General features: G+C 42.2%; 2 protein-coding genes across 2 annotated transcripts in view; one reads left to right on the forward strand and one right to left on the reverse strand.

The window, feature by feature from the left end:
* Positions 1 to 10,923: 10,923 nt before the first annotated feature.
* On the forward strand, positions 10,924 to 106,166 carry SAXO1 (stabilizer of axonemal microtubules 1). The gene is made up of 4 exons (XM_039244432.1): positions 10,924 to 11,247; positions 81,643 to 81,822; positions 90,988 to 91,190; positions 105,056 to 106,166. Exons 1-4 carry the CDS (start codon positions 11,201 to 11,203, stop codon positions 106,057 to 106,059), a joined length of 1,434 nt encoding a protein of 477 aa, XP_039100363.1. The 5' UTR covers positions 10,924 to 11,200; the 3' UTR covers positions 106,060 to 106,166.
* A 21,878-nt stretch (positions 106,167 to 128,044) lies between these two features.
* ADAMTSL1 (ADAMTS like 1) overlaps positions 128,045 to 144,179 on the reverse strand; it is a gene marked incomplete at its 5' end in the record, with an annotated part of 328,947 nt that continues 312,812 nt past the window's right edge. Inside the window, 3 exons of the mRNA XM_039244420.1 lie at positions 128,045 to 128,305; positions 129,824 to 130,044; positions 130,831 to 130,940. Of these exons, the coding sequence (XP_039100351.1) occupies positions 128,199 to 128,305; positions 129,824 to 130,044; positions 130,831 to 130,940 (438 nt within the window). The remainder of the gene's footprint in view (positions 128,306 to 129,823; positions 130,045 to 130,830; positions 130,941 to 144,179) is intronic.

Below are 144,179 nucleotides of genomic sequence, written 5' to 3' on the forward strand. Positions count from 1 at the left end.
CAGGTCATGATCTCACAGTCTGTGGGTTTGAGGCCCACATCGGGCTCTGTGCTGACAGCTCAGAGCCTGGAGCCTGCTTTGGATTCTGTGTCTCCCTCTCTCGCTGCCCCTCCCCTGCTTGTGCTCTGTCTCAAAAATAAATAAACATTTGAAAAAAAGCTTTCTTTAGGTATAATTTTCATATTATAAAATTCATCCATTGTACATAAGAGTGCAATTCCATCACCACAACTCAAGTTTTAGAATATTTCCACTGTCCCCCAAAGGTCTATTGTCTCTGTTGGTAGTCAGTCTCCACTCCCACCCTGAGACCCAGGTGGCCAGTCTTCTGCTTTCTGTCTCTATACATTTTCCTTCTCTAGACATTTCATGTAAATGGAATCATGTAATGCATAGTTTTGAAAACATCTGATTTCTTTCTCTTAGTGTAGTTTCTGAGGCTCATCCATATTGTAGCATATGTAGCATGTTATTTTTATTGGTGAATAATATTCCATTGTATAAATATGGATGACTACATTTTGTTTGTTCATTCTCCAGTTGATGGAAATTGGGAGTATTCCCAGTTTTTACACCGTTTTGAAAACTACTACATGGACATTCATATCAGAGTTTTTGTGTAGAAATATATTTTCATTTCTCTTGAGTAAATACTGTTAGATAACAAAATTCAACCAAGATTTGAAGATCCAACTGGCTTTATTTTTTTATTCTTATTTTTAAAATTTATTTTAATTAATTAATTAATTTTGAGAGAGAGTGCGAGCAGAGGAGGGACAGAGGGAAAGGGAGGGGGAATCCTAAGCAGGCTCCCCACTGTCAGTGCAGAGCCTGAAGCGGGGCTACATTTCACAAACTGAACAGTGAGATCATGACCTGAGTTGGAATCAAGAGGCTAATGCCTAACAGACTGAGCCCCTAAGGTGCCCTCTAACTGGTTGTATTAAATAATTCGAATTCGGCAGCATCCCATCTTGCAAGTTAGAGAAGTACTCTGAAGTTTTGTCCAAAATGGAAGTTTTTACATTTGGAAGGTGGGGGCAAGAAATTATTAGCAAATGAAAAGAATTGTTTCAGATGAGGCTGTTTGAACTCAAAATAGTCTTGGTGCCAAAGCAGCCCATCTTGGGGCAGCCTGTCCTTGGCTGCTAAAGACGTATGCACTAGCACGTTGACATGGTAGGCATGCACAATTGAACCAAAATACTTACTCAAGCTCCCTGCCCCACCCCTAACACACCGAATAAAAGTTTCCTGTACTAACCCCTCAAGGAGACAGTGCTTTGAGAGCTATCTCTCTATGATTACTTGTAACAAGGAATATACAGTTCCTTGCTTTCAATACTTCCTTGTGTTGTAGTGAATTTGATGCATGCTCAGCAGGGAACCCCTTGAGTTTGGTTGTCTCCTCTCTAGCATTTTTTAGTTTTGCAGCAGTGTCCGGTCAGGAGCACTTCATAAGGACCCTTTTAATGGCATGAGGGCACTCCTTCTCTGATGACATTTAATTTTATTTTATCTATCTATCATCTATCTATCTATCTATCTATCTATCTATCTATCTATCTATCTATCATCTGTCTATTTCTGTCAAACTATTTTATTTAGAGACAAGTTTTTATCATATATTTTGAGATGTGCATGTAATGGAATCGATCCTGCTTCCAAAAGTGTGTGAGGTTTCTTTGTCTCTTGAAATCTTACTGATTGATGGTTACATGGCCAATATCATTACAGATTGCTTGCAGTGTCATTGCATTCTGGTTTGTTAGTATCATTTTTAAAGTTTATTTATTTATTTTGATATGATGACATTTTAAATACAAAGACACCAGGCTATAGACTCTGATCAGCAGGTTCCTTTGAATTAGGATCCAGGAAGCCTTCTTTAAGCTGTTGATGACAGGTCTGAGCATAAAACATGGAGATTTACAGCAGTGGCCATATGAGTCTAACCCAACTCAACTCAGCTGGGCTCAGGAGGTAATCTATTTTTTTAAAAAATCTTTTGCGGATTCTCAGTAGGTTTAAGAAATTGTTTACTTAGTCTTTGACCAACAGTGAAGGATACCTGAGGATGATCCCCTACAGTCTCAGGCAGTTTTACTTTGAAAGGTTTATCTTTTCAGAGTGGAAAGGCTGCTCAGACAGAAAATTGGCAGACCAAGTATTCAGGTAAAGAAGAATATGTAACTGAACCAAACCAGTTTGTCCACTCGATGTGCAGCAAGCCAATAAAGACTGACACCGAGCTTTTGCAGTGGAGAAAGACAGGCTATTTACTAGGGTGGCATCATCCAGGAGGATGGGGAGCTAATGCCCTGAAGTCCCAAACTCTCTGATGGCTTGCAGAGTATTTTTAAAGGCAACGTTTGGGGTCTCCTGTGAAGGTGGAAACTGTTGATTGGAGGCCCAGCCCATAAAGTCTTGTGAGCAGGTGCTCTGGTGCCGCTTCATGCAGTTCCCCAGAGGTCTTTTCCAACTTAAGAGGCTTGGAATCTAAAAAAAAAAAATCTTTATTTTTTATGTTAGAGATTTCATTGGGTACATTTGGTGATTAGTCTCTAGGCTAGTGCTGATGAGTCCTCCTATAGGTTCCTTTCCTTTGAACGATAAGCGAACACTCCTACCCCTTGAGCCTAGGCCTGTGTGTTCCCTTGTTGGTCCAGCCGGGCCTGCGGAGGATGTGACCTCTAATGTTCTGAATTAACAAGAAGGATGCCTGGATATCAGCCTCAGATAGAGGGAAGTAGTAGGAGTTATGCCAGTCTGATTGTCTTTTGTCTTAGGTAGCTCTTGTGTTTTTAATTTTTTAAATTAGCCTTTTGTAATGAATCTTCCAATGAGATGATTTTGGAATCTTGAAGCCTTTTGGAGGTTTCTGGGTACCTGTTAAAGCAGGGGTCCCATTCTATTCTTTAATTTGGGAACCTTCAAGTGCGCTTCTTAAATGAACACTCTTTTTTTTTTTAATTTTTTTTAATGTTTTATTTATTTCTAGGAGAGAGAGAGAGAGAGAGACAGCGTGAGCAGGGGAGGGTCAGAGAGAGAGGGAGTCACAGACTGAAGCAGGCTCCAGGCTCTGAGCTGGCAGTCAGCACAGAGCCCGACGCGGGGCTCGAACCCACAAACCGCGAGATCATGACCTGAGCGAAAGTCGGACGCTTAACCGACTAAACCACCCGGGCGCCCCTTAAATGAACACTCTTGTCTACTTGGAACTTTCCCCAGAATGGATGGTCCCTGGACTTCTAGGTTATTTTTAGTAAAAAAAAAAAAAAAAAAAAAAAGTGTTATCTTACTAGATGTCTGCAGCTCCTTGGACTGTTGTTCTTAGACATAAAACAAGCAGGTGTGCTGGAAAGTAGCGCCCTTGACCTTTTAGGACTTAAAGATCCCATTAGCTAAGGCTTTGGGTTTCTCAGAGCCAAACTAATACCTGAAAAGGTATGGGCTGCAGGGTTGGGGATTTTGCATGTTTTGTGACAGTGTACCCTGTTGCATGGAAGTTTTCTTAAGGTTGGTGGATGACTTAATGTCACTCTAGCCCATTCCATGACCAACTCATCCCATTACAGGAGTCTTCTCAAGGTGGTGAGCACTCTAACAACCTTTACGTGCTTGACTGGTGTCCATTGGTTTTTCAGCTTTGGGGTCTCCATGATCCTGCTAGCAGTAGCCTTTATTCACACAAGGCAAGACAAACATGTGCCTAAATATATTAGCAGTAATGTGCCCTGGTCATAAGGTGGCCTTATGCACACCAAGTCCCATAGAACCTTGCTGAGGCTCTCAACCCAGGGAATTGTGGCCTGATGGCTAGGGGCTGGCTGGGGGGTGGGGGTGGGGTCTTCTCTGCCACCTCGCTGGGGCTCCAGGCACAACTTCCAGCACAGCTGGGCTACAGAGAAAGCTACCAGCTTAGGTGGCTCTGGGAAGAACCTTCTGTCAACTGTCTGCTGGCTCATTCTGTAAAGGAAGGCCAATTAGACTCCAAAACAGTGGAGCTCAGATCAAGAGCAGCTCACCCGCCACCCTTAGAAACTTGAGAAAGTGAACGAAAGGGTTTGCAGGTATCACACCTGTGTCTCTCATCCCTGGATGCTTCGGGAACTTCGCTTCAGACTCCCTTGCTGCTACCACATCTGTCAAACAGCAAAATGTAACCGAGTACATGTGAAGATCTAATTGGCTTTATTAAACAATTCCCGAATTGAGCAGTACCCCATCTAGCAAGTAGAGAGGTGCTCTGAGAGCTGGAAGATTCTTACAGATGGAGGGGAGGGGCAAGAAAATTATCAGTAAGAGAAAAGGATTGTTCTAGCTGAGGCTGTTTGAGGGGACAGGGGAGCGGGAAGCAAGGGGTCTTATCATGCAGATCACCTCATCTTTCTCTGGGGGATGGAGAGGACCCAGGTGACAGACCTACTGGTGCTGATGGAAAGAAAAATTCTCCTCACTGACCAGTTAAGGCCACATTTCTGAGGGAGGTTGAAATTGCAATTAGACTGGATATTAAGCTCTGGTTTGGGGACTTTGTTTAAGTGACACCATGCCGGGCCCATGGTTTTCTTTTTAAAGCAATACTTAAGGGTGGAACTGCTGGATCATATGATAAGTGTACATTTAACTTTTTAAGAAATTCCCAAAATTTTCTCATCTCAAGCAGCTGTACCATTTTACACTTCTACCAGCAATATATGGCGACTCCCCTTTTTGTATCATCAGCGACAGTGTTGAAATATAGCCATTCTAATGGATGGGAAGTGGAATCTCATTATGGTTTTAATTTGCATATCCCTAGTGATTATTGATGTCATGCCTTGTGTTCAGGGTCTTGACGGCTGCTTCCAGATTCCTTAATTTGCTAGGAGGACTCACCGAACTGAACTTGAAGTCACACTCATGGCTACGATTTATCACAGTGAAAGGACTCATAGCAAAGTCATCAAAGGTCAAAGGAGCAAGGGGTGCAATCTGGAAGAAACTGGGCACAGGTTTCCAAATGTCCTCTGTCATTTGGAAGTCATCCTGTCATCCTGAAGTCACACAGGATGCACTTAATTTCCCCATGAGCTGTGACAACAGATGTGAAATGTTGTCTGCCAGGAAATCTCATGAGGGAGTCAGGGCCGAGGGTTTTTATTGGGGGCCTACCCCATGGGTGAGCCATTTACTTTACATGTACCAAAATTCCACGTTCTCAGAAGAAAAGCAAGTGGTCAGCATGAACCACATTGTTTGATTCTGGCACAGTGAGTCATTGTTATCAGGGAATATTTGGAACACTCCTGAATTCCAAGTTCTTAGCCAGTGGTAATCCTCACAACCAGGAGTTCTAAGGATAACAGTTCTAGGCTTGCTGCGTTAAGCCTTTCTGCACAAGCATCTTTTCATCATGCTCTTACTAGACATTCGTATATTTTCTTTGGTGATCTATCTCTTGCAATCATTTGTTTTTAGAAAATTGGGCTGTGTTAGTATGAGTTGTAAGAGTTCTTTGTATATTCTGGATACAAGTCCTTTATTAGTAAATGACATGCAAGTATTTCTCCCAATCTATACTTGTCTTTTTGCTTTCTTAACAGTGTCTTTGGAAGGGTAAGTTATTTTGATGAAGTCTGACTGTCCATTTTTTATGGGTTACTTTATGGATCACGATTTTGGTGTATATCTAAGATATTTTTGTCTAACTGAAGGTCACAAAGATTTGCTTACATGCTTTCTTTTAGAAGATTTATAGTTTTAGGTTTTACATTTAAGTCTATGATGAACTTTGAATTAGTTTTTTAAAAAATGTTAAATGTTTATTTATTTTTGAGAAAGAGAGAGTGAGCGAGTGGGGGAGTAACGGAGAGAGAGGGAGACACAGAATCCAAAGCAAGCTCCAGGTTCCGAGCTGACAGCACAGAGCCTGACAAGGGGCTCAAACCCATGAACCGGGACATCATGACCTGAGTTGAAGTTGGATGCCCAACCGAGTCACCCACGTGTCCTTGTTTTGAGTTAATTTTTGTATGAACTATGTCAGGGTGTAAGTTATTCCCCCTTCTGAATATGGGTTTCGAAATTATCTCACATCATTTGTTGAAAAGACCATCCTTTTCTCATTGAAGTACCTGGCCACCTTTTTTTGGAGATCAATTGATCATCATTGTAAAAATTTAGTTATGGGGGTCTCCATTCTGTTTCCTGATCTGTTTGTCTGTCTTTAGCCAATATCACACTGTCTTGATTACTTTAGCTATAGTTTTGGTGATAAGTTTTGAAATTGGGTGGTTTAAGTCCTCTTTGTTGTTCTTTTGCAGAATTGTCTGGCTATTCTCAGTCCTTCGTCTCTATATAAAGTTTTAGGATCAGCATGCCAATTTCTATGAAAAACATTTGCTGGAATTTTGACAGAGATTGCACTGAATTTATAAATCAACTCAGAGAATTGCCTTCTTAATAATATTGAATGTTCTGATCTATTCATATGGTAATTCTCAACATTCATTTAGATATTTAATTTCTTTCAGCCAAGTTTGTAGTCTTAACTGTAAAAAGTTTTGCACTTTTAGGGTTAAATTTGTTCCTAGGTGTTTTATTTATTTTGATACTTTGTGAATCAGATCATTAATTTAACTGAAAATTGAAGATACAGAAATTCATTTTTTTAAATAATTGATCTTGTCTCCTGAAGCTTTGCTTGTTTCTTATTTCTAGTAGGTTTCTTTTTTAATAGGATTCTTAGAACTTTCTACATATAGAATCATGGCCTCTGCAACTAAAGACAGTTTTATTTTTTCCTTATCAATCTTGATGCATTTAATTTCTTTTTATTCACTGAAGGGAACTTCCAGTAGGATATTGAATAGAAGCAGTGAAAACAGACATCTTGTTCCTCACACCACAGGGGAAGAATTCAGTCTTACCACTGCGTATAGTGGTAGTTGTAGCTTTTTTGTAAATTCCCTTCATTAGGTTGAGGAAGTTCCCTTCTTTTCCTAATTTGTTGAGGATTTTTGTCAAGATTGAATGTTGATTTCATAAAATGACTTTTCTGAATTTATTGAAATAAGGTAATTTTTCTCCTTTATTCGACTAAAGTGCTGCATGACATTGATGTTCCCCTGTTAAAACAGCCTTGTATTCCTGGGATGAATTCTTCTTGGTCATATTATATCATCCTTTTTATACGTTGCTGGTTTTGGTTTGCTAATGTTTTAAAAGGATTTTTACGTTTATATTAATGAGAGTTATTGATCTGTTGCTTTTGTGTGACAATTTTGTCTAGCTCTAGAATAAGAGTCATACTGGCCTCGTAGAATGAATCTGGAAGTGTTGTTTTCTCTGTTTTTTAAAAAACTTTTAGGGGCGCCTGGGTGGCTTAGTCGGTTGGGCATCCGACTTTCGCTTGGGTCATGATCTCGCGGTTGTGGGTTCGAGCCCCGCGTCGGGCTCTGTGCTGACTGCCAGCTCAGAGCCTGGAGCCTCTTTCGGTCTGTGACTCCCTCTCTCTCTGACCCTCCCCTGCTCACGCTGTCTCTCTCTCTCCTAGAAATAAATAAAACATAAAAAAAAATAAATAAAGATTAAAAAAAATAAATAAAAAACTTTTAAATGTTTATTTATTTTTGAGAGAGAGAGACAGAGTGTGAGTGGTGGAGGGAGAGAGAGAGAGGGAAACACAGAATCTGAAGCAGGCTCCAGGCTCTGAGCTGTCAGCAGAGCCTGATGCAGAGCTCAAACTTATGAACCATGAGACCATGACTTGAGCCGAAGACAGACGCTTAGCCAACTGAGCCACCCAGATGCCCCTATCTATTTTTTTAAACATTTATTTTTATTTATTTTGAGAATGAGAGAGAATGCAAGTGGGGAGAGGCAGAAAGAGAGGAGAGAGAGAATCCCAAGCAGGCTCTGCACTGTCAGTGCGGAACCCAACGCGAGGCATGAATCCACGAACTGGGAGATGACAAGAGTCTGATGCTTAACTGACTGAGCCACCCAGGTGCCCTGCTTTTTTTTTTTTTAAGAGTATGTATAGAATTGGTATTATTTCTTCCTCAAAGATTTGACAGAAATCACCAGGCCCTTCTATTTTTGCTTCTTCACCCTTTAATATAGTTTATAGTGATATACTTGGGCAATATTTTGTCTGTTTCTCTATTTAGATTAAGTGCCATGAGGACACTGTCCTTGTCTCCATTATTCAGCACAATGCCTGATTTGAAGAGCCAGGGGACCACTAAGTGTGATGTTTCTTGTCAATGGCAACATGGAGTTGCCTCCTTCTCTCTCTGCCCCTCCCCTGTTCATGCTCTGTCTCTCAATAATAAATAAATGTAAAAAAAAAATTAAAAAGAGACATGAGAGAACTTGTGGGAAAGCATGCGCAAGTGTTTAGTGTATAGCAAGTGACAGTAAGTTCTTCGCAGGCAAAGACATTTGGGACAGGGTTAGGGAGGTGTTTAGGTGGGGCAGGGTAGAGTTGGCTGGAACTAACGACATGGGCAGTAAGTGTAGAAATCAGGGCCATGTTGTCCTGTCCAGCACCAGCTCTACAGAAATACCAGGGCTGAGGTTAGTTTCACCACACCCCCATTCATCTTTCAAGATCTCCACTTTGTTGAAGGCAGGGATGGGGGAGGTTGGGAGTACTACGGATCGTTGACAAGATATATCCACAAAGGCAGTTTGAATGGGAGGTGGTTCTCATTAAAATCTGTGGGTGTGAATGGGGTGTCCTTCTTCTGGAAGACTCATGGAGAATGTTTGGGCAGCTGTCAAGACATGGCTGCTTTCCAGCACTTTAGTTTCTCTGGAAAAATTATGCCCTGTTACCTGTTAATGGCAAGGGGTGGAATGCAGGCTTTGCCTTGGCTTTCCATTGCTCCCACCTCTCCATCTTGTCACCCCCCAACTCCCAAGGTTTCCATCTTTTCCTTTAGGGCCCCAACTTCCTACAGGAAGGCAAGGAACAGCTTCACCCTCTTCTGTTCTTAAAGATCGGTTATCTTTGCTCTCTTCTGGACTCTACCTTTTTGATTTTCCAGATCCGGGATCAGTCAACTTTCTGTGTAAACAGCCAGATGGTAAATATGTAGTTCTTTTGTGGGCCAACAAGCAAAACCAGGAATATTTCTTCTGATTTTCGGACAAAATTCAAAACTTTATTTAGAGGCACTGAAATTTGAATTTTGTGTTTTGTGAGTCATGCAATAGTCTTAAGTGTTTTGACCATTTAAAAATGTAAAATGTAAAAACTGGGGCACCTGGGTGGCTCCATTCGTTGAACATCTGACTTTGGCTCAGGTCATAACCTCAGGGTTGGTGAGTTCAGGCCCTGCGTCAGGCTCACTGCTGTTAGCATGAAGCCCACTTTGGATCCTCTGTCTCCTCTTTCTCTGTCCCTTCCCCACTCATGTGTGCTTTCCCTCAAAAATCAATAAAACATTTAAAAAATATAAAAACCATTCTTAGTCTGCTACTCATGTAAAAACAGATGGCTAGCTGAATTTGGCCTGCAGGCAATATTTTTCTGCCCTCTGTTCTGGAGCCCCAGGTGGAAGAAAGTAAACTAAAAAAACTCAGAATATTAAGTGGCCTGCAGTTGAAGATGCTCTGACGCATGCACTAGAATGAATGGGAAGAGTCAGCAAGCATGGAAAAGAAAAACAACATAGGACTGTCCATACCCAAAACTCCCATTTCCCATAACCAGGAAGCCATGATGTCTGTTTCCAAACAACTCAGCCTGGCCGTGTCTCCTGAGCTTGCCTCATGACCAGGGTCACCTGGCTTCCCGCTGGAACTAGAGTCCCAGACTGGAGATTTTGATGCAGGCGGCTTCCGGGTAGATGTGTAGGGATTCTCAGGATCAGGTGAGCTGAAGAAACACGGTGCTCGAGGAAGGTCATTAGAGGCCCAAAGAGCCTTCACAGCTGTGTGGTCCCTGGCCCAGCGGCGTCAGCAACACTCAGGAGCTCGTTAGACTTACACATTCTCTACTCACCCGGGACCTGCGGAATCAGAAACTCCAGGGAGGGGAGATGGGATGGAGGTGGGCTGGCGGGGGAAGGGTGCTGGCAATCTGGCTTTTATCAAGCCAGGTGATTCTGATGGCTAAACGTGATCTCTAAAACTGAGAACCATTGCCCAGGCAGGCAGGCATTATTACTAGCACCTGGAAAAGTGAGTAAGCACCCACCTGAGTGGTAAAGGCCTAGGCTCCCCTGAAACTGCTTTGTTCTCTAGAGTGCAAAGTCGTTGGGAGGGTGGAGGCAAAGGTATGTGGATTTCTTTAAAAAAATTTTTTTATAGTTTTTTATTTATTTTTGAGACAGAGAGAGACAGAGCATGAGCGGGGAAGGGGCAGAGAGAGAGAGGGAGATATAGAATCTGAAACAGGCTCCAGGCTCTGAGCTGTCAGCACAGAACCCGATGCGGGGCTCTAACCCGCAAACTGTGAGATCATGCCCTGAGCCGAAGTCAGACACCCAACTGACTAAGCCACCCAGGCGCCCCAGTATGTGGATTTCTATGAGAAGATCTGGAAATGGTATTTATTTATTTGAGGCCAGCTGAAAGAAGTTAAAGGATGCCTTTTTATAAGGGGCTTCATGGATCTTAGAGATAAAAATGTCACGTAATGCGATCATTGGCGTTTTCGGCCCTTTTGCACACGTGCGCATGGCATTTGCTGATTTGCGCACCAGTGAGTTTTCCAAACACGTCACGACCTTCACCTTTCGGTTGCTTTACGGCCTGATGGAGAGCATTTGTCCCGGGCCCGCTCGGTGAGGTTCTGGGAGCGCCCTGACCTCACAAGCGGCCCTTGTGACTTCACGGCCACGCCGTGGTTCAGCGGCTGTCCCTGGCGACGTCACAGAGGCCCCGCGGGTTCCCTAGCGGCTCAGCTCCCTGGGCGCCGGCGGCTGCTCCAGGGTCGCGTGCGGGGGCCAGGGCTGCGCGTGCAGGGGGGAGGCCACCTGGAGAGGTGCGCAGTGCACACTCCCTTCTGCTCGTGTGTAAGGCCAGCTCCACGAAGGGAACAGACGACCCGACTTGCAAAAGGGCCGCTTACGTTTGCTTCGGAGTAAAATTCAGAACATTTGCCGAGGCCCTCGAGACTTGGCGCGTCCCCAGAGAAGAGGTTGGGGCCCACGAGGCGGCGGCGGCGGCGGGGGATGCTCTGAGCTGACATCCAGGTGTCGGGATGGCCCCGGTGAAGAGGATGTGCCTCTGCGACCTGTGCACCTGCGGGTAAGCGGGCCGCGCCCGGGGCCAAGCGGGATTTTCAGACCCGGAGAGCTAGGCTGAGAGTAAGCCTGTGCCGAGCGATGGAGCGGCACCACGGCGTCGTTGGCCACTTGTCGACATTTTTTTAGGCTGCAATTTTGTCCACTAGCATTCAATGCGGCCGCGTTGACTCGGTCTGGGTGGACGTGGCTGTCCCGGAGCCTTTCAAGGTGTTCCTCCGCCCAGGGCTGCACAGAGATTAAAACCCGGCAGCGCCCCCCAGTGTGTGCTCCCGTCCCTGCAGCCCGGAAAGTGTCAAAGATGGAAAGCGCCTGGCCAGGTTGGGATGAATCTTGCTGCTTTTGTCCGACTTTTGGAAGGGGGTAGGTGGGGGAAGAGTAGTCCTTTGCTGTATCAGAGTTCCTCCGAGTGAGAAATTATTGCTATTTTGTCAGAGAAGTGTAAGGTATTTGTAAAACCTGTCCCTCCCCGCCCCCCGTACAGAGTTGAACAAGAGTAAGGGAAGGAAATCACTTATGCACTCTTGTGCCGGCCAGTTGCCTTTAAAAGTGTTTTTTTTTTTTTAATTTAAATTTAGAGAAAGAGCAAGAGAGAGAGCACGCAGGAAAGGCAGAGAGAGAGGGAGAGAGAGAGAATCCCAAGCAAGCTCTGCACTGTCAGCACAGAGCCTGAGGCGGCTGGAACTCAGGAACCATGAGATAGTGACCTGAGCAGAAATCAAGAGTGGGACGCTTAACCTTAACCGACTGAGCCACCCAGGGACCCCAAGGCCAGTTGCCTTTAAAGACCAGTCCTGGGTAAAGCTCCGCAGGAGAGAAACTATGGGCTTTCCTTAGAGTTCTGTGGCTGACTCCTCTCTTGTATCTGTGGGGTCTGATAGGCTCCTTCCAGTTGCTTCCCGGGACATCTGGGGAGTTGTTGGGCTAGGGTCCGTGGAGAGGCATCAGATAGAAGGATGGGCCCTAGGGTCTGTTCTCCTGGACTGTGGCTAATTGTGGGCTCTTGGGCAGGTAACAGAATGTCCAGGATTCTCTAAGGATTAAATGAGATACTATGTGTGAGCCTCCTGCTATTAAATTGTGCTTGATATAGCTTGACGTCTTGAAGTTACAGAAAGTGCTTGCCCACCGCAGGGTGCTACAAGAATGTAAAAGATGGGACTGGTAATTGGGGAAACTAAAGGGAACTCTAAAAACCGGGTTGGAAACCTTATACATAATGGGAATCGATGGATGGCTCTCAGTTTGGGCTGGTCATGAGAGTCACCTGAGAAGCTCTGAAACTGTTATCAGTCGCCCAGGCTGTTAAACCATCCTCTGCGAGGTGGTGGGGCTCGCTGGCCGTCTTCAGGTGATTCTGCCCATTTGCTGGGATTGGGAACCACTGGTCTAGATCACATACGAGTATGGGTCTTGCTTTTAAGCATTGGTAAGTGGGCCCAAAGCATTATTTTAGTTGAGGGCCACTTTTCCACATGACGGAGGCAAAACCTCTATGGCTCACTATCCGCTGGGGGTCCTCCACGTCACCTTCCAGCCTCCTCCAGGGATACTGAGATCAGATTGCCATTAGGGTGTAGTCTGCACTGTTGTGGGCATTGGGATTGAAGGCATATTTTCCATCTTTGCACAGCACGTAAGTACTTAGGAAGGTAGGCATGCTCATCTAAGAGGTGGCGAGTACACATAGTGACAAGTCCCCCTCCTGTCCCTGTTGTAGGGGAACTGCTTCTCTGGGTTTTCCTAATGACTCTGTGTCTCCTTCATCCTTGCGAGGGGGCCGTTTGCCATCACAGGCGGTCTGTCCTTAGTTCTCTCTGCCTCCTCCTCCTGTATCCACCCCTCCACTCTGTGGTCTCTGGTTTGACTCACATCTGTCACCTCTCTGCTCTTCTCTGTCTTCTTTCATTTCTCAAAGTAGTTGTTGATCCACATGACTATCTCGTTAACTTCAACAGCCTTCAAGTACTCACTATTTCCCTTCTGTCCCCTACCTGCCCCATTAATGGTGCCAGCAATGTTCCATGTGCTCTGGGTTTAAACGTCAGAATCTTCTCTTCTCCCTCATCTCCAAGATCTAATTATTTCCAAAGTCTGGTTTCCTCTTCTGTGGTCTTTCTTTAATTGCTCCCCTCCTTTTCATTCCCGTGGCTCCTTCCTAGGGTCTCTCATTTTTACGTTTGGCAACGGGTCCTAACACATCTTTCTAACTTTCTCTCCCGTGATTGCATTACATAAAGCCACTCCTTGAATTGGCTAGAGCTTTCTGGCATTTCCTGAGCACAACTCATGACTTACCATCTCTGTTCCACACTCTTGCCTCCATGTCCTTTCAATGCCTGTGTCCCCTCCTTCTGCCTTGTGACCTTTTAAAGCCCTGTTTTTGTTGCGAGTCTCCATTAACCCAGCCCTGTAGCTTCCCATCAAAGAGTGATGCTTCTCCTTGTGTTCTTGGTTCTAGTTATGAGTCTATATGCTTTACCTGTGCTTACTTGATTGTATACTCCTGGAAAGCAGAGAGCGCATTTTCTACTTTTGTGTGCTCTATAATATTACTAATCTCCATTTGGTAGTCAAACAGCTTTTTGAATGAAGATTTTTTGTTTCTTTGTTTGTTAAAGTGATCTGGAATGGATTAGGAAGGCATAATCTACATCTGTACTGTCCGGTAGCATAGCCACCAGTCACAGAGACACTTTCATCAAAATTAATAGCAAAATGAAAACTTCAGTTCCTCACTGCAGTAGCTACACATGTGTCATGGCCACTCTATTGGACAGTGCCGATGGAGGGGGGGGAGGGTCATTTTCATCATCGCAGAAAGTTCACTAGACAGCCTTGATCTAGAGTCTCATTACCTGGAAGTCCTCATCCTCCTCACCTCCAATTAAATCTCAGAGGTGCGTTGGTATGAAATGAGAAGAATTTATAAGTTTTTCTAAGCTCTAGATGTCCATAACTTTTGACTTTTCCCAGCCCGAGGTTATGGGAAAAAGTAATGAGAAATCTGGAGGAAAAGTCTGTGATAACAAGAGGCCTACTTGTCAGAGGAGAGAGTCCTTTGGTGGAAGAGGGGATATTGGGGTTCGAGTCACTTGACTTCTCTTGGCTTCGTTTCTTCTAATTTTTAAACCAGACTTAGGGAGATTCTTTGTACTACCAAGGAAGCCCATACCTCTCCCTCTTCTCTCCCACTTTATCTTCCTTGTAATGCTAGATTTATGCAAAGAGCTGTCCTTTCAGCTGTGTTTCTGAAGACTTGGTTCTTGTTAGTGGGAAGACTTGAGATGCACAGGTTGCTGGAAAGGAATGCGTCCTTTCTGCGGAGGCTCTGGGCATCGGCTGTTTTCTTGGAACAAGTTCTTACTTTGGCCACAAGATGGCAGCCTTCTCCCAACCATCTCTCCTTAAGCCAGAGCCCAGCCTAAGTGGGAAACAAAAACTTGGACTTCTGGGTTTTCCTTTAGTATAAGTTTTTAAATAGATTCACCATACTGTTTTCTAAAATGAACAATTAGATTTTAGAGCCCAGTAGAGCTCGGGAGGTGGTATACCTTGAGCAGTAGATCAGATTACAAAGGGATGGTGTTTCAAATATCTAAATCTAAAGATTCTGACTCCTCGAAACCGAAACCAACACAAAACCCTCTTGATGAACTTTGCTGCTTTTAACAAACCAGACATATCTTACAGCATCAGCTCAGGGCTGTACAACAGTCCACTTGACCATCAAAGTCTGGCAAGTGGAATTGTTACAATGAAATGTTATATTCTCTTTTCAATATAATAGGTCCCAAATAAGCCAAAGTATTCATGGGTTGAAGAAATGCAAGAAAGTGAGCAGTTAGACATGTCTTTACTGTCCTATCACTTAATTATCTGGACAACAGAGCTAGATTGGGGGATTCAAGTATAGTGACCCTACTTTTGTGTATGAGAGAATAGTATTTCCAATTACATCTGAATATCATCAGAATTTCATATTATGGAAAAATTGCTACTCTTCAGTTTTCAGTATTATACCACCTTACATTTATGTAGTGCTTAAAAGTTGTAAAAGCAGTTTCTCATACATTATTATCTTCCTGGGGGGTCCCTTTACATGGGAAGCCTTGCTTAGTCTGGAAGTTTGATTCCCTGATCTTAGCCTCTGTCGGTTTACTGAGCTATTCATGTCCCAAGATATTAAATTTGAAACTGAGGTTGGGAGAGGGCTGTAGATGAGGTAAAAATGTCAGATTTTTAAGGTCAAAAGGGATCTTAGTGATCAGTAGCTCTTTAATTTTACAGATAGTGAACTTGAAGCATTGAGATTAATTTTAATGCATAAGAACATATTTTGTGAAGCTTTAGGCACAATTTAGGTTAATCAATGAGATTTTATTCATCTACTGTGTATCAGAGAGTATGCTGACTATTACAGTTCAGTCTGTGGTCTGTTTTCATGTCACTGGGCTATTTTTGACTATAGATTGTAATATGAAGGCTCCTGTCCAGTCAAGAAATAATATCTGAAGTAAAAAAAAAAAAGGTGTAATTCTTAAAGGCTTTTAGTAAAGTAATAAAAATAGCAAAGCTCTCTTTTGAGATTAATGTGTAATAACACTACTTTTTCTGACATTCACATTAAAAAGAGCCAATCAAGGGGTTGATATAGCTTGCTCTATCTGATTATTTTACGGCTTGCACTGTGCTATTTTAAAGACTTTGTGCAATCTTGCAGAAAATTCCAAGACGGGGTAATGTATCATGAAATATTTATGTAACATTGGTAGTATGTGCAGCATTTCATAAAAAAACGGTAGTCCCATAGAGGACTCGCGAGTTGTTGAAAAGGATGTGGATTTGGCCCTTTCACGGAGCTCGGGAAGGAAGGTGATCTCAGGGGCAGTCATGTATCTGCAACTTAAATCAGTTATGTTAACCAGGGAGGAACTTGTTATTTTAATTTTGGAAAATATTTTCTTCACATTGATGGAAATTTCCTTAACCTTAGATTTTATTTTCTTAGAGTCTCTGTTACAAATTAAGAGGAAGGAAAAAAAAATCAAGGAATTGGTTTGATATTACATGTTTCAAGAAGAATTCTTGTTTTTAATTTAAATAAAATTGACTTCATAAATTCTGATTAAGAAAAAAGGACAAAGAACAGCTTTTAACAGAAGTTTGCTGGTGACTTTTTATCTTCAGCAAATCCAGATAGAGGAGCCAAGGAAAAAACCCACCCTTTTACTTTAACATTCAGTTATTTCTATTGTAGAATTTGTGCCCTTTGCTCAAAAGGGCCCTTTGCCCTTATGTTACATGCTCTTTAAAAATTATGGTATTTTAGTGATATCAGAATTAATGTTTAGTGTCCATATACACCTTTCATCTTATAAAAGGTGAGTTCAATATAAGTATGAATAATTAGTCAAATTTCAGATAGGAAATCAACACAACTTCATAGAATTCAGATTACAGCAGTTAAAATGATCTAGTCAGTTTTATAGTCTATGAATTCATCAGTTTAGTGTTTTGAGCACCCCTGCTCTAATTCCATCTGCTGTGGGCACTTTTAAACCTCTCTTCCCTTTATTGATATTAAAATATTTTGGACTGACCTTCTGATTTAGAGTTCCTTTGGGAAGATGACTTGTCTTCTCAGGGGGAAAAGTAGTGAAGCTTCCAGTGAACAAGACCAATAAGATAAGTGAGGTAGGCTTTCAGAGGTGGGAGAGCTCCTGTTGGGAAAGGATAGCAGAAAAGGCTGTAGGAAGGGGAATTACTTGCTTGGGGCATTGGGAAAGAAAGTTGCTTGACTTAGGCTACCCAATTTCAAATCCTGGCTATGCCACTTTGAGCTTGCGCAGGTGGTTTAATCTTTCTGTAGGTGGGAGACTTGCGGGGGGGGGGGGGGGGGGGGGGACGGAGAGGAGCACATGCCTGGCACTGAGTGGCGAGCTCTGGAGGAAAACCTTGGGGTAGAACTGCAGAGGCATGGTGGCATAGAGAGGTAGACTCATCATATTCACCTGAACACTTTATTTATTTATTTTTTTTTTAAATGTTTTATTTATTTCTGACAGAGAGAGAGAGGGAGAGAGACAGTGTGAGCAGGGGAGGGTCAGAGAGAGAGGGAGACAGCATCCGAAGCAGGATCCAGGCTCTGAGCTGTCAGCACAGAGCCCGACGCGGGGCTCGAACCCACGAACCGTGAGATCATGACCTGAGCCGAAGTCGGACGCTTAACCGACTGAGCCACCCGGGCGCCCCTCACCTGAACACTTTAACCCTTGAGAGGGAGGTCATGCCAGAAGTGCCATGGAGGTAATTGCATGGGGCTCTTAAATGCCCAAGAGTGGACCTTGGGCAGCAAAAATAGCCAATGATGGGTCTGAGCAGGTGAGTAGCACAGATAAAACCATCTTCTCTGGGGCACCTGGGTGGCTCTGTCATTGTCCGACTCCTGATTTCTGCGCCAGTCATGATCTCACGGTTGTGCGATTGAGCCGCATGTCAGGCTCTATGCTGAGTGTGGAGCCTGCTTGGGACTCTCTCTCTCCTTCTCTCTCTCTCTGACCCTCCCCCACTTATTCTTTCTCTCCCTCTCTGTCTCTGGCAAAATAAACAAAAAGTGTTCTCCAAAGTACTCCACAGAGCAGCATCTCCCCCCACCATTAAGATAAATACCCAATATCTGAGTTAGGTCAACTTGAAGTCTGTTGTTTGGTCACAACTCCTGAATGGATGGGTAGTTTGCTAAAAGATATCTTTTTAAGTTCCCTTAAAGATACCTTCATTCCATTCTTGTCATTTTTCTTTCTATCTTCAACAGTGTGCTGATGGTTTACTATGAGCGGCAGCAGAATGTGTGAGTTAGGATCGCAGGTCCTGGGCCAGACCACTTGGGTTCAAATCCCAGCCTTTGCACTGTACCAGCTGTGGAACCATTTTACAGCAAAACCTTTGCATCCTCATCTGCAAAATGGGATCATAGAGCCTATCTTGTGGGGTTGTTGTGAGGATTGAGTCTCAGTATTAAATCTGCAAATAGAATAATGCCTGGGATAAGTAGTGGGGCAAAGATAAGTGTTATTAGATAAATATAAAGCTGTCAGTCTGTGTTCTAGGTAATGAGGCCCTGAGAGGAGGGAACAAGCTCTCTGCTCCCGTGGAGCGCTCTCACTGTAGGGAAGGGTATTAATTCTGTTTACTGACTGGCAGGTAATGAAAAATACTCTGCAGAGAATTCAAACAGGGTGATGTGTTAAACTGCTTGGGGAATTTGATGAAACTTGGAGCATAGAGTGGGTCTGTGAAAATCTAATCTGCTCCTCACCCAAGTGGGAAGGCCCTCTGCCCTCTCAGGGATGCTTATGGCTTGAGTCAAGCAATGATTATGCTTCTTAAGTTGACATTAACATTAGGGTAAGGTTTCTAATTCAGTTTGGGGATTTCCAAGTCTTAAAAACAGTGCCTTAAGGGTTAAAGGGATCCTCACTGCTTAGCATATGCTACCATTCCATTCTATTCTCTTCCTTACTGGCTCCTTTCAAATAACTGAAGCATCTGTGATGGTCTTCAAGAAAAGTGTTTCTAAGTGACTGTTAAGGTAGCCACTTACCTGAATAGATCCATATATTTTGGGTATCCAGAATATCCCAAAGCGCCTCATTCTAATGTTAACAAACAATTCAAGAAAGAAGTTATGGGTTGCCTGGGTGGCTCAGTTGGTTAAGTGTCTGACTTTTGATTTCAGCTCTGGTCATGATCTTGTGGTTCATGGTTTTGAGCTCCATGTCAGGCTCTGGGCTGACAGTGCAGAGCCCGCTTGGGATTCTCTGTCTCCCTTCTCCCCTTGCACATGCATTCTCTCTCTTCAAATAAATACTTAAACAACCCTTATGTTTCTGCTTATGATCATCAGTTAATTTTAGAAACATTATCCTGTATATGATTATTTTAAAAAATCAAAACTTGCCCCCTTCACTATCCATTTTTTTTCTTCCAAGTAGGATGTAACTTTGTTCTTCAAATGCAGAAAATCTATATATATCTGAATAGGAGCTAAAATGAAAAGCAGAACATTAATTGAATGCCTTGTTCTTTTATCCTGCTTTAAATGAGCAATGTCTGGGACAGAACATGGGACAATGAGTTTGAATGTTTGAATTCTAGTCCTGGCTTTGATTATTAGGTTTGTGAATTCATTCAGTTCTTTGACATCTCTGGATTTTTAAATTTTATCTTATTTTAGAGAGAGTGTGAGCGGGGAAGGGGGACAGAGGAAGAGCGAATGAGCATGCACAAGAGAATCTTAAGCAGGCTCCATGCTCCATGTGAGCCCCGGTGCAGGGCTCAATCTCATGACCCTGGGATCCTGACCTGAGCCAAAATCAAGAGTAGAACGCTCAACTGACTGAGCCACCCAGGCTCCCCTAATATCTCTGGACTTTTAAAAATTAGTGATCATCACTTGTCTTTTGTTTTTGTTTTTTTCTTTGAGAATAGCCATCTTGACAATATAAGATGTCATCTTGTGGTTTTAGTTTGAATTCCCCTGATGATTAGTGATATTGAGCATTTTTTTTTTCACGTACTTGTTGTCTACTGGAGTGCTTAGCTCATTTTTAAACTAGATTTTTAAATTTTTAAATTTTATTTTTTGCTATTGAGTTATATGAATTCCTTATATTTTAGAGATTAACTCCTTATCACATACATGGCTTGCAAAATATTTTCTACCATTGTGTAGGTTGCCTTGATAATTGGTGGGAATGCAAAATGGCACAGCCATAGTGGAGAATAGTATTGTGGTCCCTCAAAAAATTTAACATAGAGCTACCATATGATCTAGCCATTCTGGCTCTGGGTATTTATCTAGAAGAATTGATATCACAGTCCTAAAGAGACCTTAGTACTCCCTTGTTCATTGTAGCACTACTCCCAATAATCAAGATGTGGAAGAAAACTAAATGTCCAGTGATGGATGGATGGATAAAATGTGGTATACACATACAATGGAATACTATTAAAGTTTTAAAAAGAAGGAAATTCTCCAATATGCGATCTTATGGATAAACCTTAAGGGCGTTATGCTAAGAAAAATAAGCCAGTCACAAAAAGACAAATACAAATGATTCTATTGAGTTATCTAAAAAATTTATAAAATCGGTGAGTAGAATGCTGGTTGCTAGGGGCTGAGGGGAGGAGTTCAGTTGAGCAAGATGAGTAAGTTCTAGAGATCTGCTGTACAACATTGTACTATTATCAATACTTATTGTACACTGAGTTTTAAGGGGGTATATCTTGTTTTAAGTGTCATTAACACAATACATAGGTAGTCTAGTCAGTGGTATTGTAATAGTGTTGTATGGGGACAGATGGTAGGTACACTTGTGATGAGCATAGCTAAATGTATAGACCTGTGGAATCATTATGTTGTGTGCCAACTATACTTCAATTGAAGAAAAAATTCCCACAGGCTCTAAATTTTGAAACTGGATTCTGCTATTTTTAAGACCTATATATCAAAGAGAACTAGGGAGAATGCTTGTCAGCCAGGGTCCAGGCACTATCATACCAACTTCTTAACACACTAATTTACACACAGGCTTTCTTATGTAGCCGAATATACTTAAGACCCACCTATACACATGTGACATTCCAGCAATTGCTTTGTGGTCCATGGGAGACAGAGGCCCAGCTTTGGTAGAAAAACAAACAAACAAACAAAAACTCGAGAGAGAACTGGTAACTTGAATTTGCAAATAGGTCAAATATCCATTTGCAAATGAGGGGAGTCAAGGTATCTCCAAGAAGTAAGGGGAGGAGGATGCTGAAGATGTATAAACTGGTCATGATGATGGGTCAATGGAATAAAATATTAAGGATCAAAAAGTGTTCTTACCATAATAAAATTAAAATGAAAGAATTGATGCCCACCAGACAATGAGATAGCCCTCTATTCTCTCTAATGGTGTTTTCTGAGTGCAGTTCATTTTCATTTTGGGGTTTTAAAGGGGTCTGAAGAGATCTTCTAGAGTCTCTATTGGTGAGCCTACAGAAGTGAGGGAAAAGTGGAGGTATGTCACAGAGCTGAGGAGGGACAGATGTTTTCTTAACTTTTCCAAAAATTATTGAATGGCTAGTTAGAGTGAATGTCTTTCTCAGGCCTCATGGATTCTTGGGGATGTGGCTGATCCAGCTTATTCTTGGCACTCTGAATTCGTCTGCATGTCAGCTGTATGTAGCTGCCCAATGCTAACTTTATAGAACTTAACTCTCAGATAACCAAGGAGACTAATTATTGTACTCTTTCCAGATTTCAATAGGAAGAGGGGCTCAGCCTATGACGTGGTTCCTCTGGCATTCAGAGTCCTTTCCCTTGGTCCAGTCAGCTGAGCTCTGGGGCCATGGGGTTGTGCAGACTGGGTGGCCTGGGGAGACGGTTATTCTCAATAATAGGGGTGTGGATAGAAAAAATGAGTGGCCCCTTGGGGATTCTTGCCAAGATAGTCATATAGATAGAGTTGGTGAAGGATGTATTGGATGATAGTGTAATAGGTAGATTCACAGCTCATCGAACAAGCCTGCCTATAGAGCCATCAGTTGACTGGCTTTTTGCCTACTTGGAATGACATCACTAGCACCACGCCACAGGACACCACCATGAACTTTGTCCCGTTCAACATTTTTATCAACACTTGGATGAAGACCTAGAAGTCATCCTTATCAAATATATTGAAAACACAAAGTGGGAAGACTACAGCAAGTGTGGTAGATGACAGAATCAAGATTCAAAATTATCTTGACAGGCTGGAATGCTGGGCCCCGAACCAAGCTGAAACTCAACAAGAGTAAACATGAGGTTCTCCATTTGAGATGAAAAATCAATTAGGCACATTTGTAATGGGAGAGGTTTGTCTTGGCCACAGTTCATGAAAAGGTCTTTGCATTTTGCTTAACCACAAGTTGAACGTGATTTGTGGGTGTGATGTGTCCTCTAAGAAGCATTAACTTGGTTTCAGGCTGAATGGAAGTAGGGTGTGCATGTCAGAAGAAAGAATTACTTTATTGGTCTTGGTCTAGGTCATACCACAACTGAAGGATGCTTTTCCATGTGGACACTTAATTTTTTTTAAAGGATCACCACAAATGACCAGGAGGGCCGGGTTACAATGAGTATGTTCTAGCAGTGAGAAACCTTGAACTTGACAAGATCAAGGGATGGATAGACAGTCAAGCAGTAACTGAAAGGCTGAATTCTGCAGAGCAGGAGCTGTACTTGTTCTGGGTCACTGAGAGGGGAGAACTAAGACGACTGAGTGGTCATTTTGTGAAAACCGATGTGGGGTCAGTTCAAATGAATTTTATAGCAGGACCATAGAAACTTGAAGTGTAGACTGCCTTTGGTTCTTGAGCCACGCGTGTGCCTGTTGGGATGCCGTGGAAAGAATTCCTGCCTTGGACAGGAGGTTTGACAAAATGATCTCCAGGGTCCCTTTCAACACCGAAAACCCAGATTTCTGGAAAGGGCGAAGCGCATTTATTTTAATATGATGATTGAACTTGAAAGACCATTGCAGAGCAAAGAACTATCGATGCATGTGCTATGAAGGGTAAGCTGAGAGCCATATGTGCCTGAAAAACCCAGGAAGTTAAGAGGGTTCTTAAGGCATTTCTATTTAATGCATAAAGCACATGTGCAGACTTCAGCCTCCTGTCTCTATCCACTGCTCCTCCTGAACCTGTCTTTTCGCTTGGTGCCCTTGCTTTTCTGCAGGCCTTTTAATAGCCTCTGAGTAATGTAGAAAGTGCTTCATCTGTTGCTTCTTACAACTTGCCCCGATAATATCTACATGTAGCTGTGCATGTTTAGGAGGCTTTTGTGGGCTAGCCTGGGATACTAGCCGGCATGTGAAACAGTGCTTTTGCGGGAAATATATTTCAAGCTTCCAGCACCCAGCGTATGGACTTTTGAAACCTGTTGCACTTGTAATCACGAGATGACCCATGATTCTCTTTCCTTATGATATTCTGCTTCATACCACCTTGAAGCCCTTCTAAACCAGGCTTTGAGCTAGAGAGCTCTCCTTGCTCCTTACTGCCAACGTGGCAGTTCCCAAGATTCTGACACTTGATGAATCAAGCCTTCATATTTGTCTTCACCTGCTCTATCTAGAAATGAATTTTATTAAGGTGCTTCTCTAAAAAAGAATTGGAAAAATCTTTTTTAACGTTTTATTTATTTCTAGGAGAGAGAGAGAGACAGCGTGAGCAGGGGAGGGTCAGAGAGAGAGGGAGTCACAGACTGAAACAGGCTCCAGGCTCTGAGCTGGCAGTCAGCACAGAGCCCGACGCGGGGCCCGAACCCACGAACCGCGAGATCATGACCTAAGCAAAAGTCGGACGCTTAACCGACTAAGCCACCCAGGCGCCCCAGAATTGGAAAAATCTTAACCTCACATCATACAGCACTATAAGGAAGAAAAATCATGGGTGAAAATATGTTTTTTGTCCTAGTAGTGCACTTGCGTGCCTCCTCTAGGTCCCCATCATGTGTGGATTTAGGGTTGCTGTTTTGGTCTCCCTCACTTCTCCAGCTTCTAGTCCCTGTATCAGAAGGTGCAGGAACCTGCTGTGGAAATTTTTACATGATGATGCTGGTACTTAGGAAAGCTCCTAGAATGGTTCTATTATTCAGAATTCTTGGTCCAAGTGACTGAAATAGACCCTGGCTGGCTCAAGCAGGCTTAAACAAATGAAAAGCTATAGGATGGTTCACAGAATTAGTAGGAGGGCTGAAGAAGCCAGGATGGGGGATGGGAAAGTAGAAGAGAAGGCACAGGAGGCTAGAACCACAGCCCCAGTCACTCTCTGGAGACCATCTGGTGAAGATCCTGCTGATGCCCCCTTGGTCCTGAGCATGCTGCACCTGCCTTGATGACCACAGGACACAGCCCTGGCCCTGCCGGTGTCCCTGCTCCATGGAATGACTTCTTCACTGTTGTGCCAGCTACTTAGTCTTCTTGCATCACTTGTTGTACATTAAAATCTCTAGATGGGAGCTTCAGATTTGCCAGGACTTGGTCAGATGCTGAGGCCTCACTGTGGAATTGGGGGTTGACGGGGGTGTCTTTCTTACTTTTTGGTTTCTCTAGTGGAAGGTGGGCACTGCCTCTCACAAGATCAACATGGTTGGGAATTCCTCAAATAAAGGGAGGACTTGAGATGTTAAGCAGCTAAAAAAATGGCTAAAAATTAGTATGGTTAAACTTCTGTCTTCCTTTATGAAAACAGAAGGCTGAACTTAGGTTGGAGCAGCCTCTCAACTGACTGTGGCACAAGTTGGTGTTTTTGTGTTAGGGACCTGTCCTGTGCATTGGATGATATTCAGTAAACTTTCTGGCCTCTATTCACTAGATGCCCAAGACAGCCACCCAGTTGTCTGGAAACACTTTTTATTGTCATATTGCCGAATGTCCCCTGGAGAGGAGAAAGTAGACCAAGGTTGAGAATCACTGGGCTAGAGGCTTTCTCAAACGATGGATCATAATTTGATAGCTGTGTAATAATGGCTTTGTCACAAGAATGGATCTTCTACTCTTGTACTTAGAGAGAGACACTTTCCCCCTGACCGTGCCCTTCCCCTGAATGCAAAGGAAGGTCTGAAGTTCCAATGTGTTTAAGCATCAACTGGAGAGCTATTTCATAGATGCAAATCCCTGGGCCATACCCCATATAGTCTGTGGGTCTGAGGTCCAGGAATCTGCAAGTTTTAACAATTAACCCTGGTGATTCTGGTGCAGGTGGGCTATGGACTCTACGTTGAAAACCATGAAGCTACTTCATCGAGTATCAACCCCAGAAACTAAAGGCATATGTTTCTTCAGGGAGAAGAGCTGTAATTTTAAGGCTTTCAAATCTTCCCAGTCATTGCTGAACAAGAAGCAATGTAAAGATGCAGTCTGTTTTTTAGGAATTTTTTGGCAAGTGTTTGGAACCAGCCTTGACATGTGATGTCGGCATTCACCACCCTCCATTGCCATTAGTGAGAATTGTTCTCTGTTTTGAGCTCTGACTTGCTTCTCAATCCTCCTTTGGGAAGGACCTTCACTTCATCCCCTCCCCACCATACGTGTTAGTCAGATCTTACAGGGCGGTTTTCCTGCTTTCTAGTCTCCCTGGTCTATTTTGTGGTCTCCTTCACTGACTCTCTAACCTTCACAGGTGCAGAGAACATGGTCCCTCAGCATCACAGACTCTGCTTCCCTTGCAGCCCCTCAATGGTGGAAGGCCCCACATTCTAATTGTGTATCGGACAGAGGAGGCATTTGGCAATATATACAACAAAACTGTGGCCCTTGAGGAACACCTGAGTGCCTCAGTTGGCTGAGTGTCTGACTTCAGTTCAGGTCATCATCTTGAGGTTTGTGAGCTCTAGCCCCACGTTGGGCTCTGTGCTGACAGCTTGGAGCCTGGAGCCTGCTTTGGATTCTTTGTCTCCCTCTCTCTCTGCCCCTCCCCTGCTCATGCTCATGCGCGCTCTCTCTCTCTCTCTCTCTCTCTCAAAAATAAACATTAAAAACAACAACAAACTGGCCCTCTTGGTCCTGACACCTCTCTCTCAAGAAGCTTGAAATGGAATCAAGTTTACATTCATTGACAAAGCATTTTGTCATTTTCTACCATGTTTGGGGAGCTTGCTTGAGATACTAGGTTCCGTTTTCATTTCTGTTCTAGTGGGGACTAGTCACAGTGCTACTTCTTTCTTTTTTTCTTAATGTTTGTTTATTTTTGAGAGGGACCTGAAGAGCGGGGATCTGAGAGACAGAGGACCTGAAGCAGGCCTTGCACTGACAGCAGAGAGCCCGACATGGGGCTCGAACTCATGAACTGTGAGATCATGACCTGGGCCAAAGTTGGACACTTAACTGAGCCACCCATGTGCCACATCACAGTGCTATTTCTGACAGCAGTTACTCTAAATTGCAGATCATGTGGCTTTGAGTCAAAGCCTTTGGGACTGTCCACTGATCAAAGAACAAACTACATTTATTCAAGCCTCCCCCCTTCCTTTCCAGCTACTTCCTGCCATGCATCCTATAGTTTAGGTTCCCCAAACTGTACTGACACCCTGTTTACTAACTACTTGGTATGCTAACTGTACTATCCCCCTGTATTCCACACACACCAGGCCATCCTGCAGACTAATATGCAATACCCTGTTCACACATTGCATGCCTCCCCAATATTTTTCTAAAAGATGAAAATACTTGCTAACGTTATATGTAATCCCCTGATTTAAAAAAAAGTCCAGACTTTATTTCTCTAGAAAAACTAAATGGTGTGACAGCACTGTGCTCGTGTTCCTAAATGGTAAGGGTCTGCTCTTGCCCCAAATGGGACATGTTCCATCCACAGTGACCTTGGATAAAGAAAAGGGGAAATCCCATGAAACTTCACCTTCCTATTCTCCACAAGAGGGCAATGTAACCTCTAAAAATGTGAAGGGGACTGAAATTGCCAAAGCTGCTAGCTTGACTTTGCTGCCCAAGCTGTGAAGAAACTTAAGGAGGGTCCTACCTGCCTTTTCATCCGAATGGGCGAATGGGCGTGTTGCTTGCTGTGAACTACTGTTAGGCACACTTTCACAAACCCCTTTCCTTTGGCCTGGCTCCTCTCCAGCATCTTAATTCCATTCTGAAAGCCACCTTGCGCTAAATGTGTGCAAGCAGGGCCTCCAGTTAGCTTCTGGGGCCACCTTCGAGCTTAGGTGGAGGCAGTAGAAATTTGGAGGCCTGAGGAGGCAGGGTTGTTGCCAGGGAAATGCCTGATTTGTGGAGACAACCTCAAGGCCCAGCATTCCTTGGTGGTGCTTCTGGTTGGCACAGAACCTTCCTTTTTGCCAGCACCCCGGGAGGAGAGCGGTCACTGTTGGGCATGCCTTAACACAAACCGGGCCAGCAGAGATTGATGTGTTAGCCCCCAGGCCTATTTGTTAGAATGCAGTGGCGTATCTGCTGAGGGGGGCTACAGACTCAGTTTCACTGGCCAGTGTGTCCTTTCTTCTTAAAAAAGTTAACAGTAGAAGCCAACATATAGTCACCAGTTTTCTCGTCTCAGTTCTGAGCAAGGGGAGTGTTAGGATTTGCATGTTTGGAGGTCCCGGTTGTGATGTTCTGGCTCCTTCTCTTGCAGTAAGGGGCTAGCTGGCTGGAGCACCTTTATCCAGCCTGTTTACAGGGACCGTGCTGTGGATGCCTTGCTTTGTTTGCCTCTCACACTCTGCGCGCCCCTTCCCCCCAAGGTCCATGCCGGATTTACAGACAACACCAACCCTGTATTAGATTGCATTCATGGGTGGCATTTTCTACTTTTGGTCCTGTTGACACCTCAGCTACTTTGGTTTTAATACTTCAGGCCAGAGTATTTTGGGATAGTTAGGGGCAAGGTGCCTTAACACTTCTACTTCTCCCACCTGAAGAAGTCTCAAAGATTTAAGAAAACGCTAGCTGTTAACCCCCATGTAGCAACTAAGTATAGATAAGTGAAAACCGAGTTGCCAAATCTGACTTTCTCTATTGGTTTTCTTCTCTTTGCTTGCACTTGGTGAAGAAAACATATCAACTAGGGACACCTGGGTGGATCAGGTGGTTGCGCATCTGACTCTTGATCTTTGCTCAGGCCTTGATCTCAAGGTCATGAGTTTGAGCTCTATTGGGTGTGGAGACTGCTAAAAAAATAAATAAATAAAATAAAAGACAGAACAACTCATCTTCGCCTACGTTTTTCTCTCTCATTTCCTTTTGCATCCATCCTCAGTGCCGGTAAGATTTGAAATGATTCAGTGAGCTTGTGGAAATATGGAAAATGAGGGAGACAGCATAAATAGTATAATTAGGTCATAGGTTTTTGAAAAATTGGCTTGGGTTGTTAATTTTGGGGGGAGTCAAAAGTTACATGTGGAATTTGGACTGTGGGGTTGGGTTGGTATCCCAATCCCTGCCTCATTCAAGGTTCACCGTGTACTTAAGCATAAGGATCCTATTTTTGATAGGATTTAGGGTCTACTAGTTTGCCTACAGTAAGGGATATTGATTTAGCCCTGGGCCTTAAAATCTAAGTCTTAACTCTGGGCACACCAGGAATTTAAGGTTTATTAGGAACAATTTTTGGAAACTTTTTAGTGTACTCCGTTTAGTTGAGTAGGAATCTCCATGGGCTCCAAGGTGTGCCTCCGTCAGTCATATTTTGTTGTTCACATCACCCGTGGCCCTGGGGTTCCCAGTGCAAACAGAAGGAGGTAACACTGTGATTGGACCCTTTTCTGCCTCTCCCACCAGAGAGGGTGGTGATGGGCTCAAATGCCTCATTGGGTAGTTTTACAGGGTTTGGAGAAATAGGGTAGTCAAAAAAAAAAAGTTATTTGGTACTGATGTCTAGTCAGCATGTACTTAAATGCCTTTTTAATGCTCTAAACTTCACTTAGGTTTCCTGGTGTTATTATAAGTGGAAGACTTAATCCTTATTTTCAGGCAGTTTAAAATCCATGCAATTGGAACATGGCCTAACACATGAGAGAGCAATGCAGGACGCTATAATGTGGTGACTAAATTAGGGATCCTGGGGTTAGATCTGATTTTTTTTTAACCTTTTGTGTCTTAGTTCCTTGATGTAAAATGGGGATAAGTATAAAGATTATATGAGATAATGTATATAAAGTACTTAGCCAAGAGCTTGTATGTGGTTGAAAGTTTAATATTTGGTAGTTAACCATAAAATTAAGTTTCCTTTATGCAGTTTTATTCAGAAAGGGTTTCCTATCTCAGTGCTCACATAAATCACTTTGGAAGAAAATTTCCAAAAATGCCACTTTAATAAACTTTTTTTTTTCTAATAACAGAAATATGGACCTGCCTTAAGTGTTTTCCTTACAATCAGTGTGCCTGCCCAGAATTGCTTTTTTTTTTTTTTTTTTTTTAACCCCTGTTATTTGTCAGCTGCTGATTTTCTGGAGAATCAGCTCACCGAATATGTATAAGGGAGTAAAGAAAAGGATCTGCCCACGGACTAATAATAAGTAACAATGTCAGTGTTCTGGGTGCTCAGAAACCTTTTGCTCCCATCTTCTTGGCCACATCCTAAAAGACTGGGATTTCTAGAAATGTGCCACCTGGCTAAACACAGTGTTTGTTGAGTAGGACCAGAAGTGTAAAGAAACAGTGAGTAGTGCCTGGATTATCTTTATTTCCTGCCAGGAGGCAGCTTGATGGAAAGTCTGATTCACAGGCAGGAGGGAAATGTGGGTTCCAGCCCCGATAGTGTCAGGGCCGGCTCTCCACGGAATGAGGCATTTGCTGCCTGATGTCTTCAGATTACTGAATCACTTTAGACCCTCCCGGGGAAGAGTAAGGTGCAGAATGACAATGAACTTCAGCCTGACATAAGTTTTTTTTTTTTCTTTGTTACGGTTAATAACGTTTATTTGTTTGTGACAAACACAAAAACCTTAATGGACTTGGCCTCTTCAGAGAGGGAGTCTTTGTCTTTTGAGGTGATGGAAATGCACGAGTAAAGGAAAATCTGACTGGCTCTGGTAAAGAAAGAGTGTAAGGACGTCGGGATTTCTCCCAGCTGTTTTAGTAGGCAGAGAGCTTCCACTTGGGGAATAACGCCACAAGAAATCTCAATTTTCCCTGATGTGTGTTCCATTTCATTGTGTCCTCCTCTGCTCGCAGATTTAAATACCAAATTGCTCCTATGACTTCACAGTTTCCACCTGGGGTCTCAGGAGTTAGCCCAGAGCCAAGAAAGCATGGACAATTTCCCCCCTTTTGCCACATCTTCTAACTGGGGGCTGCTTTGTAGGCTGTTTATGTCATCATCGCTGTATCTCTGGGTATTCCTGGTTGAGTTTTTAGTTTCAGCTGAAGCTCTGATCTCAGAAGTGGCATGTCTCCCCATGCCGAAAAGGCAACAACATCTTGGAGAGTTTTCTGCTGAGATGGTTTGGGGTGACTTAATTCTGAAAATCCTTTTGTACCTTACTCTTCTCCTCTGGGATTTTTTTCTTTTAATTTTTAGATTTGGCAGATTAAAAAAAATGTTTAAAGGTGATATATTTTTTTTTTTTTTGCTCATAGATACAGAAAATAACTTCACTACCATCTCATCAGCCTCAGGCTTTTGTTCTCTCAGAGAGAGGCAACATTACAGGCAGTGTAGAGTCCCTTCTGGCTGCCGATGCTGCTGTGGCATTGATTAAAACAAGGCATCTTTGTTTATTTGAAGGCAGAATATGGATCTGTGTTTGGAAATAGCAGTTTGCTGCATGCGTAAATGAATTTGGCTATGTTGACTAAATGGATCCATCAATTAGCCAGATGATGAGTTGCTTTCAGTTTGGGGACTAATAAATTTTGGGTGCTGTGGTCAGCATTCACTTTGCTGGGGCTAAGTTGTGTGAATGCTTAGAAGTATTCGCAGAGAATGTGCCTGTCCTTGAAAAAGTCTCCTGTAGTGGCTGTGGCTGGAGAACGCCCTCCCCACTCCCTCCTTTTAACTATGTGTGGGAAAGTTTTTTCTCACTCCACCTTAACTTTATTGAGGTATACTTGACAAAACGGTAGGATATTTCAAGTGTACATCATGATTGTTTGATAACCATTGTGAGTGGATTCCTCCTATTAGTTAACTAACCCATCCATCAGCTCACAATTATCCGTGGGTGTTGGGGGGAACATTTAAGTTCTACTCTGAGCAAATTTCAATTCTACAGTATAGTGTTATCAACTATAATTACCATGTTATATATTAGATCCCAGATCTTAATCATCTTCTGGTGCAAAGTTTGTATGCTTTTTACTAACCTGTCCCCATTTTTCCCATCCCCCAGTCCCTGACAAACAATTTTCTACTCTGTTTTTATGAGTTAGACTTTTTTTTTTGGTTCCACATATAAATGATGCCATGAAGTATTTGTCTTTCTCTTGTTTATTTCACTAAACATAATGCCTTCAAGGTCCATGAATGTTGTTGAAAATGGTGTGATTTATGGGGCGCCTGGGTGGCTTAGTTGGTTAAGCGTCTGACTTTCGCTTAGGTCATGATCTCACGGTTCGTGGGTTCGAGCCCCGTGTCGGGCTCTGTGCTGACTGCCAGTCAGAGCCTGGAGCCTGTTTCAGAGTCTGTCATTCCCTCTCTCTCTGACCCTCCCCTGCTCACGCTGTCTCTCTCTCTCCTATAAATAAATTAAAAAAAAAAAACATTAAAAAAAGAAAATGGTGTGGTTTCCTTCTTTCTTGTGGCTGAATAGTATTTCTCTGTGTATACATACCATATTAATCTGTTGATGGACACGTAGGTAATTCCTATATCTTGGCTATTATGAATTCTGGAGTGAGCCACCGGAGTATAGATATCTCTTTAAGATTCTGTTTTTATTTCCTCTGGGTATGTACTGTGAAGTGGGCTTGCTGGAGCGTAGGGTAGTTCTATTTTTAATTTTTGGGGAAACTCCATACTGTTTTCCAAAGTGTCTGTGCCAGTTTTCTCTCTCCTCATGCCCCCTCCTTGATTTGTCCTGTTCTTCACCCTGTGACGTCATAAGTGGGCTGAGTGGGACTGGATAGACAGCCTGATGGGAGATGAAAGGCCAGCTTGCTGGTGTCTGAAGTTGGATGGGAGATGGGGAAGTTTCTCCCAGTTTCCTTTTGGTATTGTGTCTCTTCCACTTCTTGACTTTCTATTTCCCTGTTTCTCAAGAGTTCAGTGTCTTGTGGCCATTGAGATCCCTGCGCCTTGGGTGCCAGACTTCATGATTACTTTTCCTTCCTTTGCTGACTTTCAATACTCCCTTTGGCTATTTGCAACTTGGATTTTAGTTGTTTGACTGATTTTTGTATTCCAATCCTTAGGACGGTAGTACATGGCAGACTTTTAATAAGTACTTGAATGAATAAATGAGTAATTTGTCTATTGATGGAAAGCAACCTGACTAATCTATTTTAAAATGCAAATGACTGTCCCAGACCTTTCATCAGTATTCTTTCAAGCATCATAGGAATTTAGGTTTGGGTTTGTAGCATCTGTACAATTACTTTTTATTTTTATTTCAGCAAGAAAAAAATTTTAAAGGCAATATAAATTCATGGTTAAATAGTTGAAATAGTCTCTCAGGTTCTGGGGCACCTGGGTGGCTCAGTCAGTTGAGCGTCTGACTCTGGCTCAGGTCATGATCTCACGGTTGGTGAGTTCGAGCCCCACATTGGGCTTGCTGCTGTCAGCACAGTGCCCACTTCAGATCCTCTGTCCCCCTCTGTCTGCCCGTCCCCGGCTTGAGCTCTCTCAAAAATAAACATTAAAAAAAATAGTCCCCCAGGTTCCTTTACCAAAGACAACCACTGTTCTTGATTTCTTATGTATCTTTTCTGAGAGTTTCTGTAAGTATACAAGCATATGTTTACACAGTGCAGTCCATTAACAATATGGATATGCCTGTGTTTCACTCTTAGTTAATATAAGGCCCTGACCCAGTGGACCAGCTGCTTTCTCCCCCTTAGCGATTCCCAAATAGGCCCTATATTTGTCTTTAAAAAATCTTACTCCGATTTATGTGTTTTACATTATTATTTTTTTTACACCACTTTGTTATTTAGGATAAGGTTTGACTGCATGTGTCAAAAAACCTAAAATAAGAGTGATTTACACAAGATAAAGGTTTATTGTTCTTTCACCTAAGACAAGTCCTGGGCTTAGAGGGCAGTTCACAATGTCAAGGATTCAGGCTCTTTCTGTCTTGCTCACTTGCTCTCTCTAATGCTTTGCCTCCTGATCCAAGATGACTGTTGAACCTCCAGTCATTATGTTTGATATCCTCGGCAGCAGGAAGGAATAGTCTCCCCAACCCCCTAAATCATGTACAGTCTTTATGGAGACCTCACAGCAGTTTCCTGCAAGATTTCCTGGATGGTCCAGCTAAAAATTGGGGATTCTATTACTACATAAGAGGGGAATATAGATATGGGAGTAGGTAGCTAGCATTTTTTGCCACTGTCACTCACTTCAAATATGGCTACCTCCCCTCCAATTTCTTATCCACCCTGAGCTTCCAAGTAACTTTCTGCTTCTCTCAGAAATCTTCAACTATCTTAACTTGATTCATGGAAGGAGAGATCAGTCCAGTCTGAGAATGGCCATGTTCAGAACTTTAAAAAAGTGAGTGTTGTTTTAGTTCAGGGGAAAGTTGCATGTGGTTTGATGTTACACTTTGGCCTTTTCTGAGCTGATCATTTAGATCAGGAATTGGCAAAACTTTTCTCTAAAGGACTAGATAGTAAATGTTTTAGGCTTTGCAGGCCATATCCTCTGTGTTATAGCAATTCTAGTCTGCTTTGTAGTTCAAGAGCAGCTGCTGACCCTTTATAGAAGTAGAGCATGGCTGTGTCCAGTGACATTCTATTATCATTCTGAAATTAAAATTATGGATACTTTTATGTATCCTGCAATATTTATCTTTTTTTAAAGTTTATTTTGAGAGAGAGAGCGAGCATAAGCAGGGAAGGGGAAAGAGAGAGAAGGAGAGAGAGAAGGGGGGGGAGAGAGAGAGAGAGAATGAGAATGCAAATCCCAAGCAGGCTCCATGCTGTCAGCACAGAAGAGGATGTGGGGCTCGATCTCAGGAACTGTAAGGTCATGACTCGAGTTAAAATCGAGAGTCAGATGCTCAACCTACTGGGCCACACAGGTGCCCCTTGAAATGTTTATCTTAATTTTTTCAACTATTTTAAAATGTAAAAGTTATTCTTATAAGCTATAAAAGGGCCATTGTTTGCTGACTCCTAATTTAGATGATGATTGCAGCAATGATAAACGCTAAGAAAAGAAAGTAATATTTTGCTGCTTGAAATAGAAATTCAACTAGGATGAGACTCTGGATTGGGCAGAGGGAGGTAGAAACCAAAAATGTTTCAAAGACTCAAATATGTTTTGAGGTTACATGTTCTAAAATGCTTAAAAATATATCACCAGAATAAGAAAATACCCATATTTTTCTTAGAGATACATAGAGTTTTTAAATGTGATAAAATAAAATTTACCATTTTAACACATTTTTAAGTGTACAATTCAGTGCCATTGAGTTATTTACAGTATGTGCAACCAGTACCACAATCTGTTTCATAGACTTTTTTCATCAGCTAAAACAGAATCTCTTCCTGTTAATTTTTTTTAATGTTTAGCATGTGCACAGGAGTGGGGGAGGGGCAGAAAGAGAGGGAGACACAGGATCTAAAGCAGGCTCCAGGCTCTGCGCTGTCAGCACAGAGCCCAGTGCGAGGCTCAGACCCACAAGCAGTGAGATCACGACCTGAGCTTAAGTCAGACACCTAACCGACTGAGCCACCCAGGTACCCCAGAATCTCTTCCTGGTAAACAGTAACTCCCCACTACCTGTGGTGACCTCTATTGTCTTTTCTGTTTCTATTCTAGGCACTGTATAAGTCGAACCATGTAAAATTGTCCTTTTTAGTCTGGCTTGTTTCACTTAAGGTCTTCCAGGTTCATCCATGTTAAAGAATTTCATTCCTTTTTAAGGCTGAATAATATTCTGTTGTATGTGTTAGACCACATCTCCTTTATCCATTTGTCTGTTGGTGGACGTTTGGGTTGTTTCCACCTTTTGACTATTGTAAATAATGCTGCTATGATCATTGGTGTGCAAATATGTTTGAGTCCCTGCTTTTAGTTCTTGCATATATACACCTGGAAATGGAATTAGGGCATTTGGTAATTCTACATTTCATTTTTTAGGGAAACTCCATACTATGTTCCATAGAGGCTGCACCATTTTACAATCCCATGAGCAATGCTCAGAGATTCCACTTTGTATGTGGAGTATTAGAGCATGTGGACTCAAAACATAGTTCTTCTAAACATTAAAAAAGTTTTAATGTTTATTTTTGAGAGACAGAGCACAAGCAGGGAGGGGCAGAGAAAGAGGCAGACACAGAATCTGAAGTAGGCTCCAGGCTCTGAGCTGTCAGCACAGAGCCCGATGTGGGGCTCGAACCCACAAATCTTGAGATGATGACCTGAGCCGAAGTTGGCCACTCAACCGGCTGAGCCATCCAGGCTAAACATTTTTTCCAGAGTCTCACTCAACTTGACCAATTCTATTTAGAACAACAAATCATTCCTTTTCTCACCAACATTTACTTAAAAATTCCTTTTTAGAATAACATCCTAATGGGTGTGAAGTGATATTTTATTGTGATTTAGACTTGCATTTCCCTAGTAATGTTGAGAATCTTTGCATGTGCTTAGAGGCCATTTTTGTATCCCCTTTGCAGAGACAGCTCTTAAGTCCTTTGCCCAGTTTTTAATTGCCCATTTTGTTGAGTTGGAGGAAGTTTTTATATATTCTGGATATTAGTTTCTCATCAGAGGAAGAAAATTTGCAAGTATTTTCTCCTATTTCGTGGGTTTTCTCTTCACTACCTCTTTTTTTAAGTAGGCTTCATGTCCAATGTGGAGCCTAACATGGGGCTTGAACTCATGACGCTGAGATCTAGAGTCAGATGCTTAACTGACTGAGTCACCCAGGCACCCCTCTTCACTCCCTTGATAGTATATCTTGAGGCACAAAAGTCTTTAAATTTAAGTCCAATTTACCTGTTTGTCTTTTATTGCTCTCTCTTTGCTGTTATAACCAAGAAATCATTGCCAAATCCCTTGTTATACAAATCTTTCCCCTTCTGTTTTCTTCCGAGAGTTTTTTAGTTTTTGTTTTTACATGTATTTATTTATTTTTTATTTTATTTTATTTTATTATTTTTTTTACAAATAGTTTATTGTCAAATTAGTTTCCACATAACACTCAGTGCCCATCCCCCCCACCCCCCCACATCCATCAGTCCTCAGTTTTTGTCAGCATTCAAGAGTCTCTCATGGTTTGCCTCTGTCCCTTTCCCCCACCATTTCCGCCCTTCTTCTCCCCCTTGTTCCTCCGTCAAGTTCCTCCTAATCCTCCTATACATGCAAACATATGATATTTGTCCTTCTCTGCCTGACTTATTTCGCTCAGCATAACACCCTCAAGGTCCATCCATGTTGCTACACATGGCCAGATTTCACTGTTTCTCATTGCCATGTAGTATTCCATGGTATAGATAAACCACATCTTCTTGATCCATTCATCTGTTGATGGACACTTAGGCTCTTTCCATGTTTTAGCTATTGTGGAGAGTGCTGCTATGAACACTGGGGTACATGTGCTCCTATGCATCGGCATTTCTGTATCCCTTGGGTAAATTCCTAGCAGGGCTATTGCTGGGTCATAGGGGAGTTCTATTGTTAGTTTCCTGAGGAACTTCCACACTGTTTTCCAGAGGGGCTGTACCAGTTTGCATTCCCACCAACAGTGTAGGAGGGTGCCCGTTTCTCCACATCCTCGCCAGCATCTAGAGTTCTCTGATTTGCTCATTTTAGCCACTCTGACTGGCTTGAGGTGGTATCTCAGTGTGGTTTTGATTTGTATTTCCCTGATGAGGAGGGATGCTGAGCATTGTTTTTACATTTAAGTATTTCATTTTGAGTTACTTTTAAAGTATGATGTAAGGTAAAGGTCCAATTCATTCTTTTGCATGTGGATATCCAGTTTTCCCAACATAATTTTCTTATTTATTGGTTTTTGATTTTATTTTTAAAAATTTTAATTCCAGTATAGTTAACTTACAGTGTTACCTTAGTTTCGGGTGTACAATATAGTGATTCAACAATTCCATACAGCACCTGGTGCTCATCACAAGTGCACATTTTAATCCCAGTCACCTTTTTCACCCATTCTTTCCCCCCACCCCTCTGGTAACCGTCCGTTTGTTCTCTATAGTTAAGAGTCTGTTTCTTGGTTTGTGTGTGTGTCTCTCTCTGTTTTTTCCTTTGTTCATTTGTTTTGGTTTTTAAACTTCACATATGAGTGAAAACATGGTATTTGTCTTTCTCTGACTTATTTCACTTAGTCATTATACTCTCTAGCTCCATCCATGTTATTGCAAATGGCAAGATTTCATTCTTTTTCATGGCTGAATAATATTCTATTGTATATATATCGTATCTTCTTTATCCATCTGTTGATGGATACTTGAACTGCTTCCATATCTTGGCTATTGTAAATAATGTTGCAATAAACATAGAGTGCATATATGCTTTAAAATTAGTGTTTTTGTATTCTTTGGATAAATACTAGTGGTTTCCTTTGATGTACAAAAGCTTTTATTCTGATGTAGTCCCAGTAGTTTATTTTTATTTTTGCTTCCTAATAGTTTATTTTTGCTTTTGTTTTCCTTGCCTCAGAAGACGTATCTAGAAAAATGTTGCTATGGCTGATGTCAGAGGAATTATTGCCTGTGCTCTCTTCTAGGATTTTTATGGCTTCAGGTCTCACATTCAGGTCTTTAATCCATATTGAATTTATTTTTGTGTATGATATAAGAAAGTGGCTCGGTTTCATTCTTTTGCATGTTGCTGTCTGGTTTCCCAGCACCATTTGTTGGAGGTGGTCTTTTCCCCATTGCATATTCTTATCGCTTTGGTAGAAGATTAATGGACCATATAACTGTGGGTTTGTTTCTGGGCTTTGTATCCTGTTCCATTGATCTGTGTGTCTCTTTTTGTACCAGAGCCACACTGTTTTGATGACCACAGCTTTTTAAAAAATTTTTTTAAATGTTTTATTTATTTCTGAGAGAGCGAGCGAGTGAGACAGTGTGAGCAGGGGAGGGTCAGAGAGAGAGGGAGACACAGAATCTGAAACAGGCTCCAGGCTCTGAGCTAGCTGTAGCACAGAGCCCGATGAGGGGCTCGAACCCACGAACCATGAGATCATGACCTAATCCAAAGTCGGACGCTTAACCGACTGAGCCACGCAGGTGCCCCAACAGCTTTGTAATATAACTTGAAGTCCAGAATTGTGATACCTACAGCTTTGCTTTTCTTTTTCAAGATTGCTTTGGCTATTTGGGGTCTTTAATGGTTCCATACCAATTGGAAGATTGCTTTTTTTAGTTCTGTGAAAAATGCTGTTGGTATTTTGATAGGGGTTGCATTAAATGTGTAGATTGATGTGGGTAGTATAGACATTTTAACATTATTCTTCTAATCCATGAGCATGAATGTCTTTCTATTTCCTTGTGTCATTTTCAATTTCTTTCGTCAGTGTTATATAGTTTCAGAGTATAGGTCTTTCACCTCTTTGGTTAAGTTTATTCCTAGATATCTTATTATTTTTGGTGTGATTATAAATGGGGTTGTTTTCTTAATTTCTCTTTCTGTGGCTTTATTATTGGTGTATAGAAATGCAACAGATTTCTGTAGATTGACTTTGTATTCTGCAACTTTACTGAATTCGTTTATCAGTCCTAGCAGTTTTTGATGGAGTCTTTCAGGTTTTCTAAATAGACTGTCATGTTATGTGCAAATAGTGAAACTTTGAATTCTTCCTTGTTAATTTGGATGCCTTTTACTTCTTTTTGTTGTCTTATTGCTGTGGCTAGGACTTCCAGTACTATGTTGAATAAAAGTGGTGAGAGTTGACATCTCCTTCTTTTTCCTGACCTTAGGGCAAAGGCCCTCAGTTTTTCCCCATTGAGGATAATGTCAGCTCCGGGTTTTTTATACATGGCCTTTATTATGTTGAGAGAGGGAGACACAGAATCTGAAGCAGGCTCCAGGCTCCGAGCTGTCAGCACAGAGCCTGATGCGGGGCTCGAACTCACGAACTGTGAGATCATGACCTGAGCCGAAGTCAGATGCTTAACCGACTAAGCCACCCAGGCACTCCTTAAATATTTATTTTTGAGAGAGAGAATGAGGGAAAGAGAGAATGAGTAGGGAGGCAGCAGAGGGAGGGAGAGAGAGAGAGAGGGAGGGAGACAGAAAATCTGAAGCAGGCTCCATGCTGTCAGTGCAGAGCCTGACATGGGCCTCGAACTCACAAACTATGAGATCATGACCTGACCCAAAGTCAGATGTTTAACCAACTGAACCACCCAGACACCCTGATTAATTTGTGAATATTAAACCACTCTTGTAGCCCCAAATACCACTTGATTGTGAGGAATGATTTTTCAAATATTCTTGGGTTTGATTTGTTAGTATTTTGTTGAGGATTTTTGCACCCATGTTCATCAGAGATATTGGCTATAGTTCTCTTTTTTCGTGGTGTCTTTTTCTGGTTTTGGTGTCAGGGTTATGCTAGCTTCATAGAAGGAATTTGGAAGTTTTTCTTCCTTTTCTATTTTTTGGAATAGTTTGAGAAGAACAGGTATTAACTCTTCTTTAAATGTTTGGTAGAATGCACCTGTGAAGCCATCTGGTTGTGGACTTTTGTTTGTTGGGAGTTTTTTGATTGCTTATTCAGTTTTGCTGGTAATTGGTCTGTTCAAATTTTCTGTTTCTTTCTGTTTATGTTTTGGTAATTTATGTTTTTAGGAGTGTATTCATTTCTTCTAGGTTGTCCAATTTATTGACATGTAGTTTTTTTTTAATATTCACTTATAATTTTTGTATTTCTGTGGTGTTAATTTTTTTTAATAGTTTATTGTCAAATTAGTTTCCACATAACACTCAGTGCTCATCCCCACAAGTGTCCTCCTTCATGCCCATCCCCCCTCCCCCCACATCCATCAGTCCTCAGTTTTTGTCAGCATTCAAGAGTCTCTCATGGTTTGCCTCTCTCCCTTTCCCCCTGTGGTGTTAATTTTTATTTCTCCTCTCTTATTTGTGATTTTATTTATTGGGTCCTATCTTTCTCTCTGTCTCTTTTGTATGTCTTGCTAGAGGCTTATCAATACTTTTTTTTTTTTTTTTTGGCCAAGAACCAGATTCTGGTTTCATTGATCTATTGTGGGTTTTTGGTTTTTTTTTTTTGGTTTGTTTTTGTATCATTTATTTCTGCTCCAATTGTTATTTCCTTCTGCTGGTTTTAGGTTTTGTTTGTTCTTTTATAGCTTCTTTAGGTGTAAAGTTAGATTATTTGAGATTTTTCTTGCTTCTTGAGGTTGGCCTTTATTGGTGTAAGTGTCCCTCTTCAAATAGAGTTTGCTGCGTCTCAAAGGTTTTGAACCATTATGTTTTTGTCTTCATTTGTTTCTGTGCACTTTTAAATTTGATTTCCTGGTGATCTGGTCATTGTTTAGTAGCATGTTATTTAACCTCCATGTATTTGTGCTCTTCCCATGTTTTTTCTTGTGGTTGACTTCTGGTTTCATAGTGTGGTCAGAAAAGATGCATGGTGTGACTTTGATCTTTTTGAATTTCTTGAGGCCTGTTTTGTGGCCTAATATGTGATCTATTCGGGAGAATATTCCATGTGCACTTGAAGAGAATGTACATTCTGCTGCTACAGGATGGAATGTTCTGAATATATCTGTTTAAACCATGTGGAGAGTAGATGATGCTTTGGGGATTTCTTAAACTATAATCTCTACTTTGGAGTATGTTTGGAAATTTCATAATAAAAACATGAAGGAAAAGCCATCATTAAAGTATGCATTTTGTTGTTTTAAGTTATTGCTTGAATGTTCTTATTTTGAAAATAATGGTCTGATTTAAGTCATTATTTTGATTACTGTCACTTATTTTCTCTTTGTTTTAGGGAATATTGTGATTTTTTTGAAACGTCCAACTATGCTATGCTTTGCTTTTTCCTAAGATAGAAAAAGAATCTGTTTTTTAAATGTGTTTAATAGTCTCACTCTTGCCTCCAGTGCTCTTCTTGTCTTTAGAAGTTGGTCAGATTGATTCTTGTGAATGCATCAGTGCTGAGTATAAATGTGCCATGATTTCTTTTTTTAAAAATTTTTTTTAAAATTAAAAAACTTTTAATGTTTTATTTCTGAGAGAGAGAGCAAGAGAGTGAGCGAGCAGGGGAGGGTCAGAGAGAGAGGGAGACACGGAATCTGAAACAGGCTTCAGGCTCTGAGCTGGCTTTTAGCACAGAGCCCAACACAGGGCTTGAACCCACGAACCATGAAATCATGACCTGAGCCAAAGTCGGAAGCTTAGCTGACTGAGCCACCCAGGCACAACATAAATGTGCTATGAATTCTAAACCCATATTACTTGAGGGGGTTTTGAAAGACATATAGAAATGGAGACCAGTTCACTAAGTCTAGGGTACGACTTGGTCCTCAGAAGTGATTAGGGTGCAGCTGGATCTGGGAATCACTAAGTAGGAGCAATGCTTCCAAAAGGGCATAGAAACCACATCTCTTTGTACTCTCTCCTGCCACCCTGAAGAATGTCCTGCCTTGGGGGGAGGAGAGCAGGACTTGGAGTCAGAAGTTCAAGGCCAGTTAGTAGATCTAGATGACCAAGGCTGAGCAGGTAACTTCACTCTCAGAAAGATGAGACCGAACTGTGCTACCGGTCAGCTCCCTGAGTGTGTTAGTCATTCCATGAGAAGATTTTGGCTGATGTCAGCTTCAGCCTAGGAGAGAGAGATTGATCACTAGAATGAGGGGATTAATGTGGATTCCTTCTGTGTACAAAAGGAGAAGATATTTACATCTCTGTATTAGGTTGATTACATTTTTAGACAAATCACTCAAGGAAAATAACCACAAAGTCCTGAAGATTGCCTCTGTGTGTATGGGGGTGTGTGTGTGTGTTGAGGGGGTGGTGGTGTAGAGGGGAGCAGTTCGCTTTATTTTTCTGCTTGCTTATTTAAATGAGCATAAAACATACCATAGTTCCTTTCTACATTTTTATTTATTTATTTATTTATTTTTTAAATGTTTTATTTATTTCTAGGAGAGAGAGAGAGACAGCGTGAGCTGGGGAGGGTCAGAGAGAGAGGGAGTCACAGAATGAAACAGGCTCCAGGCTCTGAGCTGGCAGTCAGCACAGAGCCCGACGCGGGGCTCGAACCCACGAACTGAGAGATCATGACCTAAGCGAAAGTCGGACGCTCAACCGACTAAGCCACCCAGGCGCCCCTCTACATTTTTAAAAGAAAGATTCAATCTCTTCTTAGATGGTCTAGTGGAACAGCAACCTTGACATAGTTACTAAAATTAAGCATTGTATAATGAGCTTTGCTTTTGAGGCATTTAAGGGTATTCAAATATGCTCCATTGGCTTACCCAAGCCGAATTAAAAATGTCAAAAAGACATTGGCAGCCTGTGGAATCCTGAGGCTTCAGACATGGAGCTTAGCCCCAGATCACATCCGGGGGTTAGTGGGCAGCTGCCAAAAGATCTCGGTCTTCTTAAAAAAAAAAAAAAAATCCAGAGTTCAGAAGGGATTTGAGAATCTTTTGGTGCTGCCCACCTTTGTGCACATAACAGAACAGAGAGCCCCATGATGCTGTACGTGGACGTTGTCCATTTACGCGGTCTCTAAGGATGGCGGCACCTTTAAAACATAGAACATACTTCCCTGCCGGAACCCACATCTTTCAGTGGTGACACCCAACGGCAACCCCTGTGGTCTTTTGCTTGTTTTGGAGAGATGCGGCATGACTGCCTTTGTTGTTACAACCCTCGGTGGTCTGCCAGTAAGCACGTAGTATAAATAACAACTAATAAATAATTTTACAGCAGAGGTCCTAAATCTTTCCAGATAGTGCACTGGTGTGTGGCTGTCAAATGCCAGATAGATCCTAAGAAAACAGTGACTTTAACCCCTCCATTTTTTTTTTTTACATGCATGGCACATTGTTGTCATAAAATTTTCCTTAGGTTTTAATGGCTTAAGGGGAAAAAAGCACACATAAAAACACATGTACACAAACAATCCACATATGCATAGCTACCCTAGCTGGCTACACCATGACTTCTGTTTTTAGGAATTGCCAATTTTATATGTTTCCGACTTTTGCTTCTAGTTTGGCTACAGCACATTATTTTGTACTGTGGTGAATTGGAACAGACTTAATTTTTTTTGGAATAAAATCCCTCTTATTTTTCATGCTGGACCACACTCATGCATTTGTTTGTCCAAAATTATGAGAAGATGAATTAGTTTCACTCATTTTATAGTTTCCTACCTCCTTTTTTTTTTTTTTTTTTTAAAGTAGGCTCCACACCCAGTGCAGAGCCCAGTGCAAGGGCTTGAACTCAATGACCTGAGCTGAGATCAAGAGCCAGATGCTTAAGCAACTGAGCCACACAGGTGCCCCTATACTTTTCTACCTCTTTTTTTTTTTTTTTTAATGTTTTATTTATTTCTAGGAGAGAGAGAGACAGCGTGAATAGGGGAGGGTCAGAGAGAGAGGGAGACACAGACTCTGAAACAGGCTCCAGGCTCTGAGCTGGCAGTCAGCACAGAGCCCGATGCGGGGCTCGAACCCACGAACCGCGAGATCATGACCTAAGCGAAAGTCAGACGCTTAACCGACTAAGCCACCCAGGCGCCCCTATACTTTTCTACTTCTTGAGAGCCAGTTACCTTTGTCCTGTGCCTTGTAGGACCTTTGGGTTCCCAGGTGAGTTGGGGGTTAGGATTTTGTGCTCATCCCTCCCCCATGAGATTTCCCAGACTTCTGCTTCTTCATCTGTAAATTGGGTATGATAATACCCATGGATGGGGTTATTTTAATGATTGAGCATGGCAGCTTCCATGAGCTCCCCCAGCATAGGATTTCAGTAGGTGTTGGTTGTCTTCACCTTGTATGTTTATGTCTTATACCCTCTTCTGTTGGAAGTCTGCCCACAGCAAAGCCTCTTCTGTTGGAAGTCTGCCCACAGCAAAGCCTGTTCTCTCATGAAGCCCTCTTGTATTGGAAGGAAAGTCATGCTCTCTGTTTTCATGGTGACTCTGAAACCTCTCCCACATGGTCCTTTGGTGGGATGGCTTTCACTAGGGTGATTACAGGAACGTGTCTGTATGCCTCTGCAGCCCCTTCACCCTGGCCAAGCTAGTGGGCAGCAAGCTGAGGGTAGAGGCAGAGGCCGACCGAGCCCTGCATTTCCTGCAGGGCATTAGCAAATGCACACACAGCAGGTGTGATCACGGATAGGCTCTCAGCAGATGTGCAGGTCAGTTGTAAAAATAAATCTGTCAAACAGTGCGTGCTCACAAGGTGGGTGTCTCCCTCATCCTTCTGCTCTCCTGCCTCTCTCCAGCCCTCTCACTTGGAGGCTCTGCTCTGCCCCCTGAGGAGGCTTGGCCTCCCAGGGAGGTCAGGTTTGTAGAGGTTGCAGTGGTTAATTGGAGCCAGCCTGGGAATTTTAAGAGATGTGTGTTATGGGTGGGATGGTGTCCCCCAAAAGACCTTGTAATCCTAACTGGGCATCTCAAAATGTGACCTTATTTGGAAGTAGAGTGTTGACAGAGGTAATTGCGGTTACATGAGGTTGTTAGGGTGGGCCCTAGTCCAACATGACTGATGTCCTTATTAGAAGAGACAGACAAATACGGGCGGAAGACTATGCGAAGGCACAGAGAGAGCAATGTTTATAGGCCAAGTTTGAGACTTCCCAAAGCTGGGAGAGAGGCACGGAACAGATTTGACCCTGTAGCACTCAGAAGAGACCTACCCTGCTGATGCCTTGACTGTGGACTTCCAGCCTCTAAAACTGTGAGACAGTACGTTTCTGGCATGTGGTACTTTGTTACGGCAGCCCCAGGAATTAGTTTGCTGCATGAAGCAGGCAAGTCTATTAATCTTTTCAGCTTTTTCTCCTTATCTTTGGGATGATGTGGCCAATTATAACTATGTGAGAGGGTTCTTCTGAGGTTTAAATAGCGCCTGGCATTTTGGCAAGACATTTATTAATGGTGTCCCTTGATGATTTACTCTTTAGACTCCTGGCCTTACTCTGCCCTGGACCACGTGTATTTGGTAGTCCCTGGTTGCGTTTCTCCAGAAGCTCTTCAGCCGGGTTCTGTTTTCTGGGATGGTGAGATCTAGGAGCCTTAGCTTGCAGCAAATCATTTTCCAACAGGAATCTAGTTCAATTAGGGGTTTTATTTCCCAACGAAGTGCTCAGGCAAGTAATCTGCAGAACTGTTCTGTCCTCTTAGTATGTGATAACAGGCTGAGGCCCCAGCCTTTTCAGGTAACCATTTAAACCGAGAGCCTTTGTTGCATATAATCTTGATGTATCTATGGATTTTCTTTTGTTCCTTTCAACTGGAGTATAGTTGACATACAGTATTCATTTCAGATGTACAGCATAGTGATTTGACACTTATATAAATTATGGACTGCTCACCATGATAAGTGTAGTACCATCTGTCGCCTTACAAAGTTATTCCAATATTATTGGCCTATTCCTTATGCTGTAATTTACATACCCTTGACTTCTTACTGGAAGTTTGCACCTCTTAATTCCCTGCACTTACTTAACCCACCAGTTTGTTCTGTTTATTTCTAAGCCTGTTTTTGTTTTGTTTTTTAGATTCCATATATAAGTGAAATCCTATGGTATTTGTCTTTCTATGACTTATTTTTGCTTAGCATAGTTACATCCTGGTCAATCCATGTTGTTGCAAATGGCAAGATTTCATTATTTTTTATGGCTGAGTAATATTCCTTTGCATATTTATACCACATCCTTATCCGTGTATCTATCAATGGACACTTAACATTGCTTCTATACCTTGGCTTTTGTAAATAATGCTGCACTGAATATAGAGGTGTGTATATCTTTTCAAATTAGCATTTTTGATTTCTTTGGGTAAATACCCAGGGTTAGAATTGCTGGATCATATGATGGTTCTATTTTTATTTATTTTTGAGAAACCTTCATGCTGTTTTCCATGGTGACTGCATCAGTTTGTATTCCCACCATCCATTACAGAAGGGTTCCCCTTTATCCACTTGTTATTTCTTATCATTTGATATTAGCATTTTGATGGGTGTGAGATGATACCTCATTGTGGTTTTAATTTACACTTCCTTTATGATGACTGACGTTGAGCATCTTTTCAAGTGTCTTTTGGCCATCTGTATGTCTTTGGAAAAATAACTGTTCAGGCCCTCTGCCTATTAGTTAATGGAGTAGGGTGGCTTTAAAAATTTTTTTTGGTGTTGGGTTCTTTATATAGTTTGGATATTAACCTCTTATGGACAATATCATTTGCAAATACTTTCTCCCATTCAGTAGGTTGTCTTTATTTTGGCGATGGTTTCCTTTGCTGTGCAAACGTTTTTTAGTTTAACACCATCCTGATTGTTTATTTTTGCTTTTGTTGCCTTTCTTTGAGGAGGCAGAGCCAAAAAAATATTGCTAAGATTGATGTCCAAGAGGTTACTGCCTATGTTGTCTTTGAGGACTTTTATGGTTTTGGGTCTTATATTTAGATCTTTAATCCATTTTGAATTTATTTTTTGTATATGGTGTAAGAAAATGGTCCAATTTCATTCTTTTATATGTAGCTGTCCAGTTTTTCCAGAACTCTTTATTGAAGAGACTGTCTTTTCTCCATGGTATATTCTTGCCTCCTTTGTAGTTGATTAATTGGCCATGTAATTGTGGGTTTATTTCTGGGCTCTCTATTCTGTTTCCTTGATCTATGTGTTGATTTTGTGCCAGAACCATATTGTTTTCATTACTACAGTTTTGTACTATATTTTGAAACCAGTCTTTTTCTGTTTTTTAAAATTTTAAATGTTTTCATTTATTTCTGAGAGACGGAGAGGGGGAGAGAGAGAGAGAGGACTAGTGAGGGAGGGGCCGAGAGAGAGGGAGACACAGAATCCGAAGCAGGCTCCAGGCTCTGAGCTGTCAGCACAGAGCCCATCATGGGGTTTGAACTCCTGAACCTTGTGAGGATCATGATCTAAGCCAAAGTCAGATGCTTAACTGACTGAGCCTCATTACTGCATCCTTTAAATTATAAGTCTGTAGAAGGCTGCACACCACCTACATGCTGGGAACCTTTGAGTGACCTAGTTCAGATTCAAAACTGTTTTCCAACATGGTCCAAAATGAATTTGATATTCTATTTAAAGGTCTTTTGGTGATAGTAGAACTTCTGAGTTACTTTTTAAAACAAGCTTGAAAGTACTAAATGTGAAGAATGAGATGTGTGTGTGTGTGTATGCCCACGTATGGGCATGATGGCGAAAAAAGTAAACTTTCCTATAGCTTGTGTTCTTTAATGATGAGTTGGTCATTTCTATAAATTAACTGTATATTTTTGAACGTCTTGAAGATAAATCTGCATTAATAACTGGCTATTTGAGCACTTAGAGTTCAGATAACATCAATAACCTTAAAGTCTCTAAGCTTTTTATAAACATCAGTGCAGACTGTATTAATATATAAAACAGAACTTCAGTTTGGGCTTAATTGAATTAGTCATTTGGTATCAAATGAGGAGTCTGCTCTCTAGTTTCACTTGAAAAGGAATGGGGTAGGTAAGGAAAGAGCCATAGAATGCTATGTTTCTGCATCATTTTACTTGTTTTATTAATTTTCTAGTCTCAAAGCCATTCTCAGATGATTCCATTAAAAGGAGGGTGGGATATTTTCCATTTTCCATGAGAGTAATGATAGATATTGGGAGAGATTATTCATGCCTTATGGTAATCAATATAACTTCATTCTATAACTACTTGTGCACGTAAAGTCAAACGATCTTTATTCCCTTTGAAAAATAAACCTTTTGAATTCCATATTGAGGGGCTATATGATCTGGAAACCAGCATAAAGCGAATCATCATAAAGCAAATCCTATTTTCCCATAGGAGTCTAGTTTTAATTAGGGGTTTTATTCCTGACAAAATGCTCACCATAATATAAATAAAAAATATGGCCATCGATATGTTATAAAAGTAAAGATACAACAATATACATCATATAATAATTTAATATTGTACTCCTACTTATATACAATGAACATGCATATAGCATATACATTATTATTCAAAGCCCAAGTGCTTTACAAAATATACATACAGCATATAAAAATGCACAGCTCTGCCATGGTTTAATGTAAATGAAAGAACTTAATAAACTATAGATTGCTATACAGATGTAAGCCGAAAATTTATTAGTCTTGTGCATATAGCCTAACATAATACATGTGCAGCAAGACATTCCTAAATGTCTGGTTAGGACTATTTTTGCTGCCCTTAGAGTTTGGAAGGACATTTAGGGGTCTGGGTGACTCATGAGGTAGGCTATGTAGAGACGTTTGAATGGATGCTTTTCTTTTGTTAATACTTCTTTGTGCTTCTATGCTTTGTTTTGAAATGCTTTTGCTTATGTTGTGTATCCTCATAATCATCTTTTAAGAGAAGACACCATCATTTGCACTTTGAAGAAGAGGACACTGATGGGCACAGAAGATAAATGACATGATCAGAATCACTTTGTCAGTAGGAAGTTGCCAGGTGAAACTAAAACTCATCCTTTCTGACTCCTTATTCTGTGTTCCTTCTAATCCATCACAAGGACCTAGCATTTGTCTCTGTAGTAAGCAGATGCTCTCAAAATTTCAGGGATCTTAGAGCAAATAACCTGGAGCAAATTTAAGTGTGAGGTTATTCTCCAGGGGAACTGTTAGAGCATCTGAAAGCGTGGAGTTCTCATGGAAGACTTCAGCCATGAGGGTTCACAGAGGAAGAGATCTAGAATCTTTTTTTTAATGTTTATTTATTTGTGTGTGTGTGTATGTGTGTGTTTGTGAGAGAGAGAAAGAGAGAGAGAGAGAGAGAGAGAGGGACAGAGAGACAGAAAGAGAGGGAGACACAGAATCCAAGGCACGCTCAAGGCTCTGAGCTGTCAGCACAGAGCCCGACACAGGGCTCGAACTCACAAACTGTGAGACTGTGACCTAAGCCGATTGAGACGCTTAACCGATTGAGCCACGCAGGTGCCTGGGGACTCTTGTGTCTTTACTCTTCCTTTGGTGGCCATGGCAGTCTGGGCAGGGCAGGTGGGCAGCCTGAGAATAGCAGGCGCCAAGGGGCAGCAGGCCACGTGTCTTGGCCTTGGTGTATCTGTCAGGTGATTCTTGTCAGTGCTGCACTGGCAAACCCTGACAGCTCATTAGTTACAATGAAGGTTTATCAGTCACACCACGTCAGAGGCTCTTTGTGCAGCTGCCATCTCACAACTTGGCCATCTTGGAGTTCATCTATTTCCGCGGGTGAGGGAGGGGGAAAGAACATGTGGCCAGCCCTGAGCTCAGGGGTGTGGTGTGTGGTCTCATGGTCCGTTTCTTCTCTGTGCGGAGGTTGTTTGCTTCCATAGTGATGGAATTGTGACACTGTCTTCAGTAATATCCTGAGTGGACCACACCTGGCTGTCATCTTGGTGGCTTTTTGTTTATTTAATTAACATTTATGGAGTGCTTGTGTGCAAGGCATTGGTTTGGGAATTTGAGTCAAAGTAGCAATTCATCCCAAAGAATCACTATGAATGTGTTGTAGCCAGTAATCAAAAGTTCTGCATCAGGGTCACTGTTAGCCCATATGAATCTTTTGTACCAATTAGAAACAGGCACCCCTTCCTCACTGTGTTTAACTTCCATCTGTCAGAAAACTGTCATGCTAAGCTTCACTGCACCACTTTCACTACTGTCTTCTGAAAAATTGTCAAAATATACAAACTGACGATGTCTCTGAGGTGAACAGTGCCCCCATAGATGAGTCTGTCATCCTTGTACAGTACACAGCCTGCACAACTGTATGTGGCAGCTTTGTTTCCCTTGCTTCCTCCTATTGACTCTTACTGAAATTCTGCAGATATTCCCAGGTAGAAGTTTTCCCCATCTTTCTTTCTTTCTTTCTTTTTTTTTTTTTTTTAAAAATAGTTTATTGTCAAATTAGTTTCCACATAACACTCAGTGCTCATCCCCACAAGTGCCCTCCTCCATGCCCATCCCCCCCTCCCCCCCACATCCATCAGTCCTCAGTTTTTGTCAGCATTCAAGAGTCTCTCATGGTTTGCCTCTGTCCCTTTCCCCCACCATTTCCACCCTTCTTCTCCCCCTTGTTCCTCCATCAAGTTCCTCCTAATCCTCCTATACGTGCAAACATATGATATTTGTCCTTCTCTGCCTGACTTATTTCGCTCAGCATAACACCCTCAAGGTCCATCCATGTTGCTACACATGGCCAGATTTCATTGTTTCTCATTGCCATGTAGTATTCCATTTCCCCATCTTTCTTAAACATGGTCGAGAATTCTTTTTGAAGAAGATGTCAGTTCTGTTAGGCTACAGGAAAAAAAAGTCACTTCTTTTCATAAGGTCAAGTTTCTAATGCCATTTTCCTGAGGCAGATATCATCCATCTTTAGTCTGATTTGTTTTAAAATTCCATCTACTTTCCTTCGATGTTTCTCTGTTCTTTGACCATTTGCTACATTTTGAAAATAAGGAGGTATAATAGTTCTCATTTAAAAAACGTTCAAATAGGACCTTGATGGAATATCCTCAGAGTGATAAATTCCTGCCCAGGGGCTAAGAATTATTGCCATTATTAGGAAAATGGATTTTTTGTTTGTCAGCATTTGAACTAGACCAAACCAATAGGCAACACTATTATTTGTTAAATAAACAAATGAATGGATACATTGTGGGGAAAATTTGTCTTAGCTGTAAACTAATTCCCTAAAAACAAAAACAAAAACCCACCAAAAACCTGTTTTATAACTGCATGTTATCACAGAAGGCCCCAGACCTAGAAAAAACCTGTTACTCTTTCTTAGAGTTAAGGACCCCTGCTCAAAATGAAGGAGCAATCATGTGTGAAGAAAGGATAGTATGTTTAAAAAAATTCCAGGACTGGTCTAATTACACTTTGATTACTCTCTCCAGGGAGTAATGCTTATTCCTTGGTAGGAAACCACGAGCAAGTCTGATCATTTGGTTTTGTGAAAATAAACTTAGTTTAATTTATTGACATGTTACACATACCTGCCAAATTTTCTCATTCCTTTTCCCTGACATGCGTCTTGCCTGATGGAGTCCCTGTAATGCAGTCTATGTGTTTTTAAAGAAGTTATGTTTTGCTAAGGAATGTATCAAAATTGTTAAACCATGTTGCACCTTTTTCTCATTAGGCTTTGGAATGCAGCTGCCGGAACAGAAAGGGCAGGGGAGACAGAGACTGCGAGTGGTGGCTGCGGCTACTCCGGCCTCTGCTGCTCTCTGGGGGCCCTCTGGGCTGCACTGTGAGCTGTGCAGGGTCTCAGCCGTTTCTTGGGCAGCTGTGCCAAGAGGGGCAGCCGCGGAGCCCTTTGACCCAAGCACATTGCAGCTCAGGTGACAAACCCAACTAACAAAACGCGTCTCTCCTCTGTGCAATGCAGCTGTAATCACTGATCACTTCCCTGTATGTAATTAAGTTTCCTGCATCCGGGTTTCCATTGGAAATCCTTGCTAATGGGAGGCCTGCCTTGGTTCATTAACAGCAGTGGACACTGAAGAGTGTGCAGATGTGCAGGCTTCTACCTGCAAACATCTCCTTTATCAGTCCCACTGCTCTCCACTCCTGATGCCCCAGCCTGCTTTAGGATCCCATGAATCTTGCTTGAACTGCTACAATACTTACTAACAGCGTCCCCCCCACCCCCATCCACCCTTCACATTATGGCCAGATGATTATTTGTTTGTTTGTTTGTTTTTAAAGTTTATTTTGAGAGCGAGAGAGCAGGTGAGCCGGGAGCCTGTGCATGCAAATGGAAGGGGGAGGGGGAGAGAGCAAGGGAGACCGAGGATCTCAAGCAGGCTCCACGCTGTCAGCGTAGAGCCTGACATCAGGCTCCATCTCATGACCATGAGATCACAACCTGAGCCAAGTCAAGAGTCAGACGCCCAACCAACTGAGCCACCCAGCTGTCCCCAGAGTGATCTTTTACCTCTGAGCTACACTGCCTGCTCAGAGTGATCTTTTAAAGATGCTTGGTCTTCTGTTTCCCACTGGGAGCTCATCTGGGGTTCCCAGTCACCGACAGCATAAAATATCTCCTTTGCATGTGGTTCAAAGCCTTTCAAGATCTGGCCTCAGCCACCTCATCTAGCCTAATCTGCCAATGCTTCTCATCTATTGTTTTTATGTCCCAGGAATATAGGACTATTGTAATCTTGGAAATATACGTTGATCCCTCACACTTCTGAACCTTTGCTCTTGTTTTTATTTCTTCTTTGGATGTCTTCTCTGCTAATGGTCCATCTGGCTAGCTCTCTGTAGCACGAATGCCGCCTCCTCTTTGGAGGCCTCCCTGATTTCCTCTGCTGATTTGGGTGCTCAGCATTCTGTGCTCCGACAGAGCCTTTTGTAAGTACAGCCATCAAAGCAGTTACCGAGAAGCAAAAATACTTGTTGGTCTTGACAGGACTCTGAGTGCCTGGAGATTGAGGAGCATAGCTTTTAATTGTATATCCATAAACTGTCATGGAGTTGACGTATAGAAGTTCAATGAATGAATTAAGGGAAGATTGCCAAGGTAGTGCTCAGTGAGTCTTCGAAGGCAGGTTTTATTTTTTTTTTAATTTTTAAATTTTTTAAGGCAGACCTCTCTGAATCCAGCAAGTTAATGTAGCAGAATGGAATGGCTTTGGTGAAAAAAGTTTTCTCATGGAAAATCAGCCTCTGTGCTTATTGCTTTCCTTCCTGTGTTGATGTTCTCTACTCTTAACCTTAAAAATAAAGCTGCCAGTCATTTTACCAGCAAAATGGGTTTACTTAGGAATAATAGAGAATTGTGATTCAAAACATGTGAGCTATAGATAAACCATAGGCAAGTCCAGAGAACAAAGGAGAGGAAGCCTCTTCCTAGAGGAAAAGGGGACTTTGGGAAGGCTGTTATAAGAAAAAAAAAGTCCATTGGAGTAAATTGTGAGCTTGAAGTGTAGTGGCTTTTCATTGGCTGAATTGTGTTAACCTCTCATTGGCTGGGCTGTTGCCAGGCAAGAAGAAAATCTTTCTTCCTCCTGCTGGGGTAGTAAAGATTAGACTTTCCTTTGTTTGGAATGCAAGGTTACTTCTCTGCATTCGGTATTGGCCTGCAAAGAGTGGCAGGGCATAGGAGCTCCCCTTTCTGGTTTCTGGACTCTATTTTATTTTATTTTAGTTAAGTAATACATAAGTAAACTCTATGCCCAACACAGAGCTCAAACTCATGGCCCTGAGATTCTGCTGACTGAGCCAGCTAAGTGCCCTTCAACTCCATTTTGTTTATTTAAGAGAGCACATGTGAGTGGGGGAGGGGTGGGGAGAAAGAGGATCTTTATTTTAAAAAAATGTTTATTTTTGAGAAAGAGAGAGAAAGAGAGAGCAGGGGAGGGGCAGGAGAGAGAGAGAGAGAGAGAGAGAGAGAATTTCAAGCAGGCTCCACACTGTCAGCCTTTTGTAGAGCCTGACATGGGGCTCAGTCTCACAACTGTGAGATCATGACTTGAGCCCAAATCAAGAATCAGAAGCTTAACTGACCGAGCCACCCAGGTGCCTGAGAGAGAGAGAGAAAGAGAGAGAGAGAGAGAGAGAGAGAGAGAGAGAGAATCTTAAGCAGACTCCAGGCTGTCAGCATGACGTGGGCTCGAACCCGCAAACCGCAAGATCATGACCTCATGATCCTGTGAGCCAAAGTCAGATGTTTAACTGACTGAGCCACCCAGGAGCCCCCTCTCAACTCCATTTTAAAGGAGGTTTTCTTTAATTCAGTTTCCCAGCAGAGTCACCCCAAGGAAGGTCTGTTCAAGGTCACCCTCACTACCTTGGTAACTTTGGGAATCCATTCATGACTCAGAACCATCAGGAGCCCATGCCTTTGGGCCTTCTCTCTTATGTGCTTCAGTGTACTTTGTGGAGGTTTTCACAGACGGCTTGCTTGCCCTGATGTGTCAGAACTCCTTCTGGGACTCCAGATTTCAACTTCCTTGGGCACCCTCTATGGGGAAGGTATTTTTATTATCTAGTAACAAATACTTAGGAAATCTAAGACCTGTGACATCGAATCCATCAAGTTCCATTTTATAGTGAGATGTTTTCTTGTCTTGGTGTCTCAAGTTACAAAAGTTTGTATTTTCTCCAAATTTGGAGGGGGGGGCAAGCTTTATCTTCTTTGCTTAGATATCTTCATTTTGTGGCCCATGGCCAGTTTTAGCTGAGCTGGGCAGACAGGGGTCTGCGTCCGCACCTTGTAGGCTGCCCTTGAGAGCGAGAATCTTGAGTCATCAGAATGCGGCCCTGCTTGCCTCCGTGAGTGTGCGGGGTGAAGCACGAGGGGTCTGTCAGGTGTACTGGTCCTCCATGTGGGTTCTCAGAGGCCCATGGAGCAGGGAGGCTGAGAGGATAGGGTTTCCTCCTCCCTGGTGAGGACAGTCCAGCTCGCTCAGCCTTCAGGAACCCACGGTGTCTCAACTTTGCATGTGGCAAAATGTAGAGGAAAGGGTTTCAGAGTTGGGCGGTGCTGAACGAGGGTTCTCATTCTGGCATTTACTGTAGGAGCTTGGGCCAGCTGCTGAGTTCTCTCTCTCTCTCTCTCTTTTCAAACCATAAGATAGGGCCTATGCTCCTTTTTGCAAGGTTTCTGTGAGGATTAGTTGTGATAGTATTTTGGTAGAGCTCCTGGGACATACCAGGTGCTCAAGAGTTAGTATGTCCACGTGCGAATGTTAATTCTGACCATACATTTGAGAAATATGGGGATGCAAGAAAGGGAAAGTGGATTTTGTTTTCCTATGGTGACCCAGGGAAATGGCTGAAATGACTGGCCTGACGCTGACCCAGAGAAGGTTCCAGACTCTGTGAGGAGCTTGAGTCTGGCCCCTTCTTCAGAGGGTCTGCTTCAGGGCCCCCTTGGGAAAGGGAGGGGACAGGATACCTGAGTTCCAGCCCTGGCTTTGCCAGCCACTAGGTGTATGACTTAGACGAGTCCCTTGCCTTATATGTGCCTCAGTTTCCAGATGTGTTTGGAATTGGCGTTTGGAAATTGGGGTTGGGAATAAGGCCTTGCTAAAGTGGTTGTAGAAATACATTCATAATGTAGGTGCGAAAGCGTCATTAGGAAAACCCTCCAGGGTATCTTATGGCTGCGAATGGGGGTGGGTGGGTGGGATGGTGTCTACGCTGTACCTTCCCTTTTTCCCATTAGCGAGATATTTCATTATCAATCACAAAGAACCGAGAGCACGGAGGAGAAGCATTTCTGTGAAAGTGATTTCTTATAGATGTCATCATATCCATTTCCCTAGGTTCTTAGGAAAGTCTTTGAAGTCGGTTTTACACTTGACACCTGCCCCACTGTCAGGTGTGGGGCTGGCGGCGGGTCAGATTTGAATTTCACGAGTCTGTAAGTCCATTTATTCCTTAGCGCTCAGATAGTGCTCTCCTGGGATCATCACATTTTAAAGGTGAAAATCTCTCAGCTATGTTAAAAACGCAGGTGGGAGAGACTGGGAGGTAGTATCGCAAAATGTTAACCGATGGATGTGTCATAGAGTCCAAAATTGGGTTTGGCTTCTGGAATCGAAACTATATGTACACCTCCTCACACAAATCAAATGTAGTGTTATTAATATTGGAAAAATGTGGATTTTAAAAGTGAGTGACTTGACAGTTAGCTGAAGAGGACGAGTGTATCTGGAAAATCTTAAAAGGCAAGCTTGGCCCAGCCAGGCTTTCCTAGAGTCCGAGCCCAGGGCACCCTCCCATCTCCCTCTGCGGCTCAGAGCTGGGAAGCTGGACCCAGACTGGCCTTTGGGCCAGGCCTTCCTTGGGAGCTGGGTGTTTAGTGAGCCACACACACCAGTTTCGGCGCGTCTGGAGGATTAATGAGCTGCTAAAACTCGACTTCATCTCCTGAAGCTTCCTTTCACACTACAGGTTCCATACATGACCTGCCACAGCCACATATCACATCCTCCTATACTTGTGATCTGTACGCTTGTACATACGCCCAAGCAAAGCCTCTGTCCCTGCTCTTGATACCAAGAATTTAAGCCAAAAGGTGCCAGAAAACGGCTTTCTGAGTGAGCTCAGCAACCTCAGAGCAAGAACATGACTCTGGACCATCAGACTTCTCTGGAAATTCAGCTTCATAATTCTAATTTGTTAATCCTAAAGTGTAAAACGCTTGAGCTGATCAGAATCCATCAGTTCCAAAATTGACATTCTTGCTGTTCTCAGACATATTCTTTTTTTTTTTTTTTTTTTTTTTTTATAAATGTTTTATTTATTTCTAGGGGGGAGAGAGAGAGAGAGAGAGAGGGAGTCACAGACTCTGAAACAGGCTCCAGGCTCTGAGCTGGCAGTCAGCACAGAGCCTGACGTGGGGCTCGAACCCACTAACCGTGAGATCATGACCTAAGCGAAAGTCGGACGCTTAACCGACTAAGCCACCCAGGCACCCCATTGTTCTCAGACATATTCTAAGCCCCCACTTTTCAGACCTCCTTTGCTGATGGGGGGTTTGTTTCTTTCGTTCCTCTGATCCAGTGTATCAGAGTCTTGGTCAAAGGCTCTTGAGTTCAATCTTCAAGTTTCTCCATACCCTTTTGTAGGCCTTCATCATTTCATTACCAGACCACTGTAATTGCTCTCCCCACCTCTGGACTCCTCCTTCTCCAGTCCTCACACTATTGCCACATTAACCTTTGTGGAAAATAGAGTGGATCAGATCATTCTCTCAATCCAAAGCCTTCTTGGAGCTCACCATTGCCTTCCCTGAACTGAGCAGATAAGTCCGCCCCTCCTGGTGCAAGCCCCAGGCCCACACATGTCCCCAGGCCAAGGATCCTCACGGACAGAGCTGTAGACAATCCCAAGTGCCCTGTGCCTGCCCCTGCCTGAGCCTGTGCTACGATTCTTCTGTTTGCTGTAGACACCCCTCTTTGGTTTTGCCCACTCACTGCTGACATGCACAAGCCTGCCCCTTCTCAGCTCAGATGCTGTCTTCTCATGAAGTCTGAAGTGATCACATACCTTCCTGACCTCACCTACTTCATGAAAACAAGTGTGTTCTTATCTCCTTTCCCTGAAGTCCACTAGTATGCTATGAAATTCTTCTGGTTTTGTTTTAGTAGTAGATTGAATAGTCCGTGTGTTAATCTGCTCAACTGGTTTGGAATATCCATGGGGAGAGCGGTGCAGAACTATCTCGTCTGCATCCCTCCATACTGTCTAGCTGAGTGCTTTGAATCTATATTTGTTGAATGGAATTGAATAGTAGATGTTCAGAAATAGCTTTTCATGAGGCATCCGGAATAGATTGAAGAAATACACTAATATTTCTAACTTTATTTATGAAGGGGAAAGAATAAAAATTCGATGCTATCCTATTTTAGTTGAATGCTGTGAAATGATACTTAAGATGCTGAGGCCTGGAGGTCTTTCCTATTTTCCAACTCAAGTAGACTTTTAAAAATGAATAATTCCCTCAGGGTGCCTGGGTGGCTCACCTGGTTAAGTGTTCAACTCTTGGTTTTGGCTCAGGTCATGATCCCACTGTTTGTGGGTTTGAGTCCCACGTCGGGCTCTGTGCTGACAGCACGGAGCCTGCCTGGGATTCTGTCTCCCTTGCCTCTTTCTGCCCCTCCCCCACTCGCTATCTATCTCTCCCTCTTAAAAACAAAATAAACATTAAAAAAAAATGAGTCATTCCATGAGAAGGTGGAAGTGTGGGGAGAGAGGAATGTGTCAGGATTGATGGTGGCCCAACACACAGTTAGATTTCAGGTCACGAGCAAATTATTTAACTGGTAATAGGACCTCAGGTTCTCCATCTGCAAAATGTTGATCATATCTGCCGAAGCTATTGTGCAGGCTGTAGGATAGTGGGCAGAACAGTGCCCGGCACCCAGTAGGCATGCCCAAAGTGGAATTCTTATCATTTTCATAGCCACTGCCCATGGTCTGACTGGAAAGTGGAGCATCTGTAAGTGCAGCTGCAGACAGGAGACCAGCCCGTATACTTCAAAAGCTCACCTCACACCATACCCTTCATTAAAATGTGAAGTTGTGTGCACAGCAGAGAGTTACTTGCCAGCTGACCCTGAAAATGGAGCTTGTGCTCAGGCAGGAAGGGCCAGGTGTTCTCTGCAAGGCCACACTGGGAAGCTCCTTCCTCCTCAGCTGGCTGGCTCTCCAAGCCAGAACAAACAGATGTCTGGTTGTTAAGAGGGCAGGATGGGGTCCCGGTGCTCTTGCATCACATGTGGCTGTGAGGTGCACCGGTGGGGAAGGCTGGGCTCTGAAACCATGCTAAAGGAGCTCTCATGTGTGCATGCCTTAAGAACAGAGCTTCAGAAAAATTCATCACTCTCATTGCATCCCTATGGGAGGAAATGGCTAAGGAAGGACTAGAGAAAAGAACTGGGTCACTTGGATAACTGGTAGTTGAGGACCTGTCATGTATTGGACATTGCTTTCTGGTACTGGGAACAATAACGATAGTGGTGCAGAATATAAAGATGATTGTGTGTGTGTGTGTGTGTGTGTGTGTGTGTGTGTGTGTGTGTGTGTGTTTTAAATCCTAGACTCTATTGAGAATATGGTAAAAGTTTTGGACTTTCTCCAAGGCAAAAGTGCACATGCACATACCATATTTCATATAATTCCTGGGGGCTCACACATTCTCTAAAGTTCATTTAAGGACCCTAACGTTAAGAACCCTTTATTTAGTAGTTACAATCTAGTGGAAAATGTTAACATGGATATTGGATTCAGAAACACCTGGCCTGAGTTTGTGTTCCATACCTTACTGGCTATGTATCTCCTTGAGTGAATGAATGACCTTGGATAGCTTAACCTCTCCAAGCCTCAGGTACTCCATGTAGATGAGAATGATGGGAGCGGCATCTCATGGGGCTGTAGCAAAGATGGAGTAAGTTAATAAGCAAAAAAGCTATTAGTGCTCTGCCTGGCATGTGGTAAATGATCAATAAATGATAACATGTTTTTATTAGCCTATAGGGAGCCATAAAAGTATAGCAGGAGATTAATTCCTATTAGCAACTGGGAAGAAAATATGAAGCACAGTTTCCAGTTGGATTCAGAGAGAGAGAGAGACAGAGAGAGAGAATGAATGAATCGGGGCTCATGCTGACCTGATGCAGGACTCAAACTCACAAACTGTGATATTATGACCCTAGATCAAAGTCAGATGCTTAGCCCACTGAGCCACCCAAGCACCTCTAATGCCTGTTTTTAAAAGATGCAACCACAATGGCATTCCATAGGGGTGCTTCATATATTCCATTGGAGGGAATAAATCTCCCTCAGTGACTGCTAAATGCTAACAAAAGTTATAATTCATCAGCAATAATACGTATTTTCTTTAATAATAAAGAAAAAGGAGAAGATGATGGGGATAACGGTTATGAACTCTTGAGGGATTGTTGTGTGCCAGGCATTGTGCTAAGCACTTCACATTTGTGTGGGTTTGTGGTGCCCTTTCTGGAGATGCTTGACTTTGAAGAACAGAAGTCCGAAAGAATAAAGGACTTTCACTGGGTGTAGTTAGAGGTCAGGAGGCTGAGTGTGTGTGTGTGTGTGTGTCCGTGTGTGTGCACGCACACCCATGCACGCGGGCTAACAAAGCCAGAGCTTCTTATCACCTTACGCTTGTTAGACTGCTTTCTGAGCCATAAGTTTTAACGTTTTGGAATGTGCCTGTTGAAAAACGAAGGTTTATCATGCAGAGTGTAAGATTACAACCACAGCTTCAGAAAAGGGTTTCTTAGCTTGGGGGAGAGTTACAAGGAACCTTGTAAAGAGTGCAGATGAAAGTCTTTCCCACAGTTACAATCAAAGACACTTTAGGCCACTCTTTCCCCCAAGGAATAGTTGCTTTTTATGACACGTTTTAAAGTTTTATTTCAAAAACAGTCTGCATCTTAAAGCAGAATGTTGTCTGCCCCCCAGGCTGCCACTTACAATGTGTTTTCGGTTTTCTCAATGGTATTACCAAGTGTCTGGATCCGATGTGAGCTGCTACCCTCATTGGATCCCCTCAAGGATTTAACCTCACTTTCGTGCACTCGTTGCTAGATCTCTTGCCCACATCTGTTAATTTCTTCTGAGAGGCGAGTTTAGAGTCCTCAGTGTTGCATCGGAAGAGATTGTCTCGTTCTGTCTGCTCATGTTTGTCAACGAAATGGAGGCCTGGAGAAGAGATGGAAGCCAGTTCCGTCCAGTGCTCCTTACCACACCCAGCACTCAACAGCTTCTCAAATGCAAGGAAACAGTTTCTTGCACGTGTCCTGGGTTGGGATGCTTCCTAATGGTGTCCTCCATCCCTGTGCACACATGGGTCTATCTGTGTGTGTGTGTGTTAACTTAAGTACTTAAATATCATGTATCTTTTCGGGAGATGCAGAAACTGAGACTAATCACCTTTCAATAATAGTCTTTCACTGAGCACTTCATGTTGCAGGGAATGACTACTAGTCTGATGGCACCTAAGTGGTACAGTCCCGCTGGATCGGTTTCCACTTGTCATGCAATTTCAAGATTGGTGAAGCCTCCCTCTCTCTCAGGTCAGCTTCTCCAGCCCCGTTCCAGGCGTTTCTCCCGGATCTCAGGGGGCCACTGGCACAAACTTCAGTTTGCCTTGGCCTCTTAGTTTTATTGTTTGAAGAATGCTTTAAACGCTCTCTCCACCATCATAAGCCTTCTGGCAAGGACTGGACCACAGTTTGGTGTTTGCCCCAATTCTGACTTCACTTCGCATTTATACAACACACAGGACTACGCAGGTCGCCGTCGCTCTGCCGGCAGTCTGTTATTTTTATGTTTATTTCTTTTTTTTTTTTCACTTTTTATTTTAGAGAGAGAGAGTCTTCAGCAGACTTCATGCTTAGTGTAGAGCCTGACACGGGGCTCAATCCCACCACCCTGGGATTATGACCTGAGTCAAAATCAAGAGTCGAACATTCAACTGACTAAGCCACCCAGTCTGTTTCTTTTTCTTTTTCTTTTTGTATGAACTTGACATTATTCCTAAACTGTATTTGATAAAAATTAAGATAAAATGTTTACAGAGTATTTCAATTTTTCTCTTAAACAGTTAATGCCATAATGTCCTATGAATATGCCCACATATTACTTTCTTTAAGTTTTATTTTGAAATAATTTTTGACTTAGAAAACTGTTACAAAAATGTTACAAATAATTCCATGGTATCCTTCACCCAACTTCCCCAGATATTAGCCTTTAACACACCTATAACACAGTGAGTATAAGTAGGAACTTAGCATTACTACTACTCTGCTTACTAATCTATAGATATTATTCAAATTTCTACAATTATGCAACAAATGTCCCACCCCCCCACCCCCACCAGTCTAGGATTCAGTCCCAGATCTCACAATGCATTTAATTGTTATGCTTTACATAGATACTTCTGATCTGTGATAGTTTCTCAGTTTTTCTTTTCAAGACTATACTTTTGAAGAATACTACTGGCCAATTCTTTTGTGAATGTCCTTTAATTTGGTTTATTTAGTATTTTCTCATTATTAATTCAGATTATGCAGGTTGGGCAAAAATATTAAATAAGTTATGTTGTACCCTTTCTAGTGCATCATATCAGGAGGCACAAGATGTTAATGTGTCATTAATGGTGAGGTTAATTTATTTCTTAGTTAAGGTGGTGGTTGTCAGGTTTGTCCAATGAAAAGTTGTGATTGTTCTTTTTGCATTGGGTCATAGGAGGCAGACACCCTCATCATATGTATACCTGTTTTACCATCCATGATCCTTGACTGCAGCAGTTAGTACTGAGGTGTTTGCCATGGTGGTTTTTCTACTTTCATCATTCCTGTTAAATCTCAATATGGATATTTATTTATTTATGTATTTTAATAGTTTATTGTCAAGTTGGTTTCCATATAACACCCAGTGCTCATCCCCACAAGTGCCCTCCTCCATGCCCATCACCCCCCTTCCCCTCCCCCNCAGTGCTCATCCCAAAAAGTGCCCTCCTCCATGCCCATCACCCCCCCTTCCCCCCACTCAGCCCTCAGTTTGTTCTCAGCATTCAAGAGTCTCTCATGGTTTGCCTCCCTCCCTCTCCCCAACTATTTTTCCCCTTCTTCTCCCACTTCGTCCTCTGTTTACTTCCTCCTAATCCACCTATATAACATATCACTAGTTTCCTATGACCTGGAACCGTTCCCCCTCTTTTCCCTGAGTGTCATTCCCTCAATGGCTGTCCTTCTACCTAAGTCCATCAAATATCTTCTCATGAATAGACCCAGGCCATGCACTGCTGGGAGGAAATGACAGAAATGCTGCTGAGCTCTTCCTGATGCATCTCATCAAGAGACGTGTGATGACTTCCCTTATCACCAGTGAGGATAACCTTGATCGTCATCTGGGATCTACCAGATATCTCCATTGAAGTCACCATTTTCCCTTTGTATTTGATTACAATGGGGAGGTGCTCTGGTATTATACATACCACTATCCTGTTTGCCATCACAACATCACCCATCCGTATCAGTATCCATGGTTACCCCCACATGCATCCACCACCATCATGGTTACCCAAATAGTGATGATCAATTTCCCTCATTTCTATTGCATTTATAGAAATGAGAAAGAGCATTCCCTTCTCCATTTATGTGTGTATTTATTTCAGTATGGACTCATGGTTCTATTGAATTCAATTAACTTTCACACCATTTTAATCCTTAAATTTTTATATCATTAACTTTGTCAAATTTTATCAAAACATTTATCATTTTATATCATTTATAATTTTTATACTTTTATCAAATTTTCATCAAATTTTTGTATCATTAGCTATCATTTTAATCCTCAAATTTTTCCCAAGTTGAGCACATTCAAGCTCGCCTTTATGTACTCTTGACATATGCCCATCATTTATGAAACATTTCTCTACTTTCTGACACAAGATTGCTAGGCTCCTCTAGTATTTTTTATGCCCCAAACATGAAATCAACTTTTTTTTCAAACAGCTCTGATCCCTTTTAGTGGAGGATGATACTAAGAAACCAAGATCTGATTGCTGACTGTACTCATTGCTTCTGAACACAAACATGTGTATACATGTAAATATGTATCTATATTATACATGTACACAGAAATAGAGAAAATAAATACCCATCAGTTCATGCCAGTACTATCAATTCTTTTTTCAAAAAATATAATTTATTGTCAAATTGGTTTCCATACAACATCCAGTGCCGATCCCAACAAGTGCCCTCCTCACTACCCATCACCCACTTTCCCCTCTCCCTCACCCCCCATCAACCCTCAATTTGTTCTCAGCCAATACTATCGATTCTAATTCGACAGCTCAGATGTTCTGATTGCCTTCTTTATATTTTTACAAATCCCTACTCAAAGTGAGAAAACTGGCTCCTTTTATTCTCATATATTTACTTACTGATTCAATATGATGGACGCTGCTCACTATTCTGACTGCCTCTTCTGTCTGCCACCTTCTTACCTCCAATCCCTGACTACCTGCTTTGTTGCCTGTGGGGGCACACTACCACCAATGTCTTGATGAGGCATGAGGGTCCCCTTTTCCTGAGCACCAATGTCAACAAGTAGAGATAGTAAGTAATATATGTGTGCTTTTATCAGGGAATGGGTACTTTTTGTTTCTAACCTCAACACCCAGCATGGTATATGGTGTGGAATTCACAAATCTTCTGCTTTGTGAATGATGTGTGAATGGATCAATAAAGAGGCAGATGTAGGAGTAAACAATGAATGAGTAAACAAATGTACTGTGCATTGTTTAATTTGTGAATGCTATGTTGGGGTTTTTAGAGGATGAGGATGAGGCCAAATGATCTATTCTATCCAAGAAGATTTCTGTGTCTTGTCACCCTTGAAAGCAGCTTTGGACGGCTACAGAGGAAAGGGACCAGATCTGGGAATCTGCTGAAGTGGCCAGAGGAACTGAATAAATGCTAGCTTGGAGTCAGTTGACAGGACAAGGCTTGTCTTTGCATCTAGTGCGCCAGGTACATGAGGACCCTTCAATCAGCAGGTGAAATGATTAGAACAAGTGCAAGGCACGATCTGAGCTTAGTCAGTTTCATTTTATTTGAGATTCATTGTGTGTGTGTGTGTGTGTGTGTGTGTTGTATATTAGAGCTAATTAATACAATGCAATACTGCAGGCTAATTAGTTCCCATGCACTTACTTGTTTTCTGAAATTCCATTTGGCTTGGAGTTTTCCATGACATCCTCTTCCAACTCTACTGGAATGTGCAACATCATGGCAACTGTGTTGATTGCTAGTCTAAAGGTGCCAGTGCTTTGGAAGCAGGGATTCCTCTCTAATAGTGTAAATAAACATGCATGATTTTAGTTGGGTGGATACTTAAAACCTGTTATCCCCCCCTTAGAGTTTTTACTAATCCATAATATGGTAACCACCTGTACTATGGGGACAACACATAAATAAAGTTTATATTTTGTTAGAATCATTTTGAGAACAGATTCTGTTGGGTAGCCACTCCCATTACTCTCCAAACCACATCTCTCTTGCCCGGTGTCCACTCTGGTGACCAAGAAGCCAAACCCTTGACTTGGCAGCTCCTCTTGCAGTCAGGGGGTGGATTTATGACCTCATTCCAGTCACCAGAAGGCTTATGGACAGTAGTTTCCACTTTTCTTTAGTTGCAGAGGGTGAAATTCCCAGTACCTGGGGCTGCTGATACTGTGTTTTCTCAGTGAACTTGGTCTCATAGAATGTCCTCTGTGTTGGAAACATTCTCCTCCTTAGATCCTGAAGGATTCGAGGTTTAACCTAGTGTGAGTACAAAGAGGAGAAAAAGAGGGGAAGAGAAAAGCTGGAGAATGTAAGGACCGATGGAATTTGGTAGAAGCTGGGGGAGGCCTAGCTTTGGCCCCTCACACTACTTAAAGGTTCCAAGAAGGAGACCCAGGTCCATTCCCTTGTGAGTGCACTTGTGTGGCTCTTGTGGGTGGTCTCTGTAGCTTCTGGGGTCTTAGCGCAGTATGACTGAACCTCAGGCTTGAAGTGTTTTCTATGCCTTTTGGTCATTGTGAAGGTTAAGGGAGATAATACACATAAAGAGTTAAGATCTGTGCCTGGCACATAGTGCTTAATAAAAGTGATTTGTAAATGTTAACTATTCATCTTGTTATCTCTGAAAGTGTACAAATCTAGTACACATTTTATATCTTTATGAACAGAAGGCAAAGGTCTCATGGAGAACAGTGACAGCTGGTCTGATAGAACTATATGGTGTTTGTTTCTTCCGTGATGAGAGATGAAAAAAAGATTATAGAGAACCAAGAATTTTATTTTGTTGAAAAAAAGTCTTTTATAAAGAAGAGCTATCTTCTACCAGAAATCAAGAACGGACTTAACACCCTTGGTGTGTGTATATCTGCCTGTTCTCTCCTAACACCTCCTCATTCCCTAGAACTTTGCCAGCATCTGGGAGGTCCAGTAAGAAATGGTCTTTAAATCCTCTGCATTCTTCCAGAAGCCCAAGGGGTTTAACAAGTTCTGATTTTAGCTAAAACACAAACCAGAAAAAAAAAAGTACAATTTCTGTAACTTGGTCCTTTATGCCAGAAATATTTGCGTGTTTGTCAAATAACAAGGCATAACCTGAATTTTCTGTTATTACTTATTGGGCAATCAGTATAAAGCAGGATATTTCTTCAGAGATAAGCAAGTGGGTTGATGTTAATACATCTGATAACATTGTATTTCATTTAATGAGTGGGTTTCACACACTAGCAGTAAACTTTACTAGCAGTAAACTTTAAATGCTGGAGAAAAGAATATATTGAAAAAGTACAGTTGGAAAGAGGGGATATAAAAATTTTCCTTTTAAGCTAAATATCTGAGAAATCGAGAAAGATCATTAACAAAATCAGAGACCACTTCACCATATTGAATTATTAACACCCAGCACAGTGAAATAATTTTATTATAGCTGCTCAGCTGTGGTAATAACTAAACTCAAATTTAGCCTCCTGCTTTTTGGGGGGTGAAGGGGGTGTTTCCAGCAGGGACTTCAGTCTCTAAGTATCAAATGCTTATTTAAAAATATTTATGGTACATGGAAGAATAAATTTAGTGCAATAAAGCTATTTTTCTATAATCATTCCACTCATTGTTTAAATTACTTTTCTTTCTCTTTAAGGATATTATAGGAGATTTGGCTCAAATTTTGAAAAGCTACTTAGAGGCAGAGAGAAAAAAATGTAGATTAATAATAGTAAATCTTTTTTGATGAAGGATATAACAGCTGTTGAAATTTTGGTATTGAAATTCCAAAGGTTTCGAGAATTCAAGCAAACAGCAGTGGGGCATGGGGAATGCGAATTAATGATCATCAAGTCAGTGGTTAATGAGCAAGTGATGGAGAAAATCCTTACTGTGGGAATGAGGCATTGGCTACTAGATTCAGATCTGTATGTGTGTATGTCTTTCTCTGCCACTTACTGCTTGGAAGGACAAAAGTGTCTACTCAGGTGGGAAATGGTATTGGGTAGGAAGTCTGGGGCAGGAGAGAACTGATGTAAGTCATCTCTTCTCCATTATCCGCAGCATGAGATAGGTCCATGATTAGAGAAAGAAAGTCCCCCAGAGACTTTGACAGAGCAAGACCTTTCCCTTGAAAATCTGACATGGAGGCTTAAAGTACCTCAGCTCCAAGTTTTGGGCTCAAGGCTGTGGGACAGCTATAAACACTGTGGGTAATTCACAGTAATTCATAGGGCACTGGACAGCTCTCAGGCCTTTCAGCAACCTTGTATAGGACATAAAAACATGGTTGTATCCTGGAGATGGGATGTCAGGATGCTATTCTGAAGGAGATGGAAGGCAACTATGCCTGGAGTCCTGCTTGATAGACCTTGGGCCCCACTCAAGCTGTTGCCAGTTCACGCTGAAACTAAAAGTTGAGATGGAGGGCTGTGATGGATGCTCAGGTACATAGGTTTAGGAGTGGTCGCAGTACACTTCAGCCAATGGCTAAGTGTTCTATCTGTAGACTCATGCAGCACTTCCAGTTCTCTCCCCAATCTTGAAGCTGAGAGAGAAGGAGGAGCCTTTAAGAACTACTTCAGCTTTGGGTAATCTAACCTCAAAGATGACCGTTCAGGGTAATTCTAGCCAGTCCCCGATCAACTCTGAGAAAGGGGCTATGAAAACACGGCCCTTCATTGCTATTTATGCAAAATGAGAAAAAGGGCATGTGTGGAGGGAGAGAGTATGAAACAAATCAATATATGTGCAGTGGTTGATGTCTGCTGGCTGGTGGAAACTGACATGGTGTATAGTAGTATAACTGTTGTCTTTCTCCCTTAATTAATTATAGGAGACATTTAACATGTTGAACATCAAGCCAAACATCTGGGGTTTTATGAGTGGTGGCGTTTATCCAACTTTTGACTCTCTCTGCTTTCCAAGTAAGATCTATGCTCATTGGGTACCATTTACTCTGAAATGTTGTAAGTCAGAGGCCATCCAGCCCCTAGTTCCGAGCACTGTGATTGTGGGAAGAAAAGGATTTCAGATTCTGAGCAATTAACTTGAATTTTCCTCAGAAAGGACCTGGATATGATGCAATGAGCATATCTTGAGGAGTCAGCAAAACTGGCCCTCGACCTTGTTTTACCCACCAATTATTCTGTGAGATTGACCAAGTCTTGAGCTCCCTGGCCTTGCTCCCTCATGTGGGATATTGGAAAAGGGTTAGTAATTTCTGTCCTGCTTAGCTTGTAGGGTTTCAGGAAGAAAGAGACCACGTGGAGAAGTTCTGTAAACTCTACATGTTTTACACATTGGTCATCTAGCCATCCAAAAACATTTTCGTAAGCAGGTAGGTGTTCCAGGCCTTGTGGTTAGCTGGTTATAGAATAGTGAACAAGATACCCCTCTCACCACCCCTACCACTGCCTCCTGCCCCCCCCCCCCCCAAAGAAGGGAATCTAATCTGGGAAGCAAATAAGCAAGCTGCTGCTGCTGCTTCTTGACAAATGCTACAATAAGAGTGACCACAGAGTGTTATGCAGGCAAAGGAATCTTGGGTAGGGGTCAGGTGGTGGTGGATTGAGGATAGTTAATGTTCTAAGATAGAGATTAAAGAGGCTTTGGATGTTTTTGTAATGCCTGAAAGAGAGCCTTGGGAAGGTTTGTTTAACACAGCTGTCGGGTTTCATCCAAAATTCACAAGGTACTTAATAGATTTTTTGAGAAGACAGTGAAACTCCAGTTAAGTATGTGAGCTTGCTGCTTTTTGGCTGGAGGACACCAAAAGGCCGTGTGGGAACAAGCCCAGTGCAGCTGACACAAACTGCAGAGTGTGAGAAGGGAAGCTTCCTTCACTTGTTGGCTCTGTACTTATCATCAGCTTAAATCAAAATCCTGTTTTGTCCCAGGTGGTTGGACCAATGCCCTATTAGCCTCAAGGGAACTCTTGCTTAAGCAGATACACACTTGTTTCATGTAGGCCCTACTACTTAGGGGTTTGTTTTAATATTTCTTTAATTAAAAAAATTAATCTAAAAAAAAGAAAAAGAAAATAGAGCAATGAACCAAATCCAATGTATGTATCTCCCAGCATCAATAATTATCAACATTTTGTCACATTTGGTTCATCCAGTTACAAATGTCTTGTCATTTCACCCCTGTATACTTAATTATGCATCTCTAAAAGTGTGGACATTTTCTTGTATAATCACGATGTCATGATCACATCTAAAATTTAGGGAATTTTAGAAACTTTTTCTTGTTCTTTTTCTTCCCTAACATTTTATTATGAAAAATTTCAAGCATCCAACAAAGTTAAAGATTTTATAGTGAATGGCTGTATATCCCCTTCCTAGATTCTGTCATTAACATTGACATATCTTTCCATCTATTCATCCTATTATCCATCCATCCATCCATCCACCCATCTTATTTTAAGTATTTCAAAGTAAATCACAGAAATCAGTAACTTCTCCCCTAAACACTTCAGCATTCATATCATTAGCAGCAGGTTAATATATTTGTCCTTTTTCTTCTTTTGAGGTAAATTTACAATGAAATTCACAAATCTTGAGTTGGTGTTTGCTGACAAACTCAAGTGTCTATGTAACCCAAATCCATATCCTATCTGGAACATTACCAACACTTCAGAAATTTCCTGCATTCCCCTTCCTAATTCCTTCTCTTGCTCCCTGTGGTAACCACCATTCTGATTTTCCCCTACTAAAGATCAGTTCCTCTTGTTTTATTTTTTATTTTTATTTTTTAATGTTTTATTTACTTCTGAGAGAGAGAGAGAGAGAGAGAGAATGAGCAGGGGAGGGACAGAGAGAGAGGGAGACACAGAATCCAAAGACAGACTCCAGACTCTGAGCTGTCAGCACAGAGCCTGATGCGGGGCTTGAACCCACGAACTGTGAGATCATGACCTAAGTCAAAGTTGGACGTTTAACCGACTGAGCCACCCGGGCGCCCTCAGTTCCTCTTGTTTTAAAATTTCACATAAATAGAATTGTAAAGTATGTATTCTTTTGATTGGTTCTTCTTCCACTCAGAATGTTCTTGAGGTTCATCCCTGCTATTGTGTGACTGCCAAGTAGCTTGTTCCTTTTTATTGCTGAGTACTATTCCAGTGAATGATGATACCACAGTTTACCTGGTCTCCCACTGATAAATGCCTGGTCTGTTTCTAGTTTGGGTTAAATAAGGAAAGCTTCTACGAACATTCTTGATCAACTCCTTTTATTTTTACTTAAAATGTTTTTTTAACTTTTAAAATTTTTATTATTTTTAATATAGTTTATTGTCAAGTTGGTTTCCATATAATACCCAGTGCTCATCCCAACAAGTGCCCTCCTAAGTGCCCATCACCCATTTTCTCTTCTCTCCCATCCCCCATCAACTCTCAGTTTGTTCTCAGTATTTAAGAGTCTCTTATGGTTTGTCTCCCTCCCTTTGTAACTTTATTTCCCCCTTCCCCTCCCATGTCTTCTGTTAAGTTTCTCCTGAACCACATATGAGTGAAAACATATCGTATCTGTCTTTCTCTGCCTTATTTCACTTAGCATAGTACCCTCGAGTTCCATCCACATTGCTACAAATGACCAGATTTAATTCTTTCTTATTGCTATGTAGTATTCCATTGTATATATAAATGTATCTTCTTGACATTCATCAGCTGATGGATATTTTGGCTCTTTCCATGATTTGGCTATTATTGATAGTGCTGCTATGAACTTTGGGGTACATGTGCCCCTATGCATTAGCACACCTATATTCTTTGGGTAAATTCCTAGCAGTGCTATTGCTGGGCCATAGGGGAGTTCTATTGTTAATTTTTTTTTGCCAATTCTTTTTTTGTGAATAAAAGGTTTTTATTTCTTTGGATAAATTCCTAGGATGGAATTGTTGGACTAGGAGGTAATGCAGCCCATAGAAATGGCCAAAAATTTTGCCAAATGGGCTTGGACCGTTTTGCATTCCTACCAACAATGGAAGACAATTCCAGCTTTTCCACTTAGCCAGGAGTAGGTTTCATCAATCTTTGTAATCTTAGCAATTCTGGTGTATGTATAGTGGTGTTTTATTGTGGTTTAAACTTGTGCTTCCCTAATGGTGCATGATGTTAAGCACTTTTGTATAGATTATTGTCCATTTGCATATCTTCTTGTGATCTGTCCGTTCACATCTTTGCTTATTATTTTTTGTCTTTATTATTGAGTTATAGATATCTATAGTTATAGATAATCTTTATATATCCTGGATCTCAGTCTTCTACGGGATATCTGTTTTGCAAATATTATTTCAAAATCTGTGGCTTTCTTCTTTTTTTCCTTAAATAGTTTATTGTCAAATTGGTTTACATATAACACCCAGTGCTCATCCCAACAAGTGCCCTTCTCCATGCCCATCACCCTCCTCCCCCTCCTCCCCACCCCCATCTGCCCTCAGTTTGTTCTCAGCATTCAAGAGTCTCTCATGGTTTGCCTCCCTCCCTCTCCCCAACTATTTTTCCCCTTCTTCTCCCCCATGGTCCTCCATTAAGTTCCTCCTAATCCACCTATACGTGCAAACATATGGTATCTGTCCTTCTCTGCCTGACTTATTTCGCTCAGCATAACACCCTCAAGTTCCATCCATGTTGCTACACATGGCCAGATTTCATTGTTTCTCATTGCCATGTAGTATTCCATGGTATAGATAAACCACATCTTCTTGATCCATTCATCTGTTGATGGACACTTAGGCTCTTTCCATGTTTTAGCTATTGTGGAGAGTGCCACTATGAACATTGGGGTACATGAGCCCCTATGCATCAGCACTTCTGTCCCCTTGGGTAAATTCCTAGCAGTGCTACTGCTGGGTCCTAGGGGAGTTCTATTGTTAATTTTTTGAGGAACCTCCATACTGTTTTCCAGAGGGGTTGTACCAGCTTAACATTCCCACCAGCAGTGTAGGAGGGTGTGGCTTTCTTCTTCATAAGTCTTATTTTCTTGATCTTTCCAGGAAATCTTTGCCTTTCCTTAAGTGACAAAGATACTCTCCTGTATGCTCCTCTGAAAGCTATATAATTCTAGATTTCACATCTCAATGTATTATTTAGCTCAAATTTGTGTGTGTGTGTGTGTGTGTGTGTGTGTGTTTTGAGACAGATATTTTAAAACCAATTTCTAGGCTTTGTTTACATGGGAAGCACCACACAATAAGGGCAAACAAATGTGAGTATAGCTTCTGGGTTTCCTTTTAAGCAGTTTGTAATTGTCCTCCTGTGTGAGGTCAAAATGGAAAGAACCTAGTCATATATGATACTTGCCCCTGTTCTTGTATGCTTTCAGCAGTCATGTATTGAGTGCCTATCATGAGCCATGCACCAAGGTAATAGTACCTAAGACCCACGTGCCAGGAAGGCAGAGTTGAGCAGTATGATACAAATGCGTGTGACTGACGTGTTCTGGAGGTTTGGGAAGTTCTCTTGGAAGGAGGGATTTTTGAGCTAAAACCTGAAGGGAGTGAAGTAGAATGAATAGGAGTAGAGTTCTGGGTGGAATATTGCCAGGACCTCAGCGGGGAAAAGGAGACCTATAGCTCAGCGTGGTGCCTGCCTTCTCCAGAACACAGAAAGTTCTCTAAGAGCTCTCTAAGAGTCAGAAAGAGAAAGAGCCTTGGCTACTGCCATGTTTCTTTCTCCTCTTCCATGTGTCTCTCTCCAAGGCTCAGTGGGGCCATTGCTAATATCCCTTCCCTATATCTCCTACGGTTGCCTTGACCAATTGTACTTTCTTTAAAAAAACTTTTTAAAAAATGTTTATTTATTTTTGAGAGAGACAGAGACAAGTGTGAGCAGGGGAGGGGCAGAGAGAGAGGGAGACACAGAATCTGAAACAGGCTCCAGGTTCTGAGCTGTCAGCACAGAGGCCAATGCGGGGCTCGAACTCAGGGACCATGAGATCATGACCTGAGCTGAAGTTGGATTCCCAACTGACTGACCCACCCAGGCACCGCCCCCCCCCCGTTTTAAAATCTTTTTTTAAAATGTTTATTAATTTTTGAGAGAAAGTATGAGAGGGGAGGGCCAATTATACTTTCTTGAAGAGGTTTCTCTAATGAATCTAAATACTTTTTCCATAGGAAAAACTCTTCTTCCTTTTGACTGTCAAGGAGAAGGGCCTAAGAAAGCCCATGAGGTACATGTAGCCCTAGACCTATTCTTTGTTGCTCTTGCCAGGCCTTAGTTTTTCCAAGAAGCACTGGTTCTTGCTGCCTTCCCTTCTGTTCACTGAGCCTAGGTGCTCACAACATGCCAGGGCTCCTCTCCTTAGCACCTGCTGTCCCACAGTCCCTCAGCTTCTTGTCTGCCAAGCCAGAGCTCTCCCCAGAGTGCTCAGCACTGCTCCGGAGAGTCCTGACACTGACACGGGACAGCTGGCCCTTGTGGGCCCTCTTCTCAGCCCCCCTACTCCTGAAAGCAAGTCTGCATTCTTCTCTAATTGCCCGCTGAGCACATTCCCAGAGTGCCCTGTGCACACATCGAACCTGTCTTCCAGCTGCCATCCCACCTCATCTGCTTTCCTTCTCTCGGTGCCCTTGTACTTAGGTGGAGGCCATCAGATTGGTGCTGCTGACTCCCTTCTCTCATCTTGTCTCTTGAACCTCATCCATCTCCCCTTCTCAATCAGTCTCTGGCTCCATCATTTTTTCTTTTCTTTTTTCTTTTTTTGCTCATCAGAGAATTCCTATCTGCTCATCTGTTCCCTTACCTACAAAGATGATTGGACTTCTACCCACTACTTCCTGATAATGATCACATGGTTGACAATTCTTGTTTACTCTCTGGGTAATGTCTTGGGCTCTGGTTCAAGTTTTCTTGCCACTTTTGCTACCAGATTATTGAGCATGGTGGCCTCTCTCCCTCCACTTCCTCAGCAGCATCAATACTGTGGTTCCAGACCAGCCACTCTACTAAAGTTGCTTTCTCGTCAACAGAGGAGATGCCTTTTTCTCTGCCCCGAGGCCTTTCGATTTTTCTGTGGCAATTTAACTGTCGAACACTTAAATCTTTTCTTTATTGGACCTTTATGTCACTGAATTTTCTTCTTTTTCCAGTTTCTCCCTCCCCCCCCCCACCCCTTGAAACGTCATTGTCCTGCTTCCTAAATCCTAGTGTTCTTCAAGGTTTTGTCCTTATTTTTAATTACTTTCTCTTCTCAGGGACTTCATTTATACTTTTATGGCTTTCTTTGTCATTCCAAATGTTTTCCAAATGTATCATTCCTACAGGTCACCTTTTTCAGCAGAATTCCCTTTCTTCCTTTCCTTCCCTTTTGTTGACTGGTTGATTCATTCATTCATCACCCATCTCCACTTCTCTAGCTTGGTCTCCTTGACAGACATGGGTGATCAATCAAGATGATCTTTCTCCCTAAACTTTTCTGTGACTCAGAATCTCTTCACTGTACTCCCTCACCCCAACATCAGGCACTGCTAGTTCATCATTTGCATCTGACATATTTGTATCAAACAGTCTTCAGATTGCTTGTTCTCCCTCACATATTTAAAGTTTTGGCCTTGCTTTCTGTCACTCAGTCTGATCCCCTGAGAAATGAGTTGCCACCAAAGAATTCTAGTTGATAATCCCTGCTCCAATCCCTAGTACTGTGGGCCAAATATAAGCTGGAGATACTCCTATTTTTCCCACTGTTCTGAGTTTTTAAAGATCTATATAAAAGAGGTAGGTAGATAGTATGAGTCCTTTTGTCTCAAGATTGGCTTGAAATATATATCTATGCATGTTCAAAAATGGTCTTATTTAGCAGTTACAAAAGCTCTCTCACTTGTCCCTTTGCTTCTCTGGGTATATTTATACACATGAGAGAAGAAATTTTAGTAAAAAATTTAACTTTACAAACCACTGCAGGTAACATGGACTTCAGGAAAAGCACTGGCTTTACTCATCCCCAGAGGCTACTTGGGTTGCTTTTGGTGAGCCATTCATGTTCAGGGAGAAGACCATTCTAGAGACATGGGTTCTCCTCTGAGATGACTCTGTCTCTAGGAATTTAAAGTTTTTGTTATCATAAACACCATGGATTATTTCTTAACTATCACATGAAAAGATGACTTTTATGACTGGAGGTTTGGAGATCCTTGGCAGCTTCCCACCTCCTAGACCAAAAATGCATTTTCTGCTGTTTTCCTCCCTCACACAGCAGCTGTGACAGGTCACAGGCTCCCAACTACTGGGAAAAAAGAAAAATGGGCTGCAAATCCTTTAAGAGTATTAAGTTTGAGTTTTAAATTGGATTGTAACTGGAAGTCAATTACGTGGGAGGTGATATGGGACCTGAGGTGAACGCTGCTGCTGACCAGCTGTGTGACCTTAAGGTAGTAGCTCAGCATATCTTGGTCTCAGTGTACACATCTGCATGATGAAGCTGTAGGGCTGACTGATCTTGTGGTTCCTTTTGGATCCAGCATTCCATATTATTTTTTCCGTGGCTGTTAGTGTTGTTTAATGATTTGCCCTTTTTTAGACAACTTAGATTCTGTGGAAAGGTCAGAGTTTTAAAGAGCATTTGGAATTGTACGTATTTATTGGTTTGTATTAGAATAGTTTTGGGGTGCTTGGGAATGAGGAGCGTATCTTGCCTTGGAAGATTCTGAGTGTAGTGAAGGAGAAAGGGCAGGTCAGACAACTGCCTATGAATTGACTGCCCTTACATTTACCAGGGCAGCCAGGAAACAGAGGTGTTTAGTATAGGCTGGTATCCCCTGAAGGCACATAGTATATGGCCATGATTAGGAGGACAGACTTTGGAATCAGACAGAATATCTGGAGTTTTAGTCCTCATTTAATTACAGTCTGGCTATATGGCCTTAAGTGAAATAACACCTCCTACAGTCTCAGTTTGATGTTTGTAAAATGGGAATAATAGTGTCTTGCTCATAGCATTGCTGTATTAGATGGGATAATATACAAAAGTCTTAGCCCATGGGGTGGATAGTAATTGCTCAATAAACCTATTAATTTCAGATTGCTTGCCTTGAACTGGGCAAGGCATTTTATCTCTAGTATTTGATTTAATCCACATAATCCTACCAAGTAGAAGTTATCTACATATTTGGAAGTAATTGAAGTTCAGAAGAGTAAAGTAACTAATTTCCTTAACATTACACAAGCAGTCCATGACAGAGCTAGAGTTGGAAACCAGTTCTTCCCACCTCCAAAGTCCCTTTCTGCCATGTGTGCTGCCTCCTGGAGTGAAGGAGAGCCTTTTTCATTGCCTATGCCAAACTTGGCTCAGAGGAGTCTGAAAAACCATGGTAGAGGCAAGAGAAGTCACTGATATTTATAGATGCTATTCTTTTTACAAATAGGCTATGATCTAAAAGACTATTAGCAGTTTCTTTCTTTGAGAAGTCCGAAGTCATATGAACTAGCTATTACTCATGCAGCTTTATGATGTCAGGAAAAATTGCCATACTTCTCATCATTATGAATATCATGTTGAAAGCTTTTTGCCATGATGAAGATCTGTGTTCTCAGCCACAGAGAGAGAGAGAATGCACAAGTAGGGAGGGAGAGAGGGAGACACACAGAATCCAAAGCAGGCTCTGGGCTCTGAGCTGTCAGCACAGAGCCTGATGGCAGGGTTCAAACTCACGAACTGTGAGATCATGACCTGAGCTGAAGTCAGATGCTTAACCCACTGAGCCACTCGGGTGCCCTGAGAATTCTTTACCTGAAAGTTTATAAGGAGATGACAGTGCCAGGTAGTGTGGAAGTGTCCTAAAAGCGGTAGGGACACAGAGCCATGTACACTTAGAGAAGAGAGTGAGTCGTAGCGAGTCGTAGCCATCGACAGTGTGGTGGCATTTTCAAGAGCTTCCTGGGGTGGTGATGGTGGCAGGAATGGTGGTTGGGATGGGCCTTGAAGAAAGAGAAGCATTCTGGAAAAGTGGGAGTGGCAGGGGAGAGAGCAGCTCCAGAGAGCATCACAGGTGCCTGAAACTGAAGCGTGGTCCAATGGAGTGGGAAGAATTCGGGAAAACTCAATTTTTCATGTCTTAAGGTCGCTGTTCATGTCACATGGAGGCAGGTCGGAAAACTCCAGGGGGAGACAAGTAGAATATGAGTCAAGGAAAATATTTCTGGGTATTTCTGTCTTTCTTCTGCTTCAAATCCAGCATCGAAGGGCTGGTGGTTCTTTTATCTGTTCCTTCAGATTCTAGATTGTGTTTTCCAAATAAGGAAGCAACTACCGCATGTGGCTCCTGAGCCCTTGAAATGTGGTATTCCTAATGGAGATGTGCTGTGAATATAAAACCCATATTGCATTTTAAAGATGTAGTATGAAAGTAAAATATCTCAAATTTTTATATTGATTGTATGTTGAAATTATATTGAATACATTGGATTAAATAAAATATTTAAAATTAACTTTACCTATTTTTACCATTTTTTAAAAGTTTTTCCAAGTTTATTATTTTGAGAGAAACAGAGACAGCATGAGTGGGGGAGGGGCAGAGAGAGAGGATGAGAGAGAGAATCCCAAGCAGGCTCTGCACTGTCAGCACAGAGCCCAATGCGGGGCTCAAACTCACAAAATTGTGAGATAATGACCTGAGCTGAAACTGAGAGTCAGACACTGAGCCGACTGAGCCACCCAGGTGCCCCTCTTTTTACCATTTTAATGTGGACACTAGAACATTTAAAATGATATATGTGGCTCCCATGCACGTCTTGCATTCTATCTCTTTCAGATGGTGCTATGCTAGAGGTACTTGTCATATCTTTAAAGTTCTTTCATCCATTCTAGGGCTCCTGGAGACTTAGCTGTCAGGAAATTAACCTGGTCATTCAGATGCAAAAGAAAATTATGTTCTGTCCATGGCTAGACTGTGTACATTGATTTCTGAGCTTCTGATTTTTTCATTAGCATTGTGAGGACATTGGCTCAGGTATTCTCCATGGCCATTTAAAATATTTAATTAAAAAAATTTTATAACTTTTTAAAAAGTTTGAGAGAGAGAATGAATAGGGAAGGGGGTTGGAGAGAGGGAGAGAGAGGATCCCAACTAGGCTCTATACTGTCAGCACAGAGTCCAATGTGGGGCTCAAACTCCCGAATCTTGAGATCATGACCTGAGCTGAAAACAAGAATCAGATGCTTAACCAACTGAGCCGCTCAAGAGCTATCTGATTTTTAAAATTCCATGGTTCTAGCTTGGAGTCAGTGTTCAGAATGAACTATTATTAACCTTTTCTGTGGTCTGTTGAACTGTTCTGTTCTACTACTTCCTTTACCAAATAACAGAAAAAGTCAGGGTTATTTCCCTTTCCCTGTGGTCCTTTAGTAAATTCTGGAGTGGAAAGATTTTAGAGAGTTCTAATAAAGACTTCCTCCTTCCCCTTTGCCCTCTCTGCCTAGTGGCCCATCTAGGCCCATTTGAGCATGTGATCCTGAGCAAGGTAGCCAGAATACAAGTATCAGACAGTTTAAAGAGGTAGCCTTTGGTTCATGACTGTCAGGCCTACTTGAAAATACCCCAGCCATGGTGATTGCATGCACTTTCATTAATCATTGACTAGGTCCACTAAAAATGAAGGATTCAAGTGTTTTCCCTTTTAGGAAAGGGGTGGGCAGACCAATGAGAGGCTATGGTGCTTGGTGACTCAAGAGGGATGCTCAGGGTTTTGGGTTATGGGTAAGGAAAGGAGCAGACTCAGGCAATGAAACACTTTTTTTTTTTTTTTTTTTTTTTTGAGAGAGAGTGTGCACATGTTGAGCATAAGTGGGGAGGGGCAGAGGGAAAGAGAGAATCCAAAGTAGGCTCCATGCTCAACCAAGCCTGCTGTGGGGCTGGATCTCATGACCATGAGATCATGATCTGAGCTGAAATCAAGAATAGGTTGCTTAACCTGCTGAGTCACCCAAAAGAACATTTACTTTCAGATAAGAGTTTCTTAATACTTCAAAGTGAGACAGATTTTAGTTAGCTAGCAGCAAGTCCAATAAAACATGACTCCCTCCCCATAGATAGATACAATTCCATTTAAAGGAACATCAGGGTCTGGGTAGAAGCTTGTTGCTGTACTAAACTTCCCTCTCATGATACCAGTCACAATGTAGTATTTTAGCATTAAATTTATTTTCTTTAGGAATAAGTCTACTTTTTTAAAAAAAAAAGTAAAGTAACATTATGGAAAGGGGGGTTATATAACGACAAAGTTTTACTAGTTTAAAAACAAGGGCACTGGAGAGGGAAAATATTGCTATGCTCGTATGGAGAGGGAAAATATTGCTATGCTCGTAGAGTTGATTTTATTGCAAATGCCTGAATCTAAGTTGTTCTTAATAAAATCTTGACTTTTCTCTCAAAGAGTGTGGGTGAATAAAATATATTTGCAGAGAGACATTTTTGGTAGCCAGCAGTTCTTGGTTTTTGATTTGAGGTTTGTAGGAATCCTTAAATGATCGGGTATTAATTGGGCTCAGAATGAAAGCTCAGATAATTGGACAGATTGTGAACACACAAACAGTAATAATATCTAATGTTTACATATTATGGGGTATGGTTATTTTGTTTACTATGCAAACACAACAATTATCTCTTGGGTGGATGGAAGATTAAAGCACTCATCAACTTATGTACCATGATTAGGGCATATTTTATTAAATATATAAAATGTTAAATACATAATCATCTTTGAGTGCAAAATGTCAACACTGTGCATTTTGAAAAAGGAAACCTAAACTTTTATTGCACATATTTAATACTGCAATTAAGACATTCATACAATAAGGACAGCATATTTATGAAAGATTTCCTTATAGGTAATTAGGAGAATCTAAAATATTTACCATGAACCAGTAGTACTTCTGTAATAACAAACAAAAAGTGGGGCACCTGGCTGGCTCAGTCAGTGGAAGTTGCACCTCTTGACCTTGGAGTTGTGAGTTTGAGCCCCATGTTGGGTGTAAAGATTACTTTAAAATCGTAAAGATAAAATGTGGCAAGTTTATGCCCTCTTAAGGCTTTTCCGATATACAAACCTACAAATGTGAAGAAGGCAAACAGGGGATCTCTTTAAAGGTACTTGTTAATATGCAGTTCTAGCCATCTGAACCATACAGGTATTGATTATTTTCTCTAGAACTTGGGAGTTTGAAGAGAAGAACGTAATAACAACAGTGGTGGCAGCCACATTTATGTAAAGGGTTGAACTTACTAACAACAGGAATAGCATGCTAATTGTTGCCTGGAAAACAGCTTTAATTAGAACAGTGATGAATTCTCTGTATGTCAGTTTCTCTCTTTCTCTCCCTCTTACAAATTTTTTCAATGTTTACTTTTTTTTGAAGGAGAGAGAGGCAGAGCATGAAAGGGGAAGAGCAGAGAGACAGGGAAACACAGAATCTGAAGCAGGTTCCAGGCTGAGCTGTCAGCACAAAGCCTGACATGGGGCTCGATTCACAAACTGTGAGATCATGACCTAAGATGAAGTTAGATGCTTAACCAACTAAGCCACCCAGGTGCCCCCCTCAGACCCCTTAAAATTTTTTTAATGTTTTATTTTTTGTTTCGAGAAGTCTGTGTATTTTAGTTTCTCTATTTAAAATCAGTGTAAAAATTTTTTTAAAATATGCTATTCCTTGATATAACAAAGTTGGAAATCACCAACAGTTTTGTTGATGTGCTGTTGCCTGAAGATGAGAGGTGCCCCAACTGGTTTGTAAGAATCGTATATGGGCATATGAATAATTGATATACTACTTAGGTTTTGAAAGCTCAAAGAGCTGCTCTCTGTCTAGCAGTAAGTAGAATAATAGGGTTCATGTATTACCATGCATGTAAGATGGGAAAACTCACTGTCAACCATTTATTGACAGTCTACTGTGTCCCAGGCAGGCTGAGGGGCTATAGCAGTGAACAAGATAAAAAAGGTACTAAGCTTGGTAGATGAGACCAATAATGAACAAACTCACCAACAAACCAGCTGATGACAGATAGCAATACATGATGGGAAATCCATACACCAGAATGAGAGAGAGAACCTTATGCAAGGGGAGGGCTGCTGCTGGGCATATGAAAGGTAGAAGATAACCAGTGGAAGTCTTTCTATGGAAGCAAGAGTTAAAGTGAGAGCTAAAAGAAGAAATGAGCCAGACTTTCAATGTGAAACAGGTTCACACAGTCAGTGGTGTGTAGTGTACTTGGAACGGAGGTGGTTTTGCTCTGTGTGATGCCACTTGTATGGAAAGGTGGTAATCTGAATTGATCCAGGAACCAGCCTGTTGGAAAGCTCTGGTTTGGAGCAAACTGTCTGGTCAGGTCTTGAGCCCCAACTGCTGGGTGATTGGGAGGCCCAGGGAGATCTGGGGGGGGGGTGCACCTTGGAGGAGCACTCAAAGGTCTCAGGGCCACAATGATTTACCTACCATGGTATGGAAGTATTTCATATTTGTTTTATTTTTTAACTTTATTTATTTTTGAGAGAGCGAGAGCAAGAGAGCACAAGCAGGGGAGGGGCAGAGAGAGAGAGAGAGAGAGAGAGAGAGAGAGAGGGGAGACAGGAGACTGAGAATTCCAAGCAGGCTCTGTGCTATTAGTGCAGAGCCTGATGTGGGGCTCAAACTCACAAACCATGAGACTGTGACCTGAGCTGAAATCCAGATCTTAACTGACTGAGGTACCCAGGAGCCCCGGAAATATTTCATATCTAAACAAGCAGCAGGACGTCTATAGTAGCTGAACATCAGTCATGCTTGTGTGTAATTTATGATTTTAAGGGGTTTTGATGATTAACCAATTGTAGTTATACATCATTAAAAAAATTCTGGCCACTTGATAGTTTAGGAGAGAAAAGGAAAGGTTGAGTTCCTGTTTTCAGTGCTGGCAGTCTTGATTTACAAGGCTGGGATCCCATTTTGAGAAGGTAGCATTGTTAACTTGTGTATGTATTCTTTCCAAGAAGGGAAAAGACCTAACTTTATGTCTTTTTTTATAGGCGGCATCACTGTCCACATCTCCCTACCAAGATTTATGAAAAAATAGAGAAACCATGTCTTCTGTCCGAATACACCGAGAACTACCCTCCCCATCACTCTTACCTGCCCAGAGAATCCTTCAAGCCCAAGCTGGAGTACCAGAAAGGGTCTGTGCCCATGGAAGGTTTAACTACGTCAAGGTGAGTGCAAGTAGAATAAATATATGAATGCACACTAATGGAGTAATGTCAGTGCAGATGTACAGTATTAATATGATGTTCAGTATTAGTGCATCAATAAAGCAATGTAATATGTGGTATCAAGGCCTTTAATGTTAACGTGCTATATCTCAGAAATAAAATTCTGCATTTATTAGCCAGCTCAGTTTTTTCCAACCTCTTCTTCCAGAGAAAGAATTGTTACTTGCTGGTGTAGAGGTGAGGAAGGCTAAAATGATCTACATAGCAAAGGGTTGGGGATTAAGTAAAGTATAAAGGGATGAAATGGTGGGCCGTCTGCTTCTGAAAAGAGAGTTTTGGGTTTTGGTGCCAAAGCTCCAGGACAGCTCGGGCAGTGTGGTGACAGTGGTAGTAGTGAAAAAACTTGATGGTACAGAGGGAGCTCTTTGGAAATTATGTTGTAGACTTTGAATTGAGGTTCCCTTGAATGTTCTTCAAGAATGAACAAAGACTATAGTTGACCCTTAAACAACATAGGTTTGAATTGCATGGGTCCATTTACATGTGGATTTTTTCTGATAAATACAGTACTGTACTGTAAATGTACTTTCTCTTATGATTTTCTTCATAACATTTTGTTTTCTCTAGCTTACTTATTTTTTTATTAAAAATTTTTAATGTTTATTTTTGAGAGTGAGAGACAGACTGCGAGTGGAGGAGGGGCAGAGAGACTGGAAGACATAGAATATGAAGTAAGCTCTGGGCTTTGAGCTGTCAGCATGGAGCCCAATGTGGGGCTTGAACCCACCAACTCTGAGATCATGATCTGAGTCAAAGTCAGAGGCTTAATTGATTGAGCCACCTGATTGAATAAGCCAGGTGCCGCTCTAGCTTATTTTATTATAAGAATGTAGTATATAATACATATCGTATATAAAATACGTTAATTGACTGTTATTGGTAAGGCTTCTGGTCAACAGTAAGCTATGAACGGTTTGTTTTGGGGAACCAAAAGTTATATGTGGATTTTTGACTGCATAGGAGGTCAGCATCCCTTACCTCTGCATTGTTCAAAGGTCAGTGGTATTTCCTTTTAAATTGCTCTTGACTTCCAAACTCACATTATTTAGAGAATCCAGTTTAGAGACTGAAACACCTGGCTCACAGTGTATTATGGTTGCAGAAGTATCTATATTGAGAGGGTGGGGAAACTGATCAATTTCAGGTCTGTTCTACATGTTGTCAGACTAGCTAGAATCTGCCACTGACAACTTGGTTGTCAACTTGGATCTCTGGGTGGTGACCTGTGATTGGTGACCCAGTGGAGTAGAAACATCTTTGAGTGCAGTTGGGCAGTGTCCCAAATGTGTAGTTAGTCCCCAAATGAGACTTGACAGAGGGATGCCTTCTCTGTCCCTACATTCCTCTTCCCTACAGGGCAGGATTGCTGGGAGGTGGAGATCATAGAGTATGTAAATTTTTCCAGCACAGCGCCTGCACATTACAGGACGCAAGACCTGGTAAATCTTCTTCCTATTGCTCCCCCGTTGCTCATAATTTTGTGCTTTCCTAGTAAAGGTCCCAGATGACCCAGTTGAAGCAGAACGGCTCTAAGTCATTCTGCCTCCAGGTTTTCCCCACAATAGGCCTGGAAACATCCTCTTTTGAGATTGTAGGGTAGAGGCATGAAGTATTCCTACAAAAAGCTGCTATGCTCTAGATCCAAAGGAAGTCCATGTGTGGGTTATGGGGCAGAAAGACCCATAAAGAGAAATGAAGCCAAAAGATTCCTGAGTATGGTGGCAAGTAGTAGACAGGGGCAACCTGAGGTGGGAAGGAGTTGAGGGTCTCATCTGATGTATGGCTTGAATCAGATCACTTTTATGCTAGACAGATATCTTCATATGACTTGGTTTAAGCACAGTGTTTGAGTACTAAAAATATTACATTTTATGCAACCTGTTTTTCCAATCTGTGGCTTATAAAACAATATGAGTTTGGGATTTATTTTACCAAGAAAACAGCGGTCTTAGAATTCTAAGAATCTAAAGACCACAACAAGAGATGTGGACCATTCCCAAGCCCTGCTTTTCCTTTTAAGAAATCATGGTCATTGCTGATGAAAAGTCCTAGGTATAAAAGACCTGAAATGGGTAGGAAAAGATGAGAGTAGCATTGAGGAATGGCTTGCAAATATGACATTCAGGCTCTAGATGCTGGTCTCCTCTCTTCATACCCAATTTTCAGGAAATCAAGAGCAATGTGTGAAATGGAAAGTACAGGACAGCTTCAGATGTTGTTAGAGATTTTTTTTTTTTCTGTCCCAGAAATACAGAAGAGGAAGCTTTGAAGGCTGGATGTTGAAGCTTGCTCTTTATTTGTTGCCCAGAAGCTTAGGAGGTTGAGGACAAATCCTCATCTGGAGCAGGAGTCCTGCCCCATCACCTAGCAGTGAGGTCCCCAGATGGAGCCCACATGCCTTCCTGCCTTCCCGATGGTGCTTTGTTACAGCAAAAACCTCCCCTGTGACCTGTCCTAAGTTTTCCTTGCTGTGTGTCACCTAAAGCCATAAATAACATATAACCCAGAAAGTCCCTCTGTCCCTGCTAGAATGAGAGTATTAGTATCACTCATGTCAAAATGTGACCAAAATGGAGGACTGCAGATACCGAAAGAATTTCTGAAACAAGTTGTTAATGAATGTAACGGCCTTAAAAAGAAAAGGTAGCAGGATCAAGGTTACTCGTGAGAAGGAAAAAGCAGAAATGCTTCTCTCCTCTCCTTTATTTCCTTCCCCATAGAGAGAGAACCAAGGGGGAAAACTAGCAGAGAGCATCTCTTCCCTTGCCCATACCTCCCACTTCATCATATCTCAGCCCTGTGCCTGCCACACTGGGCATTAGTTTTCATAGAGTGAGAATAAAACTATGTCCCTATCAGGATGCATTTTTTAAAAAGTTCTAATAAGCTTTTAAATAAAATCAATTATCACAAATCAAGATTTTGACCAACCACGTTTTCTGAACTATATAAACTCAGCAGAGGCTCTGGTCAGTATGCTTGTATATACAGCAGAACTTTCCATATGAGGAAATGCAGAGAAGTCATCATCTGAATGCTCTCCCAGAGGCTTCTGGGAGAAAGGGTGGGTCAGCCCTGTGTTTGCACATGCCTGTATATGCATGGACTGTCACTTCTCTACCCTTAGAATTCTTATTACTGAACATCCACCTACTTCGCTATATAAAGTCTTATCCAACTTAGTGTCTGAGATTGGACATGGGGCTGCCACCTGCTGAATGAAAAGTCATGCGGCTCAGGGCTTGGCTGGGTTTGGTGATTAAGCCCAGACACAAAAAACACCTGGTTTCTGGAAAGGTTATCATCCCAGCATGAGACATGATTACAGCTGCACACAATGCTTACTGACTGTAAATCTTCGGGATTTACAGCAGGTGCCATAAGAGGAATGCTCATGATTTTCAGCCCTTCTTAGTATGAAGCAGTATTTGCAGCCCTTGGTGATTCTCTTCTATAGGATCTGCCTTTAGTTTGGATAGACTGGAGATCAATTTATGAAGAAGAGGTTTGCACTTCAAGCCTCATTTCCTTTTAGGCACGTCACCATGTAAAAACACTTGGGCCCCATTTTGGGACATTGTTGTGTTAGCCAAGGCAGATCCCTAAAGATGGCAAAGTGGATAACCTGAGAAGAAAGAAGTAAGTCTTCAAGATGGTGTTACATCTTTATTCTAAGGGGAGTGGGACCATGGGGAGAGTGAGCTGGAGGCATAGGAGGGAAGATGAAATGGGGTTCTGACTTGATGGGTTTGGCTTAAGGGCAAAGTGCTGGGAGCTGGCAGTGTGGATTTCTTCATTTATTGACAAGACTCTTGATTAAACTGAGTAGAGTTAGGAGGGAAAGAGCTCAAATAGAAAAGGCATTTGGAATCCTCTCTAAATGTCAGGAAGAAAGTGGGAAAGACGGTAGTGAGCCAAAGTCTTTCCCTACTCATTGGAATTTACACATTCTCTGTTCAAATACGTACTTCTCTTATACCCCTGGGGATATACTTACTATCCCCTGCAGTTTGGGCCCAAGAATTAATGAAGAAATGCAGAAATAGGGCTCAGCACTAGACTTGCCTCGGCAATTTCAGAGCCTTTGATGTTATGTATCTTTGATTAAATTTGGAAACATGTTGACCATTATTTCCTCAAGTACCTTTTCTGTCTCTGAAGCTCTGCTCATTTCTTTCTGCCAATATTTTTTTTGCTCTGTTTTTCAATTTGGATAGTTTCTATTCATCTGTCTTCAAGTTCATGGAGTCTTTTCTCCAGCTCCATTCTGATATTAAGCCCGTCCAGTGACTGTCTTATTACAGATGCTGGATATTTCAGTTTTTAGAAGTTGCATGTGGTTATTTTTACATAGTTTGTTTCTCCTAAGAATTTCCTACCTTCTAATTTATTACAACCTTATTTTCCTTTTTTATAATTCAGCATAGTTAGAATAGCTACTTTAAAATCTTTGTTTGCTAATTCTAATATCTGGGTCTGCTTGAAGCTGGTTTTCATGATTTTTTTTTTTTTTTTCTCCTGGGAATGGGTCACATTTTCCCTGTATGTATGTCAGTGATTTTGGATTGATCCTGTACAAAGTTACATTGTAAACACTCTGGATTTTTTAATAGTCCTCCAAAGAGCTTATTTTATTAATATTACTTTTTTTAAAAGGCAGATAGGAGGTGAGGTGATTTGATTCAAAATGCAACTCTGTGTTTTGGGTGACAGCTCCAATCTCAGTTCTTCAGTCCAGGTCTTTATCTTTAGCATGGTTGTTTCAAGTCTGCCTCATGCATGTAAGGTCAACAGGAGACCTGGGTCCAGTTTATGTAGAGAAACTAGAGCTTCCTGTCTTGGGTTTTTCTCCTTTCCAGGATTTCTTCCTTACTTTCCAGCACCTGTGATTGCCTTAAACTTGGCCCTCTGGTTCTTCTGTCAAAGGTGGGAGGTTTTCTGTTCACATTTTGGCTGCATGGCTTGGCACAGACTGGAGCCTGCTTTCAGACTGCAAGCTCTGGGAAACACAAACAAAAAACCCACCAGAAAATGGAAACTTACACAGAGGCTCATGCAGTACCAGTCCCTTCTTCTACCTGTTGGCTTTGCTCCAGAATCTGTCTATTTTGTGCTCTGTAGCACTCATAGGTGGTTGTACTTCATATTTTTGTGTAGAGATGATATGGAGTGGTGACAGACATTAGCTTCAGCTCTAGTGGGCATTGAGGAGATGCGAGAGTAGGGCGGGAGACAGAGACTGTGTAACTTGAATCCTGGAGGCAGGTTCTTAGAATCCTGTTTGTCACAGCACAGACAAGGAGGGCTTGGCGCGTCCTTATCAGGATCAGGGGCATGAATCAAGCCCTGTGAATCAGCCTTAGGATCTTTCTCAGTGTACTGGGCTGGGCTCCTAGCCTGCCTGTGATGACATAATGGTTTCCTTAGTGGTTCCTTTTAACCCTGGGAAATGTTAGAATTACACATGGAAGGTATGAAATAAAATCAACTGACAAAGAGCCAAGCCCTGTAGAGCAGGGGATTGAGAGAGAGAGAGGACAGATCATGAGGAGGAGAATCACAGAAGTCAAGGGAGAGAGTGTTAAAACGATGAGTGAGAGTATGGATGCTGTTAGGGTGGTTCAGGAGGATAATGGCCTAAAGAGCAGTGACTGGATTTGGAATCCTGGCCTGGGCTAGAGCGAAGGGTTATCAGAACCAGATTAGATGGGAGTGTGAGTGGGAGCTGAGGAAGGCAAGTCTGTATGTAGACAACTCTTTCTGGAAGAAAGAGGGGAGGGGAGTGGAGTCCAGTGAAGGTTGTCCTGTCACTTTATTTTTTTCCTTTAAAGTTGGGAAAAACTGAAGAATGATTACCAAGAAAAGGAGCGAATACGGAGGAAAAGGCTAAAACACAGATTAGTATACAGACAGGTCCCTGGTGGCTCAGTCAGTTAAGTGTCTGACTCTTGATCTCAGAGTTGTGAGTTCAAGCCCAATGTTGGGCCCCACGCTGGGTGTGAAGGCTACTTTAAAAAAAAAAAAAGCTTCCTGAGAAAAAGGAAGGGATTTAGGATAAGGATGAAGAGACTGGCTTTGGACAAGAGGAGCAAATCTTTTTAAAATGGATTCCATTTAGTTTATTGATTAATTGGATAAAATAACAAGTACTGCAGTTTTCGGAGATAAACATCAGTAGGTTAAAAAAAAAAGTATTACACGGCCTCTTTATCACAGTGAAAATCTTCATTTCCTACTTTTAGGCTCAGGACCTTAGTTGGTTGGTATGTTATTTCTTCTTCCCTTTTGTCAGACTCCGGTCAAACATCTTTCTTTAGCTTTGCCTAAGGATCAGAGGTCAAGTTATTATGACTTTCCCAGCAGGGCCACTTTAACCTTTGCTTAACTTTAAGGTTTAACTCTTGGCTTTCCATAGTATATAACTTTTATGGCTCTACACCTAAAAGAGACTTAATCTTTGACCAATTTACTTCATTCATAGTCACAAAGGGCACAGGGACTAGGTAGGGAATGTAACACAGGAAGAAAGGGGAGGGTGTTTTTAAGAAGAAAAAAAGGTACTAAATTTGAGCAATTTCTGGGAAGAATAAAATACTTTTCTCTTCCACGACCTTAAAGATTGTAAGATTATGTGAGATTGGGGACATGCAGTTATGTTGTGGTTAATAGTAGATTTCAATGAATGTTCTCAACATAAAATCATAAAGGGGAAACACATATATTCTGATCAAATTCATGCTGAGTTCACAGTAAATAGTTTTGGATTGGATATAAATGAATTACACTTTAAACTTAAGACTTTACCACTCTTCAGAAGTCTATCACCCCCTGCCCCAAACTCCTGCAAAGATCATTTGCTTAGTTATAGCTCATCAGGAAATACAGCCATAGGTGTACTCTCACAAAGAAACTTGAATTTTATACCAGAGAAGGAGACTCAGTTAACAGTTTCATTCCTTAGACATGCTGAGCAAGGACTTCACTGTATTGGCTCTTGTCTTTGAGTAACCACCTTCAGGATGACCCATAAGCTGGAGAGTTTGGTTGGTATTTATCTGCTCTTTTCCTGTGGAAACAGCAGGAAATAAAGGCACTAAGCACGTTTTCATTGGCATTGAGCTTGGCAGCCCTTGAAGAAAGGTTCTCACAGCCTCTCTGAGCAGAAGGTTGGTTCCCTTGCTAGAATAATGGCAGAAGAGGATGTCTCTGCATGAAGGGCCCCAGAGCATGGCAGGCCTGTTACTAGAAAACACTCCTGGCTGCTTTGGGGTTGGAAGTGCTCCATGGAGTAGCTTGGGCATTCAGCTCTGTTCCTTTTTGCTTGCCCTGAGTATCTTTTGCTACTCCTTGGAAATGAAGAGGGCAGAACCCTTGGGGTGCTGTCCACAAACATGGGTTTATGTGGCGATATGTGATCTCAGGCTGCCTCCACCCCTTTTTGAAGTGAGGAGTGCTCACCTCCTGTTGGGAGAACACTTTCTGACTAAAGTCATTCTGTGGCTCTGTGGCCTGGGGCTGCCACCCCTGGTTCCCTGCTGCAGTTGGTTTAGTATTAAACAGACACCAGCATGAGGCACTTGTACAATAAAAAGAGTAGAAATGTGGAACTGACCCTTGGATTCTTGTTTAGCCTGTTCCCTCTGTAAGCCCCAATTTACAGAGTCAGCTTCCAGATGCGTCGGGTCAGTCAGCTTCCTCTTGCTGTTTGCCAACATGGGGCCCTTGGGAAGGGAGCCCAGGCTGAAGACCCTATAACTGCCTCTGAGATATATTTTTAAATCTACTCAGAGGGAGTTACTGGGAGTTCAACTGAAGCATCTCCCATTTCCCCCTTAGAGCCCTAGAGAGACCAATTCTCCTGCTTCCTAATTCCCTCCTCCCATCCCACCAAGCGCTTTCAGGCCCCAATTTGGGGTTATTCACAACCATGTGTATAATTCACACAAGACAGGTTATAGTGGAGCGTGTTACCTTTGTTAGTCAAGCATGGCTCAGTAATGCTGCTCCAGATTTTGGCCGGGAAGTGGGTTTTATTGGTGTTTGGGCCTGATGTTTTCCTGTCCGGAAACCTCCCCCCTTCCCTTGGTGAGGTTGTTTTGGCAAGCGCCGTCGGGGAAAATCTCCCTTCCACTTGTCCAGTTGGATAAATGGGTTCCAAGCAAACACAGGCTGTTGTGTAAATCAGAAGCCCTTGGGGGGAAAATGTTTGCTTAAAAAAGTTTGTATTGAGCAGTGGGGAGTCAAGACTGCCTTAGCACATAGTGCAAACCCAAGCTGAGCCCTAGTTTTGCCAGGATCATTCCTGCTGATGGTACAGTTAGCATCTTGGCATTTTTGTAATTGTGAGATGCTCTGAGAAGAGTGCTTCCTGCTGAATTAAATACCCACCATGCCTTTTCTGTCTTCTTGTTTTCATACTCCCTGAAAGAATGGGAGCACTGAGGGCAGAGAGCTGAGAAATGAAAGATTCTGTGTCTCCACTTATTGCACAGAAGAGGAGGTGATGGTACCTGAACAATAAAAGTTAGCCCCACAGTGGAGAGGGGAGGCACAGAAGAGAGGCCTTTGGAGTGGTTCAGTGTGGTTGGAGTGGAGTGTGGGTTGGGGTGGAGGTAGGAGATGAGGCTGGGGAGGAAGGCAGGGAAAGCTTATATACCATGCTAGAAAGCTGGCTTTATCTGGAAGATTCTTCAACCAGGGAGTAAAATGAACCCATTTTTGTGATCTCATTTCAGGGAGTTTATTCTGGCCACACTATGAGGATTGATGTAGAAATGCTGGGAATGCAGCAGGAAGTCCAGGTGGTAAATTGTCACATGATCCAAGTGAGAAATATTTCACTTGGTCTAATCTAAGGGGGAAAGACAAACCTATGAGGTGGAGGGGAGTTCCACTTGGTGAGTGATTATCTGGCGCTGTAATGGGGTGGGACCAGGATAGCATTTAGGTGTCTGACTTGGGCGAGAAGAGAATGTTGGTGTCTTTTGCAAAAGTGGAAGATAGAGTAGAAGATGACTTCTCAGAAAACGTTTGTAGAATTGGGTTAAAATGAAACCCTTATGAGTGTTCTCCTGGGTCAATGACATGTGCTTATTTTCCTTTTAGGAGAGATTTTGGGCCTCACAAAGTGTTACCAGTGAAGAGCTACCAGCCTAACCAGTTCGTCCCAAGTGAGGAGAACATGGATTTACTCACAACATACAAACAAGATTACAGTCCTTACCCTGTCTGTCGAATGGGCCCCATCAAGCCTCGGGACAGTAAATATCCGTGTGGTGACAAGATGGAGTGTCTGCCTACTTACAAAGGTGGGGGAGTGCTTGAGCGGCAGGTTGGAGAAGGGATAGGCTGAGCCTCTATGCAGGCCAAGAAATGTGTTTTACAGGCACACACCCTTGGTTCAGGGATCAGTCAGACTACGTCTTGTGGGCCAAATCTGGTCCGTAGCTTGTTTTTGTAGAGCTGGAGAGCTAAGAATGGTTTTTAAATTTTTGAATGATTAAAAAAAAATCAAAAGACTATTATTTTGGGAAATGTGAAAATGATATGACATTCAAACGTTGACATTCCTCAGTACATTGTGTTGGAACACAGCTGCACTTGTTTGTTTACAGGTTATCTGTGGCTACTTTTGTACTATAGCAGTGAATTTGAGTACTTGTGATGGAAAATGTATGGGCTGTGAGGCCTGAGACCATTAATATCAGGTCTTTTATAGAAAAGATGTATCACCCCCTGCCTTAGCTTGCTGTTGGAATTCTACATTGAGGAAGTGTTTCAAATGTAAGCTAAGTTAGGTTCCGTGGTTGATTGAGCGACTGATTCATCCATTTAAAAAATTATGGAAACATAACAGCCACACAGAAAAATGTACACATCTTAATTACACAGACCAATGAATTTTTTTAAAAATGTTTTTTATTTATTTCTACGAGAGAGAGAGAGAGAGACAGCGTAAGCAGGGGAGGGTCAGAGAGAGAGGGAGTCACAGACTGAAACAGGCTCCAGGCTCTGAGCTGGCAGCCAGCACAGAGCCCGACGCAGGGCTCGAACCCACGAACCGTGAGATCATGACCTAAGCGAAAGTCGGACGCTTAACTGACTAAGCCACCCAGGTGCCCCAACCAATGAATATTTTTAAATTAAAAAATTATTACAGTGCGAGCAAGGGAAAGGGGGAGAGGGAGAAAGAGAGAATCTTAAGAAGGCTCCATGCTTAGCAAGGGGCTGATGTGGGGCTCCATCCAATGACCCTGGGATCATGACCTGAGCTGAAATCCAGAGCCAGATGCTCAACTGACTGAGCCACCCAGGTGCCCCCAGACCAATGAATTTTGAGTGAACACATCCCTGCAAACAGCACCCAGCTCAAGAAATACAACACTGATCCCATGTAGGATAGAACGATTATTTCGACTTTTTTTTTTTTTTTTTTTTTATTTCTAGGAGAGAGAGAGAGAGACAGCGTGAGCAGGGGAGGGTCAGAGACAGAGGGAGTCACAGACTGAAACAGGCTCCAGGCTCTGAGCTGGCAGTCAGCACAGAGCCCGACGCGGGGCTCAAACCCACGAACTGCGAGATCATGACCTAAGCGAAAGTTGGACGCTTAACCGACTAAGCCACCCAGGCGCCCCTCGACTTTTAACACCATAAATTAGTTTTGCCAGTTTTGTATTTCATATAAATGGGATGGATTCACTCTTTACCAAGCATCTGTTACGTCCCAGATGTGGTATTAGGATCTGCGAAGGAAGCACAGTAACCTGCCTTGACTTAATAGTCCTGTAGGGGAGACAGGATATGGAACAGTAGGTACAGTGAAAGCACTGTGGCCATCACTCTGTGGAACACAAGCCACAGGCTGAGACGAAGGGAACAGAGGCCAGTTTTTAATCCCTAATTCTTCTGCTTATGGTATACACGGTCACATGTCTGCCCTAGGACTATATGTTTAACCCTTTATGCGACATGTTTGTGGATCCCTAAGTGACTGGGATAATAGTTGCTTTAATTTAGCCAAGCCAAACACCTAGGCAAGGGGAGGTGGAGAGGCATGAGGGGATGTAGGGATCCTCCTGAAGTCCTTCCAGGGGCTCTACATCTATCATTCCAAAGACACCACACATGGCTAAGCTTCTCTGCTTCGTCCAAGAACCTGGACTTGTGACATTTAGCCATCTGTAGTATTGTTCCATTCTTTCATTGTCATCTTCTGCAAAGCCATGTTTTGGACACTGTCACACCCTGAAATGGTTCCTCCTTTATGCACTCCAACATCCAGTGCTCCCAGCTTGTTCTCTTAACTACTCCCACCAAGACAGTTTTTGGCCTCATTGGGATCCCCTGTTTATTGGTGCCTCAGTCTCCCTTCTCCCCATCAGCCCTTCCTGTGTCTGTGCCCCCTGTAGCCTATTCTGTGGTATATCACTGCAAGCCCATCTTTTATGCCTTCTCTCTCTGTTGTCCTTCAGTTGCTTCTTTCCAGAAAAGCCCTAGTCCTACCTGCTCCACATCTACACCTAGGCATATATACCTGAGTGTGTCTCCAATCTTGTCCACTTGTATCCATTTTCCATAGAAAGAAACCAGGGAGATCTTTAAAAAATGGAAATGTGAGGGGTGCCTGAGTGGCTTAGTTGGTTGAGCATTTAATTTCAGCTCAGGTCGTGATCTCATGTTGGGTGAGTTCAAGCTCTGCATCAAGCTCCCTGCTGTCAGCACGGAGCCCACTTTGGATCCTCTATCCTTCTCTTTGTCTGCCCCTCTCCCACTACCACTTTCTCTCTCTCTCAAAAAAAAAAAAAAAAAAAAGACAATATGAAGGGCACCTGGGTGGCCCAGTCGGTTAAGCGACCTGACTATTGGTTTCAGCTCAGATCATAATCTCATGATTTGTGAGTTCAAGCCCTGTGTTGAGCTCAGCAGTGGGCAGGTTGGAGCCTGCTTGGATTCTTTCTCTGCCCCTGACCCACTCACTCTGTCTCTGTCTCTCTCAAAATAAATAAATAAATAAATGTAAAAAAAAAAAAAAAAGAAAAAGAAAAAATGGCAATGTGATCTGACCCCTTCTCCACTTAAAATTCCTCAAATAGGACTGATGGATGTGAGGGGGAGGGGGGATGGGCATGGAGGAGGGCACTTGTGGGGATGAGCACTGGGTGTTATGTGGAAACTAATCTGACCATAAACCATTTGTAAAAGAAAAAAAAAAAAAGGAAAAAAAATTCCTCAAATAATCACTATGGTTCTTAGGATCAAGTCCCAATCCTTAACCAACTCCTCCAGTACCTTGCAAATTCTGATATCTCCTCCCAATGCCGCTGGCTCTGGCTTCAAGGACTTCTTTAAGTTTCTTTCATGCATTTCTTTTCTGTGTCAGGGCCTGTTGCACATGCTACTCCCTCTTTTTAAAGCCCTCCTCTCTTCCCCTATCTAGCACTCATCCTTCAACAGGCAGGAGAACTATCATACCCTTCAAAGCCTTTCCAGACTTTCCCCAATACTAGACTATATACATCCTGTTAGATGCTCTAAGAGTGCCTGGTACACCACTGTTGTGTAATTCAGTTTGTAATTCTCTTTTGTTTTGCTTAACATGTGTCTCCTTAGCCAGGCTGCAATCTCTAAGATAGCAGGTATCTGTTTTTTTTCTTTGCCAGTTACCAGCAATAAGGCAGGCCCTGTAAAGATGCTTTACAAAGAAAGCCAGGTGCATGGTGTGGTGGCATTTTTGCCTCTATAGGACTCATTCATCTCCCTTTTCATCCAGTGTTTACAGAAGGCAAGAAAGGCAGTACTATGGACCCTGAAGAAGCAGGAAGGAGACGCAAAACTAGAATGTGCCCTTCTCTCTGATGGGACAGGGAGCAGGGACTCTGATAGGGTACGTCCAGCTATAGACTCTCCTTTCCTTCACATACTCTCTATGAGCCTCCTTGATTTATGAATCTTCCTAAATTGAGGCTTGAGGCTGAATCTTGAGGCTTTTCAGTACAACTGCCTGCTTAGCTCAATTCCCCCTTCTTACCTTGCCTTACGTATAGAGAGAGGTCTGGGAGTGAGAAATGGTCTTTGCCTACCCTAGGGGTTGGCGAGGATGGGATTATTTAAGTAAAAGTCCTCCCTATTCATCCTGACAAAATATCACCACTCAAATATGCAGAAAAAAACCCCCTGATTTAGTACCTGTGCTTTAATCTGTCCCATATTCCTCCCCTTCTCTAAATAGTTACATCTGACCTTGCCCTCTGCAAACCATAGAGTAGTACTCCACTGTTAAAACTGAATCATGGTTGACTTTTCCCTACTGATAAAATTGAGAAAACCTTATTTTTTCTTTTCCATGTAAAAAAAATTCTGACACCTATTAACTGCTTACCTACTTACATGGAATTAATGAACAAATACTAGTTAGGTATCAACAGGACTGCTCAGAACCAGGCATACTCAGATGAAGGAGAGGGGGTTATTCTGGCTATATGTGCACTGGGGTTGGAGTGGATAGTTCTCCTCTGAAATTCAGATTTAAAAACAATTCAGTATGTAGTCAAAGGAAATGCTTTTGTCGTTAGATTTGACCCCTATGTGCCAGTTTCCAACGTATGTGTTTAATAGATTTTTTAGAATAATACTTACCATATTTGACTAGTTTAAACCGTTTATTTGTTGCATGACTCCCCCATGATATAGTGGCTTCCAAAACTGGGCCTTGACTGCCCAACATATGTATTCTCAGCATTTAGCACAGGGCATGGCACAACAAAGATATGTTTAGTGAAGAAATAAATGCATGAGTAGCTCTGGACCATTGTTTACAAGGGCTCCAGGTGACACAGTTTGGCATTAGATTTACGCAAATCCCCATCCAGCCTATTATTCTGTGGGTCCTGGCTAAGAGCAGGTATAAAGCTCCAGGAAGACCCAGGGCATTTACTCTCCTCTTGGGTCAACTTGCAAAACCTCATGCATGTGTGATGGGGCCACACCCTTGCCTTATCTCTTGGTGTATCACCTTTCCCTGGCTTGTCTCTTGTAGACATTTGCTGTGTTCATAAGTCTTTTCCATAGCAACCTTCATGGTTTCCTGGACACACATTGATCCTCCTTCCAAGGGAAAAGAAAAACCAAAGTCCAAGGTCATTAATTATGTGTACTTCAGTGGGTGCCATCTATATTATATGGTCCACTTACTGTAGTTCTACAGGAAAAATAGGCAAACTTTTTTTTTTTTGTTTTGTTTCTATTCTGGGCAGCACCTTTACTGGGGCCCAGAAAACCACCATTAAATATGCTCCAGCAGCATTTGGTTGTAATTTTGACATTTTCAAAACAGTGTGCAATTGGAAAGATTGAAAGTGTAATTACTTGATGCTCAGCTTTATGATTAGGTAAGTTTTTTTTTTTTTTTTTTTTTTTTTAAGATATTTTTTTTTTTTTTTTTTTTTTTAAGATACACTATTGAATGGAATCCCTTTTAAAGAGATTCTTGCCAATTACCCACATGACACCTTGGCCCTGGAGGGCTTTACTGATGACTTTTCAGGCACGTAAATAGTTTGTCATGTGGAATTCTGAGGTTTTCAGGGTCCTATGGAGGTTTTTTTGGTAATACATATTGGGCGGAGGAAGTTAGGCGGATAATAATGTGTTTTTTTGGGTATCAGAAATCACATGAGACAACTTTCAGCCTTGGAACCTGTTTTCTTAACACTTAATCCATCACAGAAGAGGGCCAGAAAAGCCCTGTCCTGCCCACCCCCACGTACCTTGAGGCAGTGTGTAGGCATCTACAGGTAGATGCCCCCATTTTAGTGAGGCCTGAAGTCTGAAGGGGAAACATGTGGTTTATATTCAGCAAGATGGTTCCCTCTAAGGCCCCCTAATGCTTTCAAGATGCTGATAGAGCCATTAATGGCTCTTGGAAAAAGATTAGATTTTCAATTAAAATGAGACCAATTTAAAATAAATAGTCGTTAGTATTATTGGCCTAAAATAAACTTAAGAGTGTGCCTGGGGGTGGGGATGTCATCAGCACTTCCGGAGTGGTGGAGTGAGGAGCTTAGTAAATCCTGTTCCCCAAAAGCAATAATAAAACTGGACAAAACAATAAAAATCAACTATTTTAGGGCTCTGGAAATCAACTAAAGGCATACAATGAATTGAGTTGCATTTATTCAAGAAAAACTGCTAAACCATCATTATAAAAAGTGGGAGTTGGTGGTGTTTCATCCCAGGGCAGCTTCCATTACCCCTGCTCCTCCCAAGTTTGATCTGTGTGGTGGTTCTGCCTGGGTTGACTGTGCTGTGAAAATGAGCAGCTCGGCTCACAGTTGGGGCTAGCTTGATTTGGAGGATAATACATACCCAGAGGTTTCAGTAAAAATAATACTATCTTAGTAGCAAACAAATCAGTGAATACAACTTTTGCAGCTAGTTGGGGGTTTCAGAACTAGTTGGGGTAAGCAATAGATCAGTAGACCAGCTAGAAATCTAACAAGGAAATCCAGAGAATGAGAAAACTTCATGTGGCATAGACGACTGCATATGGGTAAGGCAGTATATAGGCTCAAGAGAGATTAAGAGACAGGACCTAGTTTTCTACTCACCTTCCCTGGCTGATTATGATGCCTGGTTCAGGTATAGAGGAGACCTGAGAAATTCCAGAAGAAACTAAAAGCCAAGGCATAATTGTAAACTGTCTGGTTGTTGACTCTGTCGCCTGACCCACACACATCGTCATTAGCGAAGGGTTAAAGCCTTAATGGCTTAAGGTGTTTAAGCATAATTTTTTTTATCATCATTGGCTAATTACTAAATAATGCTAACTCAGGGTGACTTTCAGGAATCTTGGCTTAAAAACAATTAAAAAAAGAAATTCGGCAAAAACATCAGTGGCCACACACTGAAAGGGAGGTAAGACGCTATAGATTACTGCAGGCAAGTCACCAAACAGCAAAAACAGCTTCCACTGAGGTCGGAATCCAGAATTGCTATAGCATGTTATCTAAAATGTTGAGTTTTAACAAAAAATTGAGACATAAAAAGAAACAGGGGAATGTAATCCATGAACGGGGGTGGGGGGGGAAGCAGTAAATAAAAACTACCCCTGAAGGGGCCTAGATATTTGACCCCACAGACAATATTTCAAAACCCCTATTGTAAATATGTTCAAAGAACAACACTAAACCATGTTTAAAAAAAGAAAACAATGACAATTTCCCATCAGCTAGAGACTATCAATAAAGGGAAGTCATAAAATCAAATGAAAACATGAGTTGAAAGAACAATAGCAACAAAATAATTCCAGGAACTTAACACCAGATTTGAGCTGGCAAAAGAAAGAATCAGTGAAAATGGGGGTAAATCAATAAATGTTATCCAATCTGAAGAACAGGAAAAAAATGAAGAAAAGTAAACAAACTCAGACTTGTAGGACACCATCAACTGTACCAACATACTCATAATCAGAGCCCCAGAAGAAGAAAAAGGCAGAAGAAAGATTAGTCTACATATTCAAGAAGCATAAATAGAGATCCAAACTTAGTCATGTAATAGTCAAACTGTTGAAAGCCAAAGTCAAAGATTTGAAAAGAAGCGAAAAAGAGAAGAAACAACAACAAAACCCCCGTCACATGCAGGGAAATGACCGTAACAACAAAGTTCTCGTCAGAAACACTGGAGCAAGATGTCAGCAAGAAGACCTACTCAAAGTACTGAAAGGAAAAAATCCGTCAACCAAGGATTCTATAACTAGCAAAAGATCATGCCTCAAAAATTAAGAGAAAATAAACACATCACCAGATAAACAAAGACTGGGATTTGCACCTAGCTGACCTACCTTACAAGAAATAAAAAGGAAATCCTTTGAGTTGGATTAATACCTAATGGTAACACAAATCCACACAAAGAAATAAAGAGCACCGGTAAAGGTTATTATGTAGGCAAATGTATATTTTTTTCTACTTTAGAAAACAATTAGGGGCACCTGGATGGCTCCGTCATATTAAACATCTGACTCGTGATTTCAGCTCAGATCATGAGCTCATGGTTTGTGAGACTGAGCCCTGTTTTGGGCTCTGTGCTGTCAGCCAAGGTTTGGGATTCTGCTTGGGAGTCTCCCTCTCCCTCTGCTGCTTGCACATGTGCTCTCTTTCAAACTTAAGAAAAAGATTTTAAAAAGCTAAAAAGTCAGTAATTCTAAAACTCTAAGGATTATACCAGGAATGCAGGTAGTTTAACATCAGAAAATCAATTAATATACCACATTAATAAAGTAAAAGACAAAACCACATGATCAATAGACACAGAGAAAACATTTGACATCTGATAACCATAAAAGCTCTCAACAAACTAGCATTAGAAGGAAACTTCCTCAGCCTGCTAAAGGGCATCCACAGAAAATCCTATAGCTAATATCATACTTAATGCAGAAAGATTGCTTTTGCCCTAAGATCGGGAACTAGTCTAGACGTCTGCTCTCACCCCTTCCATTCAACATTATGCTGGAGATTATAGCCAATAAAAATAAATAAATGCATCTAACTTAAGAAATGAAATTTCTTTATTCTCAGGCAACATAATCCTGTATGTAGATAATCCTAAGGAATTCGCAACTATTAGAACTAATACATAAGTTCAGCAAAAAATATATAATGTATTTCTATATATTAGCATTGACGATCTGAAAATGAAATTAAGAAAAAGTTCTCTTGACAATAGCCTCAAAATTAAACTATTTAAGAATTGTACACTGAAGTTCAAAAACAGTGCTGAGAGAAATTAATATCTAAGTAGACGGTGAGATAATCCATATACATGGATTTGAAGATTCAATACTATTAAGATTGAGCTGCTCCCAAATTGATCTAAAGACTCAATGCTGTGACGATCAAAGTCCCAGTAAACTGTTTTCTCCCCCCAGAAATTGGAAAGCTGACCCTAAATTTTATATATTTAACTGAAATAAATCAGAATAGCTAAAAATTTTTTTTGACAAATGATACTGGAACAATTGAATATCCACCTGCAAAAGATGAACTTAGGTTTTTACTTATATCATGCTAAAAAATCAGAAAAGATCAGAGACCTAACTGTAAAAGCTAAAACTCTAAACCTTTTAGACTATGACACAGGAAAAAATTAGACCTTATAAAAATTTTAAACTTCTGTGTGCTTCAAAAGACACTGCTAAGAAAATGAGAACATAAGTGATAAATGGGAAAAAAAATAGTTACAAGTCACTTATCTGGTATAGAACTTGTATCCAGAATATGCAAATAACTCATAACTAAATACTAAGATGACAATTTAAAAAATGGGCAAATTACTTGAAAAAGAAATTTTACTGAAAAAAGATATATGAATGGCTAATAAGCATATGCGGAGATATTCAACACTGTTACTTTTAAATTTTTAAAACTTCTGGGTTGTCTGGGTAGCCCAGTCGGTTAAATGTCCAACTTCTCATGGTTTGTGGGTTTGAGCCCCACGTTAGGCTCTGTGCTGACAGCTCAGAGCATGGAGCTGCCTCTGATTCTATGCCTCCGCTTCTCTCTGCTCCTCCCCGGCTTGTGGTCTGTTTCCACCTCTAACATTTAAAAAAATTTAAATTTTAAAACTCTTAATTGAAGTACAGTTGACATATAAAGTTAGTTAAAGGTGTATAACAGTGATTCAACAATTATATACATTATAAAATGCTCATCATGGTAAATGTATTACCCTATTGGGGATGATATAGTGCTCTATTTTATAGTTTTCATCTCTGTGACTTCTTTTTTATTTTTTTAAATAGTTTATTGTCAAGTTGGTTTCCGTATAACACCCAGTGCTCATCCCCACAAGTGCCCTCCTCCATGCCCATCACCCCCCTTTTCCTTCCTCCTTTCCTTTCCTCTGCCCTTAGTTTGTTCTCGGCATTCAGGAGTCTCTCATGGTTTGCCTCCCTCCCTCTCCCCCACTATTTTCCTCCTTCTTCTCCGCCATGGTCCTCCATTAAGTTCCTCCTAATCCTCCTATATGTGTAAACATATGGTATCTGTCCTTCTCTGCCTGACCTATTTCGCTCAGCATAACACCCTCAAGTTCCATCCAGGTTGCTACACATGGCCAGATTTCATTCTTTCTCATTGCCATGTAGTATTCCCATCGTATAGATAAACCACATCTTCTTGATCCATTTGTCAATTGATGGACACTTAGGCTCTTTCCATGTTTTGGTTATTGTTGAGAGTGCTGCTATGAACATTGGGGTATATGTGCCCCTATGCATCAGCACTCCTGTATCCCTTGGGTAAATTCCTAGCAGGGCTATTGCTGGGTCATAGGGAGTTCTATTGTTAATTTTTTGAGGAATCTCCACATTGTTTTCCAGAGGGGCTGCACCAGTTTACATTTCCACCAACAGTGTAGGAGGGTGCCCGTTTCTCCACATCCTCGCCAGCATCTAGAGTCCTCTGATATTCTCATTTTAGCCACTCTGACTGGCGTGAGGTGGTATCTCAGTGTGGTTTTGATTTGTATTTACCTGATGAGGAGGGATGCTGAGCACCGTTTCATGTGTCTGTTGGCCATCTGGATGTTCTCTTTAGAGAAGTGTCTGTTCATATCTTCTGCCTATTTCTTCTCTGAATCATCTCTGTGATTTCTAACTGGAAGTTTGTATTTCCTTCCTTCCTCCCTCCCTCCCTCCCTTCCTTCCTCTCCCTCCCTTTCTTCCTTCCTTTCTTTTGTTCTTTCTTTCTTTAGTTATTCCTTCCTTTCTCCCTCCCTCCCTCCTTCCCTTCCTTCCTTTCTTCCTCTCCTTTCTCTCTGTTCTTTCCTTTCTTCCTCTCCTTTCTCTCCTTCTTCTCTTTCCTCCTTTTCTTTCTTGGTGGGAGGAAGTTTGTATTTCTTAATCTCCTTCACCCATTTTGCCCAACACTCAAAATGGCAACCACCATTCTCCATATTTAAGAATCTGTTTTTGTTGTTGTTGTTCATTTGTTTTTAAATTTTTTTCAATGTTTATTTTTGACAGCAAGAAACACACTCACAGAGCACAAGCAGGGGAGGGGCAGAGAGAAGGGAGACACAGAATCCGAAGCAGGCTCCCGACTCCAAGCTGTCCACACAGAGCCTGACATGGGGCTCAAATCCATGAACCATGAGATCATGACCACATACATGTGAAATCATATGGTATTTGTCCTTGTCTGACTTATTTCACTTAGTATAATATCCTCTAGGTCCATTCATGTTGTCCTGAATGGCAAGATTTCATGGACAAGTAATATTCCACTGTGTATATATACCACATTTTCTTTATTCATTCATCTATGAATGCACACTTGGATTGCTTCCATATCTTGGCTATCTTCAGTAATGTTGTAATAAACACAACTATTACTGGTTCTTAAAAAAATTTTTTTAATGTTTACTTTTAGAGAGAACAAATGGGGGTAGGGCCAGAGAGAGAGGGAGACAGAGGATCTGAAGCAGCTCCTTTTTGAGAGTGGAGAGCACAATGTGAAGCTCCAACTCAGGAACTGTGAGACCATGACCTGACTCAAAGTTGGATGCCTAACCAACTGAGCCACTCAGGTGCCCCTGACTGGTTCTTTTTAAAATATTTTCTGTGTCTTTGTTGAAGTTCTCATGGGAAGCTCTTCTCTAGAAGTACCACTACTTTGAACTCTCTGTCTGGCATATTGCTTATCTCTGTTTTGTTTAGCCCTTTTTCTGTGGTTTTGTCTTGTTCTTTCATTTGGGACATATTGCTGTGTCTGGTCCTTTTGTTTAACTCTCTGTGTTTATTTTTATTATCATCATGAATTATTGGAGAAATTTAAATCAAACTGCAGTGGGATCCCACTAAACACCTTCTGCGATGTCTGTAATGAAAAAACAAGTGTTGGTGCAGATGTGGAGAAATTGCTGGTGTTAATGTAAAATGGTACTTCCACTTTGGAAAAGTTTGTACTATCTTAAGAAGATAAACAGATATGCCATATAACCTAGGTTATACCATTTACCTATCTACCTAAGAGAAATGAAATCTATATCCGCACAAAGACTTGAACATGAATGTTCATAGAAAATTTCCTAATAGCCAAAAAGTATTAAAAAAACCCCAGTATTCATCAATATTTGGATAAGCAAAATTTGGTGTATCCATATAATGTTCAGCAATAAAAAGGAGTGAACTGATCCACGCTACAACAGGGATTAATCTCAATTATGTTACATGAAAAAGCCAAATTCAAAACACTATTGTGCAATTCTGTTTATAGAAAATGTGCATTTATAGAGACCAAGAGCAGATGGAATGGTTGCCTGGTAATGGTAATAAAGATTAATTACAGATGGGTTTGATTGATCTTTTTGGGGTAGAAATGTTTTATAGCTGGATTTGGTGATGGTTGTACAGGCCTGTAAAAGTTACTGCATAATTAAAAAATGTAATATGGTGCATTTTGTTTTATACAGATTAAATCTTGGTAAAGGTGTTTAAAAAAAAAAGTGTGCCTATGGAGTCCATGGGTATTGGCTATATACAACCAGGGCCCTTGAGAAGCTGCTTTTGTACTAACCCTTCATAAAGCTGCAAAAAAGAGAATTCCCTGTGGATTCAGAGGGTCCACTAGCATTTCATATTGGTTACTTTTAGATCTGGTAATTCATGGGCACAGTGGGTATACTGTAGGACTTGGGTGTGAGCCCAGTATTACAAAAAGAATGGGAGCAGTATCAAAGTGAGTGAAGGACATGGTTTGCTCTCATGTTTTTCTCACTTACATTGTGAGTTTCAAAGTTGCCCCTTAGATCTGTGTGGGGAAGTTACTTTAATAAAGTCTCTTGTGCTGTTTGAGGACAGAACCTCCTCAGGATGCATGGGGGCCATCCTTAGGGCAGATTTTCTTTGGGTGCAGACCTCTTGGCCATTCCAGTCCGCTAGCAAAGGTTCCTCTTGAGGCAGACATCTTGTCTGTTAGATACAGGTGGCCAATTCTTTCTGTTCTTCAAACATTATGAAATTTTCCTCCTCCTGCCAATATTCTCTGATTAGTTTTCACTAGCCTTTTCTTGAACCTTCATTATTTCTAGATATACAGTGCTTCTAACTGTAATACAGGCTGTCAGAAGAGCATACTTTGGAATCAACTATGTGGTTTCAGTTCCAACTCTTAATTCCCTAGCCATGTGACTTTTAGAGAAGTTTATTAGCCTCTTTGAGTCCTGCTTTTAGAAATATGTGAAACAGAGATAATTACACCCATCACAAACGGTTATTGTAAGAAGGAACAAGGTCATGTATGGAAATTCCTGAGCACAGTTAGCTGGTATATAGTCCATGTTCCTTGACTGTCAGAGGCAGGGAGTGGTGTGGGTTCAGAGCTTGGATTCTGGAGCTGGATTCGCATTCATGCTTTTCTACTTCTAGCCAAGTGACCTTGGCAAAGTTCCCTACATTCTCTGTGTCTCTGTTTCTGCATCTATAAAATGGGAATATTGAAAGACCCACCTGATTAGGTCTGTCTGAAGATTAAATGAGTTAATATAGAAAGTAGTTAGGACATTGACTATCACATGATAAACTCGATGCAGGTGGCCGCTGCTATTCTCTCACCAGCCAGTACAATGCCCTTATTCCCTGGGGCAGCATATTTTATTTCTATGGATTAAATGTGTAGGTTAAAGGATACAATCATGGTCACCCTACGGATGGGAAGGGAGGTCTGTTTGGACCGGCTGGTGGCCCACCAGTGGTGGATTGTGAATCTCCTGTCCCACTACAGCAAGCATATCTTCCCAGTCTCTCTGTGCTGATTTAGAAAGGGTCCTTCCTCACAGAGGAACAGAATTGTTCTTAGATCAGGGTAAGCCAGTGGTTGGACTCCTCATCTGGAATCAAATCCCTAGGTCTTCCCACAGCTGTGGACCCTCTAAAATCCCTGCATGCAGCATTGTGGGTTATGAGGAGACTCCTATAAATTTATCTGTTCTGAGCAGTAACTGCAAGTACCATAATGTTGAAATATTAAGTCCTTGGTTGAGGCGGTGGTAGGAAATATTCTTCCTTTGTCTCAAGGACCATCTCAGTGGAGACTGGTTTAAGGCTTTGGAGCCCCTTAGAATACATGTAGCTTATGTGGACTTGATTTATAAGTCATTACCACTTCTACTTTATTTTTAGCTGATTATTTACCCTGGAACCAACCAAGACGAGAGCTACTTCGTCCAGCACACCACTACCAGCCAGCATCAACCAGGTTTGATAGTAGAACTACACACCAGGATGACTATTCTGTAAAGGGCCTAGTGAGCACCACGAGCTGTAAGCCTCTGGCCATGCCCAAGCTCTGTAACATACCCCTGGAGGATCTGACTAACTACAAGATGAGCTATGTGGCCCACCCAGTGGAGAAGCGCTATGTGTATGAGGCAGAGAAGTTCAGACCCTCTACAATCCCCTTTGAAAGCCTTACCACCCATAAAGAGTCTTACCAGGGCCTGATGGGAGAGCCAGCCAAGAGCTTGAAACCTCCAGCCAGGTACTGTGGTTTAGAAACGCCTTTCTCTAACACCACTGAGTTTAGAGATAAGTACCAAACTTGGCCAACACCCCAGATATTCTCCAAAGCTCCTGTCCCCTATGTCCCTCCTGAAGAAAAGATGGACCTTCTGACAACAGTGCAGGCCCATTACACATACCCTAAGGGTGCCCCAGCTCAGTCCTTCCGACCGGTGCTCTCAATCAAGAAGGGTGGCCACTTTGAAACCTCCACTACCACCAAGGACGACTACAAGCACTGGCCTGGGATACACAGGGAGCCAGCCAAGCCCGTTCCCCAGCTGAACCTTCCCACTGAGCCCTTGGACTGTCTGACTACCATGCGGGCTCACTATGTTCCCCACCCACCCATCAATACCAAAAGCTGTAAGCCTCCTTGGGCTGGCCCCCGAGGAAATATCCCTGTGGAGGGCCAGACCACATACACCATCAGCTTTACTCCCAAGGAAATGGGCAGGTGCCTGGCTTCATACTCTGAGCCTCCTGGCTACATCTTTGAGGAAACGGATGCTTTGGGGCACAAGATATACAGGCAGGTTGCCCAGACAGGCTCTCAGCAGAACAGCCGTCTTAATGTAGGTGATTCGGAAAACCCTAACCAGCAAGAGTTGGCAGTGTCAGCCTGATTTTAAAAAACTGTTACTTAGAAATTGCACAATACTTTTAAAAGCAGATGATTGAGAGTTATTCGTTGGCCAAAAAAGAATTCCCCAAAATGGAAAAAAAAAAAAAAGTCTTCATCATCATTTCCAAGATACTTGAATAAAATGAAAATCGCTTGACTCAAGGAAAATGACATTTAATCACTGGCTAAATACTCCCCTTAACCCTTCCTTTGCTGCCTATCCCCCTTGGACCCTTACCCTGTGCTGATGGAATCAAAGCTGGTCTCAAGGGTTTCTCTCTGAACCGGAAGTATTTTGTGAATTTAATCATTGCATGGACTGACATTGTAATTGACCCTTGCCAAGTTTGAAGTGCTAAAGAATAAACTTTATTTTAGGGGGGAATGGATCTACAGGTCTGTGTATTCACCCCTTGTGCTGTCTCTGCAGAGAGCAGACTGTGTTCCTTGAGACATTTGGGGAGACTTTAGACTACAGCCCCCATTGCATCCCAGTACTAGTGAGAATACCTTGTCTCCGGTCTGGAGTTTTGTGTTCTCTCTTTCCATGGCTGCTTGTCAGGCATCTCTTCTACCTTTTCACACCATGACATTCCAGCCAAGAATAGTGCTGTCTGAATGGGCATTGGGTCTGTTTAGTCACAGGAAATGGAGGGGGTGGGGGAGAAAGAGAGCCTATGGAAGTCCCAGGGGAACATGGACCTGCCAGATCTCTCTTACCCCAACATTAGTGCTGGCTCTGATTCCAGAGAGTGGAGGCAGAAAAAGGGACCCTTCTCAAACAGGTAGTTGGCAGGCACCCTGTGGGCTGTAAGCAGAAACTACGGGCTCTTCTAAGTTCTTGGAGCCTGGACAAATTGCTCTATGCTGGGCTGGTTTTTGGAAGGCTAGACCTGCTTTTCCTTAAGATGACAGCTGTGACCAGACTTGTGACAAAGCTTGACATAGTGATGAGTTGGACCCTGTCTTGGAGAAAAGCTGGAGGTTTCTCCTTTGGGTGTAAGGCTTGATTCTAAGGCTAGGAGATTTAGGCGATTTTTTTTTAACAGTTTATTTTTGTTTGTTTATTTTGAGAGAAAGAGAGACAAAGTGGGGGAGGGGCTGAGAGAGGGAGAGAGAGAGAATCTCCATCAGGCTCTGCACTGTCAGAGTGTAGCCAGACATGGGGCTCAAACCCACGAACTGTGAGATCATGACCTGAGCCGAAACCAAGAGTTGGACGCTTAACCAACTGGGAGCCGCTCAGGTGCCCCCTTTTGTTTTGAACTGGAAAGAATTGGCCAAAGATTTTGTCTAAGAGGACCTATGCCAGGGTCAGTTGGACTCTGGTCGAACCTCAGAGGATGTAGGCTGACACCATGGACACTTACCTCCCTTTTGACCCACAGAACCCAAAATATATTCCATAGTTTTAGAAAATTTGGGAGCAGTGTGTGTGGGAGAAGATTTCAGCTCAAATCTGAAGACTTGGGTTTAGGCTCAGTGCCTGGTTCACGGGCGAGAAACCTCTATCTTTTATCTGGGGTCCAGTCTTTCCATGCCTCTTACTTACCTGGCCCAGACCCCTCAGGGGTCTTGTGCCTTGCAGCCTCACTATGAGGCTGGTTTGTATTACTGAATTGGGATCAAGATCATTTAATCCTCTTGTTGGTTGTACGGGGTCTGGATGCCTACTTTTATGGGGTAGAAAGGCTCAGAGAGGGTATGCACCTTGCTTAAGGCCACAGAGCTTAGAGTACCAAGGTCAAGATTGGAACCCAGGCATTCTGATTCAAGATCCAGTGCTCTTCCCACGGCAACAGGTACCTCCCATCGGCTATGTCCCAGATCGCATGGCCCCACGAGCACCAGCAAACCACATTCTATCTGTCTGAGCTCCTTCCTGCAGTGCATTAAGCTAAAGGAGACCACTAAGGAGGGTAAGTTCTATTGTTTTTATTTCATCATATTTTACAAATCAGAACAATATTGACAGTTGACGTGAAAAGCCAACTAATGCTAAATGTTTATAAAAATGGAACAGTCTTTTAGGCTCCAGCCTCTTGGCCTCCCCCATTATTGGTTCCCCAGAGAAAAATTTAGCATTATTTTATCTGTTTCTGTTAATATTTTCCTTCATATCCTTAAATCATATACACATACTCTTGTCCATTGACTTGCTAATTTTAGACACGGTCTGTTTTGGTAGATTGGGAATTATAGTTCTCTTATACTCCCTGCTTCTCCCTCCCCTCTTCTAAGTATAGTTATAAGACCATATTCAGTATATCAAGACCAATAAACTTTTCTAATGTTTATGATGAGTAAAAAGAAACTGAAGAAGGATGGATGGACCTGGCTGATTAAAGAGTGTTAGCTCTCTTGTGGTGAGGAATTTCCTCTGAGTCCTTCCTTTGTGACATTGAAGGGTTATGTAACTCCAGAGTGACTCTAGACTAGATGAGCCATTTAGAGCCATCCCTGCCTTGCCCACTTCTCCCAGAAGTAAAGAATCTGTTCTCTCCTACTGTCTGTCCACTTTGGTCTCAAAATATCTTTATTGTGACAGTGGTTAATACAGTAAAAGATTCAGAAAACATGGAAATCAGATAAGGGAGGGTACAAGTGGCTGTTAGGAGACTAGTGGAACCCAGTGGCTAACAACATGTAAGGAGAGAGTCCAGCAGACCTGGGTTTGCTTCTTGGCCCTTGTCACCACTGGCTATGAGACCTTGGTCAAATCCGTTAAAATGTGAATAATAGCAGTACTGGCTCCTTGGGTTCATTGTGGGTGTTGAATGATAGAATAGAGGTCAGTCACTTAGCCCTGGCTCATGGGTAACTCTAATTAAACATAGGTGAGGATGATGGTGATGGTGATAAAGATAATGAAGATGGTTGCTGAATTCTACCTAGAATCTACCATGATTTTATTGGTGATTGTTTATAAGTGTGAAAGTAAGCAGAACTGCTTGTGTGTTTTATTTGACCTCATTTACAAAGTAATGCTCACTCCCCCCGCCCCATATAGTTGAATTAGTGTTTAGTTGTTCCAAGTTGGGGTTCCTACCTGTGCTCCCTGGAAATGTCATTTTAGGAAGTAAGTGGAGTCAGAAGGAAGGAAGCAGGGTGAGCTGAGCAGATGGGACCTTGGTCCTCCCCTCGCTCCCACCCCCACCCCCACTCTTGTTCATCAGTTCTGTGTATCCCATACATAAGAGTTTGTGGGAAACACCTCTATTAAAACACCCGACCACACACACACACTGCTCTAACAACTGATAGGGTTGTGTTCAACAAACTCTGGTAATGGACACTGTCAAACCCTTGGAAATATGTGTCAAACACTTGGAAATAAATTTATAACTTATATCGTATATTTTTTCCCTTGTGAGAATGAAGTGGGCCCTTAATCACATACCATAGCCCAATGTCTCAAGGCTTTATGCAAATTAAAAAAGAAAAATTATTAGAGACCAAGAGGAAAAGTATTACGGCCTAGCAGGCAACCTGCTCCAGCGCAGAACCCAGTATGCTTTGGGGATGAGGTCCTGGGGAAGAAAAGAGGGATAGGGCTTCGGAAGCCCAAAGATGGCAAATTCTGTCCTATCGAAGGAAAGCAGAGTCTCCGAGTATGACTGATGGGCCGCAGCTAAGTGAGATTTGCTGTGTGGAACCCCTGGGCCGGTTGGGCACAGTCTGCTGTTTTGGGATATGGTGCACCCCAGCCGATGAGGCCCCACTGCCCACAGTGGTGTCTCCCTGACTGTGTCAGGCCTGGGGCAGCGCCTGTGTCAGTGGGGCAGGTAGTATCTCCTGGTTCCCTAGACAGTGGGCTACCTCATGAGTGATGACACCAGCACATCACTCTCATATTTTTGGTGATCAGGAACTCCCTCTCTACTTTGCCCCCCAATTAAGGTATAAACAGAGCACTAAGAACATGTTTTTTTTTTTTGTTTTTTAATGTTTTTTGATGTTTATTTACATTAGAGAGACACACACAGAGTGTAAGCAGGGTAGGGGGCAGAGAGAGAGGGAGACAGAATCCGAAGCAGGTTCCAGGCTCTGAGCTGTCAGCACAGAGCCCGATGTGGGGCTCAAACTCATAAGCTGTGAGATCATGACCTGAGCTGAAGTCAGATGCTCAACCGACTGAGCCACCCAGGTGCCCCAAGAACACATCAGAGGACCTGCATTCAGATACTTGTTTCATTCTCTCAAGGGTCAATATCTTTAAGGATGATCCCCCTCCTTTTTGGTTTGGCTCTAAGATCATAGGCCAGGCAGTGCCTGGAGTGTGGAGATGGTGGGTCCATCGTAAGTGGGTCTTTCAGCCATCCCCATCATTAGCACCATTTGTCCCTCACTTTCTGTGTAGCCAGTGTTTCAAGCCCCAAAACCATGCCGAGTTCTGCCTTGCAGACCTGCTCCCTGTCAGCTCTCTCGTGTGACTGTTTTATTTGAAGGTGTGGCTTCCCCTTCTGCACTCTCAGCCTTGCTTCTCCCATCTGTTTCTTGTCGGCTTCACATTTCTTGAAATCCCTTGTCCATTGACAGCCCTCCTTCCGTCTTCCTCACTATGGTGTTGGTAATTTCATTATTGATTTATTGGAGCTTAATATGGTGTATGTGAGTGGGGCAGGAAGGAGAGCGGCCCAGGCAGGCAGCCTACCACTTGACCTTGCATGGGTGGAGCCACGTGGAGGTGATGAAGCACAAATGGGACTTTGTTAGGGTTTTTTTTTTTTTTTTAATGTTTCATTTATTTCTAGGACAGAGAGAGAGAGAGAGAGAGACGGTGTGAGCAGGGGAGGGTCAGAGAGAGAGGGAGTCACAGACTGAAACAGGCTCCAGGCTCTGGGCTGGCCGTCAGCACAGAGCCCAACGCGGGGCTTGAACCCACGAACTGCAAGATCATGACCTAAGCGAAAGTCTGACGCTTAACCGACTAAGCCACCCAGGCGCCCCATTGTTAGGGTTTTCTTAACTAGAAAGTGCACCTGGAGGGTGCAGTGTAGAATAAGTACTGGGCCAATGGTACATATAGGCGAAGGGAGCCCTGGTTTGGACTTCTGAGCCCCAGGCTGTTTCCCAAGGCTGCGCAGACAGCGTCAACCAGTGCTCCCCCACTGGCATCCTTGGCCTCACCTATCACCCTTCTCACACATCGCCAGCAGCTTCCCAGAGGGAAGGTCTGTGGGGCTCAGAGACGGCTCTCAACCAAGCAGAGACCACAGCCCAGGTACGACCTGAGGAGACACAGTCCTGGCCAGAGCCGGACTCCGTGCTGGGGTGGCTGGGGGAGCAAGCACTCTGTCTCATGGTTTTGCTTTCCCTTTGTGTCCTCCAGGCACCTTCCATGGTAGCCTTGTTGCCGTGACCATGTTCAAAACAACATACACAGAATAACTGGCTGCCCCACCCCAAGCTTCTGAGTCTAAAGCAGGAGTGAAGCTACCTGTTCCGTGGCAGGGGGATTGCCGCAGCCGTACCTTTCCAGCCTTTTGGGGTCTGGTTGGGCATAAAGATGAACTGAGGGATCTATTTCCTCTAAAAGTGCTTTGCAGCTGTGCTGTTGGCAAGAGGAAGCTGGTGGGCCGGCTGGGGGTGTGCACAGGTTCTAACTGCAGATTAAATGGTCCCCTGGCCGAGGCCTGCTCTGCCATCCCCCAGGCCCACCATCTGGTCAGCATCCCGGAAGCGGGTAGACAGAGGCCCTTCTGAGCATAAGTCCTGGGGGTGGGGGCCAGGGAAGGGGGTTTGCTTTGGCAGAGCAGGCTCAGAATTTCCCCACGGCTGGTGGAGCAGGTGCTTGGCCCCTCCCCACTTTGTGGGTGCCACACGAGCCCTGGAGCCTTCCAGAGCATGTGCTCTGGATTCTGGAAAAGGCATCAGGGTGACGCTAGGCTGTGCTGTGCTTTCAGTCCTACTTCTGCACCACAGGTGCCCCTGGTCTCTGGTCTCTGGATCCCTGGATGCTGACATGAGAAGTCCTGATGGCTTTTTCTCGTCGAGCCTCTTGGTGGGGCAGCAAACCCAGGTTGACGGTAACCAGAGGGATTCAGGAACTTTCCACTCTTGTGACTGAATCTAACACTGATTTGTCCTGAGCTTTTACTACCCAGACCAGCCTGCCTGCGACCTGTACCCTGCCAATCTACCCAGGGCCAAGGTGAGTCTTTTATTGCCAAGGAGGCAACGTGGTTACCCCCTCATGTCCTAGATCTCCATCCATTTCACGTGATAGGATCATGAACAGGGTAGCCCACAAATACCCTTTAAATATGCAAGTAGCTTCTTGAGAAACAGGCAGACAGAATGCCCGAAAAATGACTAAAATTTGGCATCTATGCCAGCGAATGACTTATAAATTAAGAAATAGAATTTTTGGCATGATAGGATCTCCCAGACTTAAAAAAAACAACAACCCACTTTTCATTTTAAAATTTCTGAGCAGAGTTCAGTGCTTGCTATCAACTTGGAGAGGCTCTTTGCTTGGCTCAGTGTTAGAACACCTCCCATATTTGAAGGCCAGTTATTTGGAAACTTCCATGTCCAAAACTGAGGCCAGAACCTGGACACACGCTGGCTTTAAGGTGCCAAAATCACTGACAAGTTTCACATATGGAAACTCAGGTACTTTACGCAGTGCACACCCCTGATCCCGGTGTTCACTTTGCTCATATTGGCTCCTTTCCCTCATTTATTATTTTTCTTTCTTTTTTCTTTCTCCCCTTCTCTCTCCTCCCCATTCTAATGAGTTTCTCCCTTTTTAAAAAGTGTTTAAATTCATTTTATTTTATTTTAATTTATTTGTTTCTTAAATAGTTTATTGTCAAGTTGGTTTCCATATAACGCCTAGTTCTCAGGCAGAGAAGGACAGTACCATATGTTTGCACATATAGGTGGATTAGGAGGAACTTAACGGAGAACCATGAGGGAGAAGAAGGGGAGAAATAGTTGGGGAGAGGGAGGGAGGCAAACCATGAGAGACTCTTGAATGCTGAGAACAAACTGAGGGCTGACGGGGATGGGGGAGAGGGGAAGGGGGGTGATGGGCATGGAGGAGGGCACTTGTGGGGACGAGCACTGGGTGTCCAATGAGTTTCTCGTATCTGGGTTACTAGCCCTCAGGAGAGCAGGGCAGGGGGGAGGGGAGGGGCTTCTGCTAGAGGTCAACACCTAAACAGAAAGGGGTGACAGCTGACAGCCTGGCAGTGGGGCTAGAGATCAAAAAATGGTTTAAAATGCAGAACTCAAAAGTATGGCAGCTCAGAAATTATGGCCTCAGTGTAATAATTTAAAATTGTGTGTGTGTTTATATACACACACACTTGCACATGTACATACACATACATTTTATTAAGTCTGGAAAAATATACCACAGTTTATGCTTATGACCCCAATTTAATAAAAATTATAAAAAATTATACACATATACTTTTCAAGTCTGGCCAAATGCATCAACAGCATTGGGTAAATGAATTCCCATTTGTCTCATTTATCCAGAAATATAAGGGAATGGAGCTTTGGAGTATTTTAATATGAAGTGAACCTATCGGTAATATCTATTAGCCTTTATGAAGGTGTTTTCTATGGAATACAAGTCCTGTGGTATGGTCTTCAAAAAACGTTCATTGGACATAGAGGTTTGGGAGTTTGAGATTCATGTTGTATAATATTTTGAAGGCTCTGTGAAACCCTATATTAAGGGAACCTTGTTTAACTTTATATAACTCAGTGCATGAATCAGTATTCTTGCAATTACAAGTGCACAAGTGAAAAAGGGAATTTTTTGGTTCAGGCAATTGAACAGTCTAGGGCTTTATTTGTGGGCTTCAGGCACAGCTGAATCCAGGGTCTTGAAGAATGAATTGGGTGTTTGGTCTTCATCTTTTGCCTTTATTTTCTTCTGCACTGCCTTCTTAGGCAGACCCTTTCCTCATGGTGGTTTCCAGTGATTTTAAGCTTACAACAGCCTTTTAGCTAAAGGGCTTTTCCTTCCCAGTGGTTCCAGAAAAAAAAAAATCCCTGAAATGAGTCTCTCTTGCCTGTCTTGAGTCTCATGTTCCCCTCAGAACTGATTGCCATAGCCAGGGAGAATGAAAATCCTCCTTGTCCAGGACTGAATCAGCATCCACCCCTGGACTGATTAGTGTTTATGGGTGGGATCAACCCCATGCGAACTACATGAACGTGGGAGGGCTTGGGACAGGGTGGGTCCCCAAAGGAAGCTGAGGTATGGTTTCCAGGCTAGGGGAGGGATGGATGCTGAGCAGGCAGAGACAACAGTTTCCAACTCTGACAATAGAGCTCTTTTATTGTGCAAAACCTATTGGAACACACAGGAGAAACACTGCCAAGTGCTCATCATGCATTTTTTCAAGTAAGTTTAGAATACAATAAAACACGGATGCATGCAAGCATGTGGTGGAACCTTTCTTTGATGATTTAAAAACCTCAGTGAATCCTGCTGTGCCTCAGGGTCAACTCTGAGTGTTGAAACATCCTGGTCATTGACCATTGAAATTGTTTGGCTTCTTGATAAATGGGTGGTTCTGGCACAGGCAGAGTGCAGGGCCCAGGGAGCCTGGGAAAGTTAGTTTACCAGAGAGTAGACGCAAGTCTGTTATCACCTGTGTTGAGTTCTCTTAAATTCTGACAGCAACAGCACCTGCCATCTCGTTGCATCCACATGTGCCTCCCGCGCTTACTGTTATCCCTTCGTTCAGGTGGAGGAGTGAGGGGAATTGAGGCTCAGAAGGGTAAAGTAGCTTGGGGCAATGATGTTTGCCTCCCAGTGGAGGAAATGATGTAGAACCAGCTGAGTGAACAGGGAACTGACACCATGGATTTGAAAGAAGAGGAAGGCTGGAGAGATGCAGGAGGCTGTTGACGTTGAGGGATAAGAATGAATTTTTGAATACCTTTCCAAGGCCATGCGGTGTACAGGTGTATGAGCTCTGGGAACGGTAGCTGTGTGTGTGTGTGTGTGTGTGTGTGTGTGTGTGTGTGTGTGTCTCCATTGTTCCTTGTACTCCACACTCACCTAGTCACTCATTGCTTCTGCATACACACAGATACTTACAAAGATGTTGGTTGGGTTGCAACAGGACTTCTACATACAATGTTTTCTCACTTACAAGGCTAATGTATAGGGAGAAATGATTACATCTAGGAGCTGAAGGTTATTTGAAGGGATCTTTAAATTTTTAAGCTCTTTTTTAGAAATAGTTAATTATAGTAAGACTAGATTTTTATTGTAGAAGAAGATCTCTTGGGCCTTTTCAAGGAAAAAGGTAGTTTCATCTTGTGATTTGGTAGCATGCAGTCATATCTATTGTGTTTGTTTTACTATAACCTTCAAACAGTGGTTTTATTTATTTATGTATTATTTATTTATTTATATAATTTATTGTCAAATTGGCTTCCGTACAACACCCAGTGCTCATCCCAAAAGGTGCCCTCCTCAATGCCCATCACCCACTTTCCCCTCTCTCTCACCCTCCATCAGCCTTCAGTTTGTTCTCTGTATTTAAGAGTCTCTTATGGTTTGCCTCCCTCCCTCTATGTTTGTAACTATTTTTTCCCCTTCCCCTCCCCCATGGTCTTCTGTTAAGTTTCTCAAAATCCACATACGGGTGAAAACAATATGGTGTCTGTCTTTCTTAGCATAATACCCTCCAGTTCCATCCACACTGCTGCAAAATGTCCAGATTTCATGCTTTCTCATCGCCAAGTAGCTTCCCATTGTACATATAAACCACACCTTTTTTTTTTTTTTTTTTCAAATAGTTTATTGTCAAATTAGTTTCCATATAACACTCAGTGCTCATCCCCACAAGTGTCCTCCTCCATGCCCATCCCCCCCTCCCCCCCACATCCATCAGTCCTCAGTTTTTGTCAGCATTCAAGAGTCTCTCATGGTTTGTCTCTCTCCCTTTCCCCCACCATTTCCGCCCTTCTTCTCCCCCTTGTTCCTCCATCACGTTCCTCCTAATCCTCCTATACGTGCAAACGTATGATATTTGTCCTTCTCTGCCTGACTTATTTCGCTCAGCATAACACCCTCAAGGTCCATCCATGTTGCTACACATGGCCAGATTTCATTCTTTCTCATTGCCACGTAGTACTCCATGGTATGGATAAACCACATCTTCTTGATCCATTCATCTGTTGATGGACACTTAGGCTCTTTCCATTAAACCACACCTTCTTTATCTGTTGTCAGTTGGTGGGCATGTAGGCTCTTTCCATACTGTGGCTACTGTCGAAAGCACTGCTATGAACATTGGGGTGCACGTGCCAAGGATACAGGAGTGCTGATGCATAGGGGCACAAACAGTGGTCTTTAGGGAGGTTTTGCCTCTTGATTACCAAGCTCTTTAGGATTCCATAGTTCCGAAACTGCTGTATTTCCTACTTTTGCCCTGGGAGCCCATCTGACTCCAGTCTCTCATGGGACCCTTTTCCAGACTCTTGGGTCTGCTGTGGATCTCACTATGGTCTTACCCCAGGGACATCTCCTGGGGCCCCGCCCAGATGGCCTCAGTTGCTTTCCAGCAACTCCTTGGTTTTCATTTGCCTCTATTCCATCCAGGGAGTCTCCCTCTGACCCCAGGCGCAGTGGCTTCAAACCCTTGCTCTTTCTTTTCACGTATCTCATCTTATATGTCTCCGCCTCCTCTTCCTCCTCCTCTATCCCATAACCCCTGTCTTCGCTCTGGTCCTCAGGATAGAAGGACAACACTGACCACACTTCTTCCTTCTCCTCCAACCATCCATCTGTATGTACATACAAACATATATTTATTCATGCCTTCAGAAAATCTATCTTGGGTGCCAGGCACTCTTCTGGGTGCTCTGGATGATATCAGTGAGTAGAGCACATACAGGTCCTGCTGCTGTGGGTCCTACAGTCTAGTGGTGTAGACAGAAACTCATTAATAATAATAAACAATGAATAATTGTATATAATAAGGTATGATGTATAACATAAATAAAATAACCAACACATAAAATATGAAAAGCATAATAAGTGAATTGTTTGGTAAGTTACAAGGTGATGGGCACATGGAAAAGGAGAATGTAATTGGAATGGAGAAGCCTAGGAGTTCTGGGAGGCCCAGGTGGTATTTAATGGGATGGTCAGGTTGGGCCTCATTGAGAAGGTGATGTTTGGGGCACCTGGGTCGCTCCGTTGGTTAAGTGTCCGACTTCAGCTCAGGTCATGATCTCACAGTCTATGGGTTTGAGCCCCATGTCGGGCTCTGTGCTGACAGCTCAGAGCCTGGAGCCTGCTTCAGATTCTGTGTCTCCCTCTCTGTCTGCCCCTCCGCCACTCACTCTCTGCTTCTGTATCTCAAAATAAAATGAAGACATAAAAAAATTAAAAATAAAAAAGAAGGTGATGTTTGAGAGTCTCAAATGAGGAGATGACTCCAGGGGAGATGACACATAGAGCAAAGGCCCTGAGGTGGGCACATTTCTGGGAGGGCTGTATAGACCATGGCCAGGAATTTGGCTTCTACTCTGAGGCGGGCCAATGTCAAGATCCAACTGGGAAGTGCCCAGATCTGGTATATGTTACAACCATCCCTGTGGTCACCCGGGGTGATGTGAGGGGGCTGTAGGGGGGAAGCGATTAAGCAGGGGCTGGCAGGATGCAGGGCCATGCCAGGCTGTAGAAGTGGAGCTGATGAGAAAAGGGTCACATCCTGGGAATGTTGTGAAGGCAGGTTACATGGAGTTGGTGATTAGAGGTGGGGTGAAAACAAGTGGGAATCAAGCATGTCTCTAGAACCTCGGGTCGCAGAGACTCGGAGGATGGGGTCTCTGCCCACCGAGTTTGGGGAAGGCTAGAGTGGACATGTGAATGCTGCATGGCCAGCAGGCTGCTTCTGAGAAGCAAGGTACAAGCAGGGTTTTTGAGGAGGCTTCGCAGTCAGACTGGCCGGACACTTCCACTCACTGCTGTGGTCCCCGTGTGGTCTATGTGAGTGGGTGACCAGAGCATTCTGTGATTTCTAGCAACGTTTCCACTTTCTGTTTCCCCTTTCTGCACTATGACCCATAGGGAAAAAGGGGTCTTCTCTGAAGTATATAAGGAAAGATTTCCCAAAGTTAGAGTTATCAGACACTAGGTACCTTGAGGGAGAAGAAGGGCAGTTGTCTGCTTGGAGGGCAGGCATGGCTTCCTTGAGATTGTGACCATCAACTGAGACATGACCTGCCTCCCCTTTCCCTCCCTCCCTCTCCTGGCCCCTCTCCCCCATCTCTCCAGCCACAAATATCCAGGTCTTGTCCTCAGGATCTCCATGTCTCTTTATCATGTAGTACAATTTAGCCTTGGTCTATTTCTTTTGTATTCCCACCCACCATCATCTTTTCAGCCAAATGAAAGATCATTTTCTGGGGGGATCTAGTTAGAAGAGTGGATATTGTGTATGTCTTTTCAAATTAGTGTTTTTGTTTTCTTTGGGTAAACAGTGGTGGAATGCCTGAGTTATATGGTATTTCTACCTATAATATTTTGAAGAACACCCATACTCTTTCCATGGTGGTTGCATTAATTTGCATTCCCACCAGCAGTACAAGAGGATTCTCCTGAGGAAGGGAAGCAAAAATGATATAAAAACAGAGAGGGGGACAAAACATAAGAGACTCCTAAATATAGAGAACAAACTGAGTGTTGCTGGAGGGGGCTGTGGGAGGGAGGATGGGCTAAATGGCTAAGGGGCATTAAGGAATCTACTCCTGAAATCATTGTGCCATGTGCTAACTTGGATGTAAATTAAAAAATAAATAATAAAAATAAAATAAAAATAAAAACAAAACCAAAACAAAAAAGGGGGTTCTCTTGACATCCTCACCAATACTTGTTATTTCTTGTCTTTTTCATACCTGCCATTCTGATAGGTGTGAGGTGATATTTCATTGTGGTTTTGATTTTGCATTTCCCTGATGATGAGTGATGTTGAACATCATTTCATGTGTCTGTTGGCCATCTGTATGTCTTCTTTGGAAAAATGTCTATTCAGGTCCTCTGCCCATTTTTTAATCAGATATTTTTGTGTGTTGTACATTTTAAAAATATATTTTGGATATTAGCCTTCTATTGGATAAATCATTTGCAAATATCTTTTCCTATTCACTACACTGCCTTTTGGTTTTGTTGATGGTTTCCTCTGCTATGCAAAAGCTTTTTATTTTGCTGTAGTCCCAGTAGTTTATTTTGCTTTTGTTTCCATTGCCTGAGCCCAAGAAATTACTGCCTATGTTTTCTTTTAGGAGTTTTATGGTTTTAGGTCTCAGATTTAGGTCTTGAATCCACTTTGATTTATTTTTGTGTATGGTATAAGAAAGTGGTTCAGTTTCATTCTTTAGCATGTAGCTATCCAGTTGTTCCAGCACCATTTATTGAAAAGACTGTCTTTTCCCCATTATATAGTCTTGCCTCTTTTGTCATAGATTAATTGACCATATATGCATCCCTGTTTATTGTAGCATTATTTACATTAGCCAAGATATGGAAGCAGCTCAAGTGTCCATTGATGAATGAACAAAAATGTGGTGTATATACACACACATGTACACACATACACACAGACACAAAATGACTGAATAGTACTCAGCCATAAAAAAGAATGAGATCTTGTCATTTGAGACAACAGATAGACCTAGAAGGTATTATGCTTTTCAGTGAAATAAGTCAGGCAGAGAAAGACAATTACCATATCATTTCACTTATATGTGGAATCTGAAAAACCAAACAAATGAATAAACAGACTCTTAAATACAGAGACCTGGTGGTTGCCAGAGGGGAGGTGAGTGGGGGATGGACAAAATAAAGGCAATTAAGAGGTACCAATTTTCAATTATAAAATAAATGGGTCACAGAGATGAGAAGTACAGCATATAATATTGTAATAACATTGTATGGTGACTGTATGTACTGTGGTGAGCATTGAGTAATACATAGAATTGTGAACTTGAAACTAATAAAACATTGTGTGTCAATTATACTTCAGTAATAAAATGAAAGAAGAGGAGATATTGTAAATACTTACAATTTTCTTTTATTTTTCGGCCACAAAGTCAGACCTGGCCCTGAAATGAGTGAATGTGTGCAGCGAGGAAAGACGGGAGGACTGGTGGGGGAGAGAGAGCTTTGTGAGTACAGGTTTCCCTGCCTTTGACAATTGATTTTGGTTCTCAGGTTGCATTCACCTCTGTGGGCTGTAAGCTCTGAGAGGCCCATCTTTCCAGATTTGCCACAGGGAGGTGGGAAAAAAAAGTTACAAAATGGTACAATCTTGAGGAAGTGTTGAGTAACAAACATTTATAGCTTCCATATTGGCCTGTGCTTGGTCCCAAGAAAGAAATCACAAGGGAAAAGCAGGTGGGGATGGGTGTGGTGGCTGGTATTCCATGGCTTATGGGTAGGTAAGAAGGGAAAGGAGAATGGGACATGGAGCTTTCAAAGAACTGAGGCCAGTTACCCAGGGAAAGTGACCAGAGATGAGGTTGCAGGGCACCTCAGGACATGTTAAGAAGTCTGTTCCTTATCCTGACAACAGTGGGAAGGCATGGAAGGTTTTAAAACAGAGGACTGGTATAACCCAAACCATCTTTTGAGAAGATCTCTTTGTGAATGGATTTATGCCATTTTGGCTAATTACTGATTTCTGAGTTACCATGGGAAAATAGGTAGCTCCATCCAGAGAGTCTGGGGCTCTGTGTCTCCACCTTTGCAGCCTTACTCCTAAGGTGGTGTGTTTCACTGAAAACAATTCCAGCCCAAAGTGTGGCACAGGCCTACATGCTAGCAAACTGGCCCAACATAGTCCTATAACCTGCTCTTTGAACTCAAATAAATTATATTGTCCAAATCCAGACACTCTGATAGTTACTCCAAGGTGAATGTTCCGACAATAAGATCAGCCAAAAACGTCTCTAGTCAAATCAAGCAAACTAAGCAGAGTGGCTTAGGAGGGGCGGATTAGGGTGGAGTAGAGAACCAAAGACAGCTCTAGATTTGGGGCTCCAGGCTGATGGATTTGTTGGATTCTTAGACTGTTAATACAGGGGCAGTGGCACCATGTATCCTTTCCGGAACTCTAGGACTGCTCTTCTCACAGGTGCATGATTAATGAACTTTGCACAATTAAGAAACCCTCTAGTGCAGATTTAGATAACAGTATTTGAAATCCTTGCAGAATGGTCGCTTTTGGAGGGTGGATTTATGATTGGGTAATTAAATATTAGCTAACTGCCTTGAGGGTGTAGATTTAAGTTAGTTTTACACATGTGCATCCACTTACACTGATGTATTTGCAGGCAATGAATTTGTTCTAGCTGCTATATGGGGAGTAGTAGATTGGAGGAGGAAAAGAATGGGAGAGAGTAGATTTATTGAGTCAGGATACCTTTGCAGAGTCCTAGTGAGAAAGGATCAGGAATAAAAGGAACAAATCCTTGGGTGTTGACTGTGGAAAATATCAAATGAAGAAGAAAACTGAGCTGAGAACTCCCCCAAACCTGGGACTTCATGTTGACATTTGTGGTGAGATATGTCTGCTTTCCTGATTGGACTCTGAGTTCCCTGAAACAGGGACTAGACTTTCACCCCATGTCCCCAGGGCCCATCCTGGGCCTGACACAGAGTTGGTGATTGGCAGGAGTTTATCAGACTCTGAGGGAAGGGGAAGGTAAGTGATGAGAAAAGACACCAGGAGGAGATGAGAAGAGAAGGGATAAAGGCTTATCTGCAGGGGGAGGTAGAGTGAGGTCCACCAGGACCGGGGGAGGACTTTGGTTGGTTTCCATCCCAGCTGGACCTTATTGCACAGGTTAGACCTTCACATTGCAAAGGGAGTAGAAGATTCAAATCAAGGGGGCTTGCTCCCAGTGCCTACCTTGAGTGGCTCCAGTCACTTGAGTGGCACTGTGACACGCTGAGCTTTGGCTGTGGGACAGAACTACCCAGATGACTGACTGGATGACTTTGTCATCTTTCAGCTGGCCTCAGCTAAGTCATTTCCTGGCCCCTTTGTTGTTATTTAAAAAAAGGACGGTGAGGGGCGCCTGGGTGGCTTAGTCGGTTAAGCGTCCGACTTTCGCTTAGGCCATGATCTCACGGTTCGTGGGGTCGAGCCCCGCGTCGGGCTCTGTGCTGACTGCCAGCTCAGAGCCTGGAGCCTATTTCAGAGTCTGTGTCTCCCTCTCTCTCTGACCCTCCCCTGCTCACACTGTCTCTCTCTCTCTCTCTCTCCTAGAAATAAAAAAAAAAAAAAAAAAAAATTTAAAAAAAGGACGGTGAGGAGTAGGGAGGAGAAAGCCAAGCCCATGATGCACTTCATCACCACACTCCCCACCTTGGCCATTCAACATTTCCTAGAGTTGCTCACCTGGCTACTAAGCTGTTCACAGCTTGTCTTCTGTCGTTTTTGGGATTTGTAACAAGGTCAACCCTGGCTGTCACAAAGACCCAGAGGAGGGGTGTTTATATCATCTTGGAAAAGGAGGCAGGTTTCCCAGGCATGCTTTTGGATCTGGATGCTGACTGTGCAATCTCTCAGGCTCTCCGAAGCATTCTGCTTAAACAAACAAGATTTATGTTCAGCAGGAGAACCATTCCCTACTGTCTGCTTTCTCTTCATGCACATAAAACTGCACGTGTAATTTCTGTTTACACATATATAAACCATATCTTTAGGAGCAGCTTGGGAGATCCTTGGTCGAAGATGGATTTTGCCTCTGGAAAACACAGAGGTGAATGACATCTGGATATTGTGTCATCAGAAGCATGACACATGTGGTTGATTGGGACCAGGTGCTTCACAGAATCCATCTAAGTAAAGTTGTACACCCCTGGGTGACAGGCAAGGTGACAGCTCAGTGATTGCTAGCAAAAGCCTGATTGCCATGTCTGCCTTCCAGTTGAGAGGTAGCAACACATGGTTGAAAACCTTCCAGTGCTATGAATAAGAAACTGAGGGTCAGCCAAAGATAACAGTCTCTGATTGGCTCATACGCATTTAACCTGTAAAAGCATCTCTAAGTGGACTGCATGGCTGGGTGGGACAGATGATAATTTCAGGTTAATCTTAATCTTACAGGATTGGTAGAATTCATTGAGTCATCAATTCTTTACTGATTAAGGCTTGTATCCACACCAATATTTTCCTCCTTGGCCATGTGTGACATGCATAGATAACCTTCCCTGATTTATCTCACAGTGTATTCTGAGTCTGAATCCTGAAGTCTTTTTAAAGCATGGCTCATTCAATGAACAAAATGAGGGACTGAAAGAGACAAAACAAAGGGATGTCACTTAATTTTGTTTCCTAATTTATCCTTCCTTGGGTAATTCACCCAATAGGTCATTTTTCACTGGGTTATTTCCAAGAGCTTCATCCTTCTGTTCACCTGATAATTCCCTTATCCTTTGTGGATGAATTTGCCTCTTTTGCGGAGGCCCACAGATGGATTATTGAGCCCTAAATTGTCCCATTGTAGCTTAAAACCGTTAATAAAATTGGATTATTTTCTTTGGATTTACTTGCAGGATGAAGTGAGGGGATAATAGCATGCTGTTTATGAGAAAATCTACCACTTTGTAAGTGAGATATCCTTAATTTTAGCTTTTACCTTACATGTATGTTTGCTCTTGAATGAGTGTCCTTATTATTATTATTGTTTTTAGTAAATCAAAGGAAATGGCATATATATATGTGGGGTATTTTGAATTCACGCTAGACTGTTCATTGGGATTACAAGATAACATCTGTCCTGGGAAGTATTTCTGAAGGTATGCCAATATTTGGTGAGTTGGTTACATGTGCTGTTATGTTATCTTCTAAAATACAGATTTGGGTTCACTAACGCCTCTCTTATTGACACTGTTGTGTTGTATTGAACTTTGAAGGAATAACTGATGTCCTTCTCACTCAAAGGTAGAAACCAGTGTTTCACAGATGACAATGGGAATATGGAATAGAGCCAATGCTCTGCCCCCTCATCTCCCTGTCTTCAAGGTAGCTCGGATGATAATAGCAGTTAACATTCAGTGAAGGCTTCAGTGACATGCCAGGAGATCATAGATTTCCTCAGTGTGAATGAATGGCTAGTTTTCTCTTATAAAAATCCTAGCTTATGAGGTATCCTTTTTTCAAAGGTGAGGAACTAGGCATGAATGAGCTTTAGTGTGATTACTGATCATTCTGGTTTGGATGGGTCCCAGATTTTCTGTGCTCATACTGTCAAAGTCCTGGAAATTTCTAAGGCCAAGCAGGGGGCTCTGGTATGAGGAGTTCCCACCCCAGGACCTGCCTGTGGTTAAGATTCCAAACTTTTATACTGTGGTTGGTAGTGTTCTTATAGGACTCTCTCTTTTTCTCTCTGCTGAGCTCGGTGATTTTGGCTGGAAAATTTTCCATATGTTCTATTTGAGCCTGTCCTACTATTTGAAACTTCCTGGGATCTTGTTCTGGCATTCCTGACCCATCCCCACCCTCCCATCCTCTGCTGGGGTCTCTGTAGGATATTATTTGATTGATAGTATGTGAGTATTTCTAGTTCAAGCATTGACTATTCCTTTAAAGCAAAACCTAAAACTTTTTAGAAAATCATTGGAATTTCAGTAAGAGCTTTCTAATTTATTTTTATACTGCATAATAGACTGATGTGCTGGGTGAGTTGTTGGAAAACAGACTGGAGTTGGGCTTTTAGGCTGGGGGTCTTTTTAAGTGTCTCCCAAAAAGGTCTTTGTGTGGGCATCCTCTGGGCCTGGGGACTTGCTGCCCTTCCCCTGGAAACAGTTGATGAAGAACTCCACAATACACTTTTCTTTGCACTTCCCACAGTAGCTTTATTTCTCTTAAAATGCGTAAAAAATGGGGATCCAGGGGCCACAGGATGCCAGAAGAATTGATTTTAGGGGATGAGAAAGTGACAACTCCAGAAAAATGTCCCACTGTCATCTACCAGCCTCTAAGCAGTAGGGAAGGATGGCACCCATGATGACGGCCATGCATAGTCAACTCTTGCACAGAGGAGCTGGAGATGGCACAGCAGCTAAGGAAAAGGCTCTGGTTAAAAAGCCAGACTTATAGGAGTTTGATCCCTGTTCCACTAGGTGGTTGACCTTGGGCTTTCTGGGCCTCTGTCTACCCATATACAGATAGAGATAATCATAGGGCTCATGTGAGGATGAAATGTAGTAACCATCTGTAAATGTTAGTTCCTACTAATTAATGGTGTCCATGCAGAATTTCAGCACACAGCTACTTTATACCCTGCATGCCCCTGTTGGTGGGAGCCTGACCTGGAGATTCCTCCTGCACCCAAGTCTGTACCAACCATGCCCCCCCTCCCCCCACCGAGATGTCTATGTATCTTTCTTTCTGAAAGTGATGTGGCTTCCATCTTCCCACTACTCAGGGCCGTAAATGAGATGATTGTCAAGGGCAGTCCTAAGCCTGCACATGTACACATCCACAAACATAGCTCCTTTGGGTTCACTTACAGAGCTGGCCCTTCAGGCATGGGCCTCCAGCTTCCCATGCAGAGCTGAAAACTGCACTTCTTCTTCAGCGGCCAAACACACATAAGTGGCTGCGAACCACCCTCAACCCCTGTTCAGAGCGAGACAGGAAGGCTGAGCTTAACAGAGACTCGGACGACAAGATTTAAATAAATAAGCTGTATTATCTGTACAAAAAAAATATAAATACAGTTTTGTGTTTTAGAGGAGGAAAGTGCCTCCTTCCACATTATTCAGCAGCTCTAATCATCTTGTGTTGCTGCTGAGTCACAATTCACAGAACAAACAGTAAATGTACATTCATCTCATGCAAGGAGCACACTGCTTCCCACCCCAAACCTAGGTCCTCCGAGCTCGCTCTGAAGCCCCCCTCCAACTGCTCCAACCTGACATGAGGCAGGGCTGGAGGACACCTGCTCTTTAGAAAATGTAAATATTGGCCACTGGTTCTCAACAGCTATGGAACTAGAAATAGCCAACCACCTGAGTAGCCATATGGAATCTGTATTCCTCATTCCATGCATAACTATTGTGTCACAAATGCACCCCCTCTTCTTGCCCTGTCATCCCATGTTAGCTTTACAATGTATTCTGTACACAGTGAATGGATCCAGAGTTAAACATCAGGTTCTATTAGAAACAGGAACAATACAATAATTACCAGAGTTTACAGGAACACAAACTGCAGGAAGTTAATAAAAAATTCCCCAAATACTTTGTTGTCCGGATGACAATGTACAATTATTAATATTGCACTTTTTTTATACAAGAAATCCTAATAAATATTCACAAAAGATATACAGACATAGAAAACATTCTCTTTTATTTTAAATAAACATTACAATGATTTTTAATAACATGATTTCTTCGAGCCCATGGTGGTGAGGAAGAAAGAGACCCACCCTAATTGTCCGTAGCTCATCTGTGGAGGGGGACACAGCTTAATACTGTCTTCCCCGTCTTGGACTTCCAGGCAGGCTGGAAAACACAGCCCTGGTATTGGTGGTGGCCCGGGGCTGAGTGGCATTTTGCGAGTGTGTATGTGAGGAAGGGCAGGCTGTCTGAGGGGTGAGTGGCCGTGGCCATGCTGCTCTGGCTATTGAACAGTGTCCACTCAAGGGGGAGGTAGCCAAAACCACTCGCCCAAAGCCCCTCTGCTGAAAGAACAATTTGCCAAATAGTCCCAGGATTTCAGGTTTGCCTCTAGACTTTGCTGCAGCCATTTTACTGTAGCTGACCAGCATTACTGGAAGAGTGTGCGCTGCCTTGCCTACTGGATTCCCCAAACTGGGTGGCTATTAATTGCTGTAAGGTTCATAGTATTTCAGTGTGTATGGGGGGGAGAACAGGTTGAAAAGCCTTTGAGGACCCTCTTGCAAGCTTCAGTTATCCTATGGCTTTGCCACCACACCCTATCCCCCTTCCCCAAGCTGCTGGATAAGTAGGCACACAGCCCTCACTGTGCTTCTGAAACCACCACCACCAGCCCACTGTCCCACCCTGGGTCGGCTCTGGAAGTGGCTACTATGACCCGACCGTCTGGCAAATTGAACCCAACCCCTGGCTCTTAAGTGTGGAGCAGCAAAGGCTGTATAGGCAAAACCCCCAGCCTATTCTTACTCAGAATGCCCCTGGCCCGTATCAGCAGTATTGTTCCGGGCTGGGGTTGGGACAGGGAACTCTTGATGTCGAGAGAGATGCAAGGGGGGGCGGGGGCCTGAGTGAGTAGATCTTGATGGCTCACTGGCTTTGCTTTGGGGGTACAGGCAGAAAGCTCACTGCAACCATGTGGGGAGTGGGGACTCTCCTGCACCCTCTGTGAGGGCAGGAGAATCCAGAGCTCCCCTTCCCTGAGCCTCCTCACTGCCTGCTCACTCCTCCGCATCCACCTGCACTTCCCCACTGAGGACCATGCACAGGTTTCTTTCTGCTTCTGTCTCCTTCCCCCCACATTGTTTTCTGCATCAAGTATGCTTTAGGCCTGTTTGGATTATCTCCTTACTGCTTCGTATCCGTGCTTGGAGTTCTCACCGCTCCCCAGCAGAAGAGCTGAGTTCTGGCCTGGGTTCTGCCTTACAGTGGTGTCCTCCTCTCCCTGCCTGCTCTTCCCAAGGCTGAGGCAGAGGAGGACACAGAGCAGAAGCACACTCCTGTGTTGACCGTGTGCTGCCAGGAAAGACACAGCTGGTCGTCTGAAGTCTGTACCAACGTTGCGAAGACTGTCGCCTCCCCTCCCATCTCTCCTCTGCTATTGGCTCTGACTCCCTGCTGTACCCAGGAGCTGTGCTTGCCTCTTCCTTGACCTTTTTGGGACCCAGGTTTGGGAAGGCGTCTGCTCTGCAACCTCCTTTAGACCCCTTTCCTTGTCTTTCCTCCACATTCTGTCCTCCAGTGAACCGAGAGAGAGCGAGAGAGAGCGAGAGAGGGAGAGAGAGAGGGAACATGCTGAGGTCCTCACGTCTGGGGTGGGGGAGGAGGTTGGACGAGGGTGTGGGGGGGAGGGGTGGGGAGAGGAAAATAAATAAATAAACGAAGAGAGCTTAAGTTCTGTCCAAGGTGGTGGCGTGAGTCCTCTGTGTGGCCAGGGTAGAGCTTTTCCCTGGGCCCTGTCTTCACACTTTGCCGCAAGTCCCACAGCAGCGAGATTTGAACTGGCTGAGTTGGCAGAGTTTTAGCTGTTTGACCTTCTCGCAGTACCTGGTAGTATCTCTGCACTCCACTGGGAAAGGGCACAGGAAAAAAAAAAAAAAAAAAAAAAAAGATGTGAAATGGAGCTAAAGGCTGTGGTCACTGGGTGCTTCCTGGGGTCTGCATTGGGCACTGGCCTCCCACGCTGGAGGGGCCCCCACTGTCCAGCATCTCTGGGTTGGCCTTGCTCTGGTGGAACTCAGCCACCTGCCTCCCAGCCTGCCAACAGGCTGCAGGTGGTGGCTGGATGACAGGGGCCAACCCTCGCCTGCACTACTTCCTTTCTGATAGCACGCTTCCTTCCTTCTCCTCCTCCTCGGAACCACCTGATCCAGGGCCAGCTTGCCTTGCCCTGTGGTATTTAAGCGGCTCTCCTCAAGCTGGTTCTCACAAGGACTAAATTCTGTTCCGCTTTGCTGTGGTGTGCAAATGAGCCTCTGTGGATGGCCTCATCGCCTGGAATGGAACTTTTTTTCCTTCATGAAGGCTTATTTTCTTACACTGTCCATCAAAGCCTCTCTACTCTTTCCCCTGACCATGTCTTACCTGAGCACTGTGGTATGTAGCTCAGTACTGGCACAAACTAGACAGTCGTTAAGTACTGGTGCTGATTTGGGCTGTGGGCTTCTGTGACTAACATCGTAAGTCTGAAATATGTTGAACAGTAGCACTCACTGTGGTGAGCTCTGAACACAAAAATGGGTTGGCACCACACAGAGAACACAGTTCATCCCTCACCAGTGTATAAGCAACGGGACAAGTTGCCTACAGGACATCTGCCTCAGCACTGGGCATCTGATGCTCAGAGAGGCCCCGGTTAGGGGAAAATTGCATGGCAACATTGAAAAACTTTTTATTCTTTGCCTCATACTTTGTCTTCTTTCCTGTGGGGAAGGGCCTCCAGTTTGTTTTGGGTCCAGAGGGGAAAACAATATCCAACTGGGATACAAATGCCAGTGTTGGGCAGAGGAGGATCCGGACTTGAGGGAGAAGGGAGGACAAGAGTAGATCGCAAGGGCATAGGCTCCTGCACAGTTCTGCTGGGCGCCCATGGGCTGGGAAGGAGGGAGGGCAGCAGGTCCTTGTTCTGTGAGAAGCAGAGCCATGGTGGGCACACGGCCAGCTGGGCAGGAGGCAGTGTGTGTGCTCTTCTAGTGCAAACAGAGCTTTCTATCTAGTAGCCTGGCCCCCAGGAGGCATTGGTTGTCGTCCCCTGGGTACCAGCCACACTACTGTGGGTGAACTGGGGGCTGATTTCATTCAACACGTGGCCAATAGTACCTGGCTTCGCTCAGGGCCCAGATCAAGCCCTTAGGGGGCGGGGGGGGCACACTTGGCCATCTTTCGTGGCCTTGACGCTTGTAGACACATCCTTGCACACATCCTCGCTTGCATGCAACCCTCTGAACATACCCAACTCTGGCCCCGGCTCACAATCCTTGGGGAGACTGGTGTAGTGCCCTACGCTCAGGGTCCGTCCTGGGGGCCGCCCTCTGTGCCTGATGCCCTGCGGGGAACTGGCAGAAGACTCCTTGGGGTTGGAACATACTGTTTTCACACGGGGTGATGTTGCAACGCTGCCAGTTGGCTGGCCGGGGCCCCCAGGAGCACAGGTGCTCAGGCACTGCCTTGTTGGTGCGGGCATGCACACACTCCACACGCCGGGACTGGAAGCCGTAGTTGCCACAGGTAGCCGTGCACAGGGTCCACAGGCTGACCCTCCAGTGCACACTGCAGGCTTCCGACCAGCAATTCTGGGTGCTCACGGGCCTGCGGGAGGAGGGGGTAGGGTTAGGGTCTGCCTCGGTGGGGGGTGGGATGGGGGAACAGATGGGAAGACAGTGTTGCAAACCTAAGAATGTCAGGCAACTTCTCGAGAACTTCTAGTGCCTCCCGACCTGGGTTCTGGTCTCTGCTCCATTAGTGAGTGGCTGTAAGCTCCTGGAAGGACATTTGCTCTGACTGGCCCTCTGCGTGCTTGTGTCTACCCAGGCTGTATCATTGTATGACCCAAGAAGAAGCTCTATCCAGGATGAGGGCTGCCAGAGGCAGAGACTGGGGCTGGGGCCTTGTGTAGGGATGGTAAGCCCTAACCCCAAGGGGACAGCCACAGGAAAGCATGATAGGGAATGGGGACTGGATAGGAATGGTACGCTGAGACTCAGGGATAAGGGCCCTCATTCTGGCTTGACTTTTATAAGAATGGCCAATGAGAGTGAGGGGCTGCTGGAGCCCTTGAGGTCTGGCGGTCACCTCCTAGCCCTCACTTCCTGTGCACCCTAGGGCTAGTGCAGATCTCACGCGGTATCAGGCCACCCTTGAAGGAATAGCACTTTCTGCACTCTTTGTCTGCAAGAGGAAAGCCCACCCTGGCACATTCAGTAAGTTCAAGGCCGCCACTGAGCCATCTATCTCTGAGAACAACAGCCTGGGGAGAGTGGAGGTGAAACGGAAAGGGAGACTGTGGGATGTTAGAGGAGAAACAGTCACTTAACACTGTCTTTCCATGCTACTGACGCAGGGGTTGGGGAAAGGAGGTCCACGGCTTTCTCTTACCTGGGAAGGGCACTGCACTGCTCTGATGGTAAGGTGATGCCATCTCGTGTCTGGCAGAACACTTGTCTGTGTTGCACGGCTAGGTGAGGCCCGATGCAAGGCCCATTGCACTGGGAAGCAGAAGGTGACATGTATAGTGTTAGCTGAGTCAGGGGAGAGGCTGCAATGCTCAGGCTGCATGAAACACAGAATCCTTCTGCAGTGTTCTGTTTGGGGCCTTCGGATCATTTGTCTTGCCCTCCTTTGTATATCAACTAAAGAACATTGGCATATTTTCTTTGTGCTATAGTAGAATAGTTAGCTTTCCTGTAGTCTATAAAAGCATTCTGTTAGCAAATGGCTAATGGTAGTGTAGAGCCAGTTGGAGAATGTCAGCTCCCTCCCAGATGAACCATATAAAAGGTTTCTTGGCATAAAATACTAAGAGTGTGGTGTGGTAAGTTTTAGAGCAGACTTTTAAGCATCCCTTCAATCCGAAGGGTAATTTGGTTTGTTGTTTTCTTGCTAAATTCATCCAAGTTAACCAGTCCATCATTTCTTTCCTTTCTTTGGCTTCATTTTTTTCCAGGCCAAACCCAGTGCAGATGAACAGGAGTAGACTTAGGTAGGTATAGTTAGTATCTGCCCATTCTGCTATGTGCTCATAGAGGTTGTTAAACTTTTCCTAGAGTTTACAGAGCCAGACTATCACCCCATACCAAAGCAGCAGGCCCTTAGCCAAAATTTTCTATTTCAGTAAAGTAAGGGGATAGACATCTCTTGGAGGTCACTTTAGGAAAAAAGCATCTTTGGACTCCAAATATCTACAGGGGAGACATTATGTTAACCTTCAAAACTATAAGTAAAACTCTTAAAATTTTTTTTTTTCTTTTTGACCCCCTTCACCCATTTCTCTCACCTTCTATGTTCCTGCCTCTGGCAACTACTACCAATCTATTCTGTGTGTGTGTGTGTGTGTGTGTGTGTGTGTGTGTGTGTGCATGCACGCATATGTGCACACATTTGTATTAGATTCCACATACATGAGAGATCACAGGGTATTTGTTTTTTGTTTAGCATAATGCTCTTAAGGTCCATTCATTTTGTCACAAATGGCAAGATTTCCTTCTTTTTAATGGCTAAATAATATTCCATTATACCTACCTATCAATCAATCAATCTATCACAATTTCTTTATCCACTCACCATTGATAGCCCCTTAGATTGTTTGTATATCTTATTTATTATAAATAATGGCATGAATATGGAGGTACATATGTCTTTTTGAGTTAATGTTTTCACTTTCTTTGGATAAATTCTACCCAGAAGTGGAGTTGCTGGTTTATCATATGGTGGTTCTATTTTCAATTTTTTGAGGAGCATCCCAACTGTTTTCCATATGGCCGCACAAATTCATATTTCCACCAACAGTACACAAGGGTTCTCTTTTCTCCATATCCTTGCCAAAAATGGTTATCTTTTTGATAATAGCCATATTGAAAGGTGAGAGGTAATATCGCATTGTGGTTTTGATTGGCATTTTCCTGATAATTAGTGATCATATACTAAGATACATTTTCATGTACCTGTGGCCGTCTGTATGTCATCTTGGGAAAAATGTCTATTCAGATCTTCTACCCATCTTAAAAATTGGATTGTTTTTGTTTTTTGCTATTGAGCTGCATGAGTTCTTTATATATTTTGGACAGTGGCCCCTTATTAGATGTATGATAAGCAAATACTTTTTCCCATTTCATAGCTTGTTTTTTCATTTCATTGATGGTTTCCTTTGTTGTGCAGAAGCTTTTTAGTATGATGTAGTTCTACCTATTTTTGCTTTTGTAGTCTTTGCTTTTGGTGTCAGGTATTGCCAGTGTTCTTTTTTTTTAAATCTATGTTAAAGGACCTTGCTGCCTATGTTTTATGATGAGACTTTTATGGTTTCAGGTCTTATGTTCAAGTTTTTAGTCCATTATTTTTTTTGAGACAGAGCACATATGTGAGCACAAGTCGGGGAGAGAGTGGGGAGGAGGAAGGGAGAGGGAGAGAGAGAGAGAATGAATGAATGAATGAATGAATGAGTGAATCTTAAGCAGGCTCCATGCCCAGGCACGGAGATCCCAACGCGGGTCTGTCTCAGAACTCTGAGATTGTGACCTGAGCCAAAATCAAGAGTCAGATGCTTAACCCATGGAGCCACCCAGATGCCCCTAGACCATTTTGAATTAGTTTCTGTATATGGTGTAAAATTGTGGTTAATTTTCATTCTTTTGTATGTGGCTGTCTAGTTTCCCCAATCTCATTTATTAAAGAGACTGTCCTTTCCTCATGGTATATTCTTGGCTCTTTTGTAGTAAATTAATTGATCACAAGCACATGAGTTTAATTCTGGGTCTCTATTTTGTTCTCTTGATCGATGTCTGTTTTTATGCCATTACCATATGGTTTTGATTACTATAGCTTTTTAATATAGTTTGAAATTAGGGGGCATGAGGTCTCCAGCTTTGTTCTTCTTTCTCAAGATTGCTTTGGCTATATATTTTTTTGTTCCATACAAATTTAAGGATTGTTCTATTTTTGTGAAAAATGCCATTGGAATTTTGATTGGGATTGTATTTAATCTGTATATATTGCTTTGGGCAAAATGGGTGTTTTATCAGTATTGATTCTTCCAATCCATGAGCACAGGTTATATTTCCATTTGTGTCTTCAATTTCTTTCATAAATATTTCTTAGTTTTCAGTATACAGTTCTATCATCACCTCCTTGGTTAAATTTATTCTTAGGTATATTTTTCATTTTGATACAATTGTATGTGGGATTTTCTTCATTTCTTTTTCTGAGAGTTTGGTATTGGTTTTTGCACACTGATTTTGTATCCTGCAACTTACTGAATTTATTATAACAGTTTCTTTTTAGAGTCTTTAAGGGTTTTCTATACATAATAATAGCATGTCACCTGCAAACCATGACAGTTCTATTTCCTTTTTATTAGGACACTTATTTCTTATCTAATTGTTCTAGCTAGGACTTCTGACACTATGTTAAGTAAAGATGGAGAGAGTGGGAATCCTTTATGGTTTCTGATCTTAGAAGAAAGGCTTTCAGCTTTTTGCCATTGAGGATGATGTTAGCTGTGGACTTGTCATCTATGGCCTTTACTATGCTCCGGTACATTCCTTCTATACCTACTTTTATAGTTTTTATCATGATTGGATACTGAATTTTGTCAGATGCTTTTTAGGCATTGATTGAGGTATGATTTTTGTCCTTCATTTCGTTAATGTGGTGTATTGCACTGATCATTTTGTGGATATTGAATTATCTTTGCATCCCTTGGGTAAATTCCATTTGCTCGTGAGGTATGATTCTTTTAATATACTGTTGAATTTGGTTAGTGAAAATTTTGTTGAGAGTTTTTGCATCTATATTCAGGCATATTGGCCTGTAATTTCCTTGTGCCTGTCTTCCTTCAGTTAATTTGATGTTTTCAAGGTTCATTCAATATTGTAGCATGTGTAGAATTTCATTCCTTTGGAAGGCTGAATAATATTCCATTGCAAGTATATACTACATTTTGTTTATCCATCGATCTGTCAGTGGACATGTCAGCTGTTTGCACCTTTTGACCATTATGATGCTACTATGAACATTAGTGTACATACATTTGTTCAAGTCCTTGCCTTCAGTTGTTTTGAGTATATATCCAGAAGTGGAATTGCTGGATCCTATGGTAATTCTATGTCCAATATTTTGATAAACTGCCATACTCTTTTCCACAGTAGCTATACTATTTTACATTCCCATCATCAGTGCACAAGGGTTCCAATTTCTCCACATCTCCAACACTTGTTATTTAATTTTATTTAAAAAATAGCCATCCGAATAGATGTGAAGTGATATGTCATTGTGGTTTTAATTTGCATTTCCCTAATTGTTAGTGATGTCAAACATCTTTTTATGTGTGTATTGTCTATATGTAGATCTTTGGAAAAATGTGTAGGCTTTGCATTTTGTTGTTGAGTTGTAGTTCTCTAGATTTTGGATATTACTATATCAGATATATGGTTTGCAAATAATTTCTTCCATTCTGGGTTTGCTTTTCACTGTTGACAGTGTCCTTTGATGAGGAAAAGCTTTTGTGTAATTTTTATTTTGTTAACTGTACTTTTAATGTCCTAGCCAAAATATCATTGCCAATCCAATAATATGAAGCTTCTTCCCTACATTTTTCCCAAGTTTATACTTTTGACCCCTATATTTAAGTATTTGATCCATTTTCAGTTAATTTGCATACATGGCTAAAATAAGGATCCAGCTTCATTCTCTGCATGTGGTTATCCAGCACCATTTATTGAAAAGACTGTTACTTCCTCATTGAATGATCTTGGCACACTTAATCTGATTATATGTATAAACGTTTATTTCTGGGCTCTCTATCCTACTGCATTTGTCTATGTGCCAGAACTACATCAGTTTGATTACTGTAGCTTTATAGTAAGTTTTGATAGGAGGAGTGTAAAGTCTCCAACTTGGTTCTTTTTTAAGATGTTTTATTGGCTATTCAAGATCTCTTGACATTCCATTTGAATTTTTGGATGGATTTTCTAATTTCTGCAAAGAAGGCATTGGAATTTTGAATCTCTAGATCAATTTGAGCAGTACTAACAGTAAGTTTTCTAATCCATGAACCCAGGATATCTTCATGGTTTTTTTTTGTTTTTGTTTTTGTTTTCTTTAGTCTTCTTTAATTTCTGTTAGTAATGTTTTGTAGTTTTCAGTGTATACATTTTCCCTCCTTGGTTAAGTTTGTAAGTATTTTTATAAGTATTTTTTGGTGCTATTGTAAGTGGAATAACTTTCTTAATTTCCTTTTCAGATTGTTCATAATTCATTTATAGATATGTAACTGATTTCTATTGATTCTGTATCTTGAAACTTTGTTGAATTCACTTATTAGCTCTAAGAGACGCACTCTGGTGGTGTTACTGTATTTTTAGGGTTTTTACATATGAGATCATGTCATCTATGAAGAGAGGTACTTTTACTTTATTTTTCTTGCATAGTTGATCTGAACTTCCAATACTATGTTGAATGGAAGTGGTGAACATTGCATTCTCATCTTGTTCCTCCTCTTAGGAGAAAAGTTATGATAGCTGTGGTGTTTTTCAGCTGTGGGTTTTTCATATATGATCTTTTTTATTTTGAGGTAGTTTCTATTACCAGTTTGTTGAGTTTTTAATCACAAAAGAATTTTGAATTTCTTCAAATGCTTTTTCTTCAACAATTGAGATCATTTTTTCCTTTTATTCTGCTAATGGGGTGTATTTTAGTGGTTAATTATCATATGTTGAACATTCCTTACATTAGAAGAATAATTCCTATCTGAAGGTGTGTAATTCTTTTAATATGCTTCTAAATTTCATTTGCTAGTATTTTGTTGAGGATTCTGTAGTAATGGAGGGTATGAAGTGGGGAGGAAGCCATAAGACATACTAAAAACAAATGGCAAAATTTAGTCCTTCCTTTCCAGGGATTACTTTACTTTTTAAATTTTATTTCAGAGAGTGCAAGCAAGGAAGGGGCAGAGAGAGAAAATCCTAAGCAGCCAGCATGCTGTCAGCGAGGAACCCAGTGTAGGGCTTGATCTCACAAACTGTGAGATCATGACCTGAGCCAAAATCAAAAGTCAGTTGTTCAACTGACTGAGCCACCCACCTGTCAGTGATTATTTAAATGGGAAAACACTCCCCAATCAAAAGGCACAGACATTTGCATGATAGGTTAAAAAAAATTCCAAGCTACCTACAAGAGACAGTGAATGTAAAAGATGGATGGAAAAAGATATTCCATGCAAAAATAGTAACCAAAAGAGAGCTGTGGTGGGTGTCCTAAATATCAGACAAAACACATCTTAAGTCAAAACTGTTGCAAGTGACAAAGAAGGAAACTATATATTGATAAAAGGCTAAGAAGTTCTAACAATGATTAACACATATGCATAACCACCAAACCTCCACAATGCATGAATCAAGCTAAGAGAGAGACAATTCTACAATAATGATTGGACACTTAAAATACCCCACTTTCAATAACAGACAGGACAACCAAACAAAAGGTAAAAGAAAAAAAAAGTTTAACAAGACTGTTGTCCAATTGGCCCTAAGAGACCTATATGGGACACTCTACCTAACCAAAGCTGTATACACATTTTTTCTTCATGGTAGGCCACAAAACAAGTCTTAATAAATTAAAAAAAAAAATCATACAGATTATCTTTTCACCACAATGAATTTCTTTCTTTCCTTTTTTAATGTTTTTATTTCTAGGAGAGAGAGAGAGAGACAGCGTGAGCAGGGGAGGGTCAGAGAGAGAGGGAGTCACAGACTGAAACAGGCTCCAGGCTCTGAGCTGGCAGTCAGCACAGAGCCCGACGCGGGGCTCGAACTCACAAACCGCGAGATCATGACCAAGACGAAAGTCGGACGCTTAACCGACTAAGCCACCCAGGTGCCCCCACCACAATGAATTTCTGCATTAATAATTAAAAGGAGTGCCTGGGTGGCTCATTTGGCTAAGCATCCAACTTTGGCTCAGGTCATGATCTCACAGTCAGTGGGTTCAAGTCCCATGTCAGGCTCTGTGCTGAAAGCTTGGAGCCTGGAGCCTGCTTCAGGTTCTCTGTCTCCCTCTCTCTCTGCCCCTCCCCTGCTCATGTTCTCTGAAAAATAAATAAACATTAAAAAATATAGAAGGGATATTGGTCAATTTTTTGTACTGTCTTCTGCTGGCTTTGGTATCATGGCAATCCTGACCTCTTAGAATGAGTTAGGGAGTGTTAGTGTTCCCTCCCTTTCAATTTTTAGGAAGAATAAATGTAGGTAGAATTTACCAGTGAGGACATCTGGTCCAGGGCTTTGCTTTGTTGTGATGTTTTGGATTACTGATTGAATCTCCTTATTAGTTATAGGTATATGCAGATTTTTATTTCTTCATGATTTTTTCTTCATGATTTGGTCTTGGTGGGTTGTGTATTTCTAGGAAATTGTCCATTACATATAGGTCATCCAATTTGTTGGTGTACAATTATTCATAGTACTGATATAATCTTTATATAAAATCAGTAGTGTTCATGTTTTAAGATTTTAATAGAGTTTTTCTTAGTGTAGCTAAATTGGGAAGAACTAACTTGTGGTTTCATTGATTTTTATTTATAAACTATATATTTATCCACTTTTGTCTTTAGAATGTTTTTCTTCTACTAGCTTTGGGTTTAGTTTGCTCTGGTTCTTTTTGTTCTTTAAGGCCTGAAGTTAGGTTATTTACTTCAAGTTTTTAATGTAAGCATTCACAAACATAAGTTTCTCTTTTGGCACTGCATTCTCTACATACTGTATTTCCACTTGTCTCAAATTATTTTCTCATTTCTCAATACTTATGAATTTTCCTGTTTTCCTTCTTTAGTAACATTTGAAAAAACATCTTGCACAGTCTTTGTATACTGTCTCTGTGCCTAGGCATTCCTTTACTGAGTAGCTGGGTGTGCTCTGAGCCTGTGATGAAAGCTCAGGATATGCTCAGGTCTTTTCTGAGCATATTTCTTGCCTGGGCCTGTATGTAGCTTTCTCAGTTCCTCTGGACAAATAGCTCCTTTCTAATGGGGTAAGATGTTCGAGGAAATTAACCAAGTTCTCAGGGCCCTTGATGCTCTGTTTTATGTCTTTATCTGTAATCTCTTGCCCTAGGTGTCTGCAGGTCTGTAGTCCTCCTAAAGCTTTCACAGTGGCTGCCTTTTTCTCCCCATTTGAGGTCTGAGTTAAAGGAGACAGAGATCATTCCTTTAGGTAGTTCCCTGACCGGTTAGAACATTGCAGACAGGATTTTCTATGCTCCCTATGGATTGAGGAAGGGAAATGGACTGCTGATGCCTCTATACTAAGTGCCATTCTGGAGAATAGACAGGGAAGCGTGAGTAAAAATGCCACAAAATGACGTTTCTGAGGGTGAGTTTTCTTTATTTGGGCATTTGCTTGGTTGTCGTAGGCTTTTCCTCCTAAAGGATTAGTTCGGCCAATTTCTGGTTGTTTTTTGATGTTTCCATGGGAGAATGGGAACTTAGGGCTACCTAGTCTGTCATTTTGCTGATGTCCTTGGCCACAACTGTAAATTACTCACTACCAATTTGACTTCACTGAAACTGCCCTTCACAGGCCACCAGTAACAGCCAGTACCCAGGGGAGCTTGACTGACAGGGAAATGTTTACTTTTTCTTGTATCCATTTTGATACCCCTTATCCTTTCTTCTTTCTGGAAACTCCTTTGTTACTCTCTGTGATATGCTTTCTTTTTCTACTCATTAGGTGTCCTTTCTTCCCCCTCCTGTTTCTGCAGATTGATTAGTGTTCCTGAAAGTTCTATCCTGTAACTTTCTTCATCTCATGCTTTCCCTCCCCTTGGGTTATACTACCTTTTTAAGTCCCAGATCTATATTCAACTACCTAATAAAATATCTAATTGGATATTTCAGCAACATATCACCATGTTCAAAACAGCTTCTTACCCAATTCACTCTCTTTTCTGTATTCCTACCTAGTTGTTCAGTCCATTTATAAACTCAAGTATCAGCTTCCTCCTCCTATTGAAGTACCACAGAAACCACATGAATCACACTTTCATAGACTCTCTTCTCCATTTACATCGCCTTCATTTCTATCAGCACAATTTCTCTGCTAGATTAGGTTTTTCTTTCTCCAGTCTTGTCACTTCCCAATTCAATACTATACTGATGAATGTATAATCCTTTAAAAACATAACTCTATGATACTCCTACTTAAATATCTGAGTGTTGCCTCTAAACAAGTGGAATTTATAATAACATCCAAATTCCTCATACTGCATGAGACTTCTCATGATCTGGCACCTGCTTTCCAGTAACATTTATATATTTCTAACTCTCACCTAATTTCATGCAAACATTCTGGGGCTGCTTTCAGTTTCATTCCTTCACATGTGCTTTTATGGAACACATTCCACACACAAGACAGGTGCCTCATAAATGTGTATTGTATTAAAAGAAGAAAGTTGACTTATGAACATGAAGCCAGACTGTTAGAAAGTGGTCTTAGTTCTACTTAGACTAAAATCAGCCTGGTTTCCATAGACATCAAAGAGGTAAGCACATGAAGGAGCAGATATTTGCATGACATGATTTCGTTGTCAAAAACAATTGCCATTTTCATTCTCACAGAGCAGAATGTGGAATACTGAAAGGCGTCCATAGTTTGAAGCACACCCCAACAATATCATCAGCAGGATTGTGAGATCAAGCAGTAAGTACACTGTAATTTGTAATGTCTCAACTCTTGCTACTCTTTTTAATTTTTTTTAATGTTATATTTATTTTTGAGAGAGAGGGAGACACAGAATCTGAAACAGGCTCCAGGCTCTGAGCTGGCTGTCAGCACAGAGGCCGATGTGGGGCTTGAACCCAAGAACTGCGAGATCATGACCTAAGCCAAAGTCAGTTGCCTAACTGACTGAGCCACCCAGGCACCCCATGTCTTACTACTCTTTAAAGGATAGTCCTTGGACCCATAAAATTGGCATCACCTTAAAGCTTTTAGAAATTCAGGATAGATGAATAAGGATGAGTCAACATTGTGAGAGAATAGAAAATATAAGAAAGTACTGAATAGAAGTCACACACTATTCTTCACTATGTAAAGAACACAGTAACTAAACTGACAAATGTAGAGGGGTTCAGTAACAAACTAGATGAAGCACAAGGACCAGTTACCTCAAAAATAAGACAGTGAATCTTATCCAATTACAGCAGCACAAAGAATGAAATCACTATGAAGACAACTTAAAGAACTTACAGGACAATAGCACATAGTAGGGGACCTAGAAGGGTCAGGAGAAAAAGGAGCAAAAACTACTTTTAAGAAATAAAACCTCCCTAACTTGGGGAAGGAAACAGATATAAGAAACCCAAAGAGACCTACACCAAGGCACATTATAATTAATATGTCAAAAGTTAAAGATAAGGAGGGTATACCAAAAGCAATAAAAAACAAACCCCCTCAACAACTTGTTACATAAAAGGGAACTCTGATAAGACTATCAGATTTTTTTTTTAGCAAAAAATGTGGAATATACTGTATCATTGTCTACTTACCTGTAACCTGCTGAAAGAAAAAACTTCCAACTAAGAATACTTTACCTTGCAAAGTTATTATTCAGAATGGGAGAGAAAGTTTTTCAGACAGGCAAAAGCTAAAGGAGTTCACAATCACTTAACCAGCCTTAAAAGAAATGTTAAAAGAGGATATCCTATGTCAATTATATTTCAGTTTAAAAAAACACTCCCAAGACTTTGTTATATAAAAAAGAATGCATAATATGAACAAAAATTGCTAAAGGGTCAGCTTTAAGCTAAAAACAAAGGGAACTAATTAGTAAGTAGAAAACATATGAAAGTGTAAATTCACTTTTTTTTTTTTTTTTGAGAGAATGTGTGAGCAGGGGAGGGGCAGAGAGAGAGAATCCCAAGCAGGCTCCATGCTGATAGCAAGGATTGATCCCACAAACCAAGAGATCATGACCTTAGCCAAAACCAAGTGCTGGACACTTAACTGACTTAGCCATCCAGGTGCCAGTAAAGGTAAATATATAGAAAAGGTAATGGATTAATACTTATAAATCTAGTATGAAGGGTAAAGGACAAAATAGAAGCAACAACTCTAACTGCAATAATTAGTTAAGGGATCACAAGATAAAAAGATGTAAAATGTCACATCAAAAACAAAATGGGAAGAGAGTAAAAACGTAGAGGTTTAGAATGGGATCAAGCTTAAGTTGATGTCAAAATAGATTGTTATAGATGTAAGTTGTTATATGTACATCTCATGGTAACTACAAAGCAAAAGTCTATGGTGATTACATAAAAGATAAGGATAAAGGAATCTAAGCGTAAAGTCATCAAACCACAAAGGAAGAGAAAGAGAAGAAAAAAGGAACATCTAGGAACTACAAAAAAGCAGTAAGTACCTCCTTATCAATAATTATGTTGAATGTAAATCAATTATAAATGCTCTGATCAAAAGACTTAGGGCAGCTGGATAAAAAAATGAGACCCATTTCTTTAGATATAAAGACACACACTGAAAATGAAGGGATAGGAATGATAATCCATATTAATGGATACCAAAAGAAAGCTGGGGTAGCTGTACTTATATCAGACAAAATAGACCTAAAAAAAGACTAATAAGAGACAAAGACTGACATTACATAATGAAGAATCAATCCAATAAGAGGATATATCATTTGTAACTTATGCCCCCAACATAGATATACCTAAATATATAAAGCAAATATTAACAGACCTACAGGAAGAAATAGACATCAATGATTGTAGGGGATATTAATACTCACACTAATGGATAGATCATCCAGACAGAAAATCAATAAGGAAACATTGACCTTAAACAACATGTTAGACCAAATGGACTTAGCAGATATATATATAGAGCATTCCATCCAAAAGCAACTGCATACACATTCTTCTGAAGTACACATGAAACATCCTCTAGGATAAATCATATATTAAGCCAAAATAAGTTTTAATAAGAAAACTGGAAATTCACAAATATGTGAAGATTAAACAACATGCTACTGAACAACCAATGCATCAAAGAAGAAATTAAAACAATAAATATTTTGAGACAAATGGAAATACAACACACCAAAACTTAAGGGATGCAGCAAAAGCAGTACTAAGAGGAAATTTCATAGCAATATATGCCAACCTCAAGAAACAAAAATCTCAACCTAACTTACACCTAAAAGAACAAAGAAAGCTCAAAGTTAGTAGGTAGAAGGAAACAACAATGATCAGAGCTGAAATAATACAAAAGGTTAATGAAACTAAAAGCTGGTTCTTTGAAAAGATAAAACTGAATCCTCTTTTTTTGGTGACTCTAGCAAGGTTTGTCAAAGTCAGAAATGACATAGGAGATTTTGCAATTGATAATACAAAAATAAAAAGGATAAGAGACTACAATTATTGTTTTTTAAATTTTGCTTTAGAGAGAAAGAGCATGAGCAGGGGAGAGGGGCAGAAGGGGAGGAGAGACTTCCAAGCAAACTCCACTCAATCTGATGACCTGAGCGACCTAGGTGCCCCTGCCCAAGAGACTATTATTATATTATGCCAACAAATTGGACAACTTAGAAGAAAGAAATTTCTAGAAACCAAAACTGATTCATGATAAAAGGGAAAACCTGAACAGACTGATTACCACTAGGGAGAGTGAGTAATCAAAATCCCCCAACAAACAAAAGTCCAGGAACAATAGCTTCAGTGGTGAATTCTACCAGACATTCAAAGAAAAAATAATAATCCTTTTGAAACTCTTCCTAAAAATAGAAGAGAAGGGAATGCTTCCAAACTCATTTTATGAGATAAGCATTACCAACACCAGAAAGGGACACAAGGAAAGAAAATTGTAGGCCAACATCTCTGATGAACATAGATGCCAAAATCATCAGTAATATATTAGCAAACCAAATTCAGGGATACATTGAAAAGACCATGTACCACAACCAACTGGGATTTACTCCAAGGGTATAAGTATGGTTCAACATCTGCAAATCAAAGTGATACAACACATTAACAAAATGAAGGTTAACATAATAGGATAATCTCAATAGATCCAGACAAAGTATCTGTCAAAATCCAACATTCCATTTATGATAAAAACTCTGAACAAAGTGGGCAGAGGTGAGAAACACCTAGGTGACAGAGACTCTTTGTCCTAGACTTGTCCATAATGAGTTTGGCTTATGTCATCTAATAGCAAACAAATTCTTGGGGAGGCTACTCTTCTTGCTGTAGCAGTGCCTTTTTGCAGTGGGCTGGCCAGATTTGCAACATGATGAGGACCTGCTACATATCTTGTTGACAAGGTATTTAGAAGGGACATCTACTCTTGATTTAGAAGATGGTGGAGTAGGAGGATCCTGAGCTCACCTCCTCCCATGGACACATTGAAATAACAACTACACTTGGGCAAGTAACTCTGAAAACAACCTGACGACTACTTCCCCAGCTAGTCATAGAAGGGCACATCAAAAAGGGTAGGAGGGGTGGTTGTCAGGAACCAAACCCCCAGTGTGAGTAACCACAAATGTGAGGGGCATCAAACCCTACACTGGGCAATCCTGGCCCTGGGGACCAGCACTAGGAAGACGAGTCCCCATAAAGTCTGCCTTTGAAAACCAGCAGGGCTTAGCTCCAGGAGGGTGATGGGAAACTGAGTCCCTGCCTTTAAAGAGCCAGCATGCTAAATAACTTGGCCTAACACATAGCA

The sequence above is a fragment of the Hyaena hyaena genome, unplaced genomic scaffold (assembly GCF_003009895.1).
Source record: "Hyaena hyaena isolate Hyena2069 unplaced genomic scaffold, ASM300989v1 scaffold_240, whole genome shotgun sequence".
Taxonomy (NCBI): domain Eukaryota; kingdom Metazoa; phylum Chordata; class Mammalia; order Carnivora; family Hyaenidae; genus Hyaena; species Hyaena hyaena.

What these genes read in the sequence shown, in the direction of transcription:
- SAXO1 (XM_039244432.1), top strand. Translation starts at nt 11,201, where the DNA reads ATGGCCCCGGTGAAGAGGATGTGCCTCTGCGACCTGTGCACCTGCGG. An exon ending in TGCGACCTGTGCACCTGCGG is followed by an intron (nt 11,248 to 81,642) that starts GTAAGCGGGCCG and finishes CTTTTTTTATAG; the next exon opens with GCGGCATCACTGTCCACATC. An exon ending in GAAGGTTTAACTACGTCAAG is followed by an intron (nt 81,823 to 90,987) that starts GTGAGTGCAAGT and finishes TTTTCCTTTTAG; the next exon opens with GAGAGATTTTGGGCCTCACA.